The 140,679-nt window shown below is 41.4% G+C and overlaps 14 protein-coding genes, 1 long non-coding RNA gene and 1 pseudogene across 23 annotated transcripts; 6 read left to right on the plus strand and 10 right to left on the minus strand.

Moving 5' to 3' along the window:
* Positions 1-1,584: 1,584 nt before the first annotated feature.
* SLC17A2 (solute carrier family 17 member 2) lies at positions 1,585-75,533 on the minus strand. Of its 3 annotated transcripts, XM_031435447.2 has the most exons (12): positions 75,398-75,533; positions 12,902-13,012; positions 11,424-11,635; positions 9,302-9,535; positions 9,129-9,216; positions 7,039-7,125; positions 5,491-5,609; positions 5,207-5,368; positions 4,558-4,690; positions 4,324-4,471; positions 3,441-3,531; positions 1,585-2,264 (listed from the first exon to the last, which is right to left on the minus strand). In XM_031435447.2, exons 2-12 carry the CDS (start codon positions 12,927-12,929, stop codon positions 2,130-2,132), a joined length of 1,437 nt encoding a protein of 478 aa, XP_031291307.1. In that variant the 5' UTR covers positions 12,930-13,012; positions 75,398-75,533; the 3' UTR covers positions 1,585-2,129. The 3 variants fall into 3 exon arrangements, with proteins under 3 accessions (XP_031291307.1, XP_064332075.1, XP_064332074.1); XM_064476005.1 differs by lacking the exon at positions 5,207-5,368; XM_064476004.1 differs by lacking the exon at positions 3,441-3,531.
* Positions 26,714-39,890, plus strand: TRIM38 (tripartite motif containing 38). Of its 2 annotated transcripts, XM_031435448.2 has the most exons (8): positions 26,724-26,866; positions 27,025-27,060; positions 28,209-28,762; positions 31,189-31,284; positions 33,203-33,433; positions 34,440-34,462; positions 34,559-34,671; positions 38,640-39,890. In XM_031435448.2, exons 3-8 carry the CDS (start codon positions 28,355-28,357, stop codon positions 39,161-39,163), a joined length of 1,395 nt encoding a protein of 464 aa, XP_031291308.1. In that variant the 5' UTR covers positions 26,724-26,866; positions 27,025-27,060; positions 28,209-28,354; the 3' UTR covers positions 39,164-39,890. The 2 variants fall into 2 exon arrangements, with proteins under 2 accessions (XP_010978454.1, XP_031291308.1); XM_010980152.3 differs by lacking the exon at positions 27,025-27,060 and having other exon boundaries at positions 26,714-26,866.
* On the minus strand, positions 56,416-57,348 carry H1-1 (H1.1 linker histone, cluster member). Its single transcript, XM_010980163.3, has one exon. The coding sequence runs from the start codon at positions 57,284-57,286 to the stop codon at positions 56,630-56,632; it is 657 nt and encodes a 218-aa protein (XP_010978465.1). The 5' UTR covers positions 57,287-57,348; the 3' UTR covers positions 56,416-56,629.
* On the plus strand, positions 59,666-60,250 carry LOC105089200 (histone H3.1). Its single transcript, XM_064476018.1, has one exon. It carries the CDS (start codon positions 59,753-59,755, stop codon positions 60,161-60,163), a length of 411 nt encoding a protein of 136 aa, XP_064332088.1. The 5' UTR covers positions 59,666-59,752; the 3' UTR covers positions 60,164-60,250.
* Positions 60,895-110,385, plus strand: LOC116147792 (uncharacterized). The gene is made up of 5 exons (XM_064476035.1): positions 60,895-61,262; positions 64,000-64,011; positions 65,135-65,157; positions 77,476-77,815; positions 109,996-110,385. Exons 1-5 carry the CDS (start codon positions 60,977-60,979, stop codon positions 110,322-110,324), a joined length of 990 nt encoding a protein of 329 aa, XP_064332105.1. The 5' UTR covers positions 60,895-60,976; the 3' UTR covers positions 110,325-110,385.
* On the minus strand, positions 64,758-69,237 carry LOC105089155 (histone H4). Its single transcript, XM_010980162.3, has 2 exons — positions 69,015-69,237; positions 64,758-65,293 (listed from the first exon to the last, which is right to left on the minus strand). Exon 2 carries the CDS (start codon positions 65,121-65,123, stop codon positions 64,812-64,814), a length of 312 nt encoding a protein of 103 aa, XP_010978464.1. The 5' UTR covers positions 65,124-65,293; positions 69,015-69,237; the 3' UTR covers positions 64,758-64,811.
* Positions 69,329-69,797, minus strand: LOC105089154 (histone H3.1). Its single transcript, XM_031435483.2, has one exon. The coding sequence runs from the start codon at positions 69,792-69,794 to the stop codon at positions 69,384-69,386; it is 411 nt and encodes a 136-aa protein (XP_031291343.1). The 5' UTR covers positions 69,795-69,797; the 3' UTR covers positions 69,329-69,383.
* LOC105089152 (histone H2A type 1-B) lies at positions 70,770-71,194 on the minus strand. The gene has a single exon (XM_064476022.1). It carries the CDS (start codon positions 71,160-71,162, stop codon positions 70,770-70,772), a length of 393 nt encoding a protein of 130 aa, XP_064332092.1. The 5' UTR covers positions 71,163-71,194.
* LOC105089151 (histone H2B type 1-B) lies at positions 75,394-75,812 on the minus strand. The gene has a single exon (XM_010980159.2). It carries the CDS (start codon positions 75,772-75,774, stop codon positions 75,394-75,396), a length of 381 nt encoding a protein of 126 aa, XP_010978461.1. The 5' UTR covers positions 75,775-75,812.
* LOC105089150 (histone H2A type 1-B-like) lies at positions 76,059-76,506 on the plus strand (annotated as a pseudogene).
* H1-2 (H1.2 linker histone, cluster member) lies at positions 84,768-85,540 on the minus strand. Its single transcript, XM_010980158.3, has one exon. It carries the CDS (start codon positions 85,496-85,498, stop codon positions 84,857-84,859), a length of 642 nt encoding a protein of 213 aa, XP_010978460.2. The 5' UTR covers positions 85,499-85,540; the 3' UTR covers positions 84,768-84,856.
* LOC135318566 (uncharacterized) lies at positions 88,368-95,844 on the minus strand. 2 transcript variants are annotated; one of them, XR_010376725.1, is made up of 5 exons: positions 95,705-95,844; positions 90,928-91,024; positions 90,011-90,095; positions 88,939-89,041; positions 88,368-88,491 (listed from the first exon to the last, which is right to left on the minus strand). It is a non-coding gene; the product is annotated as an uncharacterized LOC135318566 (long non-coding RNA). The 2 variants fall into 2 exon arrangements; XR_010376724.1 differs by lacking the exon at positions 90,011-90,095.
* HFE (homeostatic iron regulator) lies at positions 95,921-103,728 on the plus strand. 5 transcript variants are annotated; one of them, XM_031435453.2, is made up of 8 exons: positions 95,921-96,060; positions 99,591-99,869; positions 100,112-100,411; positions 101,245-101,520; positions 101,653-101,763; positions 102,119-102,137; positions 102,475-102,566; positions 102,836-103,728. In XM_031435453.2, exons 1-8 carry the CDS (start codon positions 95,985-95,987, stop codon positions 102,874-102,876), a joined length of 1,194 nt encoding a protein of 397 aa, XP_031291313.1. In that variant the 5' UTR covers positions 95,921-95,984; the 3' UTR covers positions 102,877-103,728. The 5 variants fall into 5 exon arrangements, with proteins under 5 accessions (XP_031291313.1, XP_010978457.1, XP_064332077.1 ...); XM_010980155.3 differs by lacking the exon at positions 102,475-102,566 and having other exon boundaries at positions 102,119-102,209; XM_064476007.1 differs by lacking the exon at positions 102,475-102,566.
* Positions 110,386-112,286: 1,901 nt separating the features above from the next.
* On the minus strand, positions 112,287-112,925 carry H1-6 (H1.6 linker histone, cluster member). Its single transcript, XM_010980213.3, has one exon. It carries the CDS (start codon positions 112,917-112,919, stop codon positions 112,287-112,289), a length of 633 nt encoding a protein of 210 aa, XP_010978515.3. The 5' UTR covers positions 112,920-112,925.
* A 9,069-nt stretch (positions 112,926-121,994) lies between these two features.
* On the minus strand, positions 121,995-122,840 carry LOC105089157 (histone H2B type 1-C/E/F/G/I). Its single transcript, XM_010980165.3, has one exon. It carries the CDS (start codon positions 122,797-122,799, stop codon positions 122,419-122,421), a length of 381 nt encoding a protein of 126 aa, XP_010978467.1. The 5' UTR covers positions 122,800-122,840; the 3' UTR covers positions 121,995-122,418.
* A 221-nt stretch (positions 122,841-123,061) lies between these two features.
* On the plus strand, positions 123,062-131,786 carry LOC105089158 (histone H2A type 1-C). The gene is made up of 2 exons (XM_031435486.2): positions 123,062-123,651; positions 130,902-131,786. Exon 1 carries the CDS (start codon positions 123,135-123,137, stop codon positions 123,525-123,527), a length of 393 nt encoding a protein of 130 aa, XP_031291346.1. The 5' UTR covers positions 123,062-123,134; the 3' UTR covers positions 123,528-123,651; positions 130,902-131,786.
* Positions 131,787-140,679: the final 8,893 nt, after the last annotated feature.

Genomic DNA, 140,679 nt, shown 5'->3' on the forward strand with positions numbered 1-140,679 from the left:
AAAATGTACAAATTATAAATGTACACTTTTCACAAAGTAAAAACATGCATGTGACTAGCACCCAAGTAGCTGGATATTACCAGCAGCTCAGGAGCCTCCTTTAAGTACTCCCTTCCATCCCTGCTCAAAGGGAATCCTTCACTTGATTCTTAATAGGATAGATTAGTTTTCTCTGTTCTTAAAAACTCTAAAAAGAAAGTATTGTCTTCTTTCACTTAATATTGTGTTTATGAGATCTGTCCATGATGGTGTGGTATTTATTCTCATTGTTGTATGAATAGACCATAATTTTTTTTACTCATTATTCTCTTGACAGTTTAGTTATTTCCTGTTGGGCTATTATAAATAATGCCCCAATGAACATTGTTATACATCTTTTTCTGAACGTCTGTGTACATTTCTAGATGAAATATCTAAGTCATTGGAATGTCTAAATTTAGCTTGGGGAGATACTGCCAAGAAACTTTCCCAAAGTTCTGATTTATACTCACATTCATAGGACATGAGAGCTCCAGTTGCTCCACACTTTGCCAGCGTTTGCTGTTTTCCATCTTCTTTTACTTTGTCCTTTCTGTTAAGTATGTAGTGGTATCTCACTGTGGTTTTGATTTTCATCTCTCTAATGTCTAATGATGTTGAGCCTATTTATATATTTATAGGCTACTTAGAATTTCTCTTTGATGATGTCTTTGTTCAAAACATTTGCCTGTTGGATTGTCTGTTTTCTCACCCTCTCTCTCTCTCTCTCTTTTTCCTTGTATTTGATTTGCCCATCCATTATACTACTCCTTCTTTCTTTTCCTTCTTTTTGTTTACTACAAACTCTCCTTCCTCTCTATACTGTAAATACCCAGGAAACAGAGCCAGAGTTGTCTTATCTCAGTATCAGCCTCAGAGCCTGACAATCTAAATTCTTAAAAATACCTGCTCAAAAACACTTGTTGATTTGCATTATAAGAGTCTCTTTATCTGCTAAATTAGCCCAAGGCTCTAGTCCCTGGATTCTACTTGGATTCTAAATGTGGTAAGAATTTCTCCTCTAGAATAGTTGCAGCAAAACCAAAATCAACTCTCTGTGTAGAGACAATCTAGGGGGTGTGTTTAAGTGTTAGGAGCCACTCGATAGTTGATAACTATTTGAGAATCTTGGGAAAATATGAAGAAGGTCAAATGATCTTTTGCAATCCTGGAAAGAAATTTTTCTGGTATGTGATATTGTGCTATAATTTCTTCCATCTTGTTATACCTCCAGTATTCTTCTCCTGCACATAAATCTTCAGTTCATCTGAAAGTGCCTCTGTTGTCTTTCTCCAATTTTCACGATCTGGCTCAAACTACCTCGCTGTCTCTTCTAGAAGTGCCCACGTCGCCTCCCTTCATGTCCATTCTTTTCACATTGCAAACTTCCCAATTCTATTTTCTCTTTCCCATGATTTTTAGTTAACCTGATTTAATCTTCTCCTGGTCATTTCCTGGTCATTAATCTCCTGGAAATTAGCTAGGAGAAGTAAATACCTGTTTTGCCTGATGGAAATAATCCGGATGTAAATAATTTGAAGATGGCCCATTTAATTTTAGCATGTAAATTTTAATAGAATGTAATCACATAAACATCCATGTTTCACAATGTATGAAAACAATAAAAATGCTAATTCTGTGGATTACAGCCTTTAAATTCTGTTCTGTACTGAGCTCTATAACATACAGTTCTAGTAGATCTCTGTGTCTATAATCACCTCATGAAGGTACTTATCAGTGATTATATTTTTACAGAGATTTTTATTTATCTAGTTCCTTCCAAAAAGGAAAATTCAAAGTCAACAGGAATTGATGTTTCATGTTTGCCCAGCAGTTGTCAACCTTGGCTGCATGTTAGAAATCCTGGGGAGTGTCTAAAAATTAGTGATATCTGGGCTCTACCCCAGACCAATTCATTTTCAGAATTTCTAGAGTAGAGCCCATTCACCAATATGTTTTAGAGACTCCCCAGAGAAATCTAACACACAACCTAAGTTGAGAACTGCTGAGTCTACGACTAAAAATATGAAGAAAGAAATACGATAAGTTAAAAAATAAAATGTTGAAAAGTTAATAGTCAGTACTACATTTAAGTTTGCAAGTCTGTATCCTCAGAGGCGGGTGAGAGTCCTCTCTTTGGCCCAGTACTGGATTTCTGCTTGTCCAAATGTAAGGTAAAAAACCAGGCCAAACATGTTGACAGCAGCAGCCAAGAAAAAGACATTCCTCCATCCCGACACAGAATCCTGGAGGCAAAAAACACAGAATTACTAGCCTCACAGTTCCTTCTCCCCCAGTTCTAGAAACCCTCCATTTTGTGTAGTCTAGCACTGATCCCAAAGAATATAGGGCACAATATACAATAGCCACTTAGCATCATGAGTTATCAAAGAAGGTTTGAAACTGTTGGGAGAAAAAAAGGACTCAAAAATGAATGTTGGGTTTTGGGTTGGGATGGATTTTTCTTTAAGCCCAAATAAATTAACCTACACTAATGTTTTTTCTAGAAATTTGGATCTCAACACTCATAAAAAAAAGTCATATTACTCATTGAAAATTATGCCTAAAATGACAGCATTGTGTTCTGTTTTGTTTTGGTTTTAGCAGTTGACAGAAATCACAACATCTCCTTAGATGGACAGCTCAATGCAATGTGAGTTATATTTGGTCTGCCTATTTGATTCTTCTCATTCAGCCCTTGTAAGTCATAGTTCATTTCTGCCATCATAGTCACAGTGGATTCCTAGCAATCTGGTCAAAAATTAACCTGAAAACTAGATCACATAGAGATGTATTAAAAACAAAATGAATTTTTTTTTTTTTAAGTTGACTCTCAGTATCCTGCCATCCCAGCCTGGTTCTGCCTTTCCATCTTCCCTACCAGCCCACACTTGGCACTGAGCAAGCCTCACGGGCCATGCCCCCTGCTGTGTCTCACAGCCATTCTCCTTTTACCCATGACTTCACCTCTTTAAGCTGGCCTCAGGACCCTTTGCGTTTCCACTTTATGATTTAAAAAAAAAAAATTGGAGTTAATCTGAGCAGATTCTTCATAACCTTTCCATTCTGCTCCCGTGTCTTCATCTCTTACTGTTCCTTCACTCTGTTCATAACCAAGAGCTGTTTCATGCTTTTGTTCCTCTAGGAAGTCATCTATGCTATTTTCTTTGCCTGAATTGCTGATTTTCATCAATCTAACACCTATTCATTTCTATAAATTCAGCTGATATTTCTCTTTCCCTGGGAAATCTGACCTACCAGACTCTGATTTAGAGTCCTCTATGAATAGAGTCATTGTGTTGACATCCATGTTTATTTTCACCATCAGACCATACAGTCCTTGAGAACAGAGGCCCTGCTGTGAACCCCCAGTGCCTAAAACAATACCTGCCATTTGCAGATGTTCAATAAACTGGACCAACCTGACTGATAAGGAATCCGGTGGCAGTGGAAGAGATGATTCCTGCGATGAGCCCAAATCCCCTGGAGATTCCCATGAGGAAACTTGCATATCTGTGGGGAGATGGTTTTCTAGATGACTTTATGTAGAAAGTTGCCTATGGCTTTTCAGCAACTCAACTTTAATGCACTTCACCTCTCATAGCAAAGTCATTTAGCCCTAATGCAGCTTTTTGTTCACCTCAAGACAGTTAGGGTAATGTCTGTTTGCCAATCCTGAAATCACCTAGCCACTGACTCAACAACTAGGGAACAACTCCATCTCCCAGGAACCCAGTTTCCCACACGAGCTGCTCAGCGTGGCAGGCAGTTTATACACTGGACGGAACAACAGACTCTGGACAAACAGCCTGGGTCCAAATCCTGGCTCTGCCTTTGGGTGATCTTAGGTGTATCACTTAACCTCCTTGGGCCTGTCTTCTCCCCTATAAAATGAGGATAACAATAGAGCCAATCTCATGTCATTGTAAGGATTAGATGTGTTGATATATGACAAACCCTTCAAATTGGATTTAGCTCATGGCAAGTATATGCATATGTGGTAGCTAATATCATCAATACTCGGGAAGATTTTCCAAGACATATATGTGTGGGTCTTTTCCTAGATCATACAGTCCAATCTGTAGTGGGGAAGCTAGGGGACTTTTTCATCTAAATGTTACTGCCCAAGATAGGGCACTGTTGTTCTAAAAATGCCTTAGGTCGTGGCCACATACTGACATTTCTAGTTATTTGTTATTACTCTGCCATCATTCTGTGTATGTCAACAAGAAGGAGTAGCAAGAAGACTGTGGCCTAAACTTCTGGAAGGGCCTGGGGAAGGGGACAAACAGGTAAAGCTCTTACCTGGGGGCGATGTCTAAGGTGTTGATGATGAACCCTGAATCACACAGGTTGCTGGTCCCAGGAATAAGTATCAGCAGAATGATGGTTGTTATGTAACTGGAAGCCACAAAGGGCAAGGCCACAGCACACAGCGATGGAAGGAGGAGCCCTGGGCAATGAGGACACACCGTTAGGAACCTTCTTGGGCCATGTGTAGGAAAAAGGATTGGTTAACTGAGTCCCGCCTGTCCTTACCTAGTGATGAGAAGAGTTTTCGCACAGTGATTAATCTGAGAAGATTCCTGGACAGGAGAAAATCTGCCAACTGACCTCCTAGAATTGTACAACTTGAGGCAGCAATAAAAGGCAGGGAGGACAGAACCCCACTCTGAAGGAAGGAAATTTATATAGTGAGTGATTACAGAGATGCGTACGACACCAAAGTTTGTCAGTTACACAGACCAAGCAGTAGCCCACCCTCCTGACGTTCTAAGCAATTTTAAGGAAATTAGCATCCTTTTCCACCACCATCCTTCCATCCAAGAGGAACACTGTCTCAGGTAAGAGAGCCAGCACTTGCAGTACACTGGTCCCCAGAGAAGAGCACTATTCATCTCTCAGGGAAATGGAAGAATCAGCCAATCTGTAGTTGCATAGTGGTCAACAACACAGTTGCTGCAGCAGCTCGACCACTCAGTAGTTGTGTAATTCAAGGCTGGTCATCTCACTTCTATGTGTCCTCATTTCTACACCTGTGCAATGGGAATTATTCCAGTGCCTCTCTCAAGATCACTGTGAGGGTTGAATGAGTGGTTATTTGAAAAGCCGGATTGTAGCAGGTAGCATAGAACTATTTCTCCTGTTGCCACTATCATTTTCATAGAAGTAGAGGGAGCATACTCACGTCACTGATGTTGACATGGAGCACAGAACTGATGTACGTTGGTAGGTATGTTATGATTATGGTGCATAACCAGAAATGGCTGAAAAACCCTGTGAAAATGGCCCAAAGTGGTAGGCATCTGATCATAGCCTTTATGGGAACAGATCTTCTAGGAGAACTGGACTGAAAGGAAATATCTAATCAACACGGGTATTACAACAGGCCAAAGGATGCCTCTCATGAGAGCCCCACCACCTACCCTGCAGATCTCTGCATGGTCCACAGGTAGAAAAAGTGCACTGTACCTGTCGAGGCAGAGAGGACACGATGTGTTCCTTTTCCCTGACGCTTATGCATGGGTGGTGCGAGGGATCATCATAAATCACTGTGAACCACAGGAGACAGCAGACACAGCCAATGCTACCTGGGAAGCCAGGACCCAATTGTTTTCAGGTAGATGTATGTACTGGGGGAAGGGAGTTTCCTCTTAAGTAGCACACCTCCCCCCATCCCCCACCCCCCACCAAACACACATATCAATTCATAATTATTCCACCCTAAGGACCTAAATTTTCCCATCTCTTAATTTCAATTCATCTACAAATCTCCTATTCACCAAATATATCCAGATATCACCTCTCAAATATATCTCAAATATAGAGGGCCATTTGTCAACATCAGAGCCCTCTAGAGAGAGAGGAGCATGAAGGTACCATTGCATAGCTGATTAATTACTCTTCAGACTCCAGTGGCTATAGTGTCATGTGTCATTAGCAGCAATTTCTTAATATACACATTACTGTCTTATTTTGGAATATCTGAATAGTCAGGATTGAAGAAGAAACTATTCATCTGTATACAAAGCAACCTACCATAAAGTCAGTGTGGCAAGGAAAAATTTCCAACACATTTGCAAAAGACAGTGTTATTTGTATTCAAACAATACATCCACAATGAATTTCCAGAAAAATATTTCTTGACAGTACCTGATTAACATGTGTGGACCAAAATGGCCTGGGATTAGCATCATTAATGAGAAAGCCATACTAGCCAGAACCATATGGAATGATACCATTTAGATGTAACAACAGAACAGAAACTTGTCTTATTGCTGAGATCTGTCATTCAAAGAGGTTCTATGTTGAAAGACTCTGTGGACTAATATTCTTTAAATTCCCTCTAAAATCACTGGATTTATCCATTCTTTTATTTGTAAAGTTGTAAGTCCAGCACTATAATAGTGCCAAAGTCACTAAAAAATTATAGGATGGGTTTCTTGCTTCAATTATTTTACAGTCTAGTGGAGAGGGAAAGGGGGAAATAAATAATTACACACCAACAACATAGTCTAGAGAAGAAATGATCAGTAAGACTCCTAGAGGACAGCAAGCCTTGCTCTGATGGGATAAGCCTTGGTGGTCCCCGTAGGGAAGGGTATATTTAATGTGAGCTTTGTAAGATTCACCTGGTAGAGAACAGATTAAAGGCATCTTGGCAGAAATAATAATCATAATAAAATATGAAGACACATTGAAAATGTGCATCACCAGCTATGACATCTTAACCACAGAGAACAACTTGATCTGGGATTTCAGATGTGGTGGCAGAGATTCTATAGGAGATGCCTGAGAGGGTAAGGCTGTCCTCCTGATTTCTCAGAAGTCAGAACCATGCACATCATCATCTCCTAGACTAGAATAAGAAATCTACTAATCCTCAGCGTTATTCTTCATTTTCCATTTAACAAAGAGCATTTTCTCTCAAATGGGAAGAATGTGGGCAGTAGGTAATGGAAGCATCAAAACAAACGCCTGGGAAGTGAAGGTGTTAAGATTTAAGAGAAAGTAACTCACCAAAGATGTAGAAGATAAAAGGCCAGCCCAAGGCCTGTGAGATTAGTCCCCCAACACAGAGGATGATGAAGGACCCAAATGCTACCCCTGAAAAGAAGAGGGAGAAAGAACACTTAGGAAAATAGCAAAGGCTGAGACTGAGTGGCTTCCCTGGACATTGTCCCAACAGGGAGGTGGCAGACTTAGAATTACTGGGTGATAAGCATTTTTCTTCCATCTCACAGATCTCCCACAGTAAAGTCCTATAAAGTAATTAGAATTAATAAGTGATATTGATGTCCCCTGACACTTCAATGGCTCCTTAACACCTATGTGACCAAATCCAAATAGTTTGTCATAGAAACTCTGCAGACATAGCCTACCAGTATTTCCTTGTAGTTAGAGTTACATTCTGGCAGGAGCAATGTGAGACTGGCAACAGAAAAGGAAACTCTTACAAAAATTAGTAAGATAAAGTTCTTGACCTCAAGGAGCTTTCAGTCCAGTTGGAGAGAAAAGTGCGAACAAAATTCACTATTATAAGTGTAATACAATGTAGACTTTGGAGTCTGAACATATTTTACAAAGACCCACAATAAGAAATGCATCTTACATGGCAATACAATATATACACAAATACACACACACACACACACACACACACCTCTCAAGCAAAAGTTTCATGGATCAATACCGAGCCTTACCATGTGCAATTCACTCCAATAGTTTCTTTTCTAGTCCCTTATTTTTAAATACTGGTTTTGACCCTGCTAAATTGATTTTATGACCCCTACAATGGATCCCAATATGAATTTTGAAAAAGAGGGGATGTGAAATACAAATATGACAGTAAAACTACAAGTTTCTATAAAAGTATACATAAGGATAAAATTAAAACAGATGATAAAATAAACAAATTGCTTACATGAGCTAAGCAGTAGGACAGATGGAATTTGGGTAAAAGAAGCTGGGATCAGAAGACCCTCCAGGCAAATGAGTCAGTAAAAATAGAGCCAGAGAGCAGTTAAGTGCAGATTGTAGGCAGTGCAACCTGAGCCTTGCTTACAGAGGGCTGCTGAGGGGAAAGGCAGGTTGAGATCAAATGGTAAAGCATCTTTATATCCATGCAGGAAGCAGGTCAGTCTTTTTCTGTAATCATGGAGGAACACAATGAAGATTCCCAAGCAGACTGGCAAAAATACCCCATCTGTGCTTTAAGAAGATAATGTGGCTTTGATGGGAAGAGAAGTATGAAGGAAACAAAGCTAGAGGAGAGAGAAGACCAGCTGAGAGCATCTGTACATAGAAGAGATGGTGACAACCACAATGGAAGGAACCAGAATGCAGGAGGTCTGCTTTAGAGAAGACATCTACAGGATGGAGCCGAGCATTAGATCTGGGAGTCAGAGGCTTGATGAACCTCATTCTGTTCTTCAAGTAGACACTCTCAGTGCTATCAGTTGGGGCAAGTAGCAATGACAAAGTTGCGGAGTCCTTAGTATGATCACACACGATAGAGGGACAGTCTAGCATGGGGACTGAGAGTGTGCACTCTGGGACCAGACTGCCTGGGCTCAAATCTCACTTCTACCCCCTGCTAGCTATTTGTGTCTGGGCAATTTACTTTATCTCTGTCTACTTTAATTCCCTTCTTTATAAAATGAGAGTTAAAAATAGTACTTATATTAAAGATTGTTGTGAAAATTAGCTAAAATAGTAAAGAGCTCATTATAATTTGGGCTCTTTAAAGTCTACTTTCCAGCCTGATTTGGCTCCTTATCACTGATAGCCTTAATTCTCACTTGTGTATCTTTGCTAAAATGGTGTTTATACAGTTTATTTGATCTTTTTCCATTTATGCAAATTCTTAAAGTTCTAAACTTTTTCCTACAATGTTTTTCTGGCTAGCTCATGATGGTCTTTTCTGCTTCTGAATCTTGGTGGCTTTACAGCACAAATGTATCTTTCTTATTGGTTATGTGACTTACATCGTTGAATTTTTTTGTAGCACTTTTTCCTCTGTCCTCCAAACCATCTCATGCATAGAAGGAAAAATGTGGTAGGGTGAAGCAGATTACCAAGTTGTGACTCATGTATACATACATCCTTACCTGATCCCGCAATGCTGGTGAGTTTGCTTCGTTCAAGTGGTGGAGCCCATTTTGCCCAAATTGTAAACTGACCTGTCCATGCCATTCCCTGAAATGAAAATCATTAAGACCTTTGATCTCTAATAGAATTCAGGAACTTGTATCCTACTCAGAATGAGAAAGTGGCTGGATACCTGGGCCATGCCCTGAATGGTCCGAATCACAATAACCAAAATCACTCCGAAGTCGGCAGCCAATGGTGTAGAGAGGGTGAGAAGGGAGGAGATCAGCAAGCCAGCACCAAGCATCTGTTTTGCACCAAATATCCCCGCTAAATAGCCACTTGGGATCAGAGTCAGTATTATCCCATAGTTGATGGAGCTAAAGATGATACCCTGAGTCTCTGGACTCCATTCATACACAGAGGCCTGGAAAAAAGAAAAGGGAAAATTCTTTGCTAAGAAGTTCTTTCATGAAAAACTAATTTATAGCCAGAGCTGCTTGGGGTTGGTGGGACCCTCCAATAAAATATCATTTTGGTTTTTCTGTATTTTTTTTTTTACCAAATTTAAGTATTCCACTTTTTCCAAACAACAAATTATATCCCTAATTTGCTCCTCTCAAAGAAAGAAAAAAAAAAAAAAAAAAAAAAAAAAAGAGAGGAAAAGAAGAATAAAAGAGAGAAAGAAATGATTACATAAATAGATGATAGGAAGATGTAAATGAAAGGAGCCACTGGGAGAGAGTTCATATCTCAATGAAATATAGTGAAAGAGTGTCCTTTAACTGCTTTGATTCTGGTAAAATTTGGGTGACATACTGACTCTCATTTCAAAAAAATAGTAATAATAATAAGGAAAATACATCTTTACTAAACTCTTATCAAAATCAGTCCCTAAAATCAAGTTTAGGAGTCATGGGCTGCCCTAGCAGGACTGACTTCCTAAAACACATATTAAACATTAATAAGATCACATTTTTCTTCTGATGTACCCCAATACTAATTTTTGGTAGCCCACTAGATACATGGCATCATGGTATAAATTGAAGTAAAGAGCCAAAAAAAAAAAAAAAAGTAAAATAGGAAATATTTTATCCACCTAAAATTACTATAAATACTGTAAAATATATGATTTGTGTCAGAATTCGGGTTTGAGGATGAATAGCAGTAAAACAGGGACTTTGAAAAGAGGGAAGAACAATTTGGGAAAGTCACAGAGAGGAAGAAGCACTTGAACCATTCTTTGGAGAATGACTACGATTTGTATAAACAGAAATAGGATGAATTCGTTCCTATTGAAGAAAACAGCAAATGTGGAGGTGCAACATTTGGAATGAGACCCAGTGATCAGAAACGAACTGGGACTCTGATTTGCTCAGAGCAAAGACTGTCTCTGGGCCATTGATAGCAGATATGAGTGTGCTGAGAAGTGCGCCCAGATTCCAGAGGAGTTCAGCATGTCAACAGAGGAGTTGGCAAATTGAAAGTATCCTGAATTCTTGAGCACAGGAGTGTGAATATATAGAATGAATGATAGAAGAAAGACTGGAGGCAGAGAGGTCATTATAAACAAACTGGCTCCAAGGTAACAACATCATAAAACATAAGGATGACTTTAGAAATGTACCGTAAGTGATAGTTTAAAGGAAAAAATTTAAATGGAGTATAACCATAATTCTTATACAAATACAAAATGATCATGTGATAAAGATTTTATTTAACTCATTGATTAACGGGAGAATTGGTAAAATGTTACAATTGGCCCAAAGGAGAATTCAAAGAACCACACATTTATAAGCAGGAAGAAATGCTGAAATAGATTTTAAATATATGGCAAAACTTGCTTAATCAACTGAGGGGCAAGTGAGAAGAGTATCAATTGATTTTTCACAGGACAAAATTCATTTGAAGAGCTATGAGCAAGAATCATTTGCATTAATATTTATTATATAGAACTCCCAAAGTTGTAAAATGGCTCAAAGACCATGAAAAGGTGCAGAGACCTGCATAGAATCAGGCAGAAGGGTGTGCTTAGACAGTGCCTACCTTTTCATTGAAGATACCCAGTAATCTGTTACTTTCTAGAAGTGTTCACAATTTTTTCCTATAGTACCCCCCAACCTTGTAATCATAATAATCTCAGTGAAGGACTATTTCACAGAGGTAAGAAATATCTCAAAGAAAAACAATTCCAGTCCTTTTCAGTTTGTCATTGAAAATTCGTGCTCTTATATGCCACAGAAGCATAATCCAAGTCTTCCTTTCAATTAAAGTTTTCCGTCTCAACAAAGAGCCCTGTTCCCCATTGTACTTACCCTTGTATTAAATTCCTTGATGGATCTGTTGGAGTGATTGAAGGTGAATTCAAGAGGTCTTTCTGTGGAGGCATTGAATAAACCAGGCTGCTGAGTGCTGTTCACCATAGCAATGATTGCAATGCTCAGACTCACACGCTGAGTTATCATGGTGAAGTTTGAGAAGTGCATGATGAGAGCCAGTCCATAGCGTAATGAACAGATCTCTGGACCTGGAGAGCAACACAGATGTCTGCAATGAGAATCCCGACTGAGATCACCTCTTTCCGTTTCTCTCACTGCTAAATCTGAAAAAAACTTCAGATGATCTCACACAATCCCATTGTTCTTTTTCACCAAAATGGCCATGACTACAACCCTCCTTTGTCATATTCTTCAGTTGTCTTCAAGACAATAAATTTATAAATAAATAAATAAAACAAATACGGCCTTTTTTTCAGGGATATGGGAAAAAGATGAAAATATAAGGAACAGTAAATGAAGGCATTTATGTTACATTGTTCCAAAACAAAGTTAATGGAGAATTTGGGAAAGAGCCAGTCACAGAATCCCAGTCTCCCAGCTGCAAGCCTGTGGTCCCATCTATTTTGCATATTCATTTACCATAAAGCTTGGAAGTTTATACTTAGAGAGCTGTCTTTGAATTAAGCTAATCAAACATCTAAGGATTTTCTTTTAAAGTACGTGAAAGTTAGTGCCTAAGTGAGCACATCCACTACCTCCTTAGTGTAATGCTCACTTCTAAATTTTTTTTGTTCTGTGTCACTAGGCTCTGCCATTATATATATTCAGATTTTGAAAAATTTAATATGGGGAACCATTTTTACTATTTGTAGGTATGGTGCTGGAGGAGTAGTCACTCTATTACAAGAGCAGCACATTTTTTTTTTTAAAGTCCCCACGAAGTGGGACAATGGGTCAATATCGAAAGGAGTCCCATGTGACTGATATATTAAATTTTTTTATATACTTGGAAGAACTGGGACTAAAGAGAAACAGAGAAGCTGTGAAAAACTAGGTAAAAAATATAATGGAAGAAATAATTTTTAATGGCCAAATAGGCTCAGGGATGGGACTGGTTGCCTGCAAAATAATAATTTCCCTATTACCGGGGGTTTCCAAAGCTCAGGGGAAATAACCAGCTACATAGCAAAGATATTATAGCAAGAACTCATACATAGGCTAGGGGTTTCTTTAAAATGACTTTCGCAGGACTCATTCCATTCCTTATGTCTCAGGATTTATTGATCATTTGACTTAATTTCTCATAGATAACTCAGTGGGGCTCCCTAAGGAAAAAACAACAGGTAACAGGATGCAGGGCTGGAGCTGGTCCCATGTTACACTGAGAGAATCTCTACAACAGGGAGACTTGATAGAAAAAGGAGAAGGAGAGGAGAGCAAAATGTGTGAAGAAGACTGGAAATAAGTTTCCACTCTTCCATAAGGGAGCCTGCAAATAAGAGACATAGCCTTACCTTTCCTGATAGAAGGTTGCTCATCCATTTGGCTCTTCTGGGAAATGGTACCACACTTTGCAGTGCAGATTCCCTCCGCCCTGAATCTCTGTTACCACGACAGGCTTTTATCTATGGAGAAGAACAACAACCAAAACATGACACCCAAATAATTTTCTCTTGTTAATGTTGAACTCTCTCAGCATCAATGAGAGTTTTGATCCAACACAGCTGTATGACTTACATTTGGCAGTACAATTCTTTATTGCTATGCTTATGGAGGGCTAGATTTTTATAAGAAAATCTGGCACTAAGTCAGTCCCAGCTAAGTGACTTAGAGCTAGTCATTTTGATTCTCTAACTATCCATTTTGTTGTCTGTTCATTAAAAATGTCTCCTTTCTGAGTAGTAGAATTGAACGAGAAAATTGCAAACCACAGAACACCATGCAAAGGTAAGGAATATTACAGCTTGATACAGGTCAGTAGATAGGAAAGTTAAATTAAGCTCAAGAGCTGAGGAGGGAAGTTCCAAAACAGCCCTGTCTTTCATTCTGACCATGTTTCTGTTCCTTCTGTAGAACCAGAACAATGTTGCATGGTGACTTCTTTCAACATGAAGAACAGCACTGCGTAACACGTGTGCGTGTGTGTGTGTGTATTACTGTAACATTTAATGATTAAAAATGTTTATTCTTGCCTTTGCTAACACAATTTGGACACTTTATTGGACTAAAAAGTTCTTCAAATCACCAGTAAAATCATACTGAATGGGTGCTTTCTACTACAATTATGAATAAATCCAGCTACTTGTCAAGTGAAGAGAATTCATGACCTCAAAAGGACATGTTTAATTTGATATCTGTACATCAATCAAATGCCCTTTGGGGGATACATACATTTATTTATTTTAGGAACAATCCTTATCCTAAGAATATTGTCAGTTTCACAGCCATCCTAAACTAAAGCATCCGTGACTTCACAAACCCACGTATCTTGCTTACATTGCATCATTCAAAGCTTTGCATTCTTTCTGCACATAAATTTAGCGAGATTTATCTTCACCCTTAAGAACGATCATCATCTGTGATCTTAGGATGGAGAATCATGATGAAAGAGACAGTTGAAGGATTTTGTCCAAAAAAAATTCTTTGCAGTATTAGTTATTACAGCATATTAGGGACAAATTAACTTAACTGTAAGGGTTTGGTGAGTCAGATTTAATAGATTCTTATGATGGGCTTTATTAAAATAATGTTTTCAGAGATGTTGAATAATACTGAGGAAATGCCAGTACTGTAATGTACAAAGCAGGCACCGTGCCTGTGCTGATACACGCACACCCAAGAAGGGAGAACCAGATTCACACAAGAGCCGCAACGGCTATTTCTGAATTATAGAACACTCGGTGGCCACATTACTTCTTATGATTTTCCGTATTAACCACATGATTCTTTTAACAATTTGTAGTTACTCACTTTACACACAGAAGAAGCTAACTGTCGTTGAAAGAACAACAATTAGGCTTCATTTACATAGTCAGCATAGTTTTCTCCCTGCCAAATGTCTCTGGAATTCTGAGAACAAGTTCACTCCAGCTAAGTTTTGAAACTTACTTTTTAAAAAAAACTACAGTGGACCTAAATAGATGCCCACTGCTAACAAGAGAAAGTCAGCACCAGGTTGGATTTTGCTCTGTTTTGGAAGGTTTTCCACTCTTGCTAACAGCTGGGTGCAGCCAGGAATTCAGTTCAGGGCTCTACAGTCAGGTTCTGGCTAAAGAGACTGGAGTGGACACCTAGTTGACCCAGAGTTTGGACCATTTTCTATTTGATCTCCCTTGTTATGTAAGATCCCAAGACTTGGCTGAAGACAACTTTTTCACTGTGCATGCATCTACAAGTACCTATATTCCACTAAAAGCCTTCCTACCCATCTATCTGTCCAGCAAAACTTATAAACACTAATCCTAGAGCTGAAAGAGACTCAGAGACCCTCTGGCCTAACTGTTCATTTTATTGATGAGAAAACTGGTGCGCAGAAAGTTTGAAAAGTTGCTCCAAGCCACAGAGTTTACTGAGCCAGCACCAGGTCTCTGATACCAGACTGCTGCTTTTTTCTGTCTGTTAGTACTGCTTCCCCTTTATGTTCATATTTTAAGCACAAACTTAAAGCACCGTAGGGTAATTTCATTTTGAGGTATTCTATATAGGAATTTATATAATTTTAAATTAATTTTTAAATTGAAGTACAGTTGACTTACATATATTAGTTTCAGGTGTACAACATAGTGATTCAATATTTTTGCAGATTATACTTCAATATAGGTTATTACAAAATAATGGCTCTAATTCCCTGCACTTTACAGTAATATCCTTGTTGCTTATCTATGATCTTAAATTAAATTTTAATCATTCATACTAGATGGAAATTTGATGATAAAAATACTCTCCAGTTGAGCTTTGAATATTAACAAAATTAAAAAAGACTACTCTCTCTTGCTTTTTTTGTTAGTGGAATGACATCATAAACCCCTCACTTCATTTGTCTTTCCCATTCCATCTGATGCCATCCCTACCTTAGTTTTTATGGTTTCAAATGCTACTTTGAATTTTGCCTCACTAGCTAATTTCAGTTGTTAATTTCCCTGTTTCCTGTGCATGAGACAAATACGGAAATCAGGCAGACATCCCAGACCATTCTAAATGTGGGTCCTTCTATGACATAGTAATGGAAACTATTTTTCTAAGATAATCACAGAAGCATATGAAAGTATGGAGTCTAAGGACTGCAATAATTGATAAGCACTTGGAGACAGTGGAATGAGTCTTAGACCAATTGTAAACATTGTCAAGGACCTTCCTACTCTAGAGTGACGGTTCTAAAAAGTAGTGAACCCTAGTGTCAAACCTGTAAGTAGACAAAGAAAAATTAAATTAAGTTAAAGGAAAATTCTATGTTAAAAAAATAATTTTATGATGCAAAATAGAGTTGAATTTGTTATAAAATGAATAATGTAGACAGTATAATTTATGCATAAGCAAAAGAGTATTTTTCCTATTATTTTTAGTCTAGAACTATTTTGTTATAATGGGCTTTCTATTGCTCTTAGATGTCCCCTAATATTAATCCTGTCTTGCAACACCTCTGTTAGCCGAGTGTCCCAGTTTACTCAGAGTAAATGTTACATGTGGTGGAAAGAGCATGAACCTGTGGTTCAAAGGGTATCCAAGGACCAAGTTCTCTGTTATTCACAATCTGAGTAAAGCAGAACAGATTTCATAAGATCCCAGAATTTTAATTGTCTCATAGGAAAAATGGGAATAATATTACTTCACAGGACTGTTGTGAGCAAAAACAAAGGTGTGAGACATGCCTCCTCAATGTAAAATATTATACACCGTAAAATGTTATTAACAACAACAATAATAATAGTCACAAGATTGGCACTTGAGCCTCTCAAATTAATAAACACAGGTTTACAGCAAATGAAATAACTTTCTAAAAATATTCTTTTGATTGTTTGTTAAATTGGTTTTAACATTTCCTTTTAAAAGTGAGTTCTTCTGGACTAGAATCCAGAAGATGAATGAGAAAGGGATGCCTCTCCGATGCTATAAACACTGAAGAACATGGGAAGAAGTAATTTCTTTCATGTTTGTAAAACTGAGGCCCCTTTTAACACCTGTTTACTTTTTTGAAAGATTGGGAGTTCTGGAGTAAAGTTGGTTATTCTAGTAGATCATTTACATCATGCTGTCAATTTACATGAACTTAATCATGAAAAAAAAAGAAAACGGGTACTGAGCACCAATAGTGGGGAATCCTAGAAGGCAGGGTTATGCCAAAATTCAAGTGCAACTTGGGCACTGCTCACAGGGGACTCACAGCTCCACTCATCAGGAGATCCACAGGTGTGCCTGTGCATCTTTCCTCCAAGCAACAACCTCAGGCTATATCTTTCAGGCCAGTAGGAGTCCATCTGTGCTGTGGAATTGAGATTTTTTTTCCCCTGGGCAGGTTGGGAGAAGGCACTTTCATTAGGTCTTTTCCTGTAGGGCTTCCCATCATAGCACTAATAGGAAGTAACCACTGTCTCTCTGGCATCTTTTCTCAGCTGTTCAAGGAGGGCAATAAACCAGGTGATCTCTACAAGTGTACAAGTTTCCTTGCCTTCCATCTTTTAAAAAAATTTTGTTATTGAAGGATAGTCAGTTTACAAAGTTGTGTCAATTTCTTACGTACAGCTTAATGTTTCAGTCATACATGTACATTCATATATTCCTTTTCATATTCTTTTTCATTATAGGTTACTACAAGATGTTGAATATAGTTCCCTGTGCTACACAGTAGAAACTTGTCTATTTATATATAGTAGTTAGTATTTGCAAATCTTGAACTCCCAATTTATCCCTCCCCACCCTCTTTACCCCCTGGGAACAATAATCTTGTTTTCTATGTCTGTGAGTATATTTTTGTTTTGTAAATAAGTTCATTTCCGTCTTGCCTTCAATCTTATTCACAATTTTGTTCTTATTCTCCTCTTCTTGAGAGACAATTTCAACCATATACAGAAATCTGAAAAGACTCATTAGTCACAGTCCCCAATCTCAAATCTTGTTAGTTCTGATCCAGTCTTTTATTCTACAGTCAACTCCACAGCCTGCCCAACTCATCAAGGTGTCACAGTTAAGACTCACAGAATCCTTGAAGAGGTGACCAATGTCCACAGAGTCCATTGGCACTGGTGTCCTCTCAAGCCTTGCTTTCAAATCTTGACTGAATCGACTGCCATTTTTAGAAAGTGTCTTCTTTGTTTTGGAATCAGAAACCATTCTCAGATGGAGAGCCTTAGGCTTCTAATAATGTTTTTCCTCTGACTTCCCTTCAAACTGTTCCCTCCCTTTAACAGATCATTGGTTGATTAGTAATTATCCTCCGACCCAAAAAGAAGAAATGCACTTACCTTCACCATTAAACTAGAGTTGTAAGCCTTAAACTATTAGGCTACCTTGAAGAAAGAAGTTTTCATCTCTTCTTCCCGTTCACATAATTCCACAATTTCACAAAGATAAATAATGAGTCACATGGCAGGCAGACTGCATCAGGTTTAGTCCTACATTCTCAGAGCAGAGAGACCAGGTTTGGCTTCGCTGCTTAATTTTTAACTTCATTTTCAAGTTCTCACAGGTAGAATGAGTATCTCAAAAGATGACACCGTGTTTTTTCTGCTTTGACCTCCACATACAGATGAAAAAGTCAACAAGCCTTTTTCCTGAAAGGAAGGCGGCACGGTGTGAAAGAAAGAGGCAGGCTCCTGGGACTGCAGAGATGAAGTCACCCCACCCTCACCTCCCAGTGTTTTCTGTGGCCTTGAACAAGTCACTTAACTTCTTTGAATTGGTTTCTACTTTAATAAAGCAAGGGTTACTTACAATGCTTAACTCATGGGGTTATTGGGCAAATTAAATGAAATACACATGCTCACCTGTAGTATGAGTATATTGAGATCCTCAGCAAATGACATGTTCCCATTAAAGGGTTCTGTTAAATCAGACTTTCATTAAGCATTTGGTGCCACTGCTTCATAAATGTGAACTTTGGTTAATCTGACATCTTCCCATGAGGCTACCTTGTAACCTTTCTTCCTGCTTCTTATCTGTGCTCTTTCTAATCCAGTCTCTGCTTGACTCCTGATATTTGGACTTGTGTTTTTTTGTGCTTCTTGAATTTCAGACTGTGGTTGCTACTGAGCCATCCCAGTCTGAATCTCAGCCCTTATAAAAGGAGCTGAAGGCCTTCCCTCCCTGCTTTTATTAGCTTCAAACTACCTTAGTTGAGTTTCCCTGTCCCAGTTAGCCTTGCCACACTCCTCCAAGGAGCCTACTGGAGTCAACATCTCTGTATTAGTGTTCTATTCTTGCTGTTATAAATTAACAAAAACTTATGACTTAAAACAACATGTTTATTCTTACAGTTCTGAAGGTTAGAAGTCTAAAATGGGTTTCATTGGGCCAGAAATCAAAATGTCAGCAGGGCCACACTCTCCCTGGAGGCTCTAGGGGAGAATCTAATTTCTTACCTTTTCTAGTTTCTAGAGGTCACCTGCCTTCCTTGGCTCATAACCACTTCCTCCATCTTTAAAGGCAGCAGCATAGTATCTTTAGATCTTTCCAACTCTGACCCTCCTTTCTCCCTCTTTATAAAGACACTTGCAATTATATTGGGCTCATGTCTGAAATCCAGGCTAGTCTTCATGCCTCAAAATTCTTAACTTGATCACATATGCAAAGTCCTTTTTTTCCCACACAAGGTAACACGTTTTCAGTTTCCAGGGATTAGGACTGGAAATGGAAATCTTCAGGCAGCATTATTCAGCCTACCACCATCCACTTTTGAAGAGTGGAGAAGTAGCATGGAGAATGGAAACAACTGTTCCTTCCTTCTTGTAACTGAAAATTCTGCTTATTGACTTATTGTAGAGTCATTCTGTACCTGGTCAGCCAATGAAAGTAGCTAAAAAGAGAACAAGAGAACTTTGTTTTGCCTAGTCTGCCCAGACGAAGAGGTGACATTTTCTGATTTGTGCAAAGATAGGGAACGATTTGGCAACAGCCTTGATAGAAAAAGTAGCTGAGACTGGATCCCCCAAATAGGACTACATATGACATGGAAAGAACGGTCAACAGCGCCCAATGCCAGAAGTAAGATTCAAACTATATTCTTCAGGCTGATTATGTTGTTTAAATAGTGTAATCCTATAGTTGGATTTTGCAAGCTCCCAAAGGAATCTTGTGTATTTCAAGAACTACTTTATCCACAGCTCTTTCAACAGTATCTGGCCTAGAGTATATGTTCAATAAACATTAGTTTACTGAATGGATGAATTCTTGAGTCATACTTGCCATTAAGAATCAAGATTTCTGTAGCTGGTCCAAACCCCTTACCCCATCCCACACCATGATTTTCACATAGCAAAGTATTAAATCAACCCACTGAACTATATACAGAAACAGTAAATATCTATAATCTGTTTATAAATATCAAGAGTAATGTAACAGAAAAGATTAGAGAGTCCTAAAATATTAGGTCTCTTTGGCCTGGCATTAATAGCTGTTTCCAATCAGAGCAGTTCAATTCCACCCTCTTTTTTGAGAATTTCCTATGTTCCAGACATGGTGCTAACTTCTGAGAATATCAATTTGTTTAAGACCTGACTTAAGCCCATGACTCCACAGAGTTCAGAGTCCACTGAGTGAGGATATATGCAAAGACAGACAACTAGGACAGAAAGAATAAAGACAAAAAATACAAGCATGCACAGGGTAGGAGGAGAGAAAAAATAAGGACCCCTTTCAACACAGGGGTGTCAGAGGAAGGCTTCCTGGAGAAGGCAGGGTTGTGGTCAGTCTTCACGAATGGTGTGAAAGAGTCTGTAATATAGGGGAAGGAACTTCCAGAAAGAGTGAGGCCATAGTGGCATGGCGTGGGGAATTAGAATTGTTCAACACAACTGGGGATTAAAGTACAAAGGCATGAAGGAAATTTGGTCAACAGACTGGAAACATGGCAAACGTTAAAAAAAATCAATTGTTTTTCTCAATAGTAGAAATAACCAGCCAAGAATGGCAATTGAAAGAAGTTTTTAATGTTCTCTAGTAAGAATAACTATAGAACTTTTAGGCATTACTTGAATAAGAAAAGTATGACTTAAAAGAAAACAATAAAATTTTGTTAAAGGACATAAAACAAGATCTGGCTAAATGGAACTATATACTATATTATTGGGTGGAGAACTTAATATCATACAAATATTGATCCTTCCTGAATTAATAGACACATTCAGTAAAAATCCAACTAGAAGGAAAATGGAAGGACACACTGGAAACAGCCTAAATGCTCATCATTGGGACTGAGTACATTACGATGCAGCCTTATCATAGAAAATTAACTAGCAGTTTAAAAGAATGAATTGCATCTATACTGTTTGATTCAGGTGCTTTTGTATGTCATATAATTTTAAATGAGTAAAACAGATGCAGAGTACACAGAAAGAGATCCATTTTTCTAAATATTTTATATATTTACCCAATTTATAATTTATTTACCCAAGAAATATTTATATATATATATGATAGTCTATGAGCCAAATCTGGCTGTAAACTGGTTATCTGGTTTGGGTAACTAGTGAGATGCTGGAAAAAACAAAAAAAGAACCTCTAAAACTAAACGAAAAGGTGACTACCAAAAATTAACAGTTACAGGCTATGCAGATAGAAATATGTGTGTATATTCATATGCACATATTTGTGAATACACATATGTACATATTTGTCTATATGTGTATGTACATGCACATACATTTATGTATGTATGGTTTTCTTTGTCTTTCTGTCCTGTGTTCTCAGCAAATCACTCAAATTTTTCTTCCACTACCCTAAAATAGCACTTCTTAAATTTAATGTGCATGTGAATTACCTGGGGAAAGTATTAAAGTGCTACATAGCTCAGTAGGTCTGGGGTGGGCCTGAGGTTTAGCATTCATATCAAGCTTCCAGGTGGTGCTGATCCCCATGCTGTCCACCTGTTGCTACTTTGTGTGGAAAGAAATGCTCTTATACTTTCTTCCATTGTATTTAGTCTATAATTCATTCCAGGAGTAATATTTTGTCAAAAATTTATTTAGCAATAAAGTTTCTTTCAATGTCCATATTTCCCCTAGGATTTCTAAATATTAAAAATAATCAACTTTTGGGTGGAAGGTATAACTCAGTGGTAGAGTGTGTGCTTAGCATGCACAAGGTCCTGGGTTCAATCCCCAGTATCTCCATATAAATAAATAAATAAATAAATACCCCCCCACCCCACCCCAAAAAAAAGGATTGGAATGCTGCTGCTTTGGGATTTTTTTTTTAAGTCAACTTTTCTTGTTTAATTTCTGCTTATTTCAGTTTCATAATTTCTTGGTGATTTTAGGTAGAAGTTAATCCTTCATTTATTTTCTTGAACAGTCTGAACATAGTTATATTTGTCCAACTTTAAAATTATTTTCTTTTAGACCAAATTCATATCCCATTTGTTGAGTTTAATTGCTGTCTTTTAGGTTTCTATTCATAAAATTTGAAATTGTGGTGTGTAAACCAAATTTCAATGTTTTTACTTATCTTTCTTTCTCAGTCTCTCTCTTCTCTTCCCTCACTCTCCCCCTCAGCACTTACCTTGTACTCTCTAAAATGGTTTGTGTTACTTTTATCTGAGTTTTAAAATTCATGTTCTAAAACCATTCCAGGTCTTACCCAGAAGTGAGCACAGGGGCACACAGACAAATCCAGAAGAAGCCCTCAAGTTCTGGCTCAAGGAATGGGAAAGGGGTCTTCTAGCACTCAAAAAGAGAGGGGGTGATCCATATAACTTTTTCTTTTCTCTGTTCTCTCCCACCCTAGCCCTCAAGCAATCCCATAGCCAAAACTCTAAGTGAGGTGAAACTTCATCTCATGTCAGGGAAGCTGTGGTCTCAGAATGATGTAGTGAGTGTCCATTTCTTTTTTCTTTCTGTGTTCCCAGAAAAAGGTGCAGTCACAGGAGGAAAGCAGCAGAGCGCAGTAAATAAAGTCCCAGCTTTCCAGCCAAAGAGAGTCTCAAAGGGGAGCCTCAAGAAATGGAAAGTGCCAGGGAGATGAAGCAGGAGTGGCCTGGGAAAGCAATCTTATGAGATTGTTCGTGAACTCCGGGCAGTGTGTGCATGGATCTGACCTTAAACAGCATACTACAGAATTGAGAAATGAACTATGGTTACATTACCAACAAGGACCCTGACTGACCACTGGGTGGCACACGTGTGAGGCAAATCTGAACAGCACTGCAAAAGCCTTGAAAACTGAACTGGCCCACAGAAAGCTGATGGGAACATACAGCGTGAATCTAAGTTGATTGTTTTACTAAGGCAAAAATATTGACATTTCCAATAGGATTTAAATAATAACCAGGGCTTCATAAGATAATATTCAAAATGGCCAGGATACAAACCAAACGTACCAAGCATATGAAGAATCAGAAAAATGGCAATGTTTCACAGGGGAAAGGGCAATCAACAGATGCCAATATTTAAATGACACAGATGTTAGAATTTTCTGGCAAGACTTAAAGCAGCTATTTTAAAAATGCTCCAGCAAACAATTGCAAATCGTCTTGAAATAACTGGAAAAAATTTCTTCTAGCAAAGAAACAGAAGATGTAAAGAAGGACCAAATGGAAACTTTGGAACTGAAAAATACAATACCGCCTCTCCCCCCAAAAACTCACTGATTGGCTCAACGGCAGAATGCAGATGATGGAGGAAAGAGTCAGTGAATAGTTTGTGCTAATCTACCCTCAAGTTCAATCTGAACTAGAGAGAAAGGTTTTTTTTTGTTTTTTTTTTTTTAAATGGGCAGAGACTTGGGGCGGTTTGGGAACACTCTTGAAAAGTTCTGACATTAGCGTCATCAGAGTCTCAGAAGACAAAAAGTTGAACAGTGCAGAAATAAAATAGTTGAAGAAATATTGGTTGAAAACATCTCAAATACACTGAAAGGCATTAATGTATAGGCTCAAGAAGATCAGAAAACTCCAAATAGGATAAAACCAAAGAAATCCATGCCCATAATCAAACTACTGTAAGCTAAAAACCAAGAAATAATCTTGAAGTCTGCCAGAGGAAAACTTAGAAGGCAATAATGATTTGAAAGACTACATATTTTTATCAGAAAGCATAGAAGCCAGAAAGGAGTCACTCAATATTTTTCAAGTGCTGAAAGAAAAGAATTGTCAATGCAGAATTCCATATCCAGTAAATATATCCTTTAGGAATGAAGGTGAAATAAAGACTTTATCTGGTGAAGAAAAACTAGGACTTCACAGTCAGCAAACTTGCTCTAAAAGAATTGCTAAAGTTCCTCAGACAGAGGGAACTGACACCAGAAGGAAACCTGGACACCAGGAATGAAGAAAGAGCAACAAAAATAGTAAATTCCTAGGTAAAATAGTAGACAATTCTCCTCTTTAGTTCCTTAAAATTTGTTTGACATTGGAAACAAAGTTTGTAACATTGTTTGATGAGATTATCCATACATGTAGATGTAATGCAAAAGACAAAGACAACATAAATGAGGAAGGATAAAGGAATCTATATGGCAATAAGGTTTCTACACCCAAAATAGTAACATAAAGATTCTAAAAGTAATAAATGCAATACAGGAACTATGTATGTTCTTGGTCCTGAAACTTCACTGTGTTTATCTACTATGGACTATTTTTTAATGACCTTTGATCTTTTTACAAGAGTCTGTCATTCCTGGACTCCCTTCTTCCCCTAGTGAACTTCTACCTCTTCTTCAGAACATGGCTCAGAGGTTATCGCCTCTGTAAGAAGTATCCGGCTTCCGCCGGGAGTTGCATGTTTATTTTATTTCCTTTGTCAGCCTCAACATTTTTTCTTACTTTGTTACAACACTTAGAATATAATTAATTTTTTAAAAATAGTTTAACTTTCTGGGAAACTTTAAAGGGAATAAATTATTTTTTTAGTTGTTGTATCCTTAGGGTCTAGCCTAGTATTTTGCTGTAAAGAAGATGTTCAATAAGTACTCGCTTGTTGTGTGAATACATGAATACTTAAAAAAAAATGACTGTTAGGATATAATTGCCATTGTTAGCATGAATCATTTAAAATCATTCGTAAGAACCAGATTACACTTACGTTTCTTTAATATTGGTCAAAGAAGTAGTTATGCTTTCATAAAGGCAAAGCCATAGGGACATAAGCCACCAAAAATGCAAGAGTGCCATCTATTGGTGAACATGTAAACAGATAAGCCACCAAGAAGCCATGTAAAATATGTTTACTTTCAATAATGTGTCCCTTCTGTAGCTTGTATAAAACGTGAAAGAAAGATGGAAGCAGAATTGACAGATGTTGTATGATATTTTCCTGGAAAAGAGCTTATCCTAATAATTCATGCAAAATACAGTAATTTTTAAAGGCAAAAAAAACCCAACAAACCCATAAAACACTGCAACAAGAGACCCTATACAAGATTGAAAACGATTTCCACCTCTGCCCTTCTCTTCCCTTTGATCATCTGAAAAGTTTGTCCTCAAGATCACGTTTGTAGTGTGCTCTTATCAAACCTCTGTTAAGCCCCCCTTCCTAGAAGCCTAGTTCTCTTTCATTTTCAATTTTCTCCCCGTCCAAATCATTAATATATCCTACGGGTGGGAGAGAAACAGCTCTCTGGGAAAGCAGTAGCCACCATGGATTCTGGTATTTTCTGGTCCTGTTTGCCATGCTAACTTGCCTACCACCACCAACAGACACACACACCACAGACACACCCTATCACACATCTTACACAAACACAAACCATATATCACACTCTACATCCAGCACACCCTACCACACTCCCCACAACACACACTCGCTATAGTTCCTTGCTGGTAGCAGCAGCTTGTTTTCTTTTGGGCATTCATTAGCCTCCTTTTCCTGATCCTTTGACAGGACAAATTTGAGATGAGCTGTGCCTGTGTCCAGGGTCACATCCACAACAGTGAAATCCCTGGGAATCTGTATGGCATCACCCTCAGATCAGGGACTGGGTGCTCGTTCTTTCTCTTCTGTCTGTGTCCTGGTTGCCTCTGGAGTAGATCTGTCCTGCATTGTGTGCGGGACCTGCCACCACAGGATGTTTCTGGGTGACATGAGTCACCTGGAGGCAAAATGGCAGAGGGTTCCTTGAGCCCCCAGGAGGATGCAGTGCTGAAGATAGACTCCTATTTGGGTGGGAAGAGAGGAACTTGTTTCACAATTTTGCCTCCAGCCTGAGCTGCTGGACCAGCAGAACTGTGGCTGCACCTAATTCCTCCCGGGCTCCCTCTGCGGGTCAGTACCTGATCCACTGAGCTAGAGGCTCCCAGTTGGCCCCAGGCAGCTCTCAGAATCCAAATTTAACTTCTCCGGCCTGTGTCCTCAGCCTTCGTCCTGGCTCCCTTGGTTCACTGCAAATGTTTATTTCCTAAGCAAGCATTTATTGTGCCCTTATCATAAATACCTCTTACACATGTGGCAGGGTCTTATTTTGAGCTGTTATTTCCCATTAAATAGTAACTCTAACTTGGGTGGAGACAGTATTTTTGCTCTTATTTTGAACTAGTGAGACTGGAGTTGAGGCACGAAGAACTCAAGCCCAGACCCCACAGTCTTTCCCCAACAGGGCGCAGAGCAGAGTGACGGCCCCCAGGTTGAACATGGCTCCCAGCTGAGGCCACACTGCTGGACAGAGGCTCTCGTTTGCTGTCCTTGGTGGCTGACTCTAACCATTGGTAAGTATTTGAATCCTGCAGGGACACTGAGGAGGAAAATGAGACACAGCATCAGGACAGAGAAGGGGAGACAGGCTTGAGCAAGCTTTTTGATACCAGTGAGCCCCACTACTGTCACCAGCCCTTTTTGCACTGTACCCTTCAGAGCAGTTACAAAACAAGAAGTGACTAATAATAGCTAAACATAACATTGGCCAGAAAGGCTTATGAATCCCAAGAGAGTGGGCGGTAAAAGTAGAAAGATCTCAAGTCAGAGTCTGTGAACTCTGCAGACTTCCTGGTTTTAGATCTTCTGTGCTGGGGTCACAAAAGAGTTAATTGGGCTATGAATTTGCCTTTACTTTCATTGATGTAAAAGAAAATTATTTTTCCTATGGTCTCTCCTCCCTTTCAGGACAAGCTGAGTGCACAAGATACGGGCAACTTCACTGGTTTCCTCCCCACATCTTACAGGGCCCCGCCTCCCAGAGCAGTTTCACTTCTGAGTTTAGTCGCGTCTGAGTTAACTTCCTCACCCAGATCGCAGGAACTGGCAGCCGCGGAGGGATTAGCAGCGAATGTGACCGCTGTGGGTGAAGGAACAGCCCAGGTCCCGCTCTTCTGGGTGGAGGGCTAGGACCCGTGAACATATGTGAGCGTGCGGGGGTGGGTGCGGGGTGGGGGGGACCGGGGAGGGCCCGGGGCGGCGGGGGGTGGGCATTGTTTCCTGCTAACAGCCGCGCTGACTCTGAAAATGGTCAAGTCTTGACTTCCGAGCTCTCGCACCCTGTCTGCTTTCTCTTTCACCAGACTCCATGTCTAATCTCAGAGCATCCAGGATGTAAAGTGAGTGAAAGCCCCACACAGGCACCCCGGGCCTCAGAGGAGGGGAGGTCCTTCTCTCCACGGGCACAGCTTTCCTGGAGGGGAGGAGCCCAGTGTATCCCTTGGGCAAATAACTTGCCAAAGAATAGAAGTCTGCAGAAGAAGAGGCTCTAAGAGACGGCTCCTGTGTTAGAGGAACTACCCTCCCCAGTAACTTTAGTTGAATCACTGCTTTTGCTTCTGCCACTGTCTGTTCAAAGGAAAGGTCACTCTCTAAACTTCCTCCAGCCTTCACTGCCCTCCATGACGAGCACCTGGCAGTGGGAGAGCAGGGAACAGGCCTAGGGGGCCGACTCCTTGCTCCTGGTCACCCCTCTGCGGTCTCTGGTTGTCGGGTACTCACTGGTGGACACTACAGGGTCCAGCACAGAGGCCCGGTCTTCCCCATCTGCTTCCCACCTCCCCACATCGTGGGTTCTGCAAACTCCCTGTATTCCAGTCACCTCAGACTTCTCCTGAGAGACAAGTCCTGGTCTGGAGAGGAGACCATCACCTCGCTAAGCTCTCCAGGACCTCTGCTCTCCACAACCAAGCCCTTCTCGGGCTTTCCAGCCCTCTTTCCAATTCTCTTTCCCTCTGGTCAGGGAGGGCAAAAAGGACCGCCTTGTTCTTCTGGTTGTCTTGTTTACTTTCATTATCATCCGGGTTGGGTCTCCACTGGGGACTCTCTTGTTCTTTGTGGGGTGGGGGTTAGTTAGAATCAAATTTGATTGTTTCAGTCCTTCACAGACCACCCAATTACCTAGGTGTTACTACCAGTGACAGATACTTCTGGTACTAATTATCCGTGATGTTCATTAGACTAAGAAAGAGTTTGACAGCCCTTCACTGAGTTCTCTCTGTCTTGCTGCAGCTTTGGTGAGGAAGCCTGCCTGGTTTCTCTCTCTCTCAGTGCTTGGTCCAAGAAAACTTTCTGCAATGCTGAGGTGTTCTATATGTGGGCTCTTCTGTAGCCACCAGTCACCTGCAACTGAAATGTGGCTAATGGGTGTGAGAAACTAAACTTTAAATTCTATTTAATTGTAATTAAACTTGAGTAGCCACATATTCTACAACACAGCTACATTTTATGCATCTTCTAAATTCCAATTTCTTTCTTCTTTCTATAGAGAAGACCTCACGACCTGTGGAGGCCAGGGGCAGCCAGTACATTGCACAAAGGCTCAGGTGAAGTGAATTTCCATCACTGTTAGCAAAATTCTGGTGGCTTCATCTCTGCCTCTAGATCCGACATTGGAGCTTTTCAGGACAAGCCATGGCCTCATGCCCAGCCACCAAGATGAGGGAGGAAGCCACCTGCCCCATCTGCCTGCATCTGATGACTGAGCCGGTGAGCATCAACTGTGGACACAGCTACTGTCATTCGTGCATAGTGAGGTTTCTTCAGAATCTCTGCCAGATGCAACCATGGCTGGAGACGTTCTCCTGTCCCCAGTGTCGGATGTCATTTGGAATGTCGAGCCTCCGACCCAATAAGCAGCTGGGAAGCCTCATTGAAGCTATCAAGGAGATGGACTGTGAAATGTCATGTGAGAATCATGGAGAGAAGCTCCATCTGTTCTGCGAAGACGAGGGCCAGCTCATCTGCTGGCGCTGTGAGCGGGGACCGCAGCACAAAGGGCACGTCACAGCTCTTGTTGAAGATGCATGCCAAGGCTACAAGGTGAGTAGTGGGCCAGGGGGCTTTGGCAGGTACTGGGTCCCATGTTGCCTCCCCCTGTGAGACCTGAGACTCTTTAGCCTGAAACCCAAGATTAGGATCCTGAAATATAGCTTTCATCATGTCCTTCTTCTGAAAAGTGGTGTGTGATGGGTCCTCACTGAACCAAGTCCTGACAGTCTCTCTTGACTTTCAGCGAGATGGTCAGACTCTTATTCCTGTTCACTCTTGCTCTGATGAACCTCTCCTCGCTCTAGAATGCCACGTGCTCCAGTGCACACCTGCATGCTTTTTTCACTCATGCTGTGTGTGTAATTTGAGGAACCACCATGTGCAAGACCATGGGAGAAAGTCTGAAAACACAGGGTACAAAGACACGCTACCTTCTAGGTATCCTATAGTCTAGTAGGGAAGACAAACCAGCAAAAAGATTGCCTGGAGTGCCCTGGTTTGGATGGTGGAGCGGGACACCAAGGGCTGGGGAGTAGTAACTGAGGAATCTTCCCAAAAGTGACTCTTGAAGAACACATAACAATGAACCATACGTACGTGGAAAGGTATAGCTCAGGGGTAGAGGGCATGCCAAGATCCTGGGTTCAATCCCCAATACCTCCATTAATAAATAAATTAAAAAACAAACCTAATTACCACACTCCCCCCAAATGAACCATATATAGCAGTATGGAGAAGAGAGAGGGCACTCTAGACAGAGGGGCCCAGGTGTGCAGAGGCACAGCCACGGGAGCTGTGACCAGGCCAGGGGGTATGTCCAGGGAAGGTGGGTGATGTCATGGGAAATGGATTCTGGACCCAGAAGCTTGAAGTCAGCTCAGAGTCTAAATCCTAGCCCAGAGAAGTACTGGCCACTGGGGAGTTTTCATTTGCAGAGTGAAGGATCTGGTTGACACTGGAAAGAGCATTCTGTTACTGCTATAATGAAAGGACTATCAAGGAGTAAAATTCAGATTACTCCTCTAAGAAGGGGGAGAGGGAGCAGTTATAAGCCAGATTCAGGAAGGGGAGTGAGTGAAAGGATTTGGAAATGGTTGGTTATGGAGGATGAAAAGGAGGGAGAGGTTTGGGATAACTCCTAGGGCTCACTCAAGTGTGAAAGAAGGTGATGTTGGCTGTGGTGGAATGAAGGGGTGAGCATAGCCCTACTGCCTTATTCTTTCCCTGCCTTGCCCAGATTTGAGAAAACTGTTGTCCCCAGTGTCAGCTCCTCATTGCCTCCCCCACGAGGAGGAGGGAGGGTCTTCTATTAAGGTTCTGGGTTCTCCGTCAGGACATGTCAACACTGATCACCACTCAGAATGCAGCAGCTCTTCCTTAAACTCCATGGAGCAGCTAATAACTATAAGGGGGATAGTCCCATTGGAATTATTTTCCCACCAAGTAGTAAGCAAAGAGCAGCATTGGGTGGTGGTTCTAAGCCTCAGGAGTCGGTCTGCTTAGTTTGAAATCTTAGTCCTGCTACTTACTAGATGGGTAACCCTGAGCAAGTTTCAATAAATATGTCTTCAGGCCTTGGTTTCCCCAACCATCAATGGGGATAATAGTCGTTTCCTGCCTCGCCAGCACACAGGCCCGGGAGGTTGTTATCAGCTTTAAGGACATTAATACATGTAAAGCTTAGAATAGCACTTGGCACATAGCAAGGGCAACACAGTCCTTTGCTAACAGTTCCACAGAGCACTTTATTGAGGGCACTCGAGAATTAATGAGAGTATACTTACTGGGTTTAGGACAGGAGCCAATTCTTTTAATATTGACCACAGCTAGCAATTTGGTTCAGCTTAAACTTGCCGTCCATGAAAACGTGAGAAACTATTTTGAAAAATAACCTAAAAGCTCGATATGGATACTAAGTCATTTTTAAATGGCTTCAAAAGATATCAGAGCTCCCTTCCTCCATTAATTGTTTCTAGTAACTTCAGCTGGCATCTAGGTCTTTCCTTCCTGACTCACTATAATACATACTTAGGTCCCTGTGTGCCAAACACTCTGGCATTGTTTATGTTTGGTTCAGCACATTATTTTAGAAAATCTTTTTGGATGATTATTGTTTTGCATGCAATATTTCCCTGACTGTTAGTGGTAGATAGAGCGCAGACTCTGGGTCAGCAGATGAGTGGGGTCACAGCTCACCCACCTACCAGGTATAGCATCTTGGGCAAGTTATTTACCCCCTTCCTAAGCCTCAGCTTCTGTAGCATAGAAATGATGTTAAAAATCCTAACTGTTCAGGGTTCCCAAGGGGATCAGATATGCTGCCGCACATGAAGCCTGAAGCATGCTTCCTGGCAGTGTCAGGACTCAATACATATTAAATGTTATTCTAATAGTCTTGGAGGGCTGGCATGCCTCTTAGGTGCCCAGTGAAGAGTTGTTGAATTGAAAAGGCTTTATTCACCCTATTTTTCCTTTAGGAACAGCTCCAGAAAGCTGTGACAAAATTGAAGCAACTAGAAGAAGAATGTATGAACCTGAAGGTGTTCACGGCAAACCGAATAACAGAATGGAATGTAAGAGTTTGGGTTTATTGATCTCAAGCTGTTGTCCTTCCTAGAGTTTAGGCATAGGGGATTATTGGGCAACGCATAATGAATGGCTTATTCTCATCAAACCACGCCAAATAGATAAAACCCAAAGAAGAAGCCAGTATTTGTTTTTATGTCCCTCGTTGTCTACATCTATGAGAATTTATCTCCAACCCTTTCAACTTTTCAATAGTAATTGACTAGGATTCTAATACCTCAGTCAGTGGAAGCAAAATTGGTGTGCCTCTACATAGAGTCATTCTTGACTGGGTTTCAATTTTTAAATATCTCAAAATACCTTCATGGTTTGAAGGCCTGTTGAGCCTTGTTGCTTTGGTACATGTACCACAGGGCAGGGTGTAGCTCCCAGCCTTACAGGCTCAGAAACCAACCTTTGTGAGCACTAAGTAAACAGAATAGCTCCAGGTTAAGATAAATATTACTCAAGCTCATGAGGCTGATAAAGGAAATTGATTTGATTTATAGGAAGGATCAAAGTGCTCCAAGAAACTACACATTTACCACTGCAGATTCTAGGGTGTCTAAGACTATTTCCTTGGCTGACCAGCCTCCCATGATCAGAGATGCATTCCTTTATGGAAATATTTATGTAATCCATCATTTCACAGTCAAATCCCACAGACTGGTAGATATTTACCTCTTTTAGAGGTCTCTTCCAACCTTCCAACCTCTCTGCCCCAATCCTTTGTGTACGGTTGTTAAACTTGAAATCTTAGAGGACAGTCTTACTTCCCTCATTTCTGGGATCTTGGGCAGTGGGGAAGATCTTGATTATAACTAAGATATAGGGAAACCCCATCAATGACCCTTCTGCTACATCACGGTCATTGAAACACTTCATGAATCAAGAAAGCACTAACGGAAACTGCAATTCTGATCTCCTAAAATGAAAGCTGAGTCCCACAAGATGTATCATTTGGTTTCTGTCAGTCTTACACATAAGGATGAGTAAGTGCACCCTGGGTTGGTAGGTAAATATTTCACGGTTAACTATGACATAAAACCTGCTCCCCAGACCTCCCCCATGGACTCTCCTACTAGCCTGGTTACCTTAAATTCCAGTCTTGGTGACGTTCGTTACAAACTTTGGCTTCAAAAATTTTCCTCAGACCCAGAGATACCTTTTACGCCCCAAATAAAAACCCATTTTTATCTTTGTAACTGATAAAGTGTTTGACCTCAGCCCTGATTCCAGGGTTAAATTATCTACCACTCCCACCCCTCTCTCTTGCACCTTGGCTGAAGAAGGAAGTTGGTCGGGTGACTATAGAGAATTGTGACAACCTCTGCCACATCTGAGTACCTGCCTCCCAGGCCTGGCTCTGCAGCAGGGAATTTGGAACATTCTTCCAGCTCAAATGACTCATGGGAAAGTAATGTTATGGTAGCTGCATGAACTTTATTTTGTGTGTATACGTGCTAAAATATACATAACAAAATCAACTGTTTAACTGTTTGTGAACAGTTCAGTGACATTAAGTACCTTCCCAGTGTCATGCAACCATCACCACTATCCACCTCCAGAAGTTTGTCATTATCCTGAACTGAAACTCTGTACTCATTTAATAACTCTCCATTCCCTCCTCCTCCCAACTCCAAGTAACCACTATTCTACTTTCTGTCTGTATGAACTTGACTCTTCTGGGTAGCTCATAAAAGTGGCATCATAAGATATTCGTTCTTTTTTTTTTTTTTCTGGCTTATTTCACTTAGCATAATGTCTTCAAGATTCATCCATGTTGTAGTATGTATCAGAATTTCATTCCTTTTTAAGACTGAATAGCATTCCACTGTATCTCTATACTACATTTTGTTTACCAATTCATCCATCAATGGACATTTGGTTTGTTTCTACCTTTTGAGAACTCTTTCTTGACTCTAGGAGAAAATAGAGATTCAGAGACAAAAAATCCAGTCTGACTTTGAGAATCTCCAGAATTTTCTGCATGAGGAAGAGAAGTGTTATCTATGGAAACTGGAGAAAGAAAAAGAGCAGACTCTGAGGAGACTGAGAGACAATGAGGCCAACCTTGAACAGAAGAGCCATGAACTCAAGAGCCACATCCTGGAACTAGAGAAGAAAAGTCAGGGCTCAGCCCAGAAATTGCTGCAGGTAAGGCTATGCACTTGGAGAACAGAAAGAAGGTATTTGTTCCTGAACTTTTAGGAGGATGATGGTGAGGAAACGTGGGAAGACTGGCAAGGCCTGCCGGTTTCACTCAAGAGTGGCACATTAGTGTAGGGAATTTAAAGTAATGTTTCTTTTAGAGACACACCAATGTCTGCAAGGTGGCCTCCACTAATCTGAAGGGTGTCTTTTGGTGAATCAGAAAAATATTCCCCCACTGGGAGGATACAGTAGGTTCCTTGGCCAAAGGGGACCATGGGATAACTTTCACTACCATTTGCCTGTGTCCCATGTTCATGGAACCCTGTCAAACTGTCTTCTGAAATACTTCTCCAGATGACTGATGGGTGATAAAATAAGGCAGCCAAAATAGGTGATAACCTTCTTCCAATTTGACTGAGCCCTCCAAAGCTCTAAGATGGCCTGCTTTCAGCCGTGTGAAGGATACAGCCCAATAAGACAATCTACACCTGGAGCTGTTTATTCTAGTTCCCACTAACAGAACTGGAGGTTACACTGTAAGGTTGTAACATGACTGCTCCAACACAGTATGGTACATGCTGCCACCAGCTTCATGGCCCAGTGTCAGGGGCTATGCATGGATTCACCACTAAGGACCTTTGTGCTAAGTGATCTTTAACATGGGCTCACGCTGAAGGAAATCAAGTCACTGAAAGCAAGTCCTCCCAGAGGGAGCATGGCCAAAGCTCCTGGCCCTCTTCCTCAAGCAGCCCACAGGCAGGTGTGATTGCAGATGCTGCAGCTCCCTACAGATGTCAGCAAGGAAAATAATGGATAAACATCCTGATAGGCTGACTATCCCAGGGAGCTGGGATGGGAATCATTCTGTCTGGGTATCCATCAATATCTAAGGCCAGAGTCACTCTCTTTACTTCTTTAGAAGGAACGTTTAGAACGAACAGCCTCACATGGCAAGCTCCATGAAATACTGATGTTCCCACATTTACCTTTTGTCTTTGTTTCTCCATAGAATGTGAAAGACACTTTGAGCAGGTGAGTCCTATACAAATGCAGGAGGGAAGGGGTGTGGGTAGTTAGAACTGAATGGAAATTACCACTGAAGAAGTCTTTGACCTCTGCTTATTCTAGGAGTTGGGCTGTGAAGGTGGAAACACCAGAGATTCCCTCTTTAAACCTTCTAACTGTATGCAATGTTTCTGAGCTTTACTTTGATGTGAAGAAAATGTTAAGGAACTATCAAGGTATGTGAAGAATCCCTAAATACTATGGATAGAAGGGAACTTAAGTGGTAAACAAGCTCATCCCTGGGCAAGCCCACAGCCGGAGAGGTCATTCAGATATTTTCAGTGGAGCTGTCACACTCTCCCTTGTTAATTTGCTCCAGTGCTTAAACAGGGACATAGCATATTGATTATCCACGCAGACCCTTCAGATTCCTGCTCTCTCATTTATTGGCTGTGTCATTTCAGGCAAACAACCTCCTCAGTTTCCCCAGCTGATAAGTGAAAATATTAACAATTCCCACTTCACTGGGTTGCTGGGTTGTCATGAAAATTAAGTACATCAACATACGTAAAGTGCTTAGCACACTGTCTGGGACATAGTGTTTATTGTTAATATTTTGGTCAATTCTCAGAGCAATGCAAGAAAGTTAAGTGAATATTCTGGGCTATGGTTCAAATGTTTTTAGGGCCTTGACCCAGGTGACACAGATAGTAAATATTAGAACCACGATTAAAACCAAATTTTATCAGTCCCGAAGTCTGAGCTTCCTGCTTCCTTGATTCTCTTAATCTGTGCTTGCTACGGTTGCATAATCTCTTATCCACAACTACATAATTTGCAAAGTTATGAAAACTAAGGATTTTTAAAAAATTTGTTTTGCTGCAAAATTGGACCTAACCTAAAATTATTTGGTGACTGTATTAATTATCTATTGCTGCCAACAAATTTAGTGGCTTAAAACAACACATGTATATTATCACACGGGTTTTGTGGGTCAGAAGTCTGGGCACAGCTTAGTTGGGTCCTTTGCTTAGGGTCTCACAAAACTGCAAGTAAGGTGTTGGCCTGGCTGTGTTCTCATCTGGAGGCTAGACTGGGGCAGAATTCTCTTTCAAGCTCACTCAGATTCTTGGCAGAATTTCTTTCTTTATGGTTATGGGACTTAGGGCCCTGAGCTTCTAGAAGCCAACCCTCAGCTGCTCGCACATGGGCCTCCCAACATGGTCAATTATTTCTTCAAAGTGAGTTTAGGAGAGAGTCTCTAGAGCAAGTCTTCCAGAAAGATAGAGACTTATAGAATAAAATATAATCACAGGAGTCACATCCCATCATTTTTACCACATTCTGTTGGCCAGGAGCAATTCACAGGTCCTGCCCACACTCAAAGGGAAGGAACTGCATAAGGGTATGAACACCAACAGGCAAGATCATGGAAGGATCCCCTTATGTCTGGGTGACAACATGGCCAAACCTGAGCTGCACTGATATGAGACTATTTAAAGTCTTTATTTATCCCAATTAGTTTGAATATATGTTTTACTGCAGAAATATTGATGCATTTGATTACAAGAGACCATTAGACCCTGCTGGGGGTGGAAACGTAGATTATGTTTGCCTTTATAACATCAAAAATATTCTGAATTTCAAAACCTATTTGGCCCCAGGGGTTTCAGATAAGGATTATGGACCTGTATTCAGTTCTCCCTCAAGCTAATAAGAATAAACAGTAATAACACCAACTACTAAAAAATAGCAACTCTGTATTTGACCCTATACAGATGCCAGGGAGGACTTTAAGTCATGTCCAGATTTCAGTGAGTTGATTGGTCTACTTTTGTCTTTTATAGAAGGCATGACAACATGGTTCAAGTCAGTCTGTTTCTTAAATGGGCGTTTGATCTTCTTTTTGTTTCTAACCTAATTGTTTTGAGGTCAGAGAACATGGTCTGTGTGATACAGATTCATTGAAACTTGTTCAGCCTTACTTTCTGACTAATCTTTACTCAATCAGTACATATTCTATCTATACAGAGAAAAGTGCATGTTCTCTATAAATTGCTGGGCTTTATATATATCTAATAGACTGAGCATGCTGGGTTATTCATCTTCCATAGCTTCATATTTTTTTTTTGTCAGCCTAATCTATCAATTATGGAAAAAGAATGTTAAAATGTCTCGTAATGAGAGCTGTGAATTTCTCCTTGTAATTCTGTAATTTTTGGTTTGTATATTTTGAGGTTATATTATTAGTACATTCATGTTTAGAATTGTGATTTTTTTCTAGTGAATTGCACTTTTTTCTGTTGCATCCAACAGATGACCCATTTCATCTTAATAATACTTTGACTTAATATCTTTTGATATAATTATGACTACAACAGCTATATAACTATATTATCCATCCTTTAACTTTCAAACTTTCCATGTCTTTTTGTTACATGTGTCACTTACAAGCAATATGTAGATGGAATTTTAAGAATCTGATTGACATTTTTCTCTTTCAAATGGTTTAACCAACTTGCCAACATTTTAATTTCTTAGCTTGGGCTTTCCTGGCTCATTCAGGGGATATAAATTGAAGCCCCAGATTTTTGTGAGTCAGGCTCATGATAAGGACTCACTGAAGAGAATTTAATAAAGGGATCATTTACAAAGATGAGGATTTGGATAATCAACAAGGAACAGTGCTTGCAGACATAGTAAACAATCTTATGGTTACTGTGGGAAGGTGGGTGGGAAGGGATATATCTGGGAGTTTGAGATTTGCAAAGGTTAACAACTATATATAAAAATAGATTAAAAAACAAATTTCTTCTGTGTAGCACAGGAAACTGTATTCAATATCTTGTGGTAACCTTTAATGAAGAAGAGTATGTAAACAAATATATATATATATACATGCATGACTAGGACATTATGCTATGCACCAGAAATTGACACATTGTTACTGACTATACTTCTATAAGAAGGAAAAGAAGGGGAGGGGAGGGGAAGGGATGAGAGGGGAGAGGAGGGGAGGGAAGGGAAGGGAAGGGAAGGAAAGGTATAAGGAACAGTGAAGCAACCCAGGGCTAGGAATTGGTAGGGAGTAATCACCTCTCCAAGGCAGGGGGAGGGAGCTGTAACTATAGGAGAGTGTGACCAGAGGCAGAGGAATGCAGATCCTCCAAATCATAGCCAGTGGAGGGACTTGGGGTACTAAATACTCTGCTTCTTTTTGCCTCTGGTCTCCTCTAGTGCTTTCCACTGGCTTAACCAAACAGCAGTCAGAGGGATAGAAGCCTGGTTGATGTGTCCACAGGGGTTAGCCTTCCTGGACACAGGGCTGGGTGGAAAAAAGTGGAGAGTGATCTGGAGGGACTAATGGAAAACATGTAGCAGTAGAAATGTTTCTTAGTACTTGATTTCCTTTATTGATAGTAACACAATGGTTTGTTAATTCTCTTGCTAGAACACCCCATTGCCACTTTTCATTTTTAAAATTGCCTTGCTGGCCATTATCACACTTTATTTATTTATTTTTTGCCTTATTCAACTCTAATCAAATATTTTTCATATATATTGATCTTTCATGTATTACCTTATACTAATCCCTATGGAACATTATCTGAAGCAAGAAAGAAAGGCTTACACTTAAAAGTCATGGGACTAGGTGTGTGTCCTGAGGCCTGGGTCAAATTCTGGGCTTTCCAATGAAAAGCAATGACATTAGCTGTGTCATTTTCCTTCTCTGATCCTCAGTGTTGATGGTTATTAAGAAGAGATGGGGAAGGGCTCATTTCTGTTCAAATATTCCATGATTCCTGGAGGTCCTACATGGCCGAGGAGGGGCTTTGGGAAGGCAAGTTACCATGTGAACTTTTGGTTCTGGTCCCTGGCTTCTCTGAGTGACTTAGACAGTGATAATGTTGAAGAAGAAGAAGATGATGATGATGTCATTGTTATTACTACCACATATTAGGCACTTACAATATACCGGGAATTTTACCAAGCACTAAGCATACATTAGCACATTCAATCCTCCCCAACATTCTTGGTGACAGATATGTTTTCTACTTTATATTTAACAAAACAGAGGCTTAGAGAATGATTTGCTTAAGCTCACAACAGCTAGTAAGAAACAATGCTTGGATTTGAACACAAGCTGGTTTTATGTAAAACAAACTGTACTCTCAGCAACAAAATCATGTCTTTTCTTTTTCAGTCAGTGTGACTCTGGATCCGGATACAGCTCATGACGAACTAATTCTGTCTGAGGATCGGAGACAAGTGACTCGGGGATGCCCCCAGGAGAATCTTGCTATTTCTTCTAGAAGATTTAGAGCCTTACCCTGTATCCTGGGCTGTGAAAGTTTCACTTCAGGAAGATATTACTTTGAAGTGGATGTGGGAGAAGGGACTGGGTGGGATTTAGGAGTCTGTATGGAAAATGTGCAGAGGGACACTGACATGGTGTTGACACCTCAGGATGGATTCTGGGCCATCAGACTGTGCAGAAAGAAAGGCTATATAGCGCTTACCTCTCCCCTAACTTTCCTTCCACTGACGGAGCAGCCTCTGGTTGTGGGGATTTTTCTGGACTGTGAGGCCGGAGTCATATCTTTTTACAATATGACTACTGGCTCCCACATCTTTACCTTCCCGAAGGCTTCCTTCTCTGATACTCTCCGGCCTTTTTTCCAGGTCTATCAATATTCTCCTTTGTTCCTGCCTCCCGTAGATGAGTAAGGGAAGGAGCCAAGTCTCCTTCTTGATTTAACTAGCATAGAGGCTATAAATCCCATAAAGGCAAAAATTTGGTCTATTTTCTTCACTGCTATTTCCCTGAACAGTGCTGGGCTTTTAGTGGATACTTAATAAACCCTCATTGGATGAATGGCTACAATGACTGTAAAAATACCACAGATGGTCAGCATGATTGGGGGAAAGCAAGATAATAACAATAATCATGCTCTGTCCTCTCTGTCCCTTTTCAATAAGTTCAGAGCTTTGATTTCCAAGAGTGCTTGGGTGATCAGGAGAGTGACCCAGAGGTCAGGAGGTCTGAGTTCTCCCAGTATGTTTGAGGCCATTTAAACTCATGGGTGGGAAATGAGGGGGAAGCTGCAATTATGTCTGTCAACTGCAGAAAAGAGCAGGAAAATGAAAATGATGGTGACTCTTCTAACCACTGACATGTTGATTAATAATCTGAGCATAGCCCTGGATGATGTAGTAAGTGCAGATGGCAACCAGATCTGGTGAGCTCCACCTGGGCAATAACCAAGGAAAGTGTGAGAGAAGACTTAAAATTAGCTCACAGTGAGATGCTTCACATGGGAAGGGGATTCAGAGTAAAAATGAATTTTCATGGGAGATTCAGTCCTGGAAAAGAAGTTGATATTTTCTAGACTCTGCTAGAGCCAGCTATCTTGAAATATTTTAAAATCTCAATAAATAGTTATTGTTAGCTTGATTATTGGAATTCTTTATTATATTGCAGATATGATCAAACAAACCTTAACTACACATGAGTTTATTCTGAAAAGTACATTCCATGTCAAACCTAAATTATCATGACTGAGTTGCCTATGGTGGACATTGGTGAAATCAACCAAAACACAGCAACATTCACGATGACCCCAAAACGTCACAAAACTGCTAAATGTTATAATAACTTATAGTTGACACAAAAAATGATGTTTATTGATACTGAGGTTCTCTGACATCATCTCTCTCTAGGAATAGGGGAAATGAAGTAAAAGAGTTGTTTTTGGATGTCAGAGGCATGGTTGGGCCTCCATCTCTACTCAGCAGAAGACACAGAAGAGGTCATTCACCCACGCTTCCCAGCATCAGCCTTCTTTCATTCAGGCTGATAGAGGCTGGGTTGTAACTAGAAAGTGAAGGATAGCAGAAGAGACCACCCCCAAAAGACAACACTTTAGCATAAGAAAGCAATTGAGAAAAAACAGATACGAGAAAAGTTCTCTGCCCTCCTCCTGCTTGCCTAAAAGCAGGACATAAATTTGTAAAGGTATCTCCCTTCCCCTGGTAGAAAACCAAGAAAGATAGAAGCTAATTGTGGAGACAACTCTAGACCCTTATCAGCACAGAGATGGCCCTAGAAGAAGCCACATAAAAGATCTTGCTAAAACTAGCCCTTATTTACCATTACTTCCCCCCATATATTTGCCTTCCCACAATCTGCCACCTAAAAAGTCATTTTCCTTTGTCTTGTCACTTCTCCAAAAATCTACTGATCTTTTGTAAGATGCTATATCAGCCCAAGTTCTAACTACCTCTTTGAGTTCCTAATCTCTGAGCACTCACATGTGTATGCATGATGGTATGCATGATGCATATGTATCTGGGAAACATTTCCTGTTTCTCCTTTACTCTCTCACTACTACCATACTCACAATATTTCACTTTACTTCTGACAACAGATGTGTAGGGTTTTCCCCCCATGCCAAGCTGAGAGTCTTATAATTCAATTCAATTCTGACATTAATTCTGACATTGGAGTTAGAGTAGACCTACAGGTTAAGGGACTCACACCCACAAGATTATCCCCATCCTCTCACCCCCATCTCAGAAACCAGTTGTAAGTCCAGATTGTCACCTGTGCTTCTGACTGACTGACTGTAAACTGAAGGTTTCCGTGATCTCCTCTTTGGGTTTGATCATTTGTTAGAATAGCTCACAGAATTCTAAGAAACACTTTGTTTACTGGTCTATTATATAATGAAAGATATGATGAATGATTCAAATAAACAACCAAATGAAAAGATACATAGGATAAGGTACAGAGAGGTCCCTAGCTTGGGAACTTCTGTCCCCATGAAGTTGCAGTACACCACTCTCCCAGCACGTGGATGTGTTCCCCAACTCTGAAGCTCTTCAAACCCTATACCTTGGGGATTTTTATGGAAGTTTTATTACGTGGGCATGATCAACCATTAATTTAATCTCCAGCTCCTCCTCCATTCCTGAAGGATGGGGAGTGGGGATGAAAGTCCCAAGCTTCTAATCATGGCTTGGTCCTTCTGGTGATAAGCCCCATCCTGAAGCTATCCAGGAGTCCACCAAGAGTCACCTCACAAGAACAAGAGACATTCCTATTACCCAGGAAGTTCCAAGGGATTTAGGAGCTCTGTGCTACAAACCGGGGACAGAGGATCCTGGAAGTGCAGGAAATCCAGAAAGTCCAGGGCTGGTATAGTAACTTCACAAAATTGCCAGACCTTTCAGCAACCCACCTACCATCCCTAGGATCCAGCTGTCACACCTGCATTCCAAGCTGTAAGAGGGAGAAAGAGACAAAGAAGTAGGGCAAAGGGCACGAATACAAGAGCTGTACTTCACTGTAGCTTCTGAAAACCTACCACACAACCTTCTGCATGCATCACATTAGCCAGAGCTAATGCATCACATTAGTCCAAAGCCACACCTAGAGAGTCTGAGAAATGTCCTCTTTTCTCATGGTAGCCAGCTAAAAATCATTTATTCTCATATCAGTGTCTTAAGAATAGACCTTGGGATGGATGCCCAACAGTCACCTCCACACTCAGATATTATTTAAACTGTTCTAGTAAATGGATAAAAGGGAAAAAGCCTACAAACTCATTGATATAAAACCTTAACAAAGGTAACTGTCCCGACCCAACTCCCCACCACACACAGCCACTAAAGAAAATTAAATCTATTCTAATTGATGACTGTCTTGGTCAGTTTGGGCTGCTATAACTGAATACTATAAACTGGGTGACTTGAACAACAGAAATGTATTTTTCACAGTTCTGGGGGTTGGGAAGTCCAAGATCAAGGAGCTGGCTGATTGGGCTCCTGGTAAGAACCCTCCTCCTGGTTTGCACTGGATAAACCAGAGTCACTCTCAAGGTTTGGTATCTGGAAGGAGATAACATATGAAGGGAAATGCCATCCCAAAGTGGACCTTCCACGTGATCGCCAGTGCAGTCCTGGTCCTGCACGCCATAAGGACTAGCCGGTCAGGGATTCCTTTTGTGAGTTGCCTGGTGTACCTTTCCAATCTGTTTCTTGTTCTTACAGTCTTTGTTTCTTTGCTGGAGGAAACTAGAGTTGCCGTTCTATGTGGGAGACCATACATTATGATCTAAATTAGGCTATCAACTTTCAAAGAATTAGATTCCAATAAATTAAAATAAATCCTTAAGTATGTTGAAATATCTGATGATGCAGAATGTTTACATAATCCTTAGGAATTCATAGGAAATAGTAAACATGTAGCATCACAAGGTTACCCATTTCAAAAAGTAGAAACTGCACAGCATGGTGACTATAGTTAATAATACTATATTGCTCATTTGAAAGTTGCTAAGAAAGATCTTAAAAGTCCTCATTACAAGAAAAAAAATTAATCATGTATGGTGACAAATGTCAACTAGATTTATCGTGGTGATCATTTTGCAATATATACAAATATCAAATCATTATGTTTTACACCTGAAACTTAATATGTTATGTATCAACTATACCACAATAAAAAAAAAATTAGAAACCAAAAAAACCACAAAAAACCCCACCAAAAACCCGATGATGCAGAATGCCCTATAGGGCTTCTATGTTCAGAAAAACAAATTTAAATTTATTAGTTATTAGTGTTTTCTATTCATAGTTATACAATTGGGTGTATACTGTGGTCTCTTGAGCTTCTCCTTGTCCACCTTGATGAGGCAGTACATGAACTTGGGCAGCTTAGCTCTACTTTGTTAAAATTCTGAGCAAGATTTATCAGAGAGCTACACGGAGTGTGTGGCAGGGTCTCCCACACCCACCCAGCCCAGTGTCTCACATAACCAGTCTGGAAAACCCTCTGACAGGGGGCAGTCTCTGGGCAGCATGTGGCACTTATTTAGCCACAAAACAAAAGAAGATGGGCCCCCTGGCGCCCCTTCCTCATACCTTTTTAACATCCCCCCTCCCTTATTATTTGCATGATGTGTCAGGTATGTGTAGTGTATGTGGTGCTGCGACAGAGGACCAGAGACACAGGGCAGAGCAGAAATGAGAGACAGGTTGGCAATTGAGGGAGGCGGGGAAACAGACAGAGCAACTGACACAGAAGGAGTTTGTTCTCAGGTAAAGTCCACCATGGCCTAGAAGGCAGATTCTGGCCCCAGATCTTGCTGGGCTGGATGAATAATCTGTGCTTCTCACCTTCCGTATACAGTGGCCTTCTCTTTGGTCTGAGACAATACCAAGGTCATTTTGGCCCAAGAGCCTTGGGGCATACTGTGTCTAGGGTCAGAATAGTCTTTTTCATGTCTGATTTTTCTGAAGCTGGGTGAGCTCATTCTGATCACATTAACATCCCAGGGGGGAAACTTCAACCAAAGAGGGATTGGTGTGGATGGATAAAATCTCCAACCAAATGAGCTTTAGAGGAACAACTCTGAGACCCCGTCTACACAGTGCCTCAGAGGACATGCAGTGACATGGAAGCAAGTGCTCATAGTGGGAACCAGGGCAGAAATGCACCTGTCACTGCCTCTTCCACCTTCCCTGTCACGGCCTCCCTGTTCCAGCACCCTGCATTCGGGGGGTCACATCCTAGTAACCACCATCACCCACATGCAGGTCTCAACTTTTCAGAGACAGCAACCACTGCCAACTCCCCCTCTCGTCCTCTTTCTATATGTAAATGTGGAAATAGCTAAGGTACTAATGATTAAACTAATAGATATCTATTGGGGAATACTGAAAATATACTAAATTATACTCTCAGTTCAAAAGAATATTTACTGTGGTGGTAAATCTTCCCCACGTATATGTTTGATCTTGCTTTTTTCAGTGTGAGTTTCCCCCCATGGCATTAAAAGCTATGTTAATACGTAGTTTTAAATGACTACAGCAATTTCATAATCACATTCAGGCTGTTTCCTGCAATTATAACTCATGTCCAAATGAACATTATGGTACACAGGTAGGTCTTAATTTCTCTTATTTTCCTCAGGGTGGGTTTTTGAAAGAAAATTCCTGAGTCACAGCATGTGAACATTTATTTAAAATACTACTGGCATATTCTCTCTCTCCTTCCCTTTCCTCCAGTTCCTCTGCCTACCTCTTCTGTTTCCGTAACTCTCACTTGCCATCAGCCAACCCTTCCAGGAGCTGGGAATCTCAGGGGGACTTGGATAATGCGGAAAATTGTGGGCTGGGGAGTCAGAGGGGAGACTTTCTGAGACAGGAATGGAGGATGCTAAGCTTTGCAGGTGAAAACATCACTAGAGCCTAGACTTCCGTTTCCTTATGTAGGAAAGGGAGGGATATAAAAATGATTTAGAAAAAAGGAGGAGGGAGGGGAGAAGGCAAGGAGTTGGATGCACCTGGGATTTTGCTGCAGAAGCAAGGGTTGCTTCCCCTGAAGCAGGCAGAGCTGTCACTATCCTAGAAGACTAATTCATGGCTGTTCACCAAGCATATGTAGGTTTTGGTGAGTAGCAAAGCACCCCAAAACTTAGTTGCTTAAAACTGCTACCATTTACTCGCTTACAGTTCCATAGGTCAGCTGGTGGTTCTTGTAGCCAGGGCTGAACTCTGCTGCGCCTCCTCATCTATCTCTATCAACTGGAGAGTCGGCTGGTGCTGGGTGATATGGGACAGCCTCACCGACAAGCCTGGCAGTTGGCAGGCTGTTGCCTGGGGTGCCTTGTCCTCCAGCAGACAAGCTCAGCCTCTTTCACAACATGGGCATTTCAAGGTTGTGGGAGAACCAAGAGGGGGATAACTTGCAGTTTGCCAGGCTCTTTTCAAGCATCTGCTCTGGTCACATTTGTTAAATCACCTGGCCAAGCCCAGTTTCAAGGGGTAGAGAAATAAACTTCACCTCTTGATGGGAGGAGATAAAGTCACATTACAAAAGAGGGTACAAGCAGAAATGGGATGAGATGATTTTAGGACAACTTGTGAAATAGATTGTAAGAAACTTGCTGCTTAAGTTCCCTACATCTAAATTAAGGAGGGACGGAGATGCAGAGACATTCTGAGTCCCTAGCCCTCCGCAGATTCAGTACCAGTTTCTCCCCAGAGACAAGGTCTATTAGAGCTCTCAATGCCATAAGTAATTCTACTCTCTTTGCCAATACAAACAGCTTCAGTGCCTGGCATTCAACTTTTCCTTACATGCTTCTCTCTCAGACTTGCTCCTCAGGTCCACACACATCAGCAGCCTGAAATGGAGTCTGGCAGTTGGAATTAGAAATGCAGAAAGCTCAGCATACGGGCTCTTCATCCCTCGCTCCCCCCACCCCAAAAAAGTCCCATCTTTACCAGGAATAAGGAAGACAATGTGATTGTTCAAGAAGAAGGTGTTTGATTAGCATGTTAATGAGCATATGGTTGAGAGACTATGCTGAACTACTTGAACTTATCTTGAATTTCTCTGGACAAGTAAAACTGATCTAATCTGTCATATTCTAGGAATTGGATGTCTCCTCATCACTCCAGTCCACAGGCAGGGTTTCCAGTCTTCAGAGCTCCTTCTCCTTTCCACGTCTTATATCCCAGCCATCCATTCCCCTGTGCCTTATTCTCCAAGACCTAGTTCGTTAGACACTCTGAATCCATTAAAGACATTAGTTAAGGTTTAAAACTAAAATTTTCCACCTTTCTATGGTCCAGCCAGATCTAGGTCCAATTTCTGATTTTACTTACAAGTGGACAAGTAATGCCATCCCACTGGGCCCCTGTTTCCTCAGGTGTAATATTGGGGCAATAATCCCAGGTTGTAGTGAAAAGTGCTCAGGCACAAAGCACGCGGTATATAACACAATAAACAGGCGTTGTTAATTTATACAATGATTGCAAAGCACTTTCATACTTACGACCTGCTAAAGAGAAATTCTGGGCCACCATCACTTAATCTTTGTGGAATCCTGGCTAATTCAATGTTTTCACTGGACCTTCCACGATCCCAGAAACATATTAACTCAGTTTTAGAGACTGACCAAAAAAACCTTCACTACTCTGTAGGACTCAGCCCTGATCAGTGGTTCTCAATCCCTGAGGCACACTGGTACCTAGAGAACCTTTAAATAACTTACTGAAGCCTGCTCCCGACAAATTAAAAAGGGATGTGGATGTGAGGGAGGGGAGCGTGGGCAGAGGACTGACGTTCTGCGATTCTGTAGGTGACACTGAAGAGTCTTCTCTGGGGGTGTTGCCAGGTGTCACTTCTTTGGCCTTAAGCAGGTCCATCAGCGCACCCCAGATGAGTCACGAGATGACTTCAGCGTCGTCCCCTCTCCCCCTACGGAGCTTCTACTCTCCTGCTCACTTCTCTCCTGGTGTGGATCCTGGGGGCATTCAACATCCCACCCCAACTCGAGTCTCTCGCCTTGGGCCACCTGCGGCTGGCAGCTAGAGCAGGGAGGGCGGCAGGACCCTTGGGGATGCCCGGCAGCGATCTCCTTTGCACATCACTGGGACCCGCAACGGGAGGGTGGAGTCCAGACATCAGCGCGATCTGCGAACGGGGGGTGGGGTGGGGATCTGCTCTAGGAGGATGACGGGGTATTTAAAGTTATATACCCTTTCCCTGCCATTGTCAGTGACATATTTCAAGAAACAGGATAGAGTTCTGAAAGGACACGGCCATGAGCTTATTTCTTAAAAAGATGTTTTCCGTGTTTTGTTTGTCCGCTAAGAACGACCCATCTCCCCTCATTTGTGAATCTTACACCCGAAATTTGGTTGGTCGTGAGACGCGCGCGCAGACAGCAGCAAGGACGCAAAGGTAGAGAAGAGGATGGGGAAACTGCCCGGGTCGCATCCACAGTCCAGACTCCACAACAGCCCAAAGGCCGGGGACCTCGCGAGGCCAGATTCCAGCTTCAGCACCGTAACCGACACGACTCAGAAGGTCATGACCCCCAACACCGCAGGAGCCCCGCCCGCAAAGCTGGCCCCGCCCCCGGCACCACCGCCCCCTACTGCCTCTAGAGGCCCCGAGCACACCCCCACGCGCAGCTTGCTCTTTGGCTTCTCTGATTGGCCAGCTCCCCTTGTGCGGACCCAGTATCCTTTCCCCTGATAGGTCACTCCCCCTCCCTGGCCAAAGCGACTGTCTGAGGCTGGAATGGGCACCTTGGAGAAATGGTTGGTACGTCTCTGCTGATCCTTTCCTCATTTCCCTCTAAGGGCGAGTGGTGGAATCTTAAGGTGATGAAGATGGAGACCCCAGGTCTGTGGGAGAGAGCACAGGCGAGTTGAGTCAAGAGACTCCCATGTTGGGGTGGCAGGAGGACGGGTGCGAGGCTGGTGCAGAGTCCTTGAACGAGCAATTTCTCCGAGGGGTGCTCTGTAGTAACTGGGCTTTCCTATGAAAGACTTCAAGTGGAAAAGTACAAAACGTAATGTAATGGAAACCTGCATATCCAACCCCCAGATTTTTAAAAGTTAACGTTTGACTTATTGCTTCAGATTGCGTTTAGAGAGATAAAAGATGACAAACTGAAGGAAGAACCTGAAGGAGATTTAGTAGGGAAACTGTGGATGTGCCTGCACGCGGGACATCTCACAGAAGTGGCCGGACTTATCTGCAAACAGAAATTCCTGCCAAGGATGAAGATTTAGTAGGGAAACTGTGGATGTGCCTGCACGCAGGACATCTCACAGAAGTGGCCGGACTTATCTGCAAACAGAAATTCCTGCCAAGGATGAAGGAGATTTAGTAGGGAAACTGCGGATGTGCCTGCACGCGGGACATCTCGCAGAAGTGGCCGGACTTATCTGCAAACAGAAATTCCTGCCAAGTGACCCTTCCTCTTCCCAGGAGGAACATTGCTTGCAAACAGGGATGTTTATCTGTTCCTCTAAAGGAACAGGCCTGGGAACCGGAGGGTCTGAGAGCAATAAAGATACTTAAGATAAGGAAGCGAACAGGAGGGTCTGGAAACAATAAAGATACTTAGGATAAGGAAATGACCAGGAGGAATGTCTTAGATGTAGTGCGCTTGCGTTAATTCAAAAAATGCTGTCTCGCGATGCTTGGTATGGGTTCGGGTTGCTCCTTTGTGTGAGGGGTATAAGAATAAAGAAACCCGAGCCTCGGGAGACTTTTGGCACTACAGCCTCTCAGGGATTCATTTCGTCGGTCACATTTCGTCGGCCACATTTTTGTAATTCATTTCGTCAGCCACATTTTTGTAATTCATTTCGTCAGCCACATTTTTGTGATTCATTTCGTCGGCAACAGAACCTTTACCCCTTAGGGGTAGCCCTGCTTCTAAAGATGGGTTGTATTCTCCCAGAACCTGTTTTTACTAAAATATTCAAAAGTACTTTAACAAAGATTAGATGCATGTGACATCATTCCAATGAACTGTACAGGACAGACAAAGCAGTATCAAGTGCTGTCTTGCTGCTGTGGCCTTTTGTATCTAAAATTTGTCACCTGCTCCCCCCCCCCCCCCCTTGGTATTGATTTTGTTTATCTATGTAGGTACATGCGGTTGAGTCCATCGCATTGAAAGAATAAATCATAATGTGTCCCTATGTTCCTCTGTTGATGAACGTTTAGGTTGTATACCTCCATAGTACAGAAGAGAAGAAGATTAAGGACCAAATCCTGCGGTACTCCAAAGTTTGGAGGTCAGGGAGCAGAGAAGGTACCCGAGGAGCAAAGGAATATGAAGATCAGATGCGAGGGGAGAGTGAATTCTTGGAAGCCAGGTGAGGAAACTGTTTCAAGGAAGCAGTAGCGATCAGTTGTGTCAAATCCTGCAAGAAGGATGAGGAAGATGAGGACTGTGACCTGACCCTGTATTTTGCAATGTGGAGACCATTGATAGCCTTGTCTGGAGAACTTCCTGTAGCATGGGGGAGTAGGGAGTTTCAAGAAGAAATATGGAGATGTCAGAGGCACAGAGGCAGAGGAGGCAGGGAACAGGTTTAGCATCTCAGAAACAGCAATTAGGAGAGCAGAGAATAAACCCAGGGACACCTTCAACAAAACTAGGTGCCAAGTATCCCCCTGAATCCCAGAATTCAGGTAGATGGGGGCCAAATCACCAACAGCAGCCAGAACAAAGTGGGAGCAGCTTTCATTGGAGTGCGAGGGGAGACAGAGGCAACTTCTTGTTCAATGTAAAAAAACAAAAACAAAACCAAAAAAACAGGAGGAGAATGGTTGAGTATGCTACCTTTTAAGGGAGGGAGGAGATATTTTAAAAATACAAACAGTTTAAGTTTTTTTCAAAAGGAAAGAATAACAACAACAAAATTAATTAAAATGGTCATTTCTAGAGTAGGATTCTCAATCTCAGCACTATTGGCATTTGGGACCAGATAGTTCTTTGCTGTGCATTATAGGATGTTTAGCAGCATCCTTGGCCTCTACCTACTAGATGCCAGTAGCAAACCTCTCTCCCACCCCTGCCCTGACCACCACTGTGATAACCCAGAACTCCTCTAGACATTGCCAGATGCCCCCCCTGGTTGAGAACCACTGCTGTAGAGACAGAAAGCAGGGAGGAGGGGATAGGAATGTAAACTTGACTTATGAACATGCCTTGCTTTATAGTTTTTACTTTGGAACTATGCATATTTTTATATAATTAAAAAGCACCTCTTCCAACCACATATAGTAGTTATTTTCCTCGTGGCCTTATATACCTGCAGAGTCGTCCATCATTGGGCTGAACTATAGTGCCCTCAACCAGATCTCTCTTCATTCACATTTGCCTTTTCTGTGTTTTACTGTTACAATAAGCACTGCAGTGAATGGACCTATGAAACTTCAGTTAGTATTTTTGCCAGTGTATCTTTAGAATCCGTTCCTCGATGTGAAAATTCTGGCTTAAAGGCTAAATGGATATGACATTTTATTAGCTGTTACTAAATTCCCCTTTGAAGTGATGAAAACCCCTCCCACCCAGAAAAATTGTTTAAAAATGGACAAAAGACAATTCAGAGACAAAGAAAAGAAACATGATTTAAATCTTGCTCATACTAAGAGAAACACAGATTAAAAACTACCTTGAAATACTGTTTCTCAAGCTTCTACTTGACAAAAATCTCAAAGTTTGACATCTTTGTGAGTAATGCTGTGTGGAAACAGGTACTTTCATTCTTTGCTAGAAACATCATTACAGCCTTCTTCTTATAAGGACATCAGTCATATCGGATTAGGAGCCCATTCTGTTCCACTATGAACTCATTTTAACTTAGTTACATTTACAACCACCCTATTTCCAAATAAGGTTACACTCTAAAGCAGTGGGGATATTGACTTAAACTTATCTTTTTGGAGAAAGGGGGGTGGGACACAAAAAAACCTACACACTGTCCAAGGCTTCTCCAGATCTAAGCATTCTTTGAAAAGCTGGGATTGTCCTACAATTGCCCTAAAACTGAAAACTAAAATCAGGAAAGGTGGATGATCTTGTTTATACGTTATAAAGCATTATTAATCCTCAAAACAATGTGGTATTAGTGCTTAAAGAGAAAGATCAATACAACAGAAGAGGAAGTCCAGAAATAGACAAGTAACATAGGAATTCGTATCCAATGAAGAAAGCGTTTCTAATCACTGGGAGTAAAGTTGGACTATAAAAGTGTTGAGACAACTGGATAGACATTTGTAAAACCCCATATACCAGAATGCACTTCAAGTAGATCAAAGGTTCAAATGTAAAAGGAAACACAAAAATGCAGAAGTACTCAAATAAAATATAGGTGAATTCCTTTGATTCTTGAAGTTGGGCAGACCTTTCCAAATATTACTCAAAATCTAAAAGCCATGAAAGAAAATATTGGTAAATTCAATAATAAAAATAAAAAGGTTGCAGAGCCAATTTTATTATAAGCAAAGTTAAAAGACAAATGACAATCTGAAAAAAATTATTTTACAACTCATAAAGGGCTAATCTTGCTAATATGCAGGGCTTTTGGAACTGGTTTAAACCACTTCATTTACACAATGAATATCATGTTTCTCTGGAAAGAAAGGAGGAAGATCCCTGTGTCCTGTTGAAGACACAGCTCCAGGACAGACTACTAAGCAAGCAGTGGGAGAGAGTATGTCTGTATTATTGTACAGATAGGGTGAGAAAGAAGAGTATATTTTTCATTTCTGTTTGCATAAATACTGGAAGGGGAACTGTGTGGACAGGGACAGTGGTGTGGAACTTGACTCTCAGTGCATATTTTTTCATATAGTTTTGATCTTTGAATCAAACTTATTAAAAAATAAAATGAGGATATGACCAACGGTAGTTGAGATCTCAGTAGTATTTTTCTGGATACCTCCAAACATTTGTTTTTGTTTTTAAGATTCCATTATTACCATTTTACCACAACCTGTTATTTGCATTATAACTTTTTACCCTTTGAAATATAAATCCTACTTTTGTGAACCTATTTTGAGACATACTTGAAAGTGACTGTATCATTTTTGTTAATTAAATTTTTAAAAATCCAGCAATAGGTGACTGGTGAAATAAACAAAGGAGTATCACACAATGGAACACTATGGGTAGTTGTAAGGCCACCATTTTACTATCTAGGAGTTAATACTTTTGATTTAATCCAGTTCTGTTTTTATATGCAGAATAGTTTTATTGTTCTACATGGAGATACTATTGAAGATCTGATAAATATGTTATGATGTAAAGGAAAAAGAAACAAGTTCCCCTGCCTCCCCCAATATTCCCCTTTTTCACTTTGGCCACATAGGACACAATAAAACTTGTAACATCAAGATCATAGCAAAACCCATTATTTGTGATTTATACCTTCTTAAGGAGGCCCCAGTGAGCTTCATACAATCAATCCTGGAAGTCATATAACCTCCTGTGCTTTTCTCTGTCCCTTTCTTTCAAAAAGCCCCATAAACAGGGACAACCAAACGAAGTATTAGTAAAGGACATAATTTCTATGTCACCACTGTTATCTACTTGTCTTAAAAGATCTCTGAGATAATCAGTGAGACTGATTTCAGGTTTCTCTTCTCTCTTACCTGGACATTAGAGCTGATAAAATTCTGTGGTCAGAATATCAAAACAGACTCTTAGAATTGTAAAAGACCATAAGAGAGCATCTTAAGTGTTATTCAGACTTCTTTGACTGTAACTCCAATAAGATATGCTTTCTTCTTTATAACTCAGAACATACAGGCATATGCTTAACAACTTAAGTGCCTGAAGCCTACATTCTGGGAAGCCGTATTTATCCTTACAATGTGGCACTCTCTAATGCGCCTATTATATTCCTAACAGGCCATGAAAAACACCACTTTAATCCATCCTCTTTGCTTTTAAATAACCAAATGGAAGCACAAAGAGTAGAATAATGATTTAGATTTATCGATAAGTGGGCAGCGCCAGGTCTCCTTGTCCTTTTTCCTTTATGTTCTTCTCCATTTCAGTCACCCCCTTGGTGACCTCAGTGAGTCTCAAGACTGTTTTTTTTTTAAACATTCTTTATTGATTTATAATCATTTTACAATGTTGTGTCAAATTCCAGTGTTCAGCACAATTTTTCAGTCATTCATGGACATATACACACTCGTTACATTTTTTTCTCTGTGAGTTATCATAACATTTTGTGTATCTTCCCTGTGCTACAGTATAATCTTGTTTATCTATTCTACAATTTTGAAATCCCAGTCTATCCCTTCCCACCCTCCACTCCCCTGGCAACCACAAGTCTGTATTCTATGTCTATGAGTCTATTTCTGTCCTGTATTTACACTTTGTTTTTGTTTGTTTGTTTTTGTTTTTGTTTTTTAGATTCCACATATGAGCGATCTCATATGGTATTTTTCTTTCTCTTTCTGGCTTACTTCACTTAGAATGACATTCTCCAGGAGCATCCATGTTGCTGCAAATGGCATTATGTTGTCAGTTTTTATGGCTGAGTAATATTCCATTGTATAAATATACCACATCTTCTTTATCCAGTCACTTGTTGATGGACATGTAGGCTGTTTCAAGACTTTAAATGCCACCCATATACTAATGACTCCCAAATTTATAGCTGCACCTTAATTCAACTCCATTCACCCCAAAACTACTCTTGTCAAAGCTACTAATGACCTTCATACTACTAAACCAAGGGACTGTTCTCAGGCTTCTAAACACTTCAGTATATTAGCAGTATTTGAACCCAGTCAATTATTATTCCCTTATCCACTTGGTAATCTCTTGGACTCCTCAGATTTCACAACAGAATTTCTGATTCACCTTCCCCCAACTCCAGGACAGTACACTTGTTTCTCTTACAGATGACCATCTTAGAGAAACTCTTCTAATTCTTCTAGTTCATTCTTTCAGCCACATTGAGTTTGAGGGCTTAACATCTAAGAAAACACTGAACAAATTAAAAGAGAAAAACCGTATAATCATATCAATACATAAAGAAAGTCTGGCAGCCATTTAATTTTTTTTTTAAGGAAAATCGGAATGGAAGGTAACCAATTACATATAATGGAGATACCAAAGTTAATAACAGATACTATCCTAAAGAACAACACTTAATACCATGTTAATTAAAACTAAGAACTAAGAAGGGATACCTGCTAAAAATATTATTCAGCTTCACTTGGGAAATTCTTAGTAAATGCAGTACAAAGAGAAAATGAAATGCTTGGTATTCACATTAAGAAAAACAAAACAAAAAAAAATGACAAGATTATTTTGCTGATGACTAGGAAAAATTCAAGGGGCTCTTAGTTTAAGAAGGAAAGAATGATAGAAATTGGTAAGTTTGCTGGATATAAAACAACATCAATAAATTTCTTCCTTTCTAGCAGTTAAGACCTAAAAAAAAATAAATAAATAAAAGAAGAGTATTCTATTCACAATCAAAACAAGGACATAAATTAATTAGGTATAGAATTAAGAAAGGTACCTGACTCACACAAAGAGAACAGTAGAAAAGACTAAGAATACAGAAATAGATCCCCTTACATAAGAACTTAATAAATAACAAAAATGATATATTTCAGTTCAATGGGAGAAATGGGTTACTTAATAAATGGTGTTAAAACAACTAGCCATTCATCTGGAAGAATGTAAACTTGACTATCTTAAACTACATAAAATAAATTCTAGATGGATTAGAGGCTAAAAAACTTTTAAGAAGCAAACATTTTTAGAAGAAAACCTAGGAGGTGAATGAATAATGGAGGGGTGGGGTTCAGTTTCTTAACCAAGAGTGGAAATATAGAAGCTATGAGAAAAGATATATTTGTGATTAAAACTTAATATTCAAAATTTTATATAATACATATCAGTGGAAAATACACCATAAACACAAGAACCATAGAGAAAAAAAGCCAAGAGTAGAAAACTATCTGCAACACAGGTTATAACTATAAGGTTCGTTTCTCTACCATAAAAAAAAAAACAGAACTGAGTAAGAAACTGCACAATGAAAAATTTAGAGATAGAAGTGGAAATTCTCTGAAAAGCTAACTCAAATGGCCAAGAAACCTAAAGAAAGGTTGCATTGGTGGCCATGGGAATGCAAATCAAAGTGACAATATGAAATAATTTTACACTTTTGATTGGCAGAAATTAATAAGATCACATCTTGATGGTTGGAATGCAGGAGGAGGGGCTATTTTCAGGCTATGTCAGCACCAACTGAAATTTAAAATACGTTCTAATCTAGCACTTTCCGCTTTGAAATTCTGTTCTTTATTGCACCGTGGTCAGCAGTGGTAAATAGAGACGTCAATGCTTATCACTAGGACGTGGATGAATAAATTATTCTATTCCACGTGAAGGACATAAAAAAAGGTAATTTGATTTGAAAGGGTTTCCATAAGGTTCTGTTAAGAGAAAAGCAACGTGCAGAGAAGTATGTATATCACCATTTTGTAAACAATTATGCATATGTATGCTAAGTGAATGTAAAAGACCTAATTCAAAGGAAAACATGATTAACTACATACCAGTTTGGGGAAGGGGAGTAGGGATGTGAAGTGCCCAGTATGGCGGAGACAAGGGGATGCAAGGAACCATGCAAAACAATGGGGAAACAAAGACCATTAAAAAATAGAACAATTGACTATTAAAGATTTGTATGTGCATACGTAAAAAAGTTTTAAGACTGAGCTGCATTAAGAAGTGAGTAAACCTGGTTCATACGAAACATTTTTTCCCCTTGGATGCGAAAAAGATGTTATTAACGGAACCCTAGAATTAAAATTTCAAAAGCTTAAAGGGGCAATTCTATGAAAGTGTCCCCAAATATTTAAAGTGGTATAGCTCACCAGGGTTGAAAACCCTGTAGTCGGAGAAATACGATCTAGTTAGGCGCAGAGTGGAAGTTTCAAGTATTACCCAATCAGAGAAGTAACGTTATTAAGAGAAACCGGGTAAGGAAGGGCTTTAGCTCTTTAAATTCCACGGCAGCCAAACTGACCGTGGCAGGAAACTAGCTGACAATCTGTAAACCCACCCAGGGTAAGGCGCCGCCAAGCAAGAGCGACCTGCAGGATCAGAGCTGGTCCGTGATGGCGATGCAGGTAAGCGTGTGAGGCCTACCTGAGGTCGAGGACACCAATCTGGGCACCATACACAGCGGAGAACCATCGTCATCCCCAAGGTCAGACAGCTCGCCCACACATCGTCCTATAGAAAGCGTTACGTAGTAGGTTTCGCTGATTACCTCAAAAGAATCTTTTGAAATAGCAGATTTAGCTGTCTCCACTTAGCTCTCACAGAACACCAGGGAAGTCTAAAGCAGACAAGGAGAGCAGGCACACGAATCCAGCCTGAGCCAGGGAGGTTCGATCATAGCTACAAGTAGTTACCACTGAGGACAAGTTAGTTTGGGGTGTGGGACTTCAGGATAGGTCCAAAATACTCCCCCCCACCCCACCGCCCCGTATTTTTAATATACAGGTAAATGCAAACTGGATATAAAGTACTAGAGAAAAGTGGCTCCCAAACTTTGATGTTTAAATTACCTAGGAGGCCAAGCACCAACCAGCTTCTTTCAGTAGGTAATACCCAGCTTCTAAGACTCAGAACTTATCTAAACCTCAAAAAGATCCTGATGTAGAGCAAAGGCTAGCTTGGGAACGCACTATATTTGCATGGATGAAGTTTACTAAGTTTATATAAGAAAAGAGATCTGCGTACTAAAGCTCTTTCCCTGAAATGTGTTGGTGGCTCTTAAAAGAGCCGTTGGGTTAGTGTAAGGAGCTTCCAACCGGGACTTTTACTTCTTCTTGGGTGCTGCCTTCTTGGGCTTGGTAGTTGTTTTTGGCTTGGTAATCTTCGCCTTGGCCGCTTTGGGTTTTACAGCCTTGGCCTTGGCAGGGCTCTTAGCTACTTTTTTAGGCTTCACAACTTTGGGCTTCTTAGGACTCTTGGAGGACTTCTTTGCCACCGCGGGCTTCTTAGCCTTTTTTGGAGTCTTGACTCCTTTTTTAGCAGCAGCCGCCCCCGTGGCCTTCTTGGGCTTCTTAGCGGCGCCAGTTCCTTTGGTTTTCGCTGCCACCTTTACAGCGCTGGGCTTCGCTTCCACAGAGGCCACTTTCTTATTGAGCTTGAAAGAGCCTGAGGCGCCGGTGCCCTTGGTCTGTACCAGGGTGCCTTTGTTCACCAGGCTCTTAAGACCCAGCTTGATGCGGCTGTTGTTCTTCTCCACGTCGTAGCCGGCGGCCGCCAGCGCCTTCTTGAGCGCAGCCAGGGAGACGCCGCTGCGCTCCTTAGAGGAGGAAACGGCCTGCACAATCAGCTCCGAGACCGAAGGACCCGCGGGCTTTTTTTTCGTGGCAGCTGCAACCTTTGCAGGCTTTTTCACTTTTTTGCCAGCTGAAACCTTCTCAGGAGGAGTGGAAACAGCTGGAGCGGGCGGCGCGGTCTCCGACATGGTGAACGCAGAGAAAGACCAAAAACACTACTTACACCCAACAAGGCAGTAAGACGCAACAGGACCCCGGAGCGCGGTATTTATAGGGCGGGGCCGCGCTATGATTGGTGCACGCTGGTGCCCTCCCCGGGCATCCTAGCGCCCCCTGTGCTCCTCACCCGGACTCAGAGCAGCCGGGGGCCGCTGGGGCCTAGGATCCTGCTTCCCTGCAGCTTTCACACAGGCACCCAGACAGTCCCCCCCAATCTCCCGCCTCCAGTCGCCTCCTGGAGACGAAAATACCAGGCTGGGAAGGGTCCGGCTCTCTCGCCACTTACCATCAGAGGGTGCTACTTCCCTTTAAAAAAGCAGGTCTTTGAGTTTCACCTGAAAACTCACCTCTAGGAAGAAATATCAGGGACATTAATTTCCAATCTGCAATAAATGCAAGATTGTCTTGCGTGACTTGGGAGGGAGAGAGGAAAGCGAGGGGATGTAGGCCTGATCTGCAACTTTGGGATGAGTTCTCATCTATGCTGTTGACTTTACTGGCAATGCTGAAGAGTGATGTGTAATTAGGACCTGAGGCGCGGGGGGCGTTTATGTATTTGGAGCAAAGAATTGTAGGAAACAACAGAACTGAACACTGCAATTAACACTCAAGCTGCACGTGTGGAAAACGTAGCACGCAAACAATTTCTGTAATTGCAACTTATTTCTACAGCCCAATGCACTTAACGAACTTTCGATGCTTTTTCATCCTCGGGACATATGCCAAGATCAAACCCTAGCGCTGGGTAGACTAAGCTGTTCCCTGACAGGCATTAACAGCGGGGAAGTGGGAGGTGGGGGAGATGGGGGCGGGGGTAATTTGATTTAATATGAAAATGAGAGGGAACAGCCCCGGGATAACATTTTAGGGCAATTTCCCTTTAACTTGTTTCTCGAAGTAAAGAACACGTAAAACCATTAACAATACTAAAACGACTTCACATTGCGAGTCAGACTAACTACTGAGAGAATAAAATGCCCCCCTGACAACCCTGTTTTGAGTAACATCCCCCAACAATTCTCCAAGGGCAATCGCGTAGCGGCCAGGGGAATGAAGCAATGACACGACTATCCCGCGCGCGCGCGATACTGCGGTTTTCAAACAAGTCCGCACTGGCCTGGGTAACCTGAGCTTCCCGGGTTTCCCTGAAAAAGCTCCTAACTGGCTTTCAGCTAATAATGCAATGGTTCCAGAAACACATTTAATCTATTTTCTCGACCACCCTTTCCTGCTTCCCGTTTTCTTGAGAGTTTGTTTCAAAGGGCATTATGTAATTTCTAAGAACTTGGTAGAGAAGAGAAAAACTGGAACTATGCATCTTAGTTTGAAGACAGTCAGTTATAACACAGGTATATAATCTTTCTCCGGAGGAAGGTTTCATAAGCGAACATTTTCGGAAAACCATAAACAAGCGTTTCTTAGAGTAATAAGTGTAGCATCTAATCAAAGAAAGCCTTTAAAAGGGAAATACTATTCTCAGGTACTTCTTGTTTAGATAATGAGCTGTGCCTCCTGTGTTCTTTGGAATAAACAGGCATCAAACGAAACAGGACAGCTCCATGCAAATGAAGGATGCTAGATCTCCTTTCTTAATGGCTATTCAGTATAATATACTCAACCAATCAAATGGTAGCATCTGGGATACCGCCTCTTAGTATGAAAGAGTTATATTAGGCATTTCTTGAAATTGAAATTTCTGTCGAAAGTCTATTAGGCCTTGGTAAATCCTTCTCTTTACGACCCAAAATCCATTTATTGGGCAGAGTTCAGTACTTGCTCCCTATAGGGCAGTTTATCTAATGAGCTATTGGGCCAGGCGAGATTCTGTAGCCGGCAATGCATCGGCCAAAGTGTATTCTAAGCTTTTAGTAAATTTTAGAAAACTCTTTTTAAGTGTAAAAGTCAGAGTGTAAACACTTAACAAAAAGGTGTATTTAAGACTGCACAGACTTCAAATAAGTTTCTCACTTAAACCTTTACAAAGGAATTTCTTGTAAAATGGTTTAGGAAATTTCTAACCCCGTAGCGGGTTTAGACGAGAGAAAGTGAAAGTAAAGTATTGGGGCACTATCCCATCATTTCCTCCCAGGAACTAAGTAAATGTACAGAAAGTTACAGAACTACCGTACCAAATAACTTAATGTCTTTTTTTTTTTTTTTTTTGAAAACTTAACGGTCAAAGTATTACATTCAGATGAAAATCGTATGTGGAAAAGAACAAGTTAAAATTTGAAGAGCCAAGGATAGAACATAGTACCCAATGAAACTGCACGGTTGTTGGACGGTTTAAAGATAGACCAATCAGAGCCTGGACGTAATAGTTAAACATTTTTGTCATCCAATCACTACACCTTCGGTACTATAAATACTAGCAATGATACCGGGCGACATATTTGTGCAAGTGTTTCGTATATTACTTTTAATGCTTGTTTGTCATGGCTCGAACTAAACAAACTGCTCGCAAGTCAACTGGTGGCAAGGCGCCGCGCAAGCAGCTGGCTACCAAGGCGGCCCGCAAGAGCGCGCCGGCTACGGGCGGCGTGAAGAAGCCTCACCGCTACCGGCCCGGCACGGTGGCCCTGCGCGAGATCCGCCGCTACCAGAAGTCCACGGAGCTGCTGATCCGTAAACTGCCGTTTCAGCGTCTCGTGCGCGAGATTGCCCAGGACTTCAAAACAGACCTCCGGTTTCAGAGCTCAGCCGTGATGGCACTGCAGGAGGCATGCGAAGCCTATCTCGTGGGTCTTTTCGAGGATACCAATCTGTGCGCCATCCACGCCAAGCGCGTCACCATTATGCCAAAGGACATCCAGTTAGCGCGCCGGATCCGTGGAGAGCGAGCATAATTACACTACCGTTTTTCTTTGAAATCTCAACCAAAGGCTCTTTTCAGAGCCACCCACATTTTCAAGTAAAGTGGCTGTAAGAAACTAGTTTTATCAACTCGTAAGTGGTTTAGTATCACTATCTGTTGGAAGTGAACGGATATAGCTCAACACTCCTAGGTCATGGGTACTTTTGGTTTGAATACCCCTGCATATGCGAACAAACCGGCCTTTTACAATGTTAAATATTGCTGTTCTTTTATGCACTAACAACCAGTTTCAGAGGCACGGGAAAGAATTGGCATTTGCCCTGAACATTTTAAAAACATGGATTTTGAGCATTAGTTGCAAAACATAAACAGGGATAGTATAGGGCTTTATTAAAACAATTGGATATGGGTAAAAAGCAAAACAGCTTTGAAAATGCTGATTTGTCATTAAGTATAAACAAATTTGCATTTCTTTGATCTTGATATTTTTGCGATTAACAAAACTTAGCGTGAAAGTTTGCCCTTTTAAATATTCTACTTAGAGTATTTTTGAAATCATAAAATGTTTCCTCTAAGCCTAGTTCCTCCAAGTACTGTAGTTACAAAGACGTGGCTCAGTTGAGGATCAAAGACTAACAGTCAAAGCGGGCTCTGCCGGCTCGCCACGCCCTCCGCGAGTTCCCGGGGCTTGGAGGAGGGGTTAAGGGAGGGCACTGTTGGCGTCACATTTCCCGCCTGCCTGCGCGCTTTCCCTTCTCTATATGGGGGAGGGGGGAACGGGGTAGTTATATAAAGATCGGCTCTCAGCTTCTTCGTCACTCGTTGGGTTGGTTTCTACAGAGCCATGTCAGGACGCGGCAAAGGCGGCAAGGGCCTCGGTAAGGGAGGCGCTAAGCGCCACCGCAAGGTGTTGCGAGACAACATCCAGGGCATCACCAAGCCCGCCATCCGGCGTCTGGCTCGGCGAGGTGGTGTGAAGCGCATCTCCGGCCTCATCTACGAGGAGACTCGCGGGGTGCTGAAGGTGTTCCTGGAGAACGTGATCCGGGACGCCGTCACCTACACCGAGCACGCCAAGCGCAAGACGGTCACGGCCATGGACGTAGTCTACGCGCTCAAACGCCAGGGGCGCACCCTCTACGGCTTCGGAGGTTAAGCATTGATTTCGCCATCCGGACCCTGCATTTCACAACCAAAGGCCCTTTTCAGGGCCACCCAACTACTCAAAAAAGAAAGCTGTAGTCACTAGTCAAGACGCAGGAGTCTGCAGTTAAATACTGTAGTTAAAATGAACGGTATTAAGACATCTGTGAATCAGGACTGTAGGAATCAGGTAAAGTTCGGTCCGATATCTGTACCAACGTAGCTCCCTCGTTTCCACACTCCTGCCCAATCCTCTGGATCCGTGTAGGGGGAATACTCATAAAAGTGAAAACCCCCCCGTGGCGAGAAACTTGAATCCGTTTCCTTGAACAAAGAGAAACACTACCCAATCAGCAAGCCCCATCCGTGGCTGTCAACCAATCAGAACTGATGATCTCATGTTCCGGAGGCGACCCATATTGGGGGGATGGGAAAGCCGGCGAGAAACGCCAAAGCCCAGGTTTAAATAATTCTTTTAAACTCGTCTTTTTACGGATTATAGACTCTGAGACATCTGTATGGCTCTCAGTCATGTCCTGAGAACAGTAGTTACATTACCGCCACTAAAAGGGTGATTTGTCTCGATTGAAAAATCCGAAATGTTGGGCAGAAGAAACCAGATTCAAGCTGCCAGAAAACCCAAGGCATTTAATTCGGGCAAATTTCAATTAATTAGGGGGAATTTAAAATCTAGTTTATGGGGAAAACGCGCTTCCCTTTCGGCAACAATACAGCCTTCAGCAGTTATCCATACTTTTTTCCTTCCTTCATAGAGGAGTGAAAATTAGGGTGATGGAAATGTTCTAAAATAGACTCTAGTGATTGTTCAACTAATATACTAGAATTCATTGATTTGTATACTTAAAGTGGGTGAATTTTATGGTATATAAATTATATCGCCATCCCCCCCCCCCCCCCCCCGGGTGTCAGGAGAATAAGTTTGTAGAGAAGGCACTGAGGCACTGTTGGTCTGTGATGAGGTGCTTCTGCCTCCTTGGTCTAGTCAATCATTGTTGCCACACAAGGTTTTTAAGTTATGATGTCCCTAGTCCAATAGTGCGTTCCAGTAGTATACCAGACTTAAAAACTCAGCTGGAGAAGGGACATGAATTCATTTGAAGTTGGCTAATAGGGAAACAGCTTATTCTCATCTAAAAAGATACTCACAAATGTCTCTGCCATTGGGTTCTTTTTGGTATTTTTATAGAGGGCTGGTTTCAGCTTCAGTATTTTAGTTTCAGCTAGTATTTCTCAAAGATTTTGGGGTCCCATTTCCCACCTGGTAACTGTCCTCCAAGATATCTTGGGGAATGATAAAAGTACCTAGCCTGGCTTAATTTAAACCGACAATGGGGAGAGTTCAGAGCGGCATCCGGGATGACAGAGGAGCAAAAAATGGGCCTGGCTGAGGGAGTGGTCACTTTGTTTTCCTGAGCTGGTGTCCTTCAGGAGATATGTATTGATTTCATATAATGTGCCAGATACTGTTGTAGGCATCAGTAAGCAAATTAGAATTTCCTGTCCTCCACTCACAGCATGTGTGTTGAGGTGTGTGAATACAGATTTCCTACACTGGAGGAACTTGTGTTTGCTGCATAAATCAGCCTCCGCTATTGGACTGTCTTTTTTAGTTCATAGCCTTGTCTATAGTATGCTCATTTTACTCATACCCACCAGCACCCTGAGTGAAAATCTGTGAGCCTTCCTCAGTTTTAACACATGAACTCATCTAGAACATATATAATGCTGCTTGATTTTCTACTTCTGCTTCATTCCTTAGACCTAGAGAAAATCTGTCATGCTGATTAAGGCAATAGCAGGTTAAGGAATCCTAGATGGAAAGTCAATCATGGTAGCATTCTTGTGGGCCTGGGGTGGGAGAGGCCTGGGCACTTGTGTAGAATATTCATGCATGCATTTATTCAACTCTGCCATGTGAGGACACAGTGAGAAGGCAGCAATTTATGAAGCAGTAATTGGATCCTCATCAGACACAGGATCTGTCTGAATCTGTCCAGCACCTTGATCTCAGATTTAAATCTCTAGAACTGTGGTTTGTTGTTCAAGCCACACAGTCTATGGTATTTTTGTTATAGAAGCCTGAAATAAGACATATTTTATGGATATAGAAAATAATTTATCCCATCCTTCTGATGACAATTTACATTGTTTCCAGTTGTTTACTCTTACACTGTGCTTCAAGAAACTGTTCTTAGTGATCTCAACCACTTTCACCATTTATATGCTGATTATTCCCAAAATTTTACCTTCCCTTCAGACCTTTCACCTGAATTCAATAATCTTCCTTTCCCAACTGCCTAGTCAATATTCCCTCCAATGTCAAGAGACAGATGTCAGCAGAGTAACCAGGCAGCAAAGTGTTTCTTAGAGCAGTCATCAATACATTTCTCAAACCTTAAATCAATGATGCTGATTATTCGGTTGGCTGGCTTATCAATTTAAGGATATACTTTAAAAAACTTGTTACAACCATATTGTTTGAAAATTTCATTAACCCCCCCCCCCCCAAAAAAAAACAATTAACAGCAGAAGAAAGGAGCGATTAGGTGGAAAGAGGGGTAAGGTACCAGGGAGCCTTCTGAGAGCCATTTTACCGCAAAGGAGGGAGCTTCTCCCTTACAACCTCAAAGGCCTAGGGGTTCAGAACAGACTCCCTTAGTCAGTAAAAGGGAATTTACAAATTCTGCTTCGCCAGAAGCTTAGGGAGGGGACCTAGCCTAAGGATGAAAATCAGGAATGCTGAGGCAGTTTTAAAACCAAGATCTTAGGCTTTGGTGGGGGTGACTACTCTCAGCATGATGCCTGACTCAGACTCAGGAGGTACTGGCCTAGAAGGTCTGGGGCCAGGACCCAGTGGAGGACGACGAGTTTGGGGAGCTGGGGAGCGGGAGAGGTCAAAGAGATCTTTCCTGACAATGCTCAGGGCAAGCACACTAGGAATGAACACCCAGCATTTTCTGTTAACGTATTCTAATTGATCTGGCTTCCTGTGAACTGCCAGAAGCACCGTCGCAGGCCCTGCTAGTTTGTACAAATACTCAATGAATCTTCCTAGGATTAAAAACGCGCTCGGCGGCGATTCAGCTCAACTCCAGCCTTCCAGGAAATTGCCGAGAGAAACTACCTCCTCCCAGAAACCATAACCTGTAGCTTTTAGGCGATGTGGGGCAACGTACCCCTCCCAAATATTGAGAGCCAGGAATTCCAAACTACACGTTTTTCAGAGAATCCCAGAGGCCTCCCCAGCTAGCGTCCCTTAGTCCAGCCTTAGCCCCACCCACAAGCAAGTCCTTGCTGCCCGATTGGCTGAAGGTACCACCACTCCTAGCTGACAGCAAAAGATTGGCTTAGAAGCGTTGTGAGAGCGAGCTGCTTGGTCTATATAAAAGGTTAAGAACACTCGTTCCACCAGTGTTAACCGTTAACCGCTCAACTCACGTACAGCTCTTTCTGGGAGAAAGTGGGCGGCCCTAAAAAGGGCCTTTGGAAAGAAAAAAAAGTATTAAAATGAGATTTTAACCGCCGAAGCCGTAGAGGGTGCGTCCCTGGCGCTTGAGAGCGTAGACCACGTCCATGGCCGTGACAGTCTTGCGCTTAGCGTGCTCGGTGTAGGTGACGGCGTCCCGAATCACGTTCTCCAGGAATACCTTCAGCACCCCGCGGGTCTCCTCGTAGATGAGGCCAGAGATGCGCTTCACACCACCTCGCCGGGCCAGGCGCCGAATGGCGGGTTTGGTGATGCCTTGGATGTTGTCCCGCAGAACTTTGCGGTGGCGCTTGGCACCCCCCTTACCGAGACCCTTGCCGCCTTTGCCGCGTCCAGACATGTTTGCCTAAGCCGCTCTATACGTGCACTACTCAGTAGTGAGTCTGCTGGTTGGCCAAGAGTAATTATAAGCTGCAATCGGACCTCATTGAGAACTGAAAGTTCAGGCGGGAGAAGCAGCACTGCGACCGCCTCCTCGGCTCCTCCCCTCTCCGGGTAGTGATCCAATGACTACGTGGGAGAGAGAACATAGTAAATAGGTTCACTTTTAAACTCTGGATTGTTTTGCTCCCTTGGCTCTTTGCATCTGAAGCTATATCTGCCACTGATAATTTTAATAGAGGTTTTTATATTATGAAAAATACTGTACTTTCTCATTCAGGAGGGAGTGATTGTTACTTGTGAAGCGTAGCTGAATATGACATCCCCCATATGTTTCTTTGGCCTAAGGACTATTTTTGAGATGATTGATTTTTTTCTCTAAAAGTAGATACAAAAACATTTCTAAGAATAGAACTTACCTTTTTGCAAGGCACATTTACATTTATAAAGGAAATCTCAATTTATGTCTCCTTCTCTGTATCAGGAAATATGAGTGGAAATCACCAGAGAATCTCATCAATGAGAAGGAACTGGACTTAATTCTGTATAACATTATCTTTGTTCCTTTTCTTGGTAACTGGCTCTCTCCCACTTCTTTTGTCGTTAAGCTTAAGATGGTATTTAAGGTGGTAACTTGTGCCAATTTGAGGAATTTTGCTGTTTTTTTCTGGATCTCTCTCATGCATATGAGGTATCCATATTACTAAATAAACTTTCATTTTTCTCTTGTTAATCTGCCTTCTTAAGAACTTGGAAGGGTAGAAGGAAAATTATTGTCCCTCAATTATACCTACAGTATGCCGATTATTTTGTGCTCTAGCAGAATAGCAGCAAATGCAGAGAGGCTTTTCTGTGAACTCCCATTATCTGCCTAAAGACAACCTCCAAAAGGAACTCAGTTGTCATAAATCCCTTCCCAAGAAGTTTCATTAACCAGGGAAGTATGATGCTTATCACAGGAAAGGAGACTAAAAGTTGACACCACACCCAGACATCCCTTGTCACAAAACTATTGTCTACAAAAACTGTCAAGCTAAAATAGGGAATTTTATTTGAGCCAACCTGAGGGTTATAACCCAGAAGACAGCCCTTCAGGAAGCTCTGAGGACTGTTCTGCTTGTTAGAAGTCAAAGCAGTTATAAAAGTTTTTGAGACAGAGTTATATGTCAAAGTTACATATTGACAGTCTACATAATCCAGATCCGCAGGTACAAGGCAAGCGGTGGGGTCATTAAGACCCTTTTCAGGATTGAGGAAAATGTTTTCTCCTAAGGTGTTAACCTTGCTGGCACCAGAAGAAAACTGCTCTTTTCAGTCAAAGAGGCATTCCTGTGTCTTCCTAGGATGTCTGGTCAATGTGTAATGTACATGCACAATGCACTCTAAAGAGGGGTGGTGGCCCCAAACGGGCAAAGAATTTTAGGCTTAAAATTTTTCTTGTCCTCAAATTAACTACTTATTATTTATACCTTAGATGATTAATTTCTTGAATGTGTAAGCACATTTGACTGTCCTTTATGATTACCGTGTTCTGTTGATTCTCATTTTGTTGTTGGCTTTCTTCCTTTGATAACTATGTAAGTTTAACAAGCTAATTCTCTATTCTTAGAAACAATGAACAGTACATATGTGTAAAGTTAAAAATATGTGCAGTATATTGTATGTGTATTTACATGCAGTATTGTATATGTGCAGTCAAATTGTAACAATTCTACCTAATAAAACTGAAAAATGAAAAATTTTGTCCTGCCTTAAACATAATTTTATCACTATCATACCTCTCCCATCCTTAGAAGGGCTCGTTCACCTTTCCTGAAAATCTTTTATTCTCCTGTAAGAGGCCTATATACCCCCTGCCCTTTCCCTATTAAGATGGTATTTAAGTCTGAATTTTAGGACACCCCAAGGAGTTAGTCATTTTTCCTTGGGTATCTCACATGTATACATGAGATATACATGTTATTTCTGGTTTTCTCTTGTTAATCTGTCTTATTTCAGGAGTCTCAGCTAAGAACTCAGAAGGGTAGAGGGAAAATTTATTTTTCCTCTGCTATGGCTGTGTGACCAACTGGGTAACAATAATACTGATGGAACTTTTGTGAGGATTTAGTTTAGCTAATGTAAGCAAAGCATTAGAGCAGAGATTGGCACATAGACCTCGTACACAAACGTGATGTGTTTTCAACTGGTGTTGTTACTAAAGAGTCTACCTGAACTTGAGATATTGCCCTGAGGACTCATTTTCAGGTTTTTACCTGCAGCACAATATCAACAAATATGTATGTTAGTGAAGATTAAAACAAAACAACAACAACAAAAAAAACCCCCACAGCACTTGAAGTACAAGGCATTGAAAAATTGTTTTGCTTTTCATATGTAACATGTAAAACATGGTTGTCCAAATATGTTCCTTTGTGCCTGCATTGACAGTCTCAGGCTTCTGGCTTACCTGCAGCCTACTCTGGAGTGCAGTTCAAATCTTTATACCAGCTGCCCACTGTTGTGTTAAATCTCCCTAAACCACTCAGTGAGCCATAACTCACTTTGATAGGGAACACTGGAAAGGCTGCTACTAAATTTTTAAGTCCTGATCTTGACTTCCTCCTTCCTTTCCTTTCACAGTCTCTATAACAAACCAAAATTCATTCCAGCCTTCAACAGCATTAGCTGTAAACTTCAGCCTGTGGTGTAACATCACTCTGTGGGCCTAAGAAAAACCCTGTTTGAGGATCTTCAGACAGCCATTTAAAAATAGTCTGCACATTAAGAACCCTCTTTTGTCTCCAACCCAACCTGTCACCCTGTAACATAAAGTAATAGACGCTTAATGCCATGATATTCAAATGCTGGCACCACCCCCAGTCCAGTGTTCAGTACATTTTCTTTCACAAGTATGATTTTCTTCCATGCTTTGATTTTAAAATGCCTGAAGTTTTATTTCTAGACTGAGCACAATCGATGCAACTAAATAATGTAAAATGAAAAAGAAATTTAGAAGCTAAAGTTTACTTCAAATTTTGAAACAACACTTAGACTAAGAGATGATACACATCTCAGGAAAATAGCACGTATATAAAGCTATGTGCACCCAAACCAATGCACATTATTCTAACAACACTATTAAGGAGGGTAGTGTTACCCTCATTTTTCTGATGGAGTAATTGATTTGTCTAATATAACACATTAAGTGGTAAAGCTGGAATTTGAACCCTGGCAAGTTAGCATCTAAATGCTGTGTGTACAGAGCACGCCACAGAAAGATTAACAAGGTTATGGATTAAGATGGTGCTAATCTTTTCCTAGACGCTGCACATTTCTTCTGTCAAGGTGCCAAAGTACATGAAAACTTAAAAGCCAAATCCATATTCCTTGGCTGGGAGGGGAGGGAAAGGAAGCAGCAGCCAGTTCCAGCCACTAAGTACACTGTCTGTTCCTTTGACAAGAATGGGCACTTTTTTTCCCCCCTGAAGAGATCTGATGAGGCCCTGTAACTAAAACAACCCCCCCCCCAAGATACATAAAATATTAAAGGTCGAACAGTGTTCCATAAAAGCCAGCAGTTATAAACAAGGAAAGAAAAAAACCAAGGAAGGTAATTGGACTTCAGCAGGGGCCAAGAACTTGGGGGTAGATGGGGCAAAGCAACCTTAGTTTAAGTCAGGAGCATTGGTGCTTCTGACAGAACCCTTAAATGGGTAAAAATCCGTGCCAGGCAGAATGCCTTATACCAGCCCAGAAAAATAAAATGTTAAAAACTATACACAAGAAATATTCAATGTTCCTCTTAGAAGCAATTACTTTGTAAGCAGAAAGCTTATTGAAACCGTGGAATGCAAATAAACCAACTCACATTGAAGCTTCTGTGTATTGTTAGTTTTGTTGTCGGGCGAGTCGTTCCAATTATTTTAGCAAGGTTTTGTTAATTCCCATCACAGAGGTAGGCAAATGAACTGTTGAAATAAGGAATGAAAAGCAAGTCTTTGCATTTGGTGGCTGTCATGATCCTCAGCATCCTGTATTGTTGTAAAGTTAAAGACAGCTTGTAAAATAGTGTGATATAGCAGGATTTACCTAACCCCAAGAGTATTTGGGGTGTGGGGTGGAATCCTGCCGTACTCCATTTTTGGTTACTCCCTTAAGGCACAGCTCTTCAAAGTGAAATTGTAGGTGGCTCTGAAAAGAGCCTTTGGGTTTAACGGTGGCACTCGGTTTTAACGGTTTACGCCCTCTCCCCGCGGATGCGGCGCGCGAGCTGAATGTCCTTGGGCATGATTGTGACGCGCTTGGCGTGGATGGCGCACAGGTTGGTGTCCTCGAAGAGCCCCACCAGGTAGGCCTCGCACGCCTCCTGCAGCGCCATCACGGCCGAGCTCTGGAAGCGCAGGTCGGTCTTGAAGTCCTGCGCGATCTCGCGCACCAGCCGCTGGAACGGCAGCTTGCGGATCAGCAGCTCCGTGGACTTCTGGTAGCGGCGGATCTCGCGCAGGGCCACCGTGCCGGGCCGGTAGCGGTGCGGCTTCTTCACGCCGCCCGTGGCCGGCGCGCTCTTGCGGGCCGCCTTGGTGGCCAGCTGCTTGCGCGGCGCTTTGCCGCCGGTGGACTTGCGGGCCGTCTGCTTGGTACGAGCCATAACGAAACACCACAAAGACCGTTCACAGACGCCGGTAAAAGACGCTCAGCTCTCCTCCTTTTATATAGCCAGACCATCGACTATTGGGCCCAAGACCATTCAAAAGTCCCCGCGCCCTCTCCGGATTGGTCCATTTCTGTGCCTGGCTGCCCGGATCAAGAACTGCCTTCAGGTTGGCGAATGAATACTAAACCCTGTCCTTTACCACAGCGACTTTAACGCCCTGACGTCATTTTATTTACCCGTTCTCTTCTATATCCATTGTGGACAGAAACCTTTTGAGATCTTTACAAATGTACAGCAAGGCAATTACACACAAACAACGCAGATATCGCCAAATAGATTTTTAAAAAACCCTGCAACAACTAAAGGTAATTTGGAAGTTTTTTTAAACATGTGGGTTGCATCTAAAGATACTCAATTTTATTGGGTGTGGCACAAGTATTGTGGACGATGCTTTTGACAAGAGCGGAGTATCAAGGATCTGTAACTTACTCTCAATTGCTTCAGCGAAATGTGTAATGCTTTTTAAACTGTTAAATCTAGTCGCGGAAGTCTGGTGTGTCCCGTAACTTCACCAAAAATTGACGGTTAGTTTTTTTAAGACTCCAGCGCCTTCGACTACCATGCTTTCCTTGTTCAGTTCGAAAAACGTTCCCAAAGTCACTACAGAAAGAGGGCAACACTTCTCTAACTGGAACCCGATTCACTCACTTTATCTGGTTTACAATAAAATCGTGTGGCTTGTTACAGCTAACTTACTCTTAAAGACTTATTGGGCCTAACGATTTCCCCTGGGCGATTCATTTACTCGTGATTTTTCGCTTGGTGTCAGAATCTTAATATGGGCAGGATAAAAAAGCGTTAACAACTCTTCAAAAGGAAAAGGTGGGTGGCTCTGAAAAGAGCCTTTGTAAGACTTCGCTTTTTTGGATAATGGACAACAAAAGTGTCGTACAAAAAAAAATCAACACTTTACTTGCCCTTGGCCTTGTGGTGGCTCTCTGTCTTCTTGGGCAGCAGCACAGCCTGGATGTTAGGTAGGACTCCACCCTGCGCAATGGTCACGCGCCCCAACAGCTTATTAAGTTCCTCGTCGTTGCGGATGGCCAGCTGCAGGTGGCGTGGGATGATGCGCGTTTTCTTGTTGTCGCGGGCCGCGTTGCCCGCCAGCTCCAGGATCTCGGCCGTCAGGTACTCCAGCACCGCCGCAAGGTACACCGGCGCGCCGGCCCCAACCCGCTCCGAGTAATTGCCCTTGCGCAGCAGGCGGTGCACTCGGCCCACTGGGAACTGGAGCCCTGCCCGCGAGGAGCGGGTCTTGGCCTTGGCGCGGGCCTTACCACCCTGTTTCCCACGTCCTGACATTACTAAACGCGACAGGCCGCAAAAGCTCCAAAAGGAAACACCAACAGAATAAAATGAAACCCACGGCGAGAGAACTATTTATACTAACTGGAGGTAGGCTGTGTGCAACTCTCCCATTGGCTATTATCAAAGAACCAATGGGAAAGCAGAACCTGCATCCTTCATTTGCATATAATGCTATCTAATGTGAGTTTTGTTTGTTCCAATCTCACTCAGTCTGATGGGCCTTTAGTAATAATTGCGTCTATTTCGTTTCCTTAAATAGAGAAATGCAATCAGAAGCAGGAGTGATTGTTCTCATTGTTCTGATTTTCGGCTACTGGAATTGTGATTTATTACTTTTGGAAAGGAATAAACACGGAACAATTTCTAAACAGATATTTAAGAGGTGGGAGTTTCTATGACAGATGTTGCTTTGACCCTTCTAACTCTTGCAACAGAAAAGGGAGAGAGGAGACATAATTCTTTGTCCTGGCCCAAGCGTTCTTAAACTATCTGAACAATGAGAACTGAAGGCAAGAACGAGACGATCAAGTCTTCTGTTTTATTCATCTTACCTATGATGCCTTCCAGGATCACCTGGGAGGTATGCAGAGCGAGTACTGTCCTTATTTTAGAGATCGAGAAACAGAGACCCAAGTTTATGTTCCTCAAGGTAACACAGAGTTAATGGGACCAAGGACTTCAAACTCCTGCTGGAAAAGTCTTTGTCATTATTCCCCAGTGCCACTCCCAACCATCCTACCCTCCCCCCTCCTTTCTCACTTATGTTTGTCACTGGGCCACCACACAAAATTCTAATTACTTCAGAAGACTCCCATCATCCTCCATGTTATACTGGACCTCTTGTGGTTAGAGTGCTGAAAACTTTGCAGCACATAAGTATATGGATCTCAGGACTCAGGAAAAGAAAGAACAAAGCACCCCTTAGCATAGAAATATTCAACATGAGATTACAGCATATATTATAAAACACTATTAATATTACTACAGGGTGTGAGAAAATAGTACTCTCAATCCAACTCTGTCAAAGAACCACATTTTGATCCAGGGAACCTGGCAGGAGAGTAAAGATGCTCATCTTCTGTTTGGTTTTACCTTCTCTGAAGTCTGACTTAATGATTTTTTTTCTCTGAACAGTATACAGTTTCCTTATTATTATCTTCACTATCAACAATAATAAACATTAATACCCATTGATTCAGTGCCTTTGAAATGTTTCAAAACCCCTGATGGGGATGTAAAAAGAAATCTCAGATGTTATCTCAAAGACTATACTTTTAAAAAAGAGTTGGTGGGGGGTTGGGTAGAGGGCAGGGCAAGGAGTGTATACCTAAAGATTAAATAGTAGAGCATATCCTGCATCCAAAAATGAAGGTTTTTAGCAATAATTATGAGTCACATGGAGGAGGAGAGTAATCACTGTGAACTATAAGGGTCAAGAGAATCATGAGATGTACATTCAGCATTTATTCAACATATATTTACTAAACACATGCTAAGTGCCAGAACCTAAGTGTTCTAGGCAGTGAAGTAGTGCGCCCTTGTAATTGTTGGATAGGGAAAATTCTACCCTTCTAGGTTTTTCCAGCTGGTCTAAGAATTAAGTTGACATAAGACAGATTAACAGGAGAAAATCAAATTTGAGAGGGGAAGGGCATAAGAAAAAAAATGAGGCTTGTATGCCATCTAAGAGAAAGGGGTAGAGGCTTGGGACTTCAAAGGGTAGGAAGGCAATCTAAGAAGATGAATAAGCAAGTGTTTTGTAAACAAATGTTTGATGGGCCAAAGAATGTGACACTCTGAGAGGAATTTTAATCAACGGTCTTTGTTCAGTTACTCCCTGTCAACAATATTTAGTTCAAATTATTCTATAGTTATCTGTGGTGATAAATCCCTTTCTGAAATGGATCCTCTACCTAAACTCTTTTAGGCTTTTTAGGGGGGAAGGTCAGAGTTTCCTCCTGTATCTCTTGGGCCTTGATGGCTTTCAACTGGAAGTAATCTGCATGCTACGTGGCACCTCTTGGGAAGGCCTGCCCTGAACTCCAACATTGTCATATCAATTTACTTATTAGACAGCCAAAGAAACTAGAAGGGAAGAAGGGGAATTGTTCCTGCTCCTACAGAGGCCACATGGGGATCCTGGACCTCCACCTCAACCCAGCAATAGGAGACACTTCTTCCTTGTCAGTGTCAAAGGAGGTTGGGGGAGAAACTTGGCCTGCCACTCCCACCTGACAATGAGGCAATGCCCCTCCTTCTACCCCAGGCATAGGGAGGAGTCTCTTAAGACCAAAAGTTTAAAAAAGATTGAGACTCACCCAAAATGTTGTTATTTTTTAAAAGGTACTCTCATACTATTAAAGAGGGAAAATCTCCATTTTAAGTGAAAAATAACATATTGAGACCCAGATGACACAGATGTTAGAACTGGCCTACTAGGTATTCTAAACCAGCCATCATAAAATACTTAAATGAGCAAAGTTGGTGTCTCATCAGAATCAACTGGGGAGTTTCACGAATTTTATTTCTGGCTTCTCTCAAGTACAGGTATCTGAATTTTTTCTTTTAAATTTCCCATTCACCTGTTAAAGATCAACCAGCTATCAGCACAGATGTCAAAACAGCCTAATTTTGAGTTTAGGAGGCCCAGGTTTTGGTTTGGGCTTCTCAACTGAGGCTATACTTTAACGTAAAATATCAACTATCAGGAATTAAGGAGAGAGAGAAAAGTAAGGAAGGCAAAAGCAAGCAAGCAAGTTAACAGTTATGAAGAACAAGATGAGGAAAAAAATAGTCCCTACCTCAGGAGATCATTCTGAAGAGGCTGAGAATAATATTACTACCCAGACCTCACCCCTCCAGGGGAGAACCTAAGGACTTTAAGGATTTTAAACTGCAGCTTGAGTCCAAAAAAATTTTTTTCCCCTGGGGATGGGGGGAGAGGTTATGATCTCAAAAACAAAATTTTTGGTTTCTAAGGCAAGCTTCTCTTTCACAACTGTATTTTGCGTGTACTGAGATAGGAAATACTTCTTAAATAGCAGTCGACTGATTTGTGTGGGATCTGGGAAAAGATTAAGTTTTCTTTTAAAAGTAGTCTGTCCTTTTCGAGAAATTCTACTTGAAGTTTTATTCATCCAAACACACAGTTGTGTATGTCACCTACAATACTCTGCTCGTAAATTGAGAGAAAATATTTTTCTTCTCTTTGAATACGCAGTCAACTGCTGGCTCTTTTCCCAGCTTCTCTTCCTCTCCAACCTGGGACCTAGACCAGCCCCACTGACTCTTCTTCCTCAGCCAAGGCCCTTCCTGTTGGGATTATTTGTAGAGCCGCGGGTTCCTTAAGAAAAACTAGCACAACTTCCTCTCCAACTGAGGCCCCCCGGGTCACTGACAAGGTGGCGCCAGACTGGGAATGGCGGGAAATTCAAATCTTTTGTCCCTCCTAGAGCCCATGGAGTGCCACCCTCACGAACCCTTCTAGTAGCATTCTCGAACGGTAAATCATCCAGGAAACGGGAGCCCAAATTTCAGGGATGCAGGAAAAATGGAAAGGACTTTAGGTAGGCTGTTACCACCGGTAAACAATTCTAACGCAAAATTAGTAAGTTCCAACTGTGCAGGAAGATTTCGAGGTAATGTCTCCAACAGAAGGGCCTACAGCAACCACAAATGATTTTGTTGTTTCCCCAGTGCCGGGGTGAGTTCAGTTCCGGCAAGGAAATGCCCCTACGTGTCCTTCACGAAGCCAGGACATCTCCAAGATCCCTCAGACTCCTCCCCCTCTTTAGGGCAGCTTCAATAATCATTCCCTGAGAGTCTCTACTCTCTCAGATTCTAACCCATTCATTACCCGTCAGAGAAATTCCAATCTCTATCAGAAACTTTAAAGGGCAGGGTGGGGAGGAGTGCGCACTTTGAACAGTTTAGCGAGTACCTGGACTTTTAGTCTAGGGAAAACGGAAAATGTGATGTGAAAGTTATCTAGGTATTGCAGTACAGCAGTATGTTTCTCTTAAAAAAGACAGAAAAGAGTTGACCTTTAAACTAGAATTTGGCTCTAGCTGTTAAGATTGCTTGTACTATCAACGCTACTGGAGTATATCCCTTAGTAGGGCAAAACCGCAGTTACCCCACTAAGAAGCAGCAGTTATAGCTCTTCTTTGACAAAGTGGGTGGCTCTGAAAAGAGCCTTTGGATTAAGGAGTACTTCAGCAAGCACTTACTTGGAGCTGGTGTACTTGGTGACGGCCTTGGTGCCCTCAGACACAGCGTGCTTGGCCAGTTCCCCGGGCAGCAGTAGGCGCACGGCTGTCTGGATCTCCCGGGATGTGATGGTCGAGCGCTTGTTGTAATGCGCCAGGCGCGACGCCTCACCAGCGATGCGCTCGAAAATATCGTTGACGAACGAGTTCATGATGCCCATGGCCTTGGATGAAATACCAGTATCAGGATGTACCTGCTTTAGAACTTTGTACACGTAAATAGAGTAGCTCTCTTTACGAGTACGCTTGCGCTTCTTGCCATCTTTTTTCTGCGCTTTAGTGATGGCTTTTTTAGACCCCTTCTTCGGGGCCGGAGCAGACTTAGACGGCTCAGGCATCGTTAATCCTAACAGCTCTGGATAAACCTAACTGCACTCTCCACAACAAGGATCAGTGGGGTGAAAAGGCCACATCCCATTCTCTTATAGTTCTGCAATGCAAATGAAGGTTCAAGATCTTGCACTTCTGATTGGATAAGAGCAGTATATTTTCATCAAGGGGGAGGGGTTTATGCAAATAAAGGCTCCACATAGTCTTTTTCTATTGGATAGAGGAAAAAACCATATTTTGACCAATCGGATAGCTTACAGACTCGTCTTTGTACTATGTATAAAAGGATTTTTTCTGCTACTTCCTATTTTTACACACAAGTTTTGCTATTTAGTTTCACCAGCTGGTTATCATGTCTGGGTGTGGTAAACAAAGTGGTAAAGCTAGAGCTAAAACCAAGATTTGCTCTTTCCGAGCTGGCTTGCAGTTCCCGGTGGGCCGAGTGCATCGCTTGCTGCGTAAAGGCAACTACTCCGAGATGGTGAGGGCCGGCGCGCCAGTGTACCTGGCGGCGGTGCTGGAGTTCCTGACGGCCGAGATCCTGGAGCTGGCGGGCAACGCGTTCCGCGACAACAAGATGCAGATCATCCTGCGCCACCTGCAGCTGGCCATCCGCAATGACGAGGAGCTCAACAATCTGCTGGGTAGTCAACATTGCTTAGGGCGGCGTCCTGCCGAACGTCCAGTCCATGCTGCTGCCCAAGAAGACCGAGAGCCACCACAAGGGCAAGGGCAAGTAAAGCCTAGACGAAACAACGAATTCCTAGTTTTCATTAGCCATGTAAAGGCTCTTTTCAGAGCCATGTACGTTGTCACAAGAAAAGCTGGTAACCAGGTTGTGCTGTGTCGGTGGTATCTATTTAGAAAAAATAAGACATTATTAAAATACCGAGTTGCAGATAAATTGGCCGTCCCACGAGCATTTTAGTGCATACCAGGTGAAATTTCTGTAACCAACAAAGGTATTTGCAAAAAGGAGGCAGGAGTGTCACGGATATGTAGACAAAAACAATGTTTCCCTTTGCCGAAAATAAATCTGCTCGCCTTTACAGGTTTTAAATTAAGCAAAATTCATGTTTTCCAACAAAAGTCAGCAAGTGTTGGTTGCTATACAGTGTGTATCTGGCATTATCAAATCAGGCTATTTTGCATGCTATTTCAAATAATCCACCCAGGGACCCTGCCACTTAATTTCACATAAGAGAAAAACTCGGCATTAGAGAAGCTATGATGACCAAAGAAATAGGAAGCGGCAGTCCAGCCAGTTTGAAACTTAAAAGTAACCCAATTGTCTTTGGGAGAAAGAAATAGACACAGTTGTACTGAATTCAGTGTGCGAAACAGCAGGATTGACAATCTGCGAGTGTGTCAAGAACTGAGAATCTTAGGTCCCACTCAGGTTTACTAAATCAGAAATTAACCTGGTCCTTACATGGCTCCTTTTGCACGCTGTAGTTGGCGATAGGATTAAATAGAACACTTGAAAATTCATTCTTTCAGGTCTCAGAGACAAAAGGGGAATCGGGAATGGGTGGTGAAGTAATTTATCCAATCAGATTCTCTAGTAATAAACCAGTCCCCTACCCCCTTTCAGGCCAATGGTTATATCGCGCGGGACTTTTGAAAAATTGCAAGACCAATCAGAATGCTTCTAACTATATTTAAGGACAACTGCCTAAGCTTGCCGCAGATTGCAGTTGTGTATTCAGTCGTTCGTGATGGCTCGTACTAAACAGACAGCTCGCAAGTCCACCGGCGGCAAAGCGCCGCGCAAGCAGCTGGCCACCAAGGCGGCCCGCAAGAGCGCGCCGGCCACGGGCGGCGTGAAGAAGCCGCACCGCTACCGGCCCGGCACGGTGGCCCTGCGCGAGATCCGCCGCTACCAGAAGTCCACGGAGCTGCTGATCCGCAAGCTGCCGTTCCAGCGGCTGGTGCGCGAGATCGCGCAGGACTTCAAGACCGACCTGCGTTTCCAGAGCTCGGCCGTGATGGCGCTGCAGGAGGCCTGCGAGGCCTACCTGGTGGGGCTCTTCGAGGACACCAACCTGTGCGCTATCCACGCCAAGCGCGTCACCATCATGCCCAAGGACATTCAGCTCGCGCGCCGCATCCGCGGGGAGAGGGCGTAAAGCAGATTTCTTTACAATTGAAAAAGGCTCTTTTCAGAGCCACCCACCATTTCAGTTAAAAGTAGTTGTAATACGGTTGTAAGTCTCCGTTGCTGTGGCGTTGAAGGTAGCCGTGCTGTGAGAAGTAACCGTAGGTGCTTAAGGGCTTTATGTATGAAAAATAATGTAAGTCTATTTGGATTTGATTTACCAGAAAACTGATAATTAAAACCTCAGAAGCATTCACATTTATGACTTTCTTATGCAAAGTAGAGTTAAGTGCATTATGTATATATTCGTATAGGGCCCTTTGGCCATGGCCCTAAACTCCTTTTAATCTACCTGAGAACACAAGTCTTAACAATATCTATGCATAACATTTCCAATAGTCCACAAACATCCACATCTGTCTCCATGGTCCACAAATGGTGTACCTGAAGTAGGATTGTAGTTTAGGGCATAGAAACTGACCTCAGTACTCACCACTAAAGGTCCACTAAATAGATTTATATAACAAAAATAAGACTTACCTACGCATATTAAAATCGGATGTGAGATACTTAAGGGTATCAACTAGTTTCTTTTACCCATGTTTCCTTTTAATACATACAAAAACATCCATTTAAGTGTTAATTTCTTTTTAAAATTTCCACCTATAGAAGTATAATTGATGGAGTAGATGAAGGTTTTCTGAGGCCTAAAGCTTACACAATTGAGTGACTCTTAAAACTACAAACAGAATTACAAAGACAAACTAGATAATGAATATTAATTAATAATGAGAAAACCAATTTCAATTCTACAAAACCAGACACAACCATAGCCATCACAAAGTTCAGAAAAACAGCACATTTTATTAACTTGGACACACTGCTTTTTCATATATTTTTGACTACTCTGATTCCATCTTCAAATAAAAATTATTTTGGAATATTTTGTATACAGTATAAACAGTGGGAAGAGAATTGAGTATTCCTTTTAGGGTGATCACAATTTGTTTTATTCCCTCGATAACTTAGAATTTCAGCTTCAGAGGACTATTGGTAATATCAAGCATGTTTTTCAGATAGTTTTCAAATTTGAAAAATTCTCTGTCAAGCTTCTTTCTTTGTGAGTTGTATAATTTGAAGGAATTCTTTACAGGCTAGCTTCTGGCTCTACATTTCAAGTCTCAATTCTCCACTTCTGCACTCACTCCCAGTGGGGGGTAAGTGGGTATATGACTTCTAGCCCTGCATTTTCTTGCTAGTAATCCAGGTGAGGTTGTCATTTAGTAGGAGCATTCCTTGAAGCCATTCTTACATCAGATTGGCTTAGCAACAACTGAACTATGTATGAGCACATCTGCAAATCACTTTATATATCTCATTAACCCCATGCTAAAGATACATTCAAGAAATTTTCTCTTCTTAAATCCCAAATATGCTCATCAACATCCCAACTAATCAGACAAAAGGTGAATTGTAATGGAAGAGATGATCAAGTAGAAATAAGCAATAGTTTTAATGAACTGTTATTAAATATGTCAACATAGAAATGTAAACAAAGTTTTTTTTTAAATGAGAGCAAGTGGACACACTCCCAGGGCCTTGGAAGAATGAAGTCTGACACTTGAGTTTCATTAGCTTTAGGGTAAACCTGCCTCTCAGCACTGACTGCGTTTCCAGGTGATATGGCTTTCCCTACCCTCCTACCACTGTGTTCTACTGCAGTGGAGTGCCCCAGGAGTTGAGAATCACGTCTCAGATGACTCTCTAGACTCTGAGATAGAGCACTGCTTCACATGATGCTTTGGATGATGGTACCTTTCTCAAAGAGAGACACTAGGAGGAGAAACTTAATTGGGAGGATATAGAGTCAACTCTGAGGAATGGAAACACTTTCAGTGTGCAGGTGAGTTCACTGGGTCAACTTTATAGGTGTCATATGTCCATTCTGTGCTGAATATCACCTTCCTTTAGGAAGGTCCCTATGGAAGGAAGAAAAAAAAAAAAAACCAAAAAACAAAAAACCACGGAGTCATTGGATGAGTCAGTCTAATAGCTAACATTGATAATTTTCCATGGGTCAAGTACCACATGACCTGATTGGCCTCAATTATTATATATCTCTTGCTACAACACTGAAAGGTAAGTTCTCTGTCTCCATGTAATAGAGGAAATTCAGCCTAAGAGAGTTTAGTAAATTGGCCAAATTCATGCTGCTAGCAAATATGTCCAGGAAGTCTCACACCAAACCCACCCTCTAAATATTTTTTGATCAATAAGATTACCCAGGAATGGATTATCAGATCTAATTTCCTCCTCAAGGGTAACTGTCTTGGAGATTGGGTTGAACTCAAGTTGAATAGGGAGGGGTTGCTGTGGCCTGGCTTGGGCTACATTCTGTTATCAGATTCCTCTAGTCAGAGATCTGATATGAGATGAGGTAGGTCGGATGACCAAAAGAAACATCAGTCTTAAGGATGAACTTCTGCAGTTTATGGTCTTTAGTCTTCAGCTTAGGACCAGGTCAGCAAAATGATTTCCTTGGAAACATCTAGATTCTGCTCCAGAGCAAGTATTCTCTTATGTCTTCCTTTCAGTATATACTATAGAGCTATATTGCAGCCACTAGCAGTATGTGGCTATTAAGCAGTTGAAATGTGGCTAGTTCAAACTGAGATGAACTTAAGTGTAAAATTTAACTTAAGTGTGAAATTTGATATTTGTATTCCAAAGAATTAGTAAAAAATTTCAGAGTTAGTATAAAAAAAAAATCTCATTAATTTTATATTAGATCACTTAGTGAAATCATATTTTGATTATAGTGGGTTTAAATATTAAAATTGATTTGTTTCTTTTTACTTGTCTTAAATGTGGCTATTAGAACATTTTTAATTACATATGTGGCTTTTATTATATTTCTGAGGAATAGCGCTAGTACACAGAGGATAATTATACCCACTGCTCAGAAATTAACTAGCTATGTCCTTTACGTGACCAAGCCTCAGTAATAATGGGACTTACCTCAAAGTGCTGTGACAAGAACATGTTTGAAAATAAACGGAGGGTGCTCAGCGACAGTGCTTGGTGTGTTGTAAATTAGTGCTCAAGAAATGCTAGTTGTCAGCACTATTGGTGTTATCACTGTGCCCTAAATTCCTGTTCCCTTCTGAAATCCTCTAATGATGTAATCCTGTCTTGTACTGTACCGTTGAATTATCAGTCAGCAGTTTAGTTTATGCAGTGTGTATTGCCATTTTGGCTAAACAGCCAAGCTTTGCCAATTATTTGAAAATATTATTGCTGTTGTTAATATTATGTTATAATAGTAAATGAATACTGGAAATAATACTAATGTCAAAATAAAATATAGGTCTTATAAACTAAAAATCAAGGCGAGAAGCTCTTGGTTAAAGTAGCCAATTTTTAGATTCAATTGACTGGCTTAGTAGACCCAAGCCAGTCAACTATGTAAAAGGATTGTGAAGGAATGGAATAAAATTAAAGAACATGGACAAAACTGAAGAAATATTGTTGAAGATTGTATCTAATGGCTAGGTGAAATTAGAGATTTTTACAATAACTTTCAGATCTCTGTGAATAAACTCTCCCTCCACCCTTAATAGAGAATGGTTATATTTGTTTTTGAGGAATTTATGTTTTATTTAAAAGTAGAAGGCATCTTTCATCTATGCCAATATGTTTGCAGGAAATACTCAATTCTATGATCAATTGTAAGTCTATAAACTCAATAAATTTAGACCCCAAAAGGCATTCATAAGAGATTTGAAGAAAAATTAGAGAATTCTCTTTACTTAGGTTGGTTCCTCCCCTGCCTCTTAGAATCAAGCAAAAAGGTGGACTTGAAAGTATTGGAAGATGAAAGGGAACACAGAAGTACACGATGCTATTACTATAAGCACTAACTGTGACTATATTTGGGGTGTCTTAATCGGGTCTCCTGGTTGTTGGAACTTGACCCAGCCTGAGCTAAGTGAGGAGGCCCCAATGGCAGGAGTTCCGATGGCTCAAAGAACCAGTAACTCAGGAGGTGTCAGAAACCCAGATATTACAACTCTCTCATCTCTGCTTTTCTCTGCACTTTGGCTCCATTCTGTTCTTTTCATCCGCTAGATCTCTTGGTTTCTCATACACAGTGTCTAAGAAGACAGCTTCCAACCCCTGACATCAAGTCAACTCAATTTCTATAACTGAATTCCAGTTTTTGAATAGAAAAATTTTGATTGGTTCAAACTGGCTCAATGCCCTCTGCACCAATCAATCTCTCTTTAAGGTCAGACACTTTTCTTCCGTTTTTAGTCTACAAAAGACAATCTGTATTAAGACACACTGGCATTCAAACTTTAAACCAAAGGTGAAGTTAAGACGACTAGGATATTTGAGACCAGAAGTCATTCTAGTGTTTCATCGTCCACATCGTTGCTATGAGCCACAAATGGTTAACTGAGCTCTTGAAATGGGCCAGTGGGAACTGAAATGTCCTGTATGTGTAAACTAGATTCCAACGACATAGTATGGGAAACAAGAAACAATGTTAAATATCTCCTAAGTATTTTTACATTGATTTTATGTTGAATGATAATACTTTGGATATACTGGATTAAATAAATTATATTACTAAAATTGATTTTATCTTTTCCCTTTATTTACGTGGCCAGTGCTGTTCTAGAGATTATTAATTCATTATGGATAGATCCCTTCAATATGAGGATATCTTTGATGTGCACTTTATGGGATGCTGGCCCTTAAGGAATCTAAAATATCAAGTTGCCATTTCCAACAGCAACAAATAAGATACAATATTTGGGAATAAATGTAGTAAGAAATGTGAAGATACATTTGGAGAAAGTTTAAAACATTCTCCACAGACACAAAATATTTGAACAAATAGAAAAATATACAATGTTTTTTGAATAGGAAAACTCATCATCCCCTAAAACTAATTAATAAATTTAACACAATCCCAGTAAAACTACCAATAGGGTTTTGAGGGTTTTCATGTGTAATGGAAGAATGAACAAGCAGGAGATGGGAAGCATCTTAAGTACATATGGAAAAACAAAACAAATAATCAAACAAAAAATAGAAAACCCAGAAAATTCTAAAAAAGTAATGAGAGGGAATTACCTCGATTAGCAATTAATGTCTTATAACATCTCAGCTTATTAAACATTCAATTCTTACTTTATTATCTACTATGGGCCATGTTATTCTCAGAATTGATAGCCCTGTGAACAATATTTAAAACAGTTCAATCTCACCCTTGGGACTGACCGAAAGACCAAAAGAACAAAATAGAAAACCCAGAATGAGTCCTATCCACAAAAATTAGCCTATGATAGAGGTGGAACTTCAAGCGCTGATGGGGTGGGGAGCAGAAGGGAGGCAGAAATGGAAGAGTTAATAAATGATTTGGGGGGGGAAATTATCCACGTATTAAACCTTACACCAAACTACAGAGGGCTCAATTATTTTAAATGTAAAATTAACAATGGAAAATTACTGGAAGAAAGATGAGAGAATTGTCTTTCTTCGCGTGTGTGCGCTGTGCTCTCAAAGGGAAGTTTTTCTATTCGTGATTATAAAGAAAACAAAGAATAAATTATACCAATTCAATAAGGAGGCGGGGAGGGATGAGTTCCCTGGTCATTACACTAATGCGGGAATTAACACACACCAGATTCGTCGTTGCTGCAATGGTTGAAGCGCTGAGCTGCAGGTCTGCAGAAGCCACTGTCTCGGGAACTTGTCTTGAGAAATTCTGTGCACACCAGAATAAAAACAGGACGCTGGATTTTCTCTATCTAGGAGAAACGCCATGAATATGAAAGAATCTACAGATAACAATGTTAATGGAAACTAAAGCCCTTTATTACAGACATCACCCTCATCCACACACACATTTCCAATACTTTACCAATGTATTCTTCGCGTAGAAACATTTGGGTTGAACAAAAATGCACTTAAAGTATCTTCAATTTTAGATTATCTATCTAAAATGAGGATCGGTGACCGGCCGGCCAGGACAAAATGGCCGACTAAAGTTGGTTTCGATGAGCTCAAATCCATCACCCATTTGTCGAAAGTTACACAATACGAGGGACTGAATGATCCCAGGTCCAGGCTTGCCCTGAGTGCAAAAGTCGTTGCTGCCGCTGTAATTACTTTTCAATGTTCCTTTGCTGCCACAGCAAACCACAATTCACAGAATGCAGGGCAAGGGCGCCTGCAGCCACTCCCCACCCAGGGCTGGATGCTATCAACGCCCCAGAGACAAGAACTTGAGTTTCGAAAACATGGAGAACGCCCGAAATATCAGACACATTTCTCTATCAAGCGAAAAGGGCTAACGCAACAGGAAGAAAACAGACTATGGAGGACCGCCACCAACCAATTAAACACAGAATGAAAATCATGGGGTGAAGGAGTGAACCAACCCGCGAGCAGGGCGGGACTTTTAAATGAGTTGTTAGCCCAATCGGATGTCCCTTAAGACTACGAAACTGGCTGGATTTATTTGTGGTTGTTTTTGCTGTTCACAAGAGCGGAGCGGGGCGGGGCTGGCGGGTATCCCAAGTACTCAAGCCGCCGGAAAACGTTTGCTAACAGCTGACCGGGAGGCGAGCCAGAGGACTGTAGGGGGTAGGGGCAACCCCCTGAATTGGGGTCAGGTTCTGCACAGTAACAGAACCCACTCTCTCCCTCCCCACCCCCCCCAGTCTCCCTCCATCCCCCCCCAATCTCCCTCCATCCCCCCCCAATCTCCCTCCATCCCCCCCCAATCTCCCTCCATCCCCCTTGCTCTTTTCTACTCGGCAGCCAACTGACAGAAGAATGACTCCTGCGCCACTCTACCCTATAAATATAAAGGCGAAACGAAAGAGCAGGTAAAGCAGGCATGTACAGCTCTTTTTTTGATATCAGTGGTGGCTCTGAAAAGAGCCGTTTTGGGTTTAAAGAAGCAGAAGCTCAACAATCTACTTCTTTTTGGGTGCAGCCTTCTTGGGTTTGGCAACCTTGGGCTTGGCGGCTTTGGGCTTCACTGCTTTAGCTGCGCTCTTGGCAGCCTTCTTAGGCTTGGGAGCCTTAGCCTTCTTTGGACTCTTAGCCACTTTCTTGGTTACAGCAGCCGCCGCTGGCTTCTTCGCCTTCTTCGGGGTCTTCTTAGCGCTTTTTTTCGGAGTGGCCGCGCCCGCGGCCTTCTTGGGCTTCTTAGCTGCCCCAGCAGTCTTCTTGGGTTTGGCCGCACCCGCTTTCTTAGCTTTGGGCTTGGCTTCCCCAGTGGCCGCCTTCTTGTTGAGCTTAAAAGAGCCGGAGGCACCGGTGCCCTTAGTCTGCACCAAGGTTCCCTTGCTTACCAGGCTTTTAAGACCCAACTTGATGCGGCTGTTGTTCTTCTCCACATCGTAGCCAGCGGCCGCCAGCGCCTTCTTGAGCGCAGCCAGGGATACGCCACTGCGCTCTTTGGAAGCGGCAACAGCCTTGGTGATGAGCTCCGACACCGGGGGCCCGGAGGCCTTACGGCGCGCCCCAGCCGGTTTCTTGGCAGCTTTTTTCTTGACTGGGGTCTTCTCCGCCGGGGGCGCGGCGGCAGGAGCGGCAGGAGCAGTCTCCGACATGCTGAAGATCTAGGACTCGGGTACAAGTGGCAAAAACGCCGATGGAGCTGTGCTTGGGCCAGGCCGCCGTATATATAGAGCGCAGGCGCGCGCTGATTGGTGCTCCAGTCGCCCGGCTGCCTGGCAGACTCTGAGCCGCCGCGGTGCGCCCAAGTTGTGTTTGTTCCACTTCACAAAAGGGGGAAAATATTAAAATGCTCCGCACCAAATCACCCGGATTTGGTCGGGAAGGGATCCGAGAAGCCTCAGGCTTCGTGTTCTCCATTTATTTTTTCTGCAACCACAAAGACTACGCATCCAGGCGTCCCCAATTCCCCCAACTCCTAGGGAAGTCCTGGGCAGTCAGAGACCACTTTCTGTTTTTCTTCTAAATTACCTGTTCGCTCCTTCGCCCCTGAAACTTCTTTTTCTCAGGGGTGGTTGGGTACATGCTTCCCTTCTTTTAGGACCAAAACCGAAATGGTTTCCACCTAGATTTTCACTATAATTATGTTTCTTCGCAAGGGAAGTAACACAGGTCCTCTGTGAATTCTGTGTACAGACCCACAGGAACTGTGGACTGGGACAAGGATTCTGGGGCCAGTCCAAAGCAGTTAGGGCGGGATGGAGGGGGTTCGTAAGCCTTGGGGGGTCCTGGATGGTGGGGGGTTAGAGACTTAAATCTTTGATTTGAAGACATTGAAACTCTTTATCAAATCCCTCTTTTACAGACGGGGGCGGGGCACCTTTTCACTTCTCCAAAGGCGAGAAATTGGGCTGTTTTTTAAAAACTCTCAGGTTCCCCTCTGGGTTATGCAAGGCAGGGGGTCTGACCCTCAAGAATAGGAATAATAAGGGAAGAAGGGAGGCCCCCTGAGCCTGCAAATAACCTCCAATAGTTCTGGCAGGGAGGGACATTGAGATGATCTGTTTTCAAAGAAAACAAGCATTTATATATTTATTTTTCTATGCTGCATTAAAGAGATGAATTTCAGCACATGAAAATTGTAGGTTACTTCCAGTAACAATATCTAACACGTCATGGTATAGAAGGACACTCTAACTGGGAACTCAAAGCTGTAGATGGAAATAAAGTAACTGAATTTAACAAGATACACTTTGACTTTTAAGATGAACTAGAAATTTGAAATAGAAACAATTAGATGGCAAAATTTTAAACAGAAATAGAGGAAAAGTACTAGAACAAATCAATCATTATGCCACTTTTCGCTGATAAACTCACCTCTTCTCAACCCTTCTAAAGTTGGCCGTTTGTATTCTATTCTTTACTACTACATCTAGATGAAAATATGTACAGAAGATGTCAGTCTGAGATGTGATAGTCAAAAGGGGTTATACAAATTGAGCTTAGTGATGAATGAAAAATGAGGCATCTTCTTTTAGACTGAGGATAACGCCATGGTTTCACTGAATGACAGTCATTCAACATGTGGAAACTGTGTCTACTGGTCATGTCCTCTGGGAATTTAACAGCCTAATGAGATTAGTGATGGATGAATTAACAACCGTAGAAAATCACTTTAGACCTGCCATCCGTCAGTGTGACTCTGGCATAGGAATTATAAGAAATCACTGAAAGTGTACAAACAACTAAAGTATCTTCATCATACTAATATATTTTGGTAAAAAAGATAAAATAAGTACCGGCCACTCAGTTCTGATTCTATGTGCAGTGAGCCCGGCTCTTCATCTGAAACTATGCTAAGTGTGCATAACCACCAGGAAAATAGTTGTTTAGAGTCTTGATTACCAGGCCACTGAACCTCCCATCACTATAAATTGGTGTCCCTCTTTGCAAATCAGCAGTGTGTAAATTTGATTTACTGTGATTCAGTTTTCTGATATGATCTCTCAGTTTAAGTCAATCAAATTACATCTCTCTATATGCAAATCTGAAGTCCAGATCTCTCGTGATTAGGACACCAGGCATTCAAAGTCTTGCTCCCAACTTCCTGGACACATGGTGGAGGCCAGAGGGCAGAAAAACAAGTAGCCCTTCTCCAGATCCCTATAACTCGTGTTGAGAAAAGTTAAAAACAAAGCAAAGTTATTTCTTCAGATCTTTTCAAGGTGTACTAGAAAATTCTGTAAGTCCACTTGTGGGTCATCGGATATGCTAAGGCCATGCTTTACAATAAAATAGAACATGAGTCACACCTGTAATGTTGTTTTCTAGTAGTCACAATGAAAAAAGTAAAAAGACACCGATGAATTTAATTTTAATAATATGTTTTATTTGACTCAGTAAATCCACACTACTATTACTTCAACATGTAATCAGTATTTTAAAAACTAAGATGGTTTCTGTTCTTTTTTTCATATGGTAAATCTTCAAAATCTGGTGCATATTTTACACTTGTACAATTTCACACTAGCCACATTACAAGTGTTCAGTGACCCCCACGTGGTTAATAGCTGACATACTGGACAAAAATATTTAGCAAAAGTAACTTCGACTTAATATTTACTTTTTGATTAGGCTCAGAGTATGTAAAATCAGATGTTCACTTGTAGAAGACTGATACATTAATAAGGGTTTTGTTCAGTAGAGATGGAAATGAATTCTTTTCCGGAGCAAAGATAACCCCTAAAAGTTCTGATTGTATCGCCTAATAGGACAGTAACCAACTTTGTATCTGATTTTTTCAGCCTTCCAGCATTCTTTCCTGCCCTGACTGAATACGTATTTCATTCCGCCGTATCCTACTTTGACCTAATTTTGTCATCCTCCTTGCTTGCTCATTAATACTTAAGTCATTCTCTGACCCGTGTGCAAATTCCCCATACTCAGTACTTGTATGAGAGTCACGTTTTGAAAATTATACTTTGACACTTGGTTAGTCAGTTTGTCCTACAGGCTCTGAATCAGAATCTTTAGAAACCATTCTAAAACATTGGAGGATATGCAATTTTTTGACCATTGGCTTTCAAATGACCTTAGAGCCTATGGATGTCCTGTGGAATCTCAGCCTTTCAAATAAGATTGAACAAACCTGTAAACAACAAAAAAACCTATGAAAATGAGCTCCAAGGGAAAATTCAGATTAAGGATGTGGTCTTTCACTCAAAATTGGTGGGCCCAAGATAGCCAGCAATAAATTGAGGGCAGGATTACATATTGCAATGCAATAAATGGTGTGCTCCTATATTTACACACAGTCTGAATATTATGGATTGGCTAACTGGTTCATGTCTTTCAGGTTTGGAAATTTGGTGGACTAAGTTAAAGAAGCAGAGTACTGTATTAAGTCCAAATGGAGCTGGAGAGAGAAAGAGACTTAAATAGCCAGCGAGAAGAGTGGTTGGAACAAGTGTATGGATCAGGGGCTGACAACTGATTTTTCTTTCACTTCCTCCTTCTATCATGCCAGAAGAGGGTTCTGTCTGCTTGTTATAGGCCCCAAGTGGAAGTGACTAAAACTTGCTTTTTCCTGACTCACCAAGGGATGAGGCTAATATTAGCAGCCAATCCATGAGCTTGCCTGCTCAAGGAGCGTAAAGTGTAGTGCTTCAGTGCACCCAGGACCGACGATATAGGACAGCCTGAAAAAAATACACAGGAAAGAACTGTAGCCTGCATAAGATTGTAGGCCCTCCAGTCTTGTTTCTTTGTTCAGCCTCACAAACCATTCTTACAAATAATCCAGAGCAACTTTTGTCTTTTTTTCAATCTCTACAGGCAAATGGTCGACAATGAAACAACAGACCTGAACCAACATGTTTCCCCCAGGAGCCTGTGGGCACCTCAAGGGCTGAGACCAAAGTTTCTGTTTCTTATCCCCTGACCCACCCTCAAAATACACTAGGGAAACCAACAGAGAACATAATAATAAAGCATATGGTAGGACTCAATAAATACATAGAGAGTATCACCAAAGGAACAATACAGTGCAAAACATATCTACCTAATATTTTGAAATTGCTATTAGAACCACGTAACTGAGACAAGAGGGCATTAATAGCAACTTTATTCTTCAGGCTTGTTTTCAAATGACTTTAAATGGTTTCAAAAGTCAAACGTACCCTCAAAAGAAAAGGATTTGTCAATAGCGAGAAGATACGCATCTTTACATCTTTTCAGTTTAGGCCTCTAATGAAGGCAATTATAAAGCACCAGATGCAAACATATATTAGGCGATAGCCTTAACCAAAATAAAGACATGCCCTTACACAATGACTACTTTGGAGGAAACGGGCATATAAATTTTGATAGATTTGTTAGGACATATTATTGCGTTTTATTTCTCGCTCATTACTATGCCACACACGCGCTTTTCACAAACTTACTGAACACTTGTTAAGCAAAGGATGCTAGGAGAGATAAGAAAAACAAAGACCAGCCAAACAAAGTGTCTCCTCTTAAGGAATTAGACATGGTGGGACAGCTACAGACAGTGTAATTGTCACACAGTGTGATAAATCTGATAGGAAAAACAGACCACTGAGAGAACAAAAAGATCAAAACCCCAAAATGTTAATATGCTGATTAAACCTTTGCTTTCAAGGCCTTACCAATCCGGTTGGGAAATTAAGACATCAGAGAAGAGCCTAGAACTGTGGTTCTCAAAACTTTAGATTTCAGGATCCCTTCACATTCCTGAAAATGAGTAGCCCCCACCCCAAAAGTTTTGTTAAGGTAAGTTACATATATATATAGATATTTACTACTTTAGAAATTAAAACTGAGTATTAAATTTAATAATTTATGTTTATATGATGTTTATTAAATATAAAATTAATTATATTTATTTATAATTAACAAATAGCATATAATATATTCATTTACATTACATACTATAGATTTGCATACAAAATGTATACTATATAATGTTATGTATACTATAGTTATGTATAAAACATAATAGTATAAAATATATTACTACTATATATTTATATATAAATCTCTCTATAGTATATATAGTATTATATATATACTTTATTTACTACATATACTATAGATTTGTATATGAAATCTATGAAAATGTAATGCTATATATAATATTATGTGTTATAAATTTATTGAACACTATGTGCTAACAAGGATAAAGTCATTTAAAGGGTTTGTGGCTTGACAACGTGCTTAAGATCAATCCAGAGACTTCATTGTAACACACATGCCCCAGACAAAACCCCAAGAAGTAGATTGCACTGAAGTGTAGGTTGTATAAAAATCCAATTATCAATTTAATAAATGGGATTTGTTTTGGTCTCAACCCTTTCCTGCCCAAAGGCATTTACAATATAGGATGTGGTTAGCACCAATAGGCACTAGATGGCGTTCCAAATTAAAACCACGCTTGGCGGACAGCTGATGCTCCTGGCTTCCTGGCTAAGTCATCAATCATTAACTTTGGGTTGACATATTACTCAGAGATTTCAAAATTCATTCGTATACAGTGTTTTAATGGGCAGAAATGATTATTACTTACAATTGATGGTGACAATATTGAGAAGTTATGAGACTGGAGTAAGGCCCCAAAGCAGTCAGGTACGAGGCTGGCTACCACAACTTTTGGAGTCAATAATCTATAAAAAGAAAGAAATTGTCAAATGGACAAGAAACCCGTGGTTGATTTATTCATTTCTCCCAAACAATTATTAAGCAAGAGAACCACAAATAACTACTCTCGTAGTGCTTAGAATAAAGGGGAAAAGACATAGGAAAAGGATGGACAGAAATGTTTTACGTCCACCAGTACAGTGTAGAGACCAAAGGAGGAAATGGCCAATTTAACCAAATCATAGGAGTAGAAACAGTCGCTTGGAGAAGACATTTCCATTGTGTATTAAATGTGCATAACAAATTCGGCATAAGAACTCCAGGGATGTAGAGAGACTGCATATATTTTATCTTTTTAAATTATTATCATTTTAATAGTGAGATAACCACAATATAGGCAATCTGTGAGAAGATACTGACCTGTAACCTGGTAGGGAGCAACATCCTCTGATTAAAAAATGTCATTGATAATAAGATTATTATATTAGGATATGTAATAATAATAAACATGGTTTAGTCTTGATTACATGCCAGGCACTGTCCTGAGGGCATCATTTATCAATTTTTGATTTTTTTATTTAATTCTAAATAATACTTTATGAAATAGATGTTATCACCTCTTTACAATTGAGAAAATTGAAAAGAGCATTTAAGTGGCTTTGCAGTAGAACTTTGCCTTGCAGACTGATTCATGTGCCTTTAAAGCACACATATATACTCATCAGAAATGAGATAAAATAGGGCAGTTTATAAAAACTCAGGTTATACTAAAGTGAGCAAGGGTAGACTCTGTTGTTTTTCTCGTCAGTAATGAAAAGTATATAGATGGGCAGTTTCCACTGGAAGATATTAAATATTGAGGACATTTTCTCCCTTAAAGTTTCTAAGATTTCTGAAAGAGCTGAATGGTAACAATTGACAAAAGTAGTCATTGCTTTGGCCTCAAACTCTTCCCAAATCAAATAGACGTTTACACCATGGTATATCATACAGATGACATTGTAAACCAAAGGGTATTACATACAGTTTATTCTTAATCTGCCAGTTCTGTAATTATTACTTCCTATGGGTGTCTATATCTGTCAACAATTTTAAGAGGTCATTCATATAGAGTATGATTTGGTGAGCAGTAATTATTATCCCCATTTGACAGATGAGCAGTTTGAGGTTTGGAGAAGCTGGAGTAAGGTTATGTACAGTTAAACACCAGGAATAAGCAACCAGGTCTTCGGACTCACAGGTAGATAGATAAGATTTGCACTAAGAAATGGAATTGTCAAGAGAACCAGAAGCTGTGAAACTTCACGTCTTTACCTACAACTCTTATTGGTCATAGGAGATCTCAGGCCTCAGCCTGCCTAAAATGCCAGAAGCATTTATCAACCTGACTTTAAACTTCACAAGTTTTTCTCTAGTTTTTTCACAGACCCTTCTAAGCATCTTTGTTCTAGGCACAAGGATATTAGAGTTCCAAAGCGGGAGGTGAACATAATACCCATCAGAAGAAAGGTGACCACTGCATCTACAAAAACACGGACAACTTTGCAACAAGTTGTTATCATGTATGTGATCTCTATGGAAACCCACACCCTTTCTTCAGTTCTTACTATAAAACCCCCTTCTTCTTTTCCCCGCAGGCTCACTGTCTCGGAGATATCAGCTCACTGTAATTTTCTTTGCCTGGCAAAGAAATAAAGCTGTCTTTTCTACTTCATCCAAAACTCTGCCCTCAAGTCTCAATTCAGTAAGTGGGGTACAGAGGCCGAGTTTCAGCAACCAGTTTAGCATGGTTCCTAGCAAGTAGAGTTTACTCTTACCACCATTACATCTCATGATTTTTTTAACTTAAAGAAACCAACTTGCAGTTAAGTATGCTAAATGAACACGTCGGTTTTGCTCCTTCTCTAAACCCCATCCAGTGACAGTAAAGAGTTTCACAAAGAAGGCAGAAACCCTCAAAGATGAAGAGAATGTGAGAAGGAACAACAACCCAATAGAGGTGTAAACAGAATTTTAGAAACTGGACAGCAGATGGGTGAATGCTAAACATCTCATCAGACTAGAGAAAGCTGTATCCACCACCTTTAGGGGAAAAAACCCATAAGAAACAAATAAATTCCCTGCCAGACAACCCTAGACAGATTTAGGTCTTTGAGACATCAAGTACCTCTGAGGTCAAGGTTAGGAGCAGGATTGAAAACAGGCAGATTTGGCGGGGTGGGTACAGTTCAGTGGTAGAGCATATGCTTAGCGTGTATGAGGTCTTGAGCTCAATCCCCAGTATCTCCATTAAAAAAATAAATAAATAAAATAAGAAAGTTAAAAAATTATTAAAAAAAAAAAAAAAGAAAACAGGCAGATTTGTTAGAAATCTGTGAAAGAAGAATTTTGATGCCCAGATTATCTCCGTACATTAACAGCCAGGTGGTTGCTCGAGCCCAGCCCAGCTGAAGGACAGACTTTTCCTTTGGTGACATTGAATCAGAGGGACCCTGGACTCAGAGGCCTCTGGCATTGCTGAAGATGAAAGTGCAGTACAAAACAGAAAATAGGGCTTTAAAGAAAATCTGTGTACATAAAATGAAATCCTCCCAGCCCCTTTCCCTGTTTGTCTCCCAAAACGGAGTGATCAGCAATGAACTATCCAGTTGCTTCTGTTATAACATGGTATAAACATTCCTGAAAAAACCCATATTCCTTAAAAAAAAAAAAAAAGCCCCAGAATTGACAGGGTTGATGGAAAAACAGGATTGGACAGACAACGCAAAGCAGATAAGCACAAGAGAGAAGTAACTGCTTTCCTCAGAGATACCCAGAGTAGGTTTTTATGTAACTTACAACATTGCATTGATGTTCAGTTGAGTGAATTAATAAATAATCATGAGATGGATACTGAGATCATTTCTAAGTGAGAACATTGAAACATCTTCTAAGCCTAACTTTCAGTTCATATGCTTTTGCTTCTTATTTTTATATGTTTTAGAGAGACTGTATATTTGGGTCTATAAATGAGCATATTTACTTTGGCTATTTTGAGTAGACCTAAACAAATAACCTAGCATTGATATCATCAGAATCCCAGGAGACGAGAAAGAACTAGCTGAAAGAGTATTTGAAGAAATAATGTCTCAGATTTTCAAAATGTAGTCAAGGAAATAAAGTGAATAAACCTCAAATAAAATATAACCAAAGAAACTCATGCCAAACACTTCATAATTAAAATTCTAGAAAGACAATTTTGTTTGTCTAAAGACAAACAAACAAACAAAAATCTTGAAAGCAGCCAGAAAGAAACTATCACTGTCCACTATTCACTATCACCTGAGTGGAAATATCAACTCAGGTGACAGTGAATTCCTCATCTGAATAAATGGAGACCAGAAGGAATTGACACCCATTTTTTAGGTGTGAAAGAAAATAACTGTCAACCCAAAATTCTGTATCTTTTAGGTATTTTAGGTATCCTTTAGATACTGAAGGTATCCTTTATCATATCTTTTAATATCTGGTAAACCTGTTTCCCTGAGTTCTAGAAGGCACTCTAGCAAATTAATTGAACTCAGGGAGTCAAACCTCCCATCTATAGCCAATCTGTCAGAAGCATAAGTGATAAACTGGGCTTGTGACTGACATCTAAAATGGGAGTGGGGAGGAGGCCAGTCTTGCGGGACTGAGCGCTTAACCTGTCTCCAGGCAGATAGTGTCATAATTGAGTTAAATGCTAGGACACTCAGCTGTGTCAGAGATTTGCTTGTTGTTGTGGGGGAAAATCTCCACACTTTTGGTTACTGAAAGTGTCAGAAGTAAAGTGTTTTGTATGAGTTGTAAGGGAGACTCGCAGAAATTAAAAAAAATTTATATACAGTATGGAAGAACTGAGTTTTTCCTTGCATAGGAAGGAAAAAGCTGAGTTTTTCCTTTACACACACGGAACAGAATGAAGTTGGACCTCTATCTCACACTATACCTAAAAATCGACTCAAAATGGAGAAAAGACATAAACGTAAGAACTAAAATTATAAACTGTTAGAAGAAAATATAGGTGTAAATCGTTGCAACCTTGGATTTGTCAGTGGTCTCTTCGATGTGACACCAAAAAGCAACAAAGCAACATTTTCCCCATCCTGTTTCATAACCCCATACAGTTAAAGGGCCTTACTTTCCAAGTTAGACTTTTTTCTTAGGTGGCCAAAATTTGCTAACGTGCTTAAAAGGGTATTAGTTATTCGATTTATTAGGCATTTAAAGGTATTAGGAAAATCAGATTTTAATAACGTTTGAAATGGATAAGGCAATAGTTCTGAAACTTTATACTGTGTGTTGGGGTGGTGGGGGGGAGGTGCTTGAAATCCCAGTGCCCTGGTGGCACCCCACAGCAGTTAAATCTGAGTGTCTGGGGGCTATAGCCCAGGGCATCAATAGGTTTTCTGATTCTCCAAGTGATTCCAATGTGCAGTAAAGTTTGTGAAATGCAATTTAATTATGTAAACTGTGAAAGATGTTTCCGTAGGTAGGACCTAATCTGTTAATCTTATGATGTAACTAATTCTGGTCAAAGAATATAACTTTTTATGCAAAAATATTTCTAGATTAAACAAGATTGGCGAATTGAACTTAAAGTCTTTGAAAAGGCATACCTAAATTTTCAAGTTACTCAATATTGAAATCTTAAATATTTCGATCAGAAAATCATTCAGTATGCTTACTTCAATCAGCAACATCCTCTGGATTTAAAAACCAGAGACAGCTGGGTAACCGAGTGTTTCACAAGCAGGTACTCTGGGCTGCAGGAAAGAGAGTTCAAGTGCAGGAAACCCATTTCTTTTCACCAGTGGCCCCGGAAAAGGATCTCACTGGCCAGGAAGTTTGATCTGGGATCCCCGCAGCCTCGGCAATGGCTCCAGGGTGACTTCTTGGGTCATTCCGGTTTCCCTGCCCTACCCAAGCGGCTGAAACGCTCCACTACGCGCGGTCCGAGCCGGGGAAATGGGCCCGCGAGCCCGGCCGGCGCTTCTCCTGCTGATCCTCCTGCGGACAGTGGACACGCAGGGGCGACCGCGGCGTGAGTCCGGGGGATGCGGGCCGGATTCGGGTGCGGCGGGGGAGGAAAAATCGAAAGTAGCTTTTCTTAGCGCTTGGGAGTTTGCTAAGATATTGACGACTGCTCAGTCCCGTGTGCAGTCCCCTCCCCTAGCTTTCCCCGGAGGGGACGCGGGCCACTGGTGCAGACGGGGTTATGGGGCCTCTAGTCCCAAGACCTTGACCCCCGCCCCCTGCTCGCCCGCCCGCTGTCTCTGTCTTAAGAAGTGGCACAGGAACCACCCCCTCCCTCCTCTGACCATGACGCTTTTAGATGTAAATCTTAGTTTCTCACTGAGGAGGAGCTACACCTAGGGGTCCTCGGACTCGGATCTCGGCTTTCTGGTTCCTATGGTCGGCTGTATTGATTTTCACTCCTCGACCATCCCCAAACAGGAAGTTCTTCTCACCAAGGGCGACCTTGGCCGCAGCGCCCCCTTGGTGTTTCCACAGCAGGGCGCCCCCAAGCGTTGGGAGACTTGGCTGAGCAAAAGCACAGACCCAAGTGGGGTTTCCACTTCAGAACCCCTGGCGCTGGGAAGTGGGGGTGTGTAGGAGTGGGTGTGGGATCTGAGTTCTACCCCGACCGCACCCCTTCTGTTAAGACCTGGGATGGAGGCCGCTGGGGGTGGGAGGCTCTTGACAGAGGTCGGCCCCAGGCCTTACTGACTTAGCGATTGTTCTTTTGCCTGGAAAAAATAACATATCCGTTATTTTTGACCTTTTGAACTGCACCTAACTAGTCTCCTTTTCAGCCTGAAGTTGTTGGTTTGCAATGTTAATAGTATTGTATAATTAACCGGCCTTTACTAAAAGATGCCAAAGTGATGATAATGAACACTTAAGTAGTGACCTCAGTTTTAAATCACCTTCATATCTCTGATCTTGTTTGATTCTAACATGCATTTAGGAGGTAGGGGCTGTTAATACGTTGATTTTACTAGTGGTTAACGACCTCAGGTTAAATCCTTTCTCCCGGTTAGAAAGAATTTGGGCAATCTGGTTTTCTGACGTTAAATGAGGTACCGCTGGTTCTAATCTCAGCTGACAGTGAGTTTGCCGCACTGTTGTCTGGCGCTTTCACTTAGAGGGTAGGTGGGATGTGTATCCACACTTTATACATGACAAGGATGAGGTCTGACCTGCTCACCAGTAACTTTGTTCCATGTTACTTTGGGCTGCAAGGCAGATCCCGTGTCTCCACTTCATAGCTGTGATCCTTAAAAGTCACACTGCTTTGGAGGTTGAATCCAAAATTTGATGATCAGAAATATTCACTGTTCACAAATATAGAAGGAGCTATGTGTTGAGCTGTTCTAGACCCAGGAGAGAGAGCGGGGAGCTGAGTCCTCAGATGTTTTGCATTTGAGTCGGAATGATGGTACAGAAACCAACAAAAGGATATAGAGCATCAGGTAGCAATGGGCGCCTGGAAGATGTGGGAAGCAGGGAGGTCAGGGTAGGCCACTCTCTCTGGCTGATGTTCGAGCATAGACCCAAGGAAATAAGGGTGATGCTGAGTAGGAGTGGCGCTTCCCGGGACAGGCTGGGTGGACCCAGCAAGGACTTGAAACCTCAGCAATCCTGACATTTTTTTGTTGTGGGGACCGTCGTGTGCGTTGTAGGACATTTAGCAGCGTCCCGGTCCTTTACTCACTGGATGTTAGTACACTCCCCAGTTGTGCCAAACAAAAATGGCTCCAGACATTGCCATATGCCCCTAAAGAGATGAAATGCCCCGGTTAAGAATCCCTGGATTGAAGAAAGAGCAAGGGCCCTGGTGCAGCAGGAGCCCAGGGCCCGGGGGCCATGAACCGGTGATAGGCTCAGCCAAGGGGCCACAGGCCAGCCTCCTAGGGCCTCGCAGGCTGTAGTGTGGATTCTAGCCTGGGGCTGACCTGATCAGAGTAGCTGTTGAAAAGCTTGCTTTGGCTACTCTGTGGAAAGCAGGGTGAAGGAAGCAGCAATAAGAACAGAGCCAGCAGACAAGGAAACTGTAGCGTTAATCCAGGCACGAGATGATGCACTAGGCTGGGGGAGGGGAGCAGGGCTGGTGGTGAGAAATGGTTGCATTATGGATATACTTTGAAGGAAGTTGCTTAAGGATCTATGAAGGATCACGTGATAGAAAAAGAAAAGTTGGAGGTGACTCTTATTTTATTATACTTTATCTTATTTGTTTTATTTTATTTGCCTGAGCAATGGGGTGATAGGTGATGCCATTTCTGAGATGATAAAGGCCAAAGAAGGGCAGTTTGGGAAAAATCAAGAGCAGGGAGGTCAGGGCTCTTGTTAATTTGAGATTCCAATCAGTCATCCAGCTGGTGGTAGCCTATAGATAGTTGAATGTATGAGTCTAGGGTTCAAGGCCAGAAATAAAAACCTAGGAGTCAGCATTTATTCATTCAGCCAGTATGTATTAAGCACCTACTACATGTCAGATGCTGTTTTAGGCGTTGCCTATGCAGCACTGAAGTCCCTCATTCTACAACTGAGGGGAGGTGTAGGGAAACTCTCACTGGCCAAGAAGTCTGTCTTTTTGGGCTTTCTGGGGCTTTTTCTACATTTGATTGGGAACTGTTTTGATGCTGAAAAGATGCCCTGACTTATTTATCAGCACATCTTCTAGCATTTAACAGCAAAGATACATAGGCAGACCTCAGAGATATTGCAGGTTAGATTTCAGACCGCTGAAATAAAGCGGATATCACAATAAAGTGATTCACACAAAGCTTTTGGTTTCCCAGTGCATATAAAAGTTATGTTTACTATACCGTAGGCTATTAAGTGTGCAATAGTATTGTGTCTGAGAAAACAACGGACATACCTTAATTTAAAAATACTTTATTGCTAAAAAATGCTAACCATCACCTGAGCCTTCAGAGAGTCATAATCTTTTTACAATAGTAACACCAAAGATCACTAATCACAGATCACTGTAACAAATATAATAATAATGAATAAGTGGGAAATCTTGGGAGAATGGCGAAAATATGACAGAGACGCGAAGTGAGCAGATGCTGCTGAAAGACGATACTGATAGACTTGCTAGATGCTGGTTTGCCACAAACTGTCAATCTGTTAAAAAAAAACACATTATCTGCGAGGCGCAATAAAACGAGGTCTACCCGTACACAGGGAAGGGTTTAGAGATGGAAGTAGTGGGGAAAAACCCCAAAAGCTCCTACAATACATTCCCCTGGAGTTGGATCTAATTAGCTCTGAGCACCAACTCCTGAGCTCAGCTACCCTAGCTGGAGACACCTGGGGATTTTCTAGAGCCTGTTGGCTCCAGGGGAGACGGCTGTAATCCTGAAATCACGAGGTCTGGGGCAGAGGCTGAGGGCTGCAAGAGGGTGGCAGCCACCCATAGCAGAGGAAGGGGCACCAGGAGGGAGAAGACAGGACGGTCATGGGGAGGGAAGGCAGCGCTGTGCCTCACTTCTCACAAGGTGAGACCAGGCACAGCCAGCAGGATGGATTCAGAAGGTGTGTGGGGTCTCTGCCTCCCAGTCCCCCTCTCCCCAGGGTCACACTCCCTGCGCTACCTCTTCATGGGTGCCTCAGAGCCAGACCTGGGGCTGCCCCTGTTTGAGGCCTTGGGCTTCGTGGACGACCAGCTCTTCGTGTCCTACGATCATGAGAGTCGCCGGGTGGAGCCTCGCACCCCATGGGTCTGGGGTCAGGCCACCAGCCAGCTGTGGCTGCAGCTGAGCCAGAGCCTGAAAGGGTGGGATCACATGTTCATCGTCGACTTCTGGACCATCATGGACAACCACAATCACAGCAAGGGTACGTGCAGAGGGGGACCCACCGTCCTGGGGTGGTTGGAGCACTTCCCTGCCTCAGGGATTCATCTATTTAAACTACCTTTTTAAAACTGAAGTATAGTCAGTTTTACAATATTGTGTTAATTTCAAGGATGCATCTTGAGGTAGAGAACTGGGTGTGTGAGACCCTGGGAGGGCAGGGAAGAGGGAAGGAGTTTGCTCCCTGTGGTCATTCCATCCCTGGATCCTGCTCCTTGGTTTCAGTACCGAAGCTGGGGCTGTGGCCAGAGTCCCACACCCTGCAGGTGATCCTGGGCTGTGAGGTGCACGCAGACAACAGCACCAGAGGTTTCTGGAAGTACGGGTATGACGGGCAGGACCATCTTGAATTCTGCCCCGAGACGCTGGATTGGAGAGCGGCAGAGCCCCAGGCCTGGGCCACCAAGCTGGAGTGGGAAGTGAACAAGATTCGGTCCAAGCAGAACCGGGCCTACCTGGAGAGGGACTGCCCCGAGCAGCTGCGGCGGTTGCTGGAGCTGGGGAGAGGGGTTCTGGGTCAGCAAGGTATGGTGGGACAGATCTGGGGACGGTGCAGGGCACGGGATCCCCTGCTGGGCTTTCAGAGATGACCAAGGTGACTCTCTGAGAAGGAACTGAACTGAGGTCTGAGTTTTCCACCCTGAGGTCTGTGGACCTGAGGTCTCCACCTTAACAACCGAGATGTATTACACAGCCATCAGTCATGGTTTTAATTTGTTTTCCCACGCACATAGCTAAAGAAGAAGTAATTGTGATTTTTCTTTTGCTTTAATCAAAAATCCTACGTATGCTTATAACTTTTAGGAATTCAGAGATGTCAATTAGCACATGAATACCAAAGCAAGAAACTGCTAAGTGAGGCAACCAATCAGAATAGCAGAATCTTTTGGAAATGAAAGGTAACTTTCACAGAACAGGTTAAAGGTGAAAGGTGACTGTCACAGAACAGGGCAGTAGTCACTGAAGGCTGGCTACCTTACAAGGCCCCTTCTACAAGAATCCTTATTCGGTCAAACCAAGCGAAATTAGCGATAGTACGTACTCAATCATTTTTGATCCTCATAAGGGGTAATTTCATCTGACTCATCTGAATATATTAACAAGGAACAGAAGACGGGGACCCCAGGTGTACATATTTACATATGGAACAGAACAAGCCAGCATGACTCTGACTGTTCTCCATATGACACCACATAGGAACCCAATGTTGGAACATCTTTAGGACACAGAATGGTGTCTCTTCTGCAGCTTGCTTTCTCTTCTTCCTCCAACCCATAGAGAAAGGGAAGTGAAAGTTCTGGTCTTCCTGACATGGGCAGGAAGATCCCCTCTCCAGATCCTTCCCCCTTCCCGTCCAGCACCTCCTTTGGTGAAAGTGTCTCATCACGTGACCTCGGCAGTGACCACTCTACGGTGTCAGGCTCTGAACTTCTACCCCCAGCACATCACCATGAGGTGGTTGAAGGACAGGCAGCCACTGGATGCCAAGGACGCGGAGCCTGAGAATGTGCTGCCCAACGGGGATGGGACCTACCAGGGCTGGGTGGCTTTGGCTGTGCTCCCTGGGGAAGAACAGAGATACACCTGCCAGGTGGAGCACCCAGGCCTGGAGCAGCCCCTCACTGCCTCCTGGGGTATGGATGAGAACCAGAGGCGGGGAAAACCTGGCATGGGTGGGATGGGAGTGGTCAACATTGCAGTGAGGGGAGGGTCTGCTCTGAGCTGGGACAGCAGTCACCAGCTGTCACTTACTTTTGATCTTTTAGAGCCCTCGCTGTCTGGCACCCTGGTCATTGGAATCATCAGCGGGATCGCTGTGTGTGTCATCATCTTTACTGGAATTTCGTTCAGAGTCTTAAAGAGAAGGCAGTCTTCGAGTGAGTAAGAAAAAGGAACAGGCCTCTGAGGACCTCTGCCCCCAAAACCCACAAATTCTCCCGCAGAAAGTGGGGTGAGGATGGGGGTGCCAAGGAGGTTTGGCATCCATGAGAGGTCTTCTCTCTTTCTCTTTGAGGGGTGGAGCACATGCTTAGCATGTGCTTAGCATGCTTTGCAGGTACAATCCCCAGTACCTCCACTAAAAAAATACCGAATTTTTATTTGGGAGCCCTGGCACCTCCCTGGGAGCAGTAATGAATGGTTTCTCTTATAATGAAAGCTTGTAATTTAAAAAAACATTTTTTGAGTAACTGGTTTTTTGTTTGTTTGTTTGTTTGTTTGTTTTTGGCAAAGTGCTGTTTGAGGAATGCAGGTACTTTGAGGCTAAGTCACTGCTGCTATTCTCAGAACCCAAGTCTAGTAGGGAGTGAAATCTGTAACACAGGTAAATGCAGTTAAAGAAGACCCCCAAAGGTCCTGAGGCTGACATGAAGCAAATGCTCTGGGGTGTCAAGGGAAGGGATGGCCACATTCATCTAGGGATCAAGACAGGCTTCTGGATCTTGAAGAAGGAGGATTTCTTTAGGTGATGTTGAGGTTGAGGAGAGGTCTACACACATGGAGCAACCACGCAAGTGGGAGAGTGTGAGGCACACTGGGTGGTGAAAAATGATTATCAAGACTCACCCCTGACTTCGCATACTTGTCAGTCTGCATTTCTCCTCTCGGAAGATCCATGGTGTTGGGGGAACAGGGGCAGACAGAAGCCAGCTCCTGCAGAGCCCTGGAGGCCTTTGGGATGGTACGTTGAGGTGAGGGAGGGTCAAGGCAGGGACCTAAATAAGCAAGCAGGGACCCAGTCTCCGAGGTCTGGAGAGTGGGTGTTAGGAGGTGAGATGGGAGGCAAGGAGACCAGTTAGAAAGCAATTCAGCTATTCCAGGGAGAGAATGGTGCCTGAAACCCAGGAGTTCCTTGGGAAAGGAGTGGTCAGAGTTGAGGTGGTGGTGGGGGAAGGGATGGGGAGGTGGTCTTAGGTCTGTGATGCCTCTTTCCTGGATGTATCTTTACAGGAGGAGCCTCGGGGGACTACGTCTTGGCTGAACGTGAATGAAGTGCAGCTTGCAGACCCCAAGTGAGGTGGAGACATGATTTGAGATTCAAAGTGAGGGTGCGCTGGTGGCAGTCTTCATGTTTCAGGACATGTTTCAGGACTTGTTTCAGGACAGTTGGACCTAAGAAATAGGAACTGTCTCAGGAATTCTGCTCTTAACCTTTCCTGGTTCACGCTCAAAACGTTCCCCCCATTTAGGTGTCTGAGTTCCCGTGTGCTAACAAGCCCCAGCTGTGAACTCTCCCCCAGAACTGGCTGTTGGGAATCCCAAGCTGCATCTAGAACCTGCCCTTATTTCCTGCATCACAGACTCCGTACAGCTCCCTCATCTCATCTCATCTCTTAAATGTGGGGGACTCCTGATTCCTTTGAATGTCTGAGAAAAGCTTGGAACCTTGTCTTCAGGACACGCACCCTAACACCTCTACCAGAATTTGGCACACACACCCAGGCATTTCCTGAACCCACTCACGTTTCCTTTTAATCCTTTCTCGGTCATACAAGAACTCATCTGTCACCAAGCCCTGTGGTCTCTTCCATCCGAGGGAGATCTGGGCCATGGTACAGCTGTGCAGGCTGGGCACTGCACAACCTGAGAAGACCCCTTTCCCAGGAGAGGTATTGTGGATGTTTGCGTATATGATGATAGTTTTCTAGAAAACAGATGGGAAGTGCCTTGAGGAGGGATGTCTTTTTCTAATTTGCACAAAGGTGCCTGTAAGTTTCCTTAGATTAATGATCCCTGCTTTTACAGTGCCTCTCCTGTATACTGGACTTGAAGTAGCACGGTCTGTGGTCTCTCTTTGTTCTGATCATGAAAATGATAATAAAGCTGATGATGATCATGATAAAGTGGCTGACATTTATTTACAAAAGCACTTCCTTGATGTCAGACTTAATTCTGAGCTCCTACTTACATGCATTATCTCATGTAATCCTCACAATAATTCTTTGGTGTAAGTAGTATTATCCTTTTTTCTTTCTTTTTTTTTTTGTAAGATGAAGAAGGTACAGAGTATCTCACAGCTTTGCTAGGGACAGAGACAGGTTTCAAACTCAGTCAGAAGGTTCAGGTGGCGGAGTAAATGCAGAAGGAAGGAGCTGGCTGTGGAAATGGCTCATCTCCTGTCTCATTGTCTGTATCTCAGTGAGTTTGACCCAAATGAAGGGAAAACAGTAGTCAATGATCTCAGCCACATTTCCTTTCAAAGTCCCTGAGGGAAGAACCCTTGAATGTGACTCCTTACTCCTCTGTTGCTGTGGCCAGTCAGCACTGTCTGACATCACTCGTAGGTCCCCAGGCTGGGGCTGTGATTGGGGATGTCAGTTAATGACTGTTGGACCTCACAGCGTCTTCCTTCAACCAGTGCTTCCGGGGTCAGAACCCTGGTGGCATTTCCCTCCATGAACTGGAGCAACCTCTCTCATATTAAGGATGGAAAAACAGAAGCCACCAAGTGGCCAAAAGTGTATCCCGGCACCTTCCTGGGGTCCTTGGGAGTCTGGTTCTCATTCCAATAATAATAATAATCTAATCAGGACACTCAGGAATTCGTAGATTCTGGGAAATTCATCCAATCATGTTCAGGCGACTTGTGTTCACTTCATGCTGCTACGTATATTGGGTGGCATAATTGTGTACAAGGCTTCCTGTCTTGGAGACCAAGTGCCTCAGACCTAATACAATTCAAAAGTATGTTTGGTAGATATTGAACTTGGGCAAAGAGACCACAGCTTATTTTTTTTAACTTTTCTTTTTTTCTGGTTATGAAAGTTAAGTGGATAAAAATACATATAATTTGTGCTTACTATAAAAAAATTGGATGTGAATTAAATGGAAACATTGCAATAGCCAGTGATTAAATGCTATTAACAATTTGTGTATTTCCTCTCAGTATTATTGCAATATATTAAAGTATACATAATTAATAAATATGTATGTTTTAATAAATGTATGGTTAATTGTGTTGTTTACCACATGATTTTCCTGATGTATTTGTCCATCTTATGTATCTATTTAATCGTCTTAATCATTACATCATTTCTTGGGAGTTATATTCCTTCTAATTTTATGTTTTGTCTTATGGAATATTTTCATTAAACTATGGTAGCTGAATTAATTGTTTTTCTTCACTCTCGAGACGTTATCATCTAAGTTGTAACACATTGGTCATTTTACCTCCAAACTATGGTGGAAGCACACTGATAGATTCTTTCTCTTTAAATATTCTATACTCAAAGCAGAATACCAAAAAGCTTCCTTGCTCATAATGAGCTTTCTATCTCATTAAGGATATGTTACAATTAGTTGGGCAACAGTTTGTTTTATATTGGTTTTATTTCAGACAGGCTGAAATTTCATAGAACACCCTACTCTTCACAGTAACACAGCTATTAACCGTTGGCAGCTGTGGCCTGTTAATTATTTTTATAACCGTAGTTATAAATCTACATTTTCTTTCAGTGTTTCTTAGCTCAATTTTTCTGACCTTGTTCATCAATTCTTAGGTCAACTCTGTTTGAAAAATCAGATACCTACCTAAAATGCCGTTATCTTATTTTGCCCCTGGGAAAACCACTTAGAAAGCGTAGTAGAAAGGAGAAGGGCGCCATCTGGTGGCTATAGTAAAAAAGTCACAGTGGTCATGTGACTAGAGAGAGTTGGGGGCCGGGCTTCTCCAGAGAGGAAACGAAATGCATGAGGGGTGGAGAGCTGGCAATCACTTTTGGAAGAAAGCCCCAGAAAATTTCAAGAAGCAAGGAAGAAACAATTCACCAGCTGTTTGAATTGCTGGAATCACAGGAAACTGGGAAAAGAACAGAAGGAAAACAAACAAACCTGGTGATCGATTGTTCAGACAACGAGCAGCAGTTAGTTAAAAAACCTATTGGGAGGTACAGGCAAAAATTCTTGTTATGTTATATGATTATAATATAGCCTTAGACTACTGTGTACTTGATGCATTCTTCATGTACACAAACACATTTAAAAACAAAAGACCTTCTCTAAAATGCTGGAAGGCTCTTACAACCTACACTCTAATTTAATAATGACTAATTTAAAAAATGCATGAATTTAGCCATTAAAGATTTTCAGATGTGTGGACAGGGGTTTGTAATTTTGTTTTTTTCAATAGACTCTGGATCATTAATTTTTTCTTCTTCCTTTTTGAATGAATGGTTAACATGTGGAATATTAATACAGTATTAAATTATTTTGTGTGACAATTTTATTAAAAAGCCTGGGTTGCCTTAACATCCTGCCTGCATTTATTACTTGGCCTGGCATGCATGCTGGTATCTCATGTATTCCATTTCTGAGTAATTCTCTAAGGTGTTTATGAATGTGTATGAGAGATACACATGATATGTTTTAAGCAATGCTTCTATAGCTTCTATTTCTTGGCTAGATGAATTTGCATTCTCCATAATGTCCTGTGGCATGAATATTTTCTAAAACTAATTTTTTCCAGCTAATAATTACTGAGTACTTACAAGATGCCAGGCCATGTCCTAAATATTAATTTAATTTATCTGAAGAATCCTGTGAGGTAGAAACTCTTGTTATTCTGTTACCCTTAGTTTGCTATATGGAAACCAAGGCACAGAGAGGTTAGTTAACTTGCTGAAGGTCACACAGCTAGAAAATGGTTGTGTCAAGTTTTTTTTCCAGCTAGCCTGGCTCATAATTCCTCTCTCCGAGTCAAGAAAACACATGGTTGGCATTGTTGCCAACTTTGGGGGATACTCTTTTAAGTATTCATTAAGCTGCCTAGTGGCAACACCTCTGATGTTTCCTAAGTGTGGAAAGTACCTGTTTTAACATTTCAGAATTTACCCTATAATTTTTTCATAAATATTTTGAAACATTTGGAAATTTGTTTTTCCTGTTCACACACAAAATTCTAACTATCAAATGCACATTTCTGCTAATTCACTTTAGCATTTAGGGAGGAATTATGGGATGGGCAGCCTTGAAGCGCCTGTGAATCATTTTTGCACGAGATTTGGGTAGAAAGGATTGTTATTAAAAAAAAAAAAAGCAATTTCTGGCTTTCGATCCAAAAATTCTAAAAAAGAATTTTGCAATCTTCAGTACATTTTGTGAAGCGGGGAGAGTGAGGAACTGAGGATAGTACTAATATTTGTATAAACTTAGTGTAAGTCTTGTCAGTTAACCTGTCTCTGTGAGTTGATTAAATATCCTGGATTTTTTTTCTGTAAACAGAGTGACCACAATGGCATTTTCTTAAAACAGTCAATAACCAACTTGGATCCTGCCAAAAGAGCTTGACTATGTGTGCAAGAGAGCATCTGTTTTAAATATGGATGTAACAGTTAATGATCTTTCCTTTGTGTACATTTGGATTCACAGAGTCCGCATTAAAACAAATGCAAAATTTTTTTCTTCGTGCTTTGTGTGTTGTGTGATTAAGAAAGTATTCAACGGAATTTTGAAAATGGAATTTCATGACAAGCGTGTTTATAAAAATTTGGAAACAAATGTTTAAGAAAGGATAATGTTAGAAATTCTCTTATCCAAAGAACATTTTCTTTGGTAGGTCAAAATGTATTAAGAATGTTAATGGGAAAAAGCCCACACAAGGACAGCAAGGCCAGAAAGTGCAAGTGACAAAAACCTGGAGTAAAAGAGTTTACACTAAAGAGAAGAAGCAAGAACATTTTCCTAGAAGAGTGAAGAGAGGAAGTGAGGAAACTAGGGAGAGACATAGTATATGTTACGGAACTAAAAACATGCCAGTAGGAATGACAGTTTAATTCAGGAAAAATGAGTAAGAAAATGGGTCATACCAAAGTAAAGACTAAGAGGCTGAAAAAGAGAAATGCGTTGAAGACTTAGATGCGAAGGAGATAAATCAGTCAGGGACTAGAGGAGCTGTCTGCCCCAGACCAGGAGTGGTGTGCCCAAGTGCCTGGGGGTAACTACTGTGATGTTACAGGACCCAGGCAGGCTAAGTTGGATGAACTATACTTATGCAATTCCTCAACTATATTATAGCTCAAAAGTATTTCTGCCCTGGGATTTCTTTGAACTAAAGTACAACTATACCCTGAAAAGTGTTGCTGTATGCTGGTAGTTCTCAACCCTGGCCGAGTATCAGAACTCTTTGTTATATATATATATATATATTCCATAAAATGAATATACATCTATCATTCCTCAACTCTGATATTCAGATTGAATTAGTCTATGGAGGTTGGTTCTGGGCATTTTATATTTTTATAAGACGTTTGGTTAACATCAGTTTTATTTGTTTGACTACTTCATGAGTCCAATTAGCCAAAACTTCTTTGCAGGGTTTTTAGCTGAAGGGGCCCAGATCACATGTTGAATGAATGGGATTTTGTGAGGACAGGTTCACTCTGAGGATGAGAGGTGGGGGAAAAGGAAGAATAAGAAGCCATATCTGTCTCAGAATAACCCATCCTCCCTCAAGCCACATGACCCAGGAAAACCTGAACTCTTCCCAGAGAGGAAGGATCCCACTTTAATGTCTATGTGTGAACACCTTTTGAATATTTCTGTCCTGCCATTCATGATTTTGGAGTCAATATCATTGGGAAAATTATAGAGAAGAAGAAATTAGAAGGGAATAAGAAAGGAACAATATTGTACATACTCTATTTTTTATTTATTTCCGTGAATTAAAAAGTAATAAGAGATTTCAGTTTTGCCTATGACCGCAGACCTTCTGCTTTTCCTCTGTAATGTTTGATGTTTCTTCCTAGCTAAGTCTCCCTTTATAATGTGGGCGTTTGTGCTGGGAGAAGGTAGTGAAATTCAGGAGCTAAAAACTCTCATTTTAGGGCAGAAAAGCAAAATTATTTAATTATTTCAAAAGTGATATAAACCCTATGCCATCAGAGCTTTCCTGCCCTCCTGGGTCTTTTCTCTCCATCCCCGGGTCTTGTCTCCCTTTTCATCTAAGTCTGAGGTGGTCTCTCTCAGGCTATAATCTTATTATAAATCTCCACAGTGGGCATTTATTTATTAATCTAGATAGGGGAAGGTGTATCTTTTTTTTTCTTTTCTTTTTCTTTTGACTCTTACTGTGGAAATGTCCAAAAGCTGCAGTAGGAAGTTAAGGAGAAACTTTCTGATGTGAAAAGTCTTTCTCTTCAGACCACTCTCAGATACAATTCTGCACTAACAAGAAAGAAAGAAAGACAGACAGAAAGAAAAAGGGGTCGCTGTAGGGAGGATTAGCCATGTTCAAAACACCACTAATCTCATTAAAGTACTCCCAGGGGGAGGCCCCTGTAGGCTTTGTAATGACCTAAATCAAGTATTAGCCCTTCCCTAAAATTAACCCCACGTTCTACAAAACGCACGTTCTTGTCTCTAAAACTGGAGAAGGCTGAAAAAGGATTAATAAAGGAAGGAAGGGAGCTTGTTAGGAATTGCAGGACCATCAGACAGGCCAGCAGGCCAAGGGGCAACTGATAATCGACGTTTCGTTTTCTCTTTCGTGGCTGTCTCACAGACTTAGTCAGAAAAGGGATTCACGCAGTTCATGTTTGAATGGAGAAAGAGAAGAAAAGGAAGAAGTTTCCATTTGCAATTGTCTGTCTATCATTTTATTTTTCAAAACACCGGACTTTTAGGGCCACAGCTTCTTCATGGCCTGACTTATAATCTGTCCGGTCAAAATTCATCCTTTAAAATAGAAAGAGCAAAAGAACTGAGAGGGAAATTCCCTTGAGGTAAAAAGTCATCTTCCTTTATATGTTATTTCTACACTCCCCAAGGAACCATTATCTAATTTATTAGCTACCACGTTACCAAAAAGAAATGAGTGGAGCTCTTTGCTCAGCGTTTTTAGCTGATTGGGATACCTTCACCTTGCAAACACGCGCAGGAAAAAAAAAGTGCGCGATAAAAGAGAAACTAAAACTTTTCGGCGTATTTAAAGCCGCCTTCCTTTCCGGCTCGCCCAGCGAAGAGCGAGGTTTTCCGACCAATCAAAACATTGAAATGTTAATCATCTCTTCCTTGCTCCACCCTTCGATGACCTAATTTGTAAAACCAACCGAACGTCTTGTTTTCAAACAGGTCCGCAAAAATACTATTTAAAAAGCATTGTGGCGGCTGAGCAGCTATTGCGATAGCAACCATGTCAGGTCGTGGTAAGGGGGGAAAAGGACTAGGGAAAGGGGGTGCTAAGCGCCACCGGAAGGTTTTGCGCGACAACATTCAGGGCATCACCAAGCCCGCCATCCGGCGCCTGGCTCGGCGAGGTGGTGTGAAGCGCATCTCCGGCCTCATCTACGAGGAGACTCGTGGGGTGCTGAAGGTGTTCCTGGAGAACGTGATCCGGGACGCCGTCACCTACACCGAGCACGCCAAGCGCAAGACGGTTACGGCTATGGATGTAGTCTACGCGCTCAAGCGCCAGGGACGTACCCTGTACGGCTTTGGCGGTTGAGAGTATGAGATTCGGTATTCTTCAAACTTTGAAAACAAAGGCCCTTTTCAGGGCCGCCCACACAGTCATGAAAGAGCTGTTGTACCTTGCAGGGAAGTTTATTTGAATAGGTAAAAGTAAACAGTTTGTACAAAAGGCTGTTAGGAGAGAGCAGCATTTACTGACGCAATCAGGTAACTAATCACGGGGTATTACGCCTACCGTGTGAGAAACGGGTTTTTTCACAAAGAGAAACTAGGCTTCTGGGAAGTGTAGAAAAGGCGTGAACAATGGTTTGATTAGATAGACTCCCTGAGAGATGTATGAGTTTTGAGAAAAGTCCTTTAGACTGCTGGTGGCATCCCTAGCACAAAAGCTCACACTATCAGCCCACACAATACACGGCTATGTAAATGAAGGCTGATGGGGGACGAGCTCTCATTCGACAATTCTCGGTGTGGTGAGACCACTGTTAAATTGCGGAGGGTGGCATTACAAGCAATGCCATGTTCCTATTGGCCAAAACTACCAGGGGGCTTCCTAGTGGCCCCCGGAACTGGAGGAAAAACCTTGATTGGTTAACGTTCTTTTTAACCCAGTGTACGCGGGCACTAAAGAGCGCAAGGAGCAAAGAGGCACAGGGTCACCGAACCGGTCCTATACAGGCTCTAATAGTGCTGGGGTCAGACTGGCTGGCTGCTGGGCGGGGTGAAGCTACACGTTCATCCTTTTCCTCTGACACAGAGAAGGAGCTTAGTGCCTTGAAGGGCAAGTGAGGAGTTTCCTGCACTATTGCAACTCCAATCTCAAAGGGAAACAATGGCTACCTTATCCAAGCAAAGCAGGGCTGTAGCTGATTCTATAAAAAATTTAAACCACTGTGTTTAGTCGTTTTCCACGTAGGATACAATTTTTTCCCCTAACGCCGTTATACAAGTGAATTCAGAAAAGCTATGTCCTAGTGAGTTGTCTGTAGAACATACTTGTATTTGAGAGAATGCATTATGTAGTTTTTGCATTGTGCTTTGTTCAAAATTGCCCCACTGATGCCAAAAATAACAGTATAAATTTATCATTTGCGAGGATCTTTAAGAATGCTAAATCACAAATTAAGTGAAAACTAACTTTTAAAGTCAGAGTTATGCTTTAACTCAGACCCTGAGCATTTCCTAATACAAGCAGTTTTGTGATTTAGAAAGTTCACTTCAGAACGTAACAACGCTGCAGCCTCCCAACATTTTCATCAATGTTTTAGGGTTAGTATTTTCAGCCTGTGGAGCACGATCTGGACAAATCTATACACTACACAAATAAAAAAACAATCATAGTTGTATTAGACCAATCAGAATAATTATCAAACCAAAATTTCAATGTAACAATGCATGTGCTTAACATATAAACATCCAGTAGCTACTTCCAAAATAATGTGGATGAACAGTATTTCAATATTTTGCAAATGTTAAACCGAAAATACTTGATTTCTAAAGGCTAATACGTTACGAAAATTCAGTTAAAGACTAGACAGGTTAAAAAAATATTCCCACTAACCCAAACTGAAACACCATGATTCCTATAAATTAAGCCCCTATATAATTAAGGGGACACCTCGTTTAATACTTCAGATGGCACCGTAAGTATGTGTACTGGAGTATCATTTGTGACAAAACACATCAGGCAGCGCAGGGCACGGAGCTGATCCTTCTTTAAGTCTGAGTGTAAACAGATACGCTCTTCCAAAAACAGTATACAATCTAGCTTTCTCACACTGGACACCACCAGTGTCCCCTTGGACTCTGAACCGGGGTGTGGGTCTAAGGTTTGTGCTGAAAAGACGCCCTTTCACCTCAAACTTGCCTCCTGGCAACGCCACTGGCCGTAGCTCTCGTGAAAAGACACAATTTGAGTTACACCCTTTTAAGAACCTTTTGGGTGGCTCTTAAAAGAGCCTTTGGGTTCTGTTAAGTATTTGTTTTTTCCAAAGTCTTACTTCTTGGTTGCCCTCCTAGAACTTGATTTCTGCTGGGTCAACTTCGGATTCCCAGTTTTATTAAGATTCCCTGCCCTGGCCTTTGCTGGACTCTTCCGTTGTTGTTTGGCCTTCGCTCCTTTCGCTTTCCTGCCGCTCCGAGCCGCTTTCTGAGCCGTTGTTGCCCTAGGCTTTTTAGCGGTCTTGTTGCTCTTGGCACTCTTTGGAGACTTCACGTCTCTAGATAAGACCAGCTTCTTGGCCTTGGAAGAAGCAGGCTTTCTAACCTTGGTAGGCTCAGGAGCAGCCTTTCTACTGAGCTTGAAAGAGCCGGAGGCACCAGTACCCCTAGTCTGCACCAGTATCCCCTTAGTCACCAAACTCTTGAGACCCAACTTAATACGGCTGTTATTTTTCTCTACATCATAGCCCGCGGCTGCCAACGCCTTCTTCAGCGCGGCCAGGGACATGCCAGCTCTTTCCTGAGACATCGAAAGGGCCTCGATGATCAGCTTGGACACCGAAGGGTTTGTAGTCTTTCGACTCGCACCCATCAAGGCAACCGGCTTCCTGCCTCGCTTCTTAACCGGAGGTTTTTCCATGGGAGCTAGAACCGGGTCGGCTGGAGCCACTGGTGCTGTCTCAGTCATTTCACCACACTGAACCAAACGGTAGTGCTCCGCAGGGACCGTAAAATGCCGCCGGGCCACAGGGCTTTATATAGGGCAGGGCGCGCTGTGATTGGTGCATCGCTCAGGCACCGCCCCCGCCCCTTGGGGGAGGAGCACTTGTGTTTGTTTGACTCCCAAAAGTTGAGTCCCGCAAAAGTCCTCTTCACGGAAACGCGCAGATTCCACTGCTGAATAATCCACAGAGAAACAGATTTCACATGCCTTTCCCCCTTTTCATGAAAAATGACCCTGCATGCCAAAACTATTCAGAAAAGCCCTCAATTTGCAGCAAAATTCAAAGTGAAGAACGAAACTTCCTCTTTTCCTTGTAAATTTAAAAGTAGTTTTTAGCAAGAGACTTCCTTATCTCTTCTGAGTGGTCTTCCAAACGCTTGGCTTCCAATTGGTGGAGAAAAAAAATTATTCACGCCCTGATTTTTACTGAAAATTACTTGTGTATATGAGGGAAGTAACACAGATCTCTTTGATGTCTCATTGTGGAGTTAGAAGATTCTTTTAGAACAGTCTAAAAACTACCGGGTAGGACCTTATTTGGGCAAATACAATCTAATAAACCATGATCTACAGGCATGTGGGTTGCTTGTAACTAAAATCACTTAGTCTTTCGGATTGGTTGTAGACCCTCAAGCCTGGGGTAAGTAACATGGCTCTCATGCGCTAATTGCTCGGCCCCCTTGTGGCTGGCGTCTTAACTGAGTTTTGCTTCTGGCTTCATTAATTCAAATCTTACCGCTATGCCCACACCATCCTCAAAAACATACATGTATTGTGAGACATAGTGACAAAGGCCAGCTGGTGGGGATTTTCTACCGTCAGGTGCTTGGGGGTGAGCCCTGTGGTACTGCCTGTGAGGGATGAGAGCAGTTCTTGCACGAGGCCAGGTTGAAGGGTTCAAGCTTGTTATTCTCACACAAAGCAGTTTTAACGGTGCCCAGAAGCCTCCCTTCTCTCAGGTGCTGTTCCCTCTGGGCTACTGGCAGATGAAGTCATCCTCCCTTTTAAAATAAGTCAAATCAAACATCTAATGGAAATGTACCCAAATAAATGCTCAGTCTGTTTCTTGCCTTGTTACAAAATGCATTTCTCCAAATCCTTTTCACAAGCAGGCAAAGGCCAACCTGATTTTGTGCTGTCCAGGTGTCCAAATCCAGTCCTGGGAAATAAATGCCGGGTTTGCTTGTTAAGGAATCCTCTTTACTACCTGTGGGCTGACACCTGAGTGGGGTGGGGAGATATGGGTTTCTGTGAAAATAGTTTACACATTTGTCTAATATGATGGCTCGTAATTATAAGCTGTGTTCGAAACATCTAATACGCAAGCCATCACTTCACTTTACAAATAGAATCTCTTCCTACATGATTTGTGTGAACTTGTAAGAGCATGGTCATGGTTTCACATTTAAGTAGGTTTTAAGAAAGCTCTGCCTGGAAGCAGATCCTGGTGGTAGTGAGAGGGGCAAAGGGGAGGCAGCTCTGCCTTCTTAGTGGGTGAGGGGCACAGTCTCCCACACAAACCATTGACCATCTCTGCTGACTTAAGTTATGACCTCTGATGTTCCAACAACTTAACAGACTCACTATGGCTTTAAACATAGTAGTCTTAACATTCCAATTGCCACATGTTGTTCTCAATGCTGTTGAAAAGGTACCAAATTTAAGGACTGTGCTGGAGGGAACCACAGCTCTCCCTTTCTGTGCCTACATTCACACCTGTCCTCACAAGCTCACGGCCAGAATGAGGGCAGTAATGGTGGTACTAGAAAAAGAGGGCCAAGTACTCGAAACACTTCAAAGGTAGAAACAACAGGGCTTTGATTTCTCCTCTTTTCTTCATGACTGGGTCTTCCTCCAAGAGTTTCAAATGTGCTTTCTAAAGCATTTTACTGTTTGAGAATAAATTGAGTTAATACAGTAAAGCACTTAGAAAAGTACCTGGCATATAATAAGTGCTACACTGGTGTTAGCTACTTTTGTTATATTAAGCATTTTAATTAATGGTAATATGCAAATTATATCTACTGCTCCCTTAATCCCCTATCCCTGCTCTACCTTCTCCATTTCTGGGGCATTTATTCCTCTTTCATATTTTATATAATTACTTATAGTAACTACTCCTTGTTGTCTGTCTTCCCCAGATAAGATGTAAGTGCCAAGAGGGTAGTGACTTTGTCCTTTTCCAAGGAGACAATCAATTCCAAGAAGAAGGCTCCTTAGCAGCTGGAAGACAAAGAGCCAGAGGATGGTCCTTAGGTCTTGAGGAGAAAGGTAAGAAATCCTCTCCTGAGACCATCCCAGAACTGGCCAGTGAGAAGCTATTGTGGGGACTCTTAAAAGGGACCAAAGGGTAAGAGGAAGAGGAAAAAGGGAAAGGAGAATTGAAGGAGGCAAAAGAGAACTGGATGTGATGACTGAGAGTTCACCTGCTCTGCATCCATCAACTCCTGTTTCTCTGCCTGGTCTCCAGGTCAGTCTAAATTTCCCTGGTTTCCCTGGCAGGAAGGTGGTGCTGAGACTGAGTTCTGGCCAAAAGACTGTGGACAGAAGTGATGTGTGCCACTTCCAAGCCTGGCCCATGAAAATCTCCCTCCCTGAGGCATCTTTCTTTCTTCTCTGTCTGCTGGTCTGATGTCTCCAAGACCAGAGGGAGGCTGAGGCATGAGATGGAAGGAGACTTTGTCTGAGAAAGGCTGTGGAGCTGAACCCCACTCCTTCATTGTGATGGGATATTATATAATATATTAATAACTTTCTCTTGTGTGTAGCCACTGAGTTTTGGACATCTGTTTCATATATCACTTACCTTGTTTTGAGTTGAGGATTTGTCTGTTGATGCAAACTCAACATTGCCATTCATAGTTGCACAAACCCCTACCAACCCATCATGCCCAGGCCTTAATCTTAGACCTGGTTGCCTAGAGAGTGATTAACAAGTATTTCCCCCAAGTAAATGTTAAGCATCTCAATGCTTCTACCACATAAACTGACTCCATTTAGCCCCTGGGATAGCAGGGTCGCATTTCATTCATTGGCAGATCATTGTAATCCCCCCCCACCCCCACCCCGACGGCCCTCCTCTCCCTAATCCTGTTCTCATCTCTTTTTTTTTTTTCCCTCCATGACACTCACCTTCTTAGAAACCAGATCTGTCGCTTATATATTATGTTTCTCCTAAAGTCCTCACTGTCTGCAGAAAAGGATTTGGTGATATTGTTCACTGATATATGCACACAGGAGCTTGGTACACAGTAAGTATTCAAAAAAGTTTATTGAATGAATCGAGTAACTCAATAATTTTTGTGCACTGCTGTATGCCAGTCTCAGGAATTGCCAGTAAGGATTATGTGGCGACCAAATCCAAGCTCAGAGCCTATTGGGGGTGACAACTAGACAAGTCATGACAGTTAAGTGCAAACTGTAGTGGTTACACAGAGCATTTGGGAAGGGATGGTCAGAGAAACCTCCTACAGAAGGTGATGGCCAAGCAGATGTCTGTAGGATGAGGAGGAGTTTGCTAGGCTGGAAGGAGGGCAAAATATTAAAAATGGAGGTCTAGCATATGTGGGAGGCAGAAAAACAGGAAAAGCAGAGCTTGTGCAAATCTGGCTGCAGTATAGACCATGAGAGAGAGAGGACCGCAGAGGCTGTAGACAGTGGGCAGGGGAAGAGCCCAGCAAACTGTTTCAGATGTCTGAAGTATCCTAAAGGCAAGATATAGCTCTTTCAGGCCCATTCCAGACCCTCCATGAGGCTCCAGCTCACATGCTAAAAGGATGACAGCCCCTTCCTCTTATTTCCATTTTATTAAAATTTCTGATCATGTTAAGACAGTAGAAAATTCTGTATGATATTATAATGATGAATGTAATTCATTATACTTTTGCCCAAACCCATAGAATGTACCAGAGTGAGCCCTAAAAAGACTTAGAAAAGAATAAAAAAGAAAAAAAAAATAAGAAAGGAAAAGAAAACAACAACAAAAAAGAGTGAACTCTAAGGTCAACTATGAACTTTGGGTGATTATGCTGTTGTCAACATTGGTTCAGTTAAAAAAAAAGTGCCATTCTGGTGAGTGATATTGACATGTGGAGGGGTGGCAGGGGGTGGGCGTAGGGGATATATGGAATACCTCTGTACCTTCTTCTCAGTTTTGTTGTAAACCTAAAACTGGTCTTTTAAAAAAATCATATATAATATATATTTATTGAAATTCTAGTCCATTCATCATTATTTATGTCTAGAATTGACAGGGCCAGGCTCAGTCTCTCTAATGCATAGAGTCAAGGACCCTGAGCACTTTCCCAAACCTCCAAAAATCTCTTACCCTGATGCTTGCTGGGCATCCTTGACCCACTTTTGAGGCTAGCAGTCTTTCTTCCATTCAAGATCTCAAAACTTGCATCATCTGTGTAGAATTCTTAAACACATAATTGTATTTGTTTACTAATTTATTTCCATTTTAAAAAAAATACTTATTTCAGTGCATTAAAGCCCAAATGCCTGTGTTTACAAATTAGTAACTAACATCTATCACACCAGTCATTTCAGTAAATCCAACAATAAAAGTGGTACATTGCAATCATCAATATTCTTATATCCTGTCCTACAGCTGAGTTTGTAGGGAGATTATAGCAGGGAGAAAAAGTGAAAAGAAAATAAAGGAAAAGAAAAGAGAAGAAGGGAGAAGGGGAGGAGAAGAGGAAGAAAAGAAAACAAGAACAAAGTTTTATCCTCATTGCTTTTGAAGCCAATTATTTTACTGTCGGAGAACTTGATTTGCTTAGAAGACAAGTTTAGGGCCATGAGTGATGAGGTCAAGGTTTTACCCCAGTATTGTCTCCTGAAGTATTTCGGTGTTCTTATAGAATGAGACAAGCCCCATCATTTCTGTTCCTTCATCCGTTGGAGCCTGCAGCTGGATGGGGCTCTAATACCACCAATACCCATAGCAAGATGAAACCAGCTTTTTCTATCAATTATTATGCAAATTGCTTATTGGGCGATAATGCTATGTAAGTCTTTAAATGAAATAATCAAAGTCTCATTTTCCTCCCTCAGAACTGAAGTGGGACAGTAAGAAAGTAGCTGATTCTCCAGATTATCTCTTTTTTCTAATTTATAATAAACACCTAATTCCTGAGGATTTGTCCAGCTGATTTTGAGAGTCCAAAGAATGTAGTCAGACCCTAGAATGTCTTGCTGGCAAGGTCACAGGCAGCTGTGTATTTGGCCCAACTTATTTTTATGCTTAGTCATCATCCAGGATTGCACAGGGTGAAAGTTTGGAAATGCTAACTAATGTTTAATGCTTTTCAGGTTAGGACTCTGGAACTCCCTGGCAAAATGCTGACTACACACCCTTCTAAATCTGAAAGGCTCAACAAAAGATAACTATCATCCTTTATTTCCTTAGGTATATGTCTAGAGCTCTAATTAAATATGAGTGGGGAAAAAAATGCATTTGCTTTCAATCTGTTGGACCAAGGTAAAATCCATGGAATCAGCTGGCGATCTTTTCATATCACTCGTGAAATTCCTATCATTTAAGGAAGACTAGCTTCTACCAAGGTCTTCAGTTATGAGCTGCCATAGGTCCCTTTAGGGTATTAAGAAGGTCATAAATGAAACTTTTCAAACATCACACAACGAATGAGCACCCACCAGCTGCCAGGCACTCCAAATTGTGTTCTATGCATTAAAGATCTTTGATCGTCACAAACATCTAGAAGATAGGTGCTATTACCATCATCTGCAAGATACAGAAGAGGCAAAGAGAGATTACTGACTTGACTCAGTCTCACAGCTAATAGTTGACAAGCTGGGAGTAAAACTTGGAGTTCCTACCTCCAGAGGCTACACTTTTGTCATCAAGGAGCAATGCTGTACAGCCATTTAGCTGACATCATACCATTTCTAGGACAAGTATTTTGTATTTGCTATTTCATTTAACCCTCACCCCATCTTAAACAGTAGGTAATTATTACCACCCACAGACTCAGAGTGGTAGGTTTGTCAAACAATAACTCAAAGACATTTAGTTAATTATTAACACACTGTTTATTGTGTATAAGGTATGCCAAACAATTGATTGATTACATCCAAACACAGTAAAAAAAAAAAAAAAGATAAGATAATTTGTATAATAGAAGGGAGAAAATGCCTGTAGACTGCCTAGGAACAGGATAGCATATTTGTACATTATTTTCAGTAATAAAGAGTTCAGTATGGACAGTCTCTTTTTACATAGACCAAAGAGGATTTTCGAAGAAAACAATTAGTGATTCTGTAGAAACTCTTAAGAAATTGTTCAGGTATCCAAAGATTAGGCATCAATGTACTCAATTTAATATTCATCTCAATTTTTATAGTTATCCATAGACTTTGAACTCAATATTTAAGCCAACACGCTGAGTCCTTATGATTTATAATGTAGAAATTAATTTTGTTTTTAAAATGACATTATCTATCTACATTGTCATTATCTTGTGATTTGATTTAGTTCAATGCATAATTTATAACTGTAAAATTTTAAATAAAGTGATGTCAACTCATCAGGTTGAAGAAATTTAGTAAATTTAAATTAATTAGTGTTCTTTAAAGAAAATAACCCCTGTGCTTATGTAAACTAGAATATTACACTAACATTATTTTTACATTATGACAATAAGAAAGAAAGAGACATAGAGCCATTTTGTAAAGCAAAATTTTAAGCCAACAAATTTATCCAAAAAGTTATCTTGATTAGAAATATGTAATTTTTTTCTATAAGATTACATACATGCATTAAAATTTTAAAAATAATTTGAGTAGTTCTGTTTTGCTTCTTATCTTGTAACCTGTTAAATAAGACCACTAAATAAATTCAGTTAAGTTTTCTTTTTCAAAAAAAAATTTTTTTTTCTTTTTCTTCTGAATTACATTTTAAAGAGGTAGCACATTTAAAGCATCTGAATTTGATTTTTGGTCTTATTTTAAACTGATATGTTTTTTAGTCTTCATATAATCTCTTTAATATGTAAGTTTACATTATAATTTTTAAATTTCTTGTTAAGGTAGATAATTTGCTCAAAATTATTTGTCTTCATCAAGCAGAAAATATTCTCAATCATTGCACGAGTTAGAGGAGCTAATTGTGAAACTGGAACAAAATTTAAAGAGATTTAATGTAAAAACAGAGCCAGAGATGGTATGTGTTAATCAGTTAAAGAAACAAATGGATTAAGATCAGAAATCCTTCAGGGATTACTGTTGCTGAGAATTTGTGTAAATTCTGACACCCTTCTAAGTTTGGTAGGAAATTCTAGTTTCCAGACCCATCCTCACAATGAACTCGTTAAGGTTTAGAAACTATTAAATGTTTGTTTTATACAGGTATTGGGAGCCCTCTCTTTTTCTTCTGACTCAATAATTCTATTTATAATGACATTTCTTCTCTCTCCTCTCTGACCTTAAAAAGGCTGAAGGGACAATATTTTTTTGGAATTACTGAATCATAAACTTTAGACACTTCAGCATAGCAAGAGATAGGCCAGTTGCATGCTGGAGATTTGGTTTCCTTGTTTTCTTCCTTGTCCTAAGTCTCCTGTTAGGTCTTAACACTTTATTAAAGTTAAAAGTTTTAGGCAACTGTTTTATATTCATATTATCTCTGAAGTATGAATGTTATTTTTGGAGATATTGACAATTATTTGGATTCATACTGAGTAATCATGATAAAAGACAGTTTTGAAAGGAGAAAAGAAACAGCTTTAGTTAAAAGAACCCACAGTATACAGACACAAAACACCAAACACAGTGAATCCCATCAAAGGCCAAAAAGAAAAACATCAACTTCCTGCTCTTGTGTTCTCAAATGCCAGAGAATATCAGAATCCTTGGACAAACACAAAACGCAAAAAAGATTAACAGATGAACGATTCCAGGTTCCCTGCGATCTGACTTAATGATCTGACCATAAACCCACTATGTCTAGCCAATAGACAGAATACAATCTAAGAACCAAAATAAGAAACAAACTTGGGCAAAACAAATTTTAGTATGCAAATGCCAAGGGAAGATGATCAGAAAACTCAAGTGTCCAGGGCTAACAAAGATCCAATTTTCAGGTCACACACATTTCTTTGATTCCTATGGTGGGACTCAGTTAAACTAACAATGTCTTGGTGGAATCTTCAGAAATAAATGACCAAGGAATTAATGATTATCCAGCCTGCTCTTGTATTGAAGAGAAAACAAGCAGTTGAATTATTTCATCCAACAAAGGCAAACCAGAACTTATATATGAGGAAAAGGGCAGAAGGGAAGGGAAAAAAAAAAAAAAAAAAAAAAAAAAAGATAAGAAACAGAAACTTGGTAGTCAGCCTGGATAGTGAATCTCTTAGCACATTTTTTGGGGTAAACTAGTTGGCAGTGAGGAGAGGTCAGTCTGGATTGGACCATCAATCCTTGGGCAGGCTCACTAGGGTCACAGGAAAAATCCCAATTTCAGTTGTTGAAAGACTTGGGAAAACTCAAGAGTTTGGTTGAGGAGCTCCCATGACAAGCATCGGCCATTGTCTCATATTTACATTTCTATCTAAATTAGGTCAGGGGTCCCCCGGATTTTTCAGGCAACTTCCAGGTTAGGCAGCCAGTGTTGAAAAAAGGAGGCCTGTTTAGACCAGACAGGCCTTACTATTTTTCCCAGATGTCAAAGAAAACTGCAGATTTAAGATCACCGGTACTTATGTTAAGTAACATAAATCATAATGTAACCTAACATCATACAAAATTTTGTTTTCCTTCTGACAGAATTTCCTGTACTCTCCTCACGTTTTTACAGGGAAAGCAAACTTTACTTACTCCTAGGTATTGAAAATGTGTTCTAGACTTTGACAAAATGGAAAAAGTGTATCTTTCACCTTAAAAGCTGCCTGGAGCAAAGACCATGAGGAAACTGCTTCAGGGAAGGTGGAATTTCCCCGCCCACACCCTCCCCGCGGGTGCCAAGTAAAAGGAAGGTTCTCTAGTGGAGACTGATTATGCCAAGTTCAATGGCGTCCCTTCCTTTTCCCGCTGTTTCCCAGCCTTCAGTTTAGCCTCCCATAGAGACTTAACAAATTGCATTTCCTAAAGTAGTTCGTCAACCCCAACTGCCTATTACAAGTCCCCAGCCACCTAACCGTTTTAAAATTTTCATGTTAGGATCACTCCGTATCAGTTACACCACACTGATCACTGGAAGTCTAAACAGTTTTTATGTAATTGGGGTGAGCCACTAATTGCAACGGCAAATGGATAACGTGGGGTAATAATGTCAGGAGCGACAAATGGGCAATGCTTTTATTTAATTATGGAAAAGCAGTTTTTGCACCAACTCCACTGTACGAAATTAAGTGGCAGATTGCAGCTCTTTTTGTGTATACGTGGGTGGCTCTTAAAAGAGCCTTTGGGGTTAGGTGTAGACGCTTACTTGACAAGTTTACTTGGAGCTGGTGTACTTGGTGACGGCCTTGGTGCCCTCGGACACGGCGTGTTTGGCCAGCTCCCCGGGAAGCAGCAGGCGCACGGCCGTCTGGATCTCCCGGGACGTGATGGTCGAGCGCTTGTTGTAATGCGCCAGGCGCGATGCCTCGCCCGCGATGCGCTCGAAGATGTCGTTGACGAACGAGTTCATGATGCCCATAGCCTTGGACGAGATGCCAGTGTCCGGGTGGACCTGCTTCAGCACCTTGTACACGTACACGGAATAGCTCTCTTTGCGGCTGCGCTTGCGCTTCTTGCCGTCCTTCTTCTGCGCCTTGGTCACCGCCTTCTTCGAGCCCTTTTTCGGGGCAGGAGCGGACTTGGCTGGCTCAGGCATTTTAAAACCTTGAAACAGCAAAGATAAAATGAAAATAGGAAGCAGATTTCTCCTACTTATAGGGCCTTTATGCTAATGAGGCGTCCAGAGCGCGTCTTAGTTAATTGGAAGATAAATAGCAAGGCCGTCATCTATGGGCAGGACTATGCAAATAAGGCATGGAAATAAAGCTTTATTATTGGCTACTTGGCTGAGTCTTGGTACTAACCAATCAGACAACCAGGTTTACTCCCCAGGAACTGCCTATAAAAGCGGCCATGCTTTACCTATTTCCAGAGTGGGTTTGTTTTGACAAGTAGTCTCGCTTTTTTTTGGTTCGTTTTTCCAGATTTGCAATGTCTGGACGTGGTAAGCAAGGAGGGAAAGCTCGGGCTAAGGCAAAGTCTCGCTCCTCCCGTGCCGGTCTTCAGTTCCCCGTGGGCCGAGTGCACCGCCTGCTCCGCAAGGGCAACTACGCCGAGCGCGTCGGGGCCGGCGCGCCGGTGTACCTGGCGGCGGTGCTGGAGTACCTAACGGCCGAGATCCTGGAGCTGGCGGGCAACGCGGCCCGCGACAACAAGAAGACGCGTATCATCCCGCGCCACCTGCAGTTAGCAATCCGCAACGACGAGGAGCTCAACAAGCTACTGGGCCGCGTGACCATCGCTCAGGGCGGCGTCCTGCCCAACATCCAGGCCGTGCTGCTGCCTAAAAAGACGGAGAGCCACCACAAGGCCAAGGGCAAGTGATCTGACAGGGACCTGAATTTCCCGAAGTGCTTTAAAACCCAAAGGCTCTTTTCAGAGCCCCCCACTACTTCGAAAGAAGAGCTCATATCGCTATATAAAGCTAAGGAGTAAAAGTAGATGAAAGGTAAGTTAGTAAATTAACTTTCCTAAACGAGTAAGCATTTAGAATTTTAAAGAAGCCTTAATGTGTTTCTAGAAATTGGTCTGCTTTTGAAGAAAGTCATAAATTGGTGGAAGCTTGAATATCCTCACGAAGTAGCTAAGTATTCTGTGACAGTCGAATTAAGTTAGTAACACCTAAATATAGTTTAACAGCAAAACTAACGTGATCTCTGAACTCTGGCACACTACTTGGATGTTGAGAGTAAATGTCTCGCGTGTAATAGCCAGACACTTAGACGGCTAGTTTTAGGCTGCAAGCCTCTCGCCTTCCCTAATTCTGTAACCTCTAATCCTGTATGGGAGTTGGGTCCTCAGCTCCTGCTAACTTTCAGTTACCTTTTGAGACTTATAAGGGGATTGAAAGGGGCTTCTGAAAAATTGATTGCCGGAGTTAACATGAGGTAGCGCATTACAGACTGAACCTAGACTCGAGTTGTGGCGTCTCCCTCGTTTACAAACAGATTTGGGGCTAATTTAAAACCTGGTACAGTTTTGTCACATGTAAACTGAGGGTAGGGTGATTATATCTTTATAGATTTTTTTTGATAATTAAACCCCTTAAGATCCCTAGTCTAGATCAGCGCCTGACCTTCAACGAACTACGTGTAATTTCTATTAAGAGGTGTAAATGCCTAGGTTCCGAATGCAGACCCAAAAGGGGTAGAGTAGGGCAGCAGGCCTCCCCGAAACAGTTTACTAGGGATCTGGTATATTTGCTGCTCCAACCCAAAAGTGTCGATCTGGGACTGTCCAAAAATCCTTAGATCCTGTTTTCCAGGGTTGTTTCATCAAGATTTTCTTCTGGATGACTCGGTTTGTAATGAGGCTGAGTGGGCCAAAGCTCGGGACCTCGGCGGCCTAGGGAGGCGCATTCTCAAAGACTTCTGGAGCTTCACTGAAGCCTTTTGCGTAGAATCCTTCGTTTGAAGCATTCAAATCCGAGTGTACGGGGAGAGAATCTAAATAGAAGCTGGTTCCCGCGAACGCGCATTCCTCCTCCCAACGCTGGCACACATATCCCATAGTCTTGAGGCAGTCTCCCCGCTCTCGACTCCCTCCCACGCTACCTCTCCACCCCCCACCCCCACCCTCACTCGGGCCTTGAAACTACCATCCAAAGACCAGGCTAGTGTCTGGGTGTTTGAAGGCAAAGTGGTGGAAAAAGAAGTGAGCACCTTAATGGCCACACGTTAGAATCTCCTGAGTTTTTAACAGTAGTCAGCCTGAAAAATCACGGTTTGGCCTAACAGCATTTCAGGCAGGGGTCCACTGAGAGGACCGGGTTCTTTCTGCGCAGAATTTCTTTCTTGGAACTTGTTGGAGAACTTGTTTCCTTAGATTGCAATTGCTTTATGTGGACCGTGGGACACTTTATTTATTGACTTTCAAAGTTGCCTTTGAACCCAGCTCTAACACTTACTAGGTGTGTGACCTTGGGCTAGGTGATCAACTTCTCCCTGTGTCGATTTCTTCTTACATACCTTTGCTTGTCTTGTGATGAAAAGAGTGGGCTCAGCAGTGTAGTTTCTGAAATTAGAACAAAGGGTGCTCAGAGTAATGGCCAACACTTACTAAGCACTTACTGTGTATTAGGTACATTTCTACATGCTTCCAGCATATTTAACCCAGCAATCTTAGAGATGCGTACTATCCCTACCCCAATTTTAAAGATGAGGAAACAGAAAGAGAGCATAAACAATTTGTCTAAGTTCCAAGGTCAGGAAGCCCACTGGCTATTCTATAACCAACTGCTCCCTAAGAGATCACTGTCAGAAAAATGAAACGAGAAAAAAACTCAATGAGTTTAACTGCCACATACCAGAATGTCTCTGCTTGCATCCTAAACTTTGAAAATTTTAAGGGAAGGGGGAGAGATGATCTCCCTGGAATCTACAAAGAGGGAGGGAGGTAAATCTTGTCAGTGAGTTAGCTACACATTTTTGTGTTAACCAATACACTTTTTAAAATTGTTATTGAAGTATAGTCAGTTTACAGTGTGTCAATTTCTGGTGTACAGCATAATATTTCCTACGTATACATACATATATTCATTTTCATATTCTTTTTCATTGTAGGTTACTACAAGATAGTGACTATAGTTCCCTGTGCTAACCAGTATAAATTTGTTTTTTTTTTTTGTATAGTAGTTAGTATCTGCAAATCTTGAACTTCCAATTTATCCCTTCCCATCCCCTTTCCCTCCTGGTAAGCCAATACACTTTAGATTTAGTGTGTGATAAGTGAAACGGGAGACGTGGGGAGATGGTTTGGTAAAGAGCTATGGGACTTGGTAAGGAAATTTATTGTGAGTGAAGAAAGGAGTAAGAGAAGACTTGAATTTGAATTTTCCTCTCTGGTCTCCAATAACAAAACTTTGATTATTTACGAGTGAAAGATATGTTGTGCTAATTGTGTTTGTTTCATCTTCAGCAAGACCTCCTTAAGGTCAAGGGCACCATCTTGTTAAATTGTTGATAGTCAGCATAGATTCTGGCCTACAATAAACATTTGATAATTGGACATTGAGTAAATGTTGAGCTGAGTCGGTTACTGGGCCATCAGGAAGCAGTTTGTTCTAGAGGGTCAGTTTATTACCAGGAGCTATTAATTATTCACTAGACTAACAGGCTGCTAATAACATCTCTCACTGGTATAAAAAAAAAAAAGAAAAAGTCCCTTCTGAAAACCTAATATGCATCAGCAACTTATTTTGGGAACTTCAAAGAAACACATAAGGTGCCAATTGACCAAGAGATACTGCTGTTCCCCAAGCAAAGGACATTCCTGTGCTAATGTCCAGAGCTCTGGCCTACCTTCCTCTCTCCAACATAACATACTTCCTTGCCTCCTACTTTGAAATGTCATTGTTTATATCCAAAAGCCCTAGTTACCTTTTGGGAAAATTCTCTAGTGGGCAATAAACGCTCAGTAGCTTTAGTTGGTTTCCAGCCCTTGAGTAGGTCTCCATTTACCATGCCTCAAGGGTCCTGGAGAGAACCATTTAAATTGGGACAAGTTGATGAGAATGGTAAACCCAGGCCTTCCAATTAACTGAAGGCACCAGGGACAAAAGTTCATCTTATTCACTGAGATGTGAGGCTGAGACAGAATAATCATTCAACTATATAGGATATTCTGACAATGCAGATCAATTTGCTACAACATCACTGACTATAAAATTTCTTTAAAATTTCCAAATCTATGCAGCAATATCCTTTAATGCATCCATCATCCATTAACTTCCTATTTTTTAAATGTATCTTTTTTTTTTTACAAATATGATACATTTTATAATCAGTTGTAAAAATATATACCTATTTTAAGGTTAGAAGTAGGTTACATTCTAAGGGTTTGTCATTTCTTGATCCTAAATTATAATTATAACTTAATTATAAATATAAATACCCTGTTAAGTATAATGCATGTAGATTATTAGAAGATGTTAGGAATTTAATGAAGGATTCTCCATACATACTAAAATTGAGAATAAGTATTCATATGTACCCCAGAATTCTTCCTTCTCTATTTTACTTAAAATACCTTGATAATGTGCCAAACTGAGTTTAGCATCATCAGAAGATCTACCAAAAGGCAGCTATAGTCTATATTTACACCCAGAAAACGGTATCATTAGTAAATAGACAAACCTATGGGAAAAACTAAGTAAGTTTAAGTGTTATAACACCAAAAGAACTTGGAACATGACATGTATACTTTAAAATAAAGTGAATTCTCAGACATGGAATTAATGTAGTCATATTGAAAAAAATATCAGACCTTCATTGGACTTAATTACATTACAGTTGTTTAAGTTGTATTTCGGGCAGGGTGATAGAACCAACACCTCTTAAGACTTAGGACTTACGCTCATTACTTATAGTTGAGGTTCCTTCTGAAAGAAGCAATTGTGCCAAGCCTCAGGGTCTTTGTTGCATGTTACTTGTCTGCCAGTTGGAGCTTAAACCTTAACCATATTCCTCACTCTCAGAGAACCAGGCAGCAGCAGGTAAGAATGTCCATCCTTTCCTGTATTCAGTTACAGCCAGAGCCGAAAGTACAGGGCTTGACTTTCTGCCATGACAAATTATCTTGCATTAAAAAGCTATCTTAAAATGGTCAGGCTATCATTTGCTTTAAATCTTAGGACCTTGGAGCTTGGTACTAGCCCCTATTTACTCTGTCTCCTTGAAGATTTTACCAGTACGATAGTTTCAAAGGCTATCAGTATGCAGCAAACTAATTTTATATCACCAGCCCTGATGTCTTCCCTGAAATGCACATGTGTGCATACAAATTTCTACCTGACACCTTCACTTGGAACCCTAACAGACCTCAAAACCTAAATACATTAAAGACACAAGACTTAACATTATGCTCCCTAAGCCTGTTATCCCTCCAATCTTCTGCAATTCAGTAAATGACATTACCATAAATCCATTTACTCAAGTCAAAATTCTAGAGTGAGCCTTGCTGCCTTTCCTTCATCTCCACAGATCCAAAAATATCTGTAAATCATGTCACCTACACCTTTACCACATAATTTATTCACTGTGCTCCTTACCAAGACCAGAGGGGCCGTCTATGGCCGTCTTTGACCTCTGCCCACCTCCCCATCTCCATCATCTCTCTGTCCAGCTACCCTGGACTCTCTTCCCACTGCCAAGCACTTTGCTGCTTCAATACATTTGCACTGTTGGTCTCTTTCTCTGCAGGGCCTGTCCTCTGACTTCTCTTCCGGCGAGCTGCCTCTCAGCTCTTCAAGCTTGTCTGAAATAGACCTACCCAGATGGATTAAAGATCTAAATACAAAATACGAATACTCAATGAAATTTTAGGGAACAGTTTGTATAACCTCAATTTTGTATGTGTGTGTTTTGAGGGAGAGTTGTCATTATTAAGCAAGACAGGAAACACAAGTGCCATATAGGAAGGGACACAGACCACAAAGGCCAAAAATAAATTTAAGATGAAATACAGCACAGAGAGTAGAAAATAAGCAGGAAACTGGGATACAGGATTTGCTAAACATTATACATCAAAGGTTAATGGTCTTAATTTAACCATTAGGTTAAAGACCTGCAAACTGCTAGGAAAAAAAATTAGAAAAAATACTTATCAGAATATTTTCTGTTTCATTAAATTCCAATAGACAATACATATGAGAAAAAAACAAAGCAAAAAATGTACAACTATTCACCTTCCTACAAGTTAGATTATGCATATTACAGCAACAGTGGAATAGCACTTCTCACTATGGATAGATAATCACTAAACCAGTATTACTTAGGATGCTAAGGATGAGGAAGGATTGCCACAGCTATATAATCTTTTGAGAAAATTTCCTGGCAACATATATTCAAATTGATCCATAGACACTTGACCTTTTGCAAAACAAAATAGTATTAGATTAATTAAGTAAATCAAGAAGAAAAAAATAGAAAGTAGAGAAGAGAGGGTATCGACCGTCTAGAAATAAAAACCCCACTATGTGAGGTTATATGAGGAGAGATTGTTAACCTGTATAAGCAGTTGTGTGTAAAGTGTTAAAATCAGTGTGTATTAAGTTTGTAACTTAAAGTATAAAAAGTACCCTCCCTCTGTACACTTCTCACTCCAAGTTACTTTCTATCAATCATCCTGCTTAGATTCTTGAAAATACAGTCTTAAGATTTTTATCAGATCCCTTGTTTGCCTGTCCCCATTGTACTCTGCTCCATGAAGTGTGGGATCTGCTCTGTCTACTCCATATGACATCTCAGCATCTATGAGAGGGCCTGGCACTCAACATTCTGGGGACTGAACCAGGGACTGTATCTTGTAGCCCAGAAAGCCCTCTCAGAGCCCAGGAAGCACATGATTATCTGAATTTCTGTATAAAAATGTTTGCTCACTAACCATTGTTACTACATTGACTACTGCCCTACACAGCTCCCCAAATGGCAGTGAAATTTGAAGTACTGTGTACTCAATTTTTTTTTCACACTCTACCTTTTGCCAGATTTTTGAACTGACCCCTCCAGACTTAAATGTTTCATGATAACCCTCAGTGGCCCAGGAATACCTAATTCCTTTAAGGGCCTATTCTCTGCTGGCTGATACCATGCAGAAAAGAATCCTCTTTAATACCCTCTGAGTTTGTGGTTATTAAATGTTTGCTTAGAATCAAGGAAAGAGAAGGGTGTGTGTGACCAAATCAATGCTGTTGCATCCACTTACAATGTCTGTTCTGCACATAAGGGCACCTTGGTGGCTTTTACATTCTAATGTTGGGGTTATCCAGTAAACAAGACCATCTACAGGGTGAGTATGTCAAAAAAATTTGATCATGCATCTCCATACCCTGGCACATCACAGCCTTTCCATATAATAGATCTTCAGTAAGTATTTGGAATGAATACACAGAATTAATTTGTTGACAACAAAAGTTGTATCTGCACAGAAATGGAATAATCACTAAGCTGCAGGGACTTGGGAGTTTATTACTGAGTTACAGACCATTTTAGCCACCACTTGGTTTCAAATTCCAGTTGCTAAATTTGGAGGGAGATACATAACTGGTTCTTGAGCTGCTGTCCAATATAGTAGCCACCAGCTGTATATGACTTTAAATTTAAATGAAATAACATGAAAAATTCAGATCTTCAGGTGCACTAACCACATTTCAAGTTGCTGATGGCTTCTGTACTGGGCAGCAAAGAGAACATGCTTGTCAATGCAGAAGTTTGTGTTGGTAGCACCTGGCTAGGTGGTACTTGCCCCTCTGGGCAAACATTCAAATGCACTTACCCAGGCTCCTCCAGGTGGCATCTGAAGATATACTTACCAGACATGATATGGGATGTTCAATTAAATTTGAATTTCAGATAAGCAACAAATAATTGTTTTAGTATAAGTATGCCTCCAAATATTATACAAGACATAGTATACTGAAACAAAAATGTTTTTATCTGAAATTCACATTTAACTAGGCACCTTGTATTTTTATTTGCCAAATCTGGCAACCCTATCTGAAGAGCAAAATTAGAGCATCTTCCCCAGGAGGCTGGGTCCTCTTACCACGGGGAGTTTTTATGTGAGGAATTGAGAAGCGCTGATACCCCAAAAGGAGCAAAGTCATTGAAGGAAACAGGTTTAGTGAATTTTTCTGCAGGTGTTGAAGACTGAGAAAGAAGTTCCCAAATACATTTACTTTCGTTTCTTCTCTCCTCTTAGGTTTCAAAAGCTTCCCACTACAAAGAGATGCCTGTCATACTCATCAATTCTCAGAAATAAATGGATAGATGGCATCAATGTTCTGACGTCACTGATTGATTCTGCACCTGCAAATTTTTGTCCTATTAAAAACTTAACCTGGATTTCTTTCTTTGTGTACTGTGTACCTTGAAGATAAGGAGAGTAAAGGAGGAAGTAGTGGGAAGTATTTCTGCAGAGAAACTCTCTTTAGTACAAAATGTGTCTAATTTCTTGAATGAGTAATACGTTTAGAAGATTCAAACAAATAAAAATAACAAGGTATATATTTATAATCCACTCCTTGACTGGATTACTCTGCTGTTTCCTAGGTAACATTATTTTCCTTGTGTATCTGCCCATTGTTAATTCATGCTGATGTGAGTCAAGAATGAATGTGTTTTCTCTCCCCCACCCTTAGCTTTTATTCTTAAGATAGCAGACGGTATAAACGTGCTCTTTTCTATAATGATATACCTTGGAGAACTTTCCAGCTGTGAACACAGGGGCCTTCCTGTACACCGTCTCATGGTATTGTGCTGTGTGGATGCATCACAGTTTATGTAACTTGTCCCCTCTTGGTAGGCACATGAAACAATTCTGGAATAACAAACGCTGATGTACACCAAAATGGAAATTGTTCTAATTTTCTGCTGGGATAGTGGAAAGTGAACAGAAATGCAGGTCACTCATGGATTGGACTCAAGGTTCCTTCCCTTAAAAACTATGGCATTACCCAAAATAAGTCATTTTGAACCTCGGGTTCTTCATCTATAAGATGGAGGTAATATGGTACCTTAAGTAATTATGAGAATGAAAAAATTGGAGCTTTGAAGACTAGCACAAATAAAATTATTTAATTTTCAACACCATTTCTTTTGTGTTGTAAATAGCATATTGTAATAGGAGCAGGCTCCCCAGATTCCAGCCTGGCAAGATGAAATGAAAGATGGTAGAAAGAGGAAGGTGGTTTTCATTAATTACTTGGTGAAATGGCAATTTCCTCTCATAGTAAGAAGCCACCGCCTCTCAATCTGCCTGCATCTTTGCCCCTCTGCAGTCAAGGTCAGGGTTTGAAAATGTCTCTGCTACTCTTAAGCCTGTGTATTGGGGGCTGGAGGCCTGGGTGGTCCACTGCTGTGTTGCCTGCTCTCAGCTGGTGTCTGACATTGCCTGGCATGTACTAGTCATTCTAAAAATATCTGATGAATTCATAAGGCTGGGTTGTCAGAAGGACACATCCAACTTAGTCTTAAAAATGCCTATAAAAATAAGTCTACTCATAGTGGCTTGTGTGTATGCGCACACACATATACACATACACATAGCACAGACATGCAGTGAGATGTCCTGGAAAGATGGGAATCTGGGTTTGTGTTCCAGCTTTGCCGTTTACAAACTGTCTGACTTGGGGTGAATCACCTGCCATCCCTGCAAATCAGGCTTTTCATCTGTCAAATGGGATAATCACACCTCCCAGAGTTTTGAAAACTAATCATCGGAGATAGTGCATGAAAAAGCACTTTATTACTTGTCAAACCTAATATAAACATGTACAAGATTATATAAAGATAGAGAAAATATCTATCCTTTACTGATCTATCTCCACATGTGGAAAGTAGGAGAGGATGTTGGGATTTCTACCTTAGGATTTGCCGGCATCTACCTGGAGACACTGAAGTGATTTTGACTATGCTAAGCCAGAGCGCTACCTGCTTCTGGTGGCAACTCCCCCAGGGTAGGAGGAAGCTTCTGGAGGAGTGAGGCTGGCAGACACGTGATATTCAAATAGCAGTGGATGCACCCACTCACCTGCCACCAGGTCTCCTCCAGGTACAGAAGCAGCAGCCCCAGTGGGCTGGGTGGGTGTTTCAAACACAGCTGAGCCACCTCTCCAAGAGCAGAAACTCCTAAGACAGGGATGCTCCAAACTGTGTCTACTCTGGTTGGGTTCAATATGACTCCCTAGATATGGAGAATCACCCCTACCGGGTACCTGAGTAATGACAGTGAAGAAAAGAAAAATGTGGAAGGTCATTAAAGAAAAGGGCCCTAGATACACTGGCCCCGTGGTGGGAAAGAATAAATGAAGGGGAGAGCACAGAAGGAAACTTCTATTTCCTTTAGCTCAGTCCCTCCAGGCTGTGGATGAAGAGACTGGGGCCCTGAATCACTGGTCTTTGCAAAGGCACGAAACAGATGGGTGCTTTGTACATGTCCACACACTGGGCTATATTTCTGCCCTTGCCACCTTCATCCTCTTAGGCATTCAGTGAAAAATCTCCATGTCACTTTGAATCCCTCCTGCCTTTGTTCCTACTCTGGGCTCAGTGTAACATGGGTAGCCTGGAACTGGCCACGGTGGGAGTATTTGCACCACAAGAATTAGCAAACACTGCAGATCGGGATTTGGGGGTGGGGGGTTTCCTGGAGAACCAGTTATTAAACTTATTTACCAACACACCACTGCCTTAAACATTCTTTGTTCCTGCCGGGTAAGGCTTCTCTCTGACCTCTCATATCTGTCTCTGTTTCTCTGTATCTGGTCTGATTTAATTCCCACACTCTGATGATCTGCATCCACTGTGATCCATTCCCATCTGCTGCATTCCTGTACCAACTTTCCAGATTTTATGAGGAAGTCTGGAACACACATCTCACCGATTCTCACCTGCCTCACCCCTCACTTACTCCAGGCTTTGGCTCAAATGTCACCTTCTCAGTGAGACCCTCCCTGACCTTTCTTCCACTCCCAGAGCCAGAGATGCCTTCTGGGAGGGCGAATATGGTCTGGCAGATGGTGATGCCGAGAGGGTGGTCTGTCAGTACAGCATGGTGAGCAATGCCATGAGCAAAGGCACTGCTGGGACACAAGTGGCTGTTTAACCAGTGACTCCAGGGACTTCCTCTGGGTTGCCTGGCAATGAACTGGGAACGATGGCTGCTTCTCTCCCTGTGGGAGGATCAGCAAATGTTCCCAGGTGCTGGGAGGCTGGCGCTCCCAGCTGACACCCACACAGAAAATGTTTCCTCTCCTCATTCAAGTCTGGTGTCATGCTTTTCTCTATGGAAAGGAACAGCACGGGCACTGGGTCCCCTTTTGGAGCACAGCCCCTCTGTGCATCAGGCTGTTCCCTTCCCTGACACATGACCCAGGGCGGCAGGAGAGCAGGCACCACACATCTGCTGACTTCTGCCCACACGTTCCAGCAGGCACAAGTGACACTGTGCCTGCCGATGAGACAGACACTAGTCCAAAGTAGGAAGACATATTAGCAGGTGTTAAATGACCTCTGGAGGTGGTCCTCTGTGTAGAGGAGTGGAAATAATCTTTTATTAAGGGGTTGAAATGGAACGTTTTAATCATGATTTTAATTACCTTGTGTCTCATCTTCTCAAATGCTCTTCATGAAAATTACAAACCAACACCTCTTTCTGAAATTTTTCGTTTAGCCCCTTGTATGCCCCCTTTCTTTTGTCCATTCTTTTCCCACTAGCTCTCTTTCCTCTCCAATTAGCATCAACTTTTTTTTCGAGCAGCACTTAAAAAAAGATCTTTCTTGTTTTCCTGCTAGTGGTCAGTGTTGAATACGTGGGGACCCTATCCCAACTGCACTCCGTGGATGCCCCAGTGGTACCCAGTCACTGGGACTACCAGCTCAGCTCAGGTTTCCGGGGCCTGCATCCGGATCGTGGAGCCGCACTTGCAGAGCAGTCCTCTGGCTCCATCAGTAGGACCCACACTGCTCAGCTCTCCCCTGTGACTCAGCAGTCACACCTGAGAATCAGACAAGTCTTCCTTGTTGCCCAAATTCACTGCTATCCAAGCTAGAGTTGGATTGGGAGGAATGCAGTTCTGAACTCATTTCATTAATTAGATTATAACGCTCACTCTGTGCCAAGCACTAACTTATTTTATTTAAACTTCATAATAAGTGGATGAGGTAGGTGCTGTTACTATTCCGTTTTGTAGATTGGGAGACCAAGGCACAGAGAGATTAAGTAATTTTCCCAGGACATATACCTCATAAAATGGACAGATGGGGAAGGTGTGCAGATGAGAATAAGGCACAGGGAATTAGCTTGGTACTGTTACTGGGAAGGTAAAGGAGATAATACGTAAAGACCTCAGAAGAGCACAAACCCACAGGGAACCCTTGGTAAATGCTTGTTGCTATTTGCTACTGTTATTATCATAAGGGTAATGATTTAATTATACAATGAAACCAATGTCCTAGTAGTCCAAGGAGCTAACAATTGTCTCTTTGGTGGTTCTGTTTGATTTGATTTGGTTATTTGTTACTCTTAATTTCATGTTCTTTGTACTTTAGTCTTTAAGTAAGAAGCACCAGATATAAGGCCCTGCTCTTTTTTAGTTTTAGGTGAGTTATGATATTCTGAGAGAGAGCAGTGGGAATGCAATTTTAAGAAAATAAGAAGGCAGTTGATTTTAAACAATTTACTCTTTTTATTTGTACCCAACACAAATGAAGTGACAGCAACCTTGAAGACAGATTGTTGTGAATTCTGAGACAGTGTGAGATATGAAAATAAAACCACAGGTTTGACTGTCCATCAGACCCTATCTTGCAACACAATGCGATCTTGAACAAATTATTTTCCCTTTTCGTCCTCAGTTTCCTTGTCTGGAAAATGGAACCAATGATGATCACCCACCTCAGAGGATGGAGGTGAAGATTAAGTGGGGATAATGTCTTGGCACATACTACACACTGAAAACCATGTCCTCTCTTCCCTCTGTTTGCGCTTATATATGTCCTCGGTTTATCTCTGGAGGTATTTGTTATCTATTTCTGCATCACAAATTATCCCAAAACTTAGTAGCTTCAGGATCTAAGCTCAGCCAAGCTGGGTTCTCTGGATTTCTCACAAGGCTACATTTAAGATGTGATCAGGTATAGCACAGGGAAATATATACAAGATCTTGTGGTAGCTCACAGCAAAAAAAAAAAAAAAAATGTGACAATGAATATATGTATGTTCATGTATAACTGAAAAATTCTGCTCTACACTGGAATTTGACACAACATTGTAAAATGACTATAACTCAATAAAAAAATGTTAGAAAAAAAAGATGTGATCAGGACTGCAGTCACCTCAAAGCTCATTGTGGGTTCAATCCACTTCCAAACCCATGCATGTGGTTGTTGGTAGGACTCAGTTCCTCAAGGGCTATTAAACTGAAGTCCTCAAGTCCTTGATGGTTGTTTCTTGTCATGTGGGCAGCTCATTATGGCAGCTGGCCTTCTTATGAAGGAATGAGCAAGTGAGAGGCTAAAAGCAGGGGCCCAAGACAGAAGCCTCAACCTTGCATAAACAAATCTCAGAAGTAACACACCATAGCTTTTGACATATTCTATTTGTAAAAAGCAAGTCACCAGGTGCAGCACACACTCAAGAAAAGGGGACAACGCAGGGGTATGAACCCTGAAAGGCAGGGGTCATTGGGGTTATGTTAATAGATATATCCTTCACACTGGATATATCACAAACTGATTAAAGCCAGGTGAAACTGTCTTCTTGATCCAGTGTCTTTAAATATGGAAGTATACCTCTGGTTGAGTGCAGGTACAAGGTCTCATGCTCAGGCATCACCTTTGCAGAAATATTTCTTTGAATTTCTGATTGCTTCTGTCATTTGCCTCACTGAAGCTGCTGTATCACTGGAAACTACATTTCCCAGGCTCTCTTGCTCTCTGGCTTCCAGTAGATTTGACCAATGGGAGTCACTGGTGGAACATGTTGGTGAGACCCGTTCCTACTTTGCTTCCTGGGGTTTCTCCAGCCTGATTGATACTTTTTGGCTCCAATCCCATGGCTAGCTCATCTCCTGGTGTTCTCAGCTCCTGTCTTAGCAGCCGTTCCAGCTTCATGGGGAGGGAGGGGGGCTGTGTCCCCTAGATGATAATAGAACCTCTTTTTCCCTTTGTCCCTCTAGCCCTTGGAGAACTTCTTGTTAAGTGTCCCTCAACTTCTTGCAGCTGCTTATCTTTGGTTACTCCTCATCTTTCTTTTGTTTTCTTAACTCTCTCATTATCTATTTATCTAATTACCTCTGTTAAATTCCTTCTATACAAAGGCCCTGGAACAGTTTTTAACTGGACTGTACTAATACACTGACAAATGGCGGGACTGAACCCAGCTGAAACATAGGTCTTTCCTGAGCAAGTCACTTACAGAGTAGTATTTGCAGCATTTTCTAAAACGTTTGCAGTGCTAAATATCTGCCCTGGTCCTCATGCTGCTGGAAGTCCAGAGGGTGGTTGCTTCATCAGGATAGAGCTTCACCACTCTGGGCTCAAGTATCCTGTTCTATAAAGTGGAAGGCTTTGTGATATCTGTGGTCTCTTAAATCTCTGAATATTAGGGGCTCCAGAATTTCTCCACAGAGAAAGTTTAGGAAACACTTTCTAAACTGGTTTGGTTGGGAAGTGGGTGGGAGCACTTTATGCAAGACCAAAGTTGGGGGGAGGGGTAAGAAAAGAAAACAAAAACCCCAAACCCTCAGTTGTCCACGTCACAGAAGGGGAGGGTAATTGGGTTAGACTGTGGGAGAAGCTAATGTGGATTGTGCTATGACTTCATAAAATAAGTATGTTGTCTTAAAAATTGCTTCCTGTTTCCTACTCTACCCCCTGCTTTCTACCCACTTTAAATAATAATAATAATAATAATGCTTAGAAATAAAGTTTAAAAATATGAAAATAAAACTTCACTGTATTTGATATAACAATAGTTTATAAAGGATGGTAGAATTAGTCGCTGGAATAATCTCACCAGGAGGAGACACAGTACAGGAAAGCTCTCTTAATTTAAGTTCCTGCATCTTTAGATACAGTTTTGCCATCTGGAAAATGATGATAATAATAGCATGTAGGGTTATTATAAAAATTAAGTGAGTATTTGTAAAGTGCTTTGAACAGTGCCTGATACATAGTATTTACTCTTTGGTAAACTTTATATATGTGCTGCTATATGCTAAATTATAATTGACTATATTTGTAAATGATATAAATTATACTAGAATTGGGGGAGGGTATAGCTTGGTGGTAGAGTGCATACCTAACATGCACAAGGTCCTGGGTTCAATCCCCAGTACCTCCATTAAATAAATAAATAAATAAATAAATAAATAATAAATATCATGGCTACTGTAAGTCTGGAGAATTCAAGTAAGAACCGCTGTGAGAAAAAGCAAGTTGGTAGTCACCTAGAAAAAGAAGGGTTTGTAGGATGGTGACTTGATCAATGTATCTTTTCCACAAAATAGAACAGTTTACACAAGTGTCCTCAGGGTGGAGGAGCTGATTGATTGGGGGACTATTGCTTCATGAAAAGATCCTTTTTTATAAACTCTGTGCTCAAAAAGTATCCTTTAGTCTGTTATCTCTGGCGTCCTGATCAGAAAGTAAGCACATTTCTGATCCTTATTTTTAATATCAAGTATGTCTCTTCCTATAAATTAATTAATGACATGGCTTATAAATTCAGTTCATGGGAATTTAAGTTTGTATAATCATAGTAATAGGTAACATCTATGGTTGTTTACTATGCATCAGTGTAACAAGCAGTTCAAAAACATTATTTTATCTAATCATAGCATACTCCTACTGAGTCAATAATAGTTGTATCAGTTAGATTTTGCTAAATTATATAACAAACAATCCTCAAATCTTGGTCGATGACAATAGTAAAGGTTATTTCAGGATCATGTCACATTTTTTTGTCGATTGGCTGTGACTCTGCTCCACATTTTCTTCCTGGAGGGACCCAGACTAAAGGAATATGACAAAGAGATTGCATCGCTCGTAACCATTCTACAGGAAAGGGTGTACGCCTCACTTCTACTCACATTTTATCAACCAAAGCAACTCCCAGGTTGATGACTGATGTTGATGTGGTGGGAAAGTATACTCACAGGGGGAGGCAAATTATAAATCCACATCAATGGGCAGGGATGTATATTCCTTCCAAAAAGGGCAGAAAAAAATTGAGAGGTAAAACTACAATCGACTCTACTATCCTCGTCCAAATTTTAGACATGAGAAACTTGAGAAATAGAGTTTAGTAAATATCTTAAAGTCTCAAATTTAATAAGTAATAGGATTGGGATCTGAAATGGAGTTGTTGGTCTCCAGAACTGTGACAGCCAGACTCCAAAATTTCCCCAGTAATTCTCATCTTGTATGCAAGCACTGTGTAGTTCCCTTCCAAACTGAATAGGACTGACCTATGGAACTAATGGAATATTGTGATTTATGAAGTTACGTTAAAAAAGATATTGTGACTTCCATTTTGCTCTCTCTTGGATTACTCATTCTTGGAGAAGCCAGTTGTGATGTAGTGAGTCCTCAAGCAGCTGGATGAACAGGTACATATGCCAAGGAACTAAGGCCTTCTGTCAACAGCCAACACCACCCTGCCAGTCATGTGAGCCACATGAGCCACCTGCAAATTAGACCTTCTATCCCCAATCAAATTTTCAAGTATTAGCCATAGTTAATATCTTGGCTCCTATCTTATCAGAGATCCCAAGACAAAACCACCCAGTTAAGTCACCCCCAAATTCCTGACCCATGGAAACTGTGTGAGATAATAGATGCGTATTATTATTTTAAGCCACTAAATTCTGGGATAATTTGTTATGCAGCAATACAAAACTATACATGAGTGTGTGTCTAACCATTATACCAATCTGCCGTCATGTATAAATTAACAATCTTGGGTAAACGTATAGATATTACATTTATAAACCAGTAAACCCATATAATTTCGGGAGAATGGAGTGGAACATGTAAAGGGATGCTGAAGAAATAATAGCAAGTTTGATAGACAAAGAGAGAAAAGTAAAGAACAGAGAAAAGATACATAAGGCCAAATGCAATATGTTCTTGTTCATTGAACCATCTCTTCTAAAGACACCAGCAACATCTTTGAAAAAAGAGATGCTGAAGAGGTTGATTAGGAAAATGCTTATGAGTTAATGGAAAAGTAAGTTAATATCTCTTAAGTCATTCTCACAGAACCCACTTTTCAGACGGAAGAGAGTATTTCTCAGACTCCTGCCAGGATTAAGGGATCTGTGTTTTGACTCTTAAGAGTATATATGTAGACACATATTTTATATTCTTAAGCTCTTATGGGCCAAGAAAGGATACTGAATCCTCTACCTCATCCCCAGATCCAAACTACTCTCCACCTGCACCTTCAGTACAGACCCTTCCTACCACCAGATTCTAAAGGTTTTCCTTCCTGACAGCCAAGTGGCCAAGTCACTAACCTTTCTCAGGCATTTATCTTGAAACAATAATGGGTTCTTGGAACTTCCATATACTTCAACACCCAAATTCACTTTAGAATCATTTATTAGGTTTACTGTTTTTATGTATTTTTTTTGTTTTGCTTTTATAGATGTGTTTAGCCTTAGGCCAATTTAGAACAATTTAACTCTTGAGTTTAGAGCTTACAGTGTGTGTATATGTGTGTGTGTATAGTGTAAAATATATAAGATATAAAAATATATCTACTATATAAGATATAAAAATAAAGAGACTAAGATCACCTCTTAAACTATAGTTCATAACAGTGTTCCTTCAATCTGCTGATTGAGATCCATTATTTATGAAATCAATTTATTTGGTTTTAGTCAGCTTTATCGAAACTAAATAGAGAGGAGAGGAGAGGGAAGAGATAAGAAGGGAAGAGAGAAAGAAATAGCAGAGAAAATTGCATTTAAAGG

Source organism: Camelus dromedarius, chromosome 19 (assembly GCF_036321535.1).
Source record: "Camelus dromedarius isolate mCamDro1 chromosome 19, mCamDro1.pat, whole genome shotgun sequence".
Taxonomy (NCBI): domain Eukaryota; kingdom Metazoa; phylum Chordata; class Mammalia; order Artiodactyla; family Camelidae; genus Camelus; species Camelus dromedarius.

What these genes read in the sequence shown, in the direction of transcription:
- LOC105089200 (XM_064476018.1), top strand. Translation starts at nt 59,753, where the DNA reads ATGGCTCGAACTAAACAAACTGCTCGCAAGTCAACTGGTGGCAAGGCG.
- H1-2 (XM_010980158.3), bottom strand. Translation starts at nt 85,498, where the DNA reads ATGTCGGAGACTGCTCCTGCCGCTCCTGCCGCCGCGCCCCCGGCGGAG.
- LOC105089151 (XM_010980159.2), bottom strand. Translation starts at nt 75,774, where the DNA reads ATGCCTGAGCCGTCTAAGTCTGCTCCGGCCCCGAAGAAGGGGTCTAAA.
- LOC116147792 (XM_064476035.1), top strand. Translation starts at nt 60,977, where the DNA reads ATGTCAGGACGCGGCAAAGGCGGCAAGGGCCTCGGTAAGGGAGGCGCT. An exon ending in CTCTATACGTGCACTACTCA is followed by an intron (nt 65,158 to 77,475) that starts GTAGTGAGTCTG and finishes TTGTGTATTCAG; the next exon opens with TCGTTCGTGATGGCTCGTAC. An exon ending in CTTCGAGGACACCAACCTGT is followed by an intron (nt 77,816 to 109,995) that starts GCGCTATCCACG and finishes GCGGCTGAGCAG; the next exon opens with CTATTGCGATAGCAACCATG.
- LOC105089157 (XM_010980165.3), bottom strand. Translation starts at nt 122,799, where the DNA reads ATGCCTGAGCCAGCCAAGTCCGCTCCTGCCCCGAAAAAGGGCTCGAAG.
- LOC105089158 (XM_031435486.2), top strand. Translation starts at nt 123,135, where the DNA reads ATGTCTGGACGTGGTAAGCAAGGAGGGAAAGCTCGGGCTAAGGCAAAG.
- TRIM38 (XM_010980152.3), top strand. Translation starts at nt 28,355, where the DNA reads ATGGCCTCATGCCCAGCCACCAAGATGAGGGAGGAAGCCACCTGCCCC. An exon ending in GTGAAAGACACTTTGAGCAG is followed by an intron (nt 34,463 to 34,558) that starts GTGAGTCCTATA and finishes TGCTTATTCTAG; the next exon opens with GAGTTGGGCTGTGAAGGTGG. An exon ending in AATGTTAAGGAACTATCAAG is followed by an intron (nt 34,672 to 38,639) that starts GTATGTGAAGAA and finishes TTTCTTTTTCAG; the next exon opens with TCAGTGTGACTCTGGATCCG.
- SLC17A2 (XM_031435447.2), bottom strand. Translation starts at nt 12,929, where the DNA reads ATGGATGAGCAACCTTCTATCAGGAAAG. An exon ending in TCAAGGAATTTAATACAAGG is followed by an intron (nt 9,536 to 11,423) that starts GTAAGTACAATG and finishes TCTTTTTTCCAG; the next exon opens with GCCTCTGTGTATGAATGGAG. An exon ending in ACCTTAGACATCGCCCCCAG is followed by an intron (nt 3,532 to 4,323) that starts GTAAGAGCTTTA and finishes ATCTCCCCACAG; the next exon opens with ATATGCAAGTTTCCTCATGG.
- LOC105089152 (XM_064476022.1), bottom strand. Translation starts at nt 71,162, where the DNA reads ATGTCAGGACGTGGGAAACAGGGTGGTAAGGCCCGCGCCAAGGCCAAG.
- HFE (XM_010980153.3), top strand. Translation starts at nt 95,985, where the DNA reads ATGGGCCCGCGAGCCCGGCCGGCGCTTCTCCTGCTGATCCTCCTGCGG. An exon ending in CACGCAGGGGCGACCGCGGC is followed by an intron (nt 96,061 to 99,590) that starts GTGAGTCCGGGG and finishes TCTGCCTCCCAG; the next exon opens with TCCCCCTCTCCCCAGGGTCA. An exon ending in CCCTGGAGGCCTTTGGGATG is followed by an intron (nt 102,567 to 102,835) that starts GTACGTTGAGGT and finishes GTATCTTTACAG; the next exon opens with GAGGAGCCTCGGGGGACTAC.
- H1-6 (XM_010980213.3), bottom strand. Translation starts at nt 112,919, where the DNA reads ATGACTGAGACAGCACCAGTGGCTCCAGCCGACCCGGTTCTAGCTCCC.
- LOC105089155 (XM_010980162.3), bottom strand. Translation starts at nt 65,123, where the DNA reads ATGTCTGGACGCGGCAAAGGCGGCAAGGGTCTCGGTAAGGGGGGTGCC.
- H1-1 (XM_010980163.3), bottom strand. Translation starts at nt 57,286, where the DNA reads ATGTCGGAGACCGCGCCGCCCGCTCCAGCTGTTTCCACTCCTCCTGAG.
- LOC105089154 (XM_031435483.2), bottom strand. Translation starts at nt 69,794, where the DNA reads ATGGCTCGTACCAAGCAGACGGCCCGCAAGTCCACCGGCGGCAAAGCG.